The sequence below is a fragment of the Coregonus clupeaformis genome, chromosome 31 (assembly GCF_020615455.1).
Source record: "Coregonus clupeaformis isolate EN_2021a chromosome 31, ASM2061545v1, whole genome shotgun sequence".
In the NCBI taxonomy this organism is placed as follows: domain Eukaryota; kingdom Metazoa; phylum Chordata; class Actinopteri; order Salmoniformes; family Salmonidae; genus Coregonus; species Coregonus clupeaformis.
Genome location: NC_059222.1, coordinates 15,626,540 through 15,750,020, shown reverse-complemented (window position 1 = coordinate 15,750,020; position 123,481 = coordinate 15,626,540). Strand labels below are relative to the sequence as shown.

General features: G+C 43.9%; 9 protein-coding genes across 14 annotated transcripts in view; 5 read left to right on the top strand and 4 right to left on the bottom strand.

Moving 5' to 3' along the window:
- Nucleotides 1-3,497: 3,497 nt before the first annotated feature.
- LOC123482369 (ovarian cancer G-protein coupled receptor 1-like) lies at nucleotides 3,498-5,750 on the top strand. Its single transcript, XM_045209696.1, has 2 exons — nucleotides 3,498-3,671; nucleotides 4,522-5,750. The coding sequence occupies exon 2, from the start codon at nucleotides 4,616-4,618 to the stop codon at nucleotides 5,471-5,473; it is 858 nt and encodes a 285-aa protein (XP_045065631.1). The 5' UTR covers nucleotides 3,498-3,671; nucleotides 4,522-4,615; the 3' UTR covers nucleotides 5,474-5,750.
- A 102-nt stretch (nucleotides 5,751-5,852) lies between these two features.
- On the top strand, nucleotides 5,853-19,530 carry LOC121547859 (deubiquitinase DESI2-like). The gene is made up of 5 exons (XM_041859288.2): nucleotides 5,853-5,862; nucleotides 6,172-6,210; nucleotides 8,234-8,327; nucleotides 10,010-10,151; nucleotides 18,489-19,530. Exons 1-5 carry the CDS (start codon nucleotides 5,853-5,855, stop codon nucleotides 18,756-18,758), a joined length of 555 nt encoding a protein of 184 aa, XP_041715222.1. The 3' UTR covers nucleotides 18,759-19,530.
- A 3,608-nt stretch (nucleotides 19,531-23,138) lies between these two features.
- Nucleotides 23,139-25,329, top strand: LOC121547638 (ovarian cancer G-protein coupled receptor 1). The gene is made up of 2 exons (XM_041858997.2): nucleotides 23,139-23,244; nucleotides 24,101-25,329. Exon 2 carries the CDS (start codon nucleotides 24,195-24,197, stop codon nucleotides 25,050-25,052), a length of 858 nt encoding a protein of 285 aa, XP_041714931.2. The 5' UTR covers nucleotides 23,139-23,244; nucleotides 24,101-24,194; the 3' UTR covers nucleotides 25,053-25,329.
- Nucleotides 25,330-25,397: 68 nt separating this feature from the next.
- On the bottom strand, nucleotides 25,398-26,439 carry LOC121547641 (gonadotropin subunit beta-2). Its single transcript, XM_041859000.2, has 3 exons — nucleotides 26,382-26,439; nucleotides 26,051-26,249; nucleotides 25,398-25,845 (listed from the first exon to the last, which is right to left on the bottom strand). The coding sequence occupies exons 2-3, from the start codon at nucleotides 26,234-26,236 to the stop codon at nucleotides 25,600-25,602; spliced, it is 432 nt and encodes a 143-aa protein (XP_041714934.1). The 5' UTR covers nucleotides 26,237-26,249; nucleotides 26,382-26,439; the 3' UTR covers nucleotides 25,398-25,599.
- A 654-nt stretch (nucleotides 26,440-27,093) lies between these two features.
- On the top strand, nucleotides 27,094-30,643 carry LOC121547642 (cytochrome c oxidase assembly protein COX20, mitochondrial). The gene is made up of 4 exons (XM_041859001.2): nucleotides 27,094-27,245; nucleotides 27,631-27,745; nucleotides 29,010-29,073; nucleotides 30,234-30,643. Exons 1-4 carry the CDS (start codon nucleotides 27,213-27,215, stop codon nucleotides 30,379-30,381), a joined length of 360 nt encoding a protein of 119 aa, XP_041714935.2. The 5' UTR covers nucleotides 27,094-27,212; the 3' UTR covers nucleotides 30,382-30,643.
- Nucleotides 30,644-32,038: 1,395 nt separating this feature from the next.
- On the bottom strand, nucleotides 32,039-34,245 carry LOC121547637. Its single transcript, XM_041858996.2, has 2 exons — nucleotides 33,719-34,245; nucleotides 32,039-33,608 (listed from the first exon to the last, which is right to left on the bottom strand). The coding sequence occupies exons 1-2, from the start codon at nucleotides 33,944-33,946 to the stop codon at nucleotides 32,952-32,954; spliced, it is 885 nt and encodes a 294-aa protein (XP_041714930.1). The 5' UTR covers nucleotides 33,947-34,245; the 3' UTR covers nucleotides 32,039-32,951.
- Nucleotides 34,246-34,289: 44 nt separating this feature from the next.
- LOC121547635 (brefeldin A-inhibited guanine nucleotide-exchange protein 3) lies at nucleotides 34,290-86,069 on the bottom strand. 5 transcript variants are annotated; one of them, XM_041858991.2, is made up of 34 exons: nucleotides 85,711-86,069; nucleotides 84,382-84,433; nucleotides 79,772-79,853; nucleotides 79,320-79,451; nucleotides 78,053-78,121; nucleotides 75,377-75,490; nucleotides 74,954-74,999; nucleotides 74,102-74,186; nucleotides 73,690-73,794; nucleotides 69,607-69,937; nucleotides 69,311-69,423; nucleotides 68,184-69,139; nucleotides 67,788-67,954; nucleotides 67,417-67,582; nucleotides 67,134-67,241; nucleotides 63,912-64,127; nucleotides 62,780-62,890; nucleotides 62,360-62,510; nucleotides 61,861-62,148; nucleotides 47,018-47,151; nucleotides 46,747-46,892; nucleotides 46,144-46,323; nucleotides 45,917-46,058; nucleotides 45,518-45,649; nucleotides 45,251-45,354; nucleotides 44,781-45,054; nucleotides 44,440-44,616; nucleotides 43,999-44,113; nucleotides 43,807-43,909; nucleotides 42,026-42,157; nucleotides 41,425-41,555; nucleotides 41,085-41,093; nucleotides 39,125-40,370; nucleotides 34,290-38,645 (listed from the first exon to the last, which is right to left on the bottom strand). In XM_041858991.2, the coding sequence occupies exons 1-34, from the start codon at nucleotides 85,793-85,795 to the stop codon at nucleotides 38,454-38,456; spliced, it is 6,594 nt and encodes a 2,197-aa protein (XP_041714925.1). In that variant the 5' UTR covers nucleotides 85,796-86,069; the 3' UTR covers nucleotides 34,290-38,453. The 5 variants fall into 5 exon arrangements, with proteins under 5 accessions (XP_041714925.1, XP_041714927.1, XP_041714928.1 ...); XM_041858993.2 differs by having other exon boundaries at nucleotides 45,527-45,649; XM_041858994.2 differs by having other exon boundaries at nucleotides 45,251-45,351; nucleotides 45,527-45,649.
- A 3,688-nt stretch (nucleotides 86,070-89,757) lies between these two features.
- On the top strand, nucleotides 89,758-95,675 carry LOC121547634 (p53 apoptosis effector related to pmp22). Its single transcript, XM_041858990.2, has 3 exons — nucleotides 89,758-90,163; nucleotides 93,589-93,729; nucleotides 95,105-95,675. The coding sequence occupies exons 1-3, from the start codon at nucleotides 89,959-89,961 to the stop codon at nucleotides 95,314-95,316; spliced, it is 558 nt and encodes a 185-aa protein (XP_041714924.1). The 5' UTR covers nucleotides 89,758-89,958; the 3' UTR covers nucleotides 95,317-95,675.
- Nucleotides 95,676-116,391: 20,716 nt separating this feature from the next.
- The window catches only part of tnfaip3 (tumor necrosis factor, alpha-induced protein 3), a 14,301-nt gene continuing 7,211 nt past the window's right edge, over nucleotides 116,392-123,481 (bottom strand). For both annotated transcript variants that reach the window (XM_041858988.2, XM_041858989.2), the window contains 7 exons: nucleotides 121,803-121,993; nucleotides 121,255-121,396; nucleotides 120,818-120,988; nucleotides 120,431-120,611; nucleotides 119,255-120,195; nucleotides 118,740-118,957; nucleotides 116,392-118,572 (listed from right to left, as the gene is read on the bottom strand). In XM_041858988.2, the coding sequence (XP_041714922.1) occupies nucleotides 118,282-118,572; nucleotides 118,740-118,957; nucleotides 119,255-120,195; nucleotides 120,431-120,611; nucleotides 120,818-120,988; nucleotides 121,255-121,396; nucleotides 121,803-121,993 (2,135 nt within the window). In that variant the 3' untranslated portion in view covers nucleotides 116,392-118,281. The remainder of the gene's footprint in view (nucleotides 118,573-118,739; nucleotides 118,958-119,254; nucleotides 120,196-120,430; nucleotides 120,612-120,817; nucleotides 120,989-121,254; nucleotides 121,397-121,802; nucleotides 121,994-123,481) is intronic.

Sequence of the window (123,481 nt, the reverse complement as noted above, 5' to 3'; positions counted from 1 at the left end):
TGAACATGGTGCTGATGTCAATATAGCTTAATTACATTTCTAATAGCCAGGAGGGAGTCAGCCTATTTGTATGCAGACTCCCCCCTCCTCCATCTGGGTTGCTGCTGTTGCCCTTGACTGCAATAACATCTCTGTGACAGAAATCTGATTGGCCTCCATTGTTTGGATTGTACTTGGCACATACCTATGGCTATTGAACAACACTCAACTTGTATTAACATGGGTTTTCCTGTTGAAGTAGCAGTTGTTGCCCAAACAGGATATTTCCCCACAGTATATGAAGGCTCCAGACTGATTAATGTTAGCAAAGAGACACTGTAGATTTCCCACCATTCATGACTCCAAAAAAAGCTAGATTCAAGCTTACTGTATTTTCTCTCAAGATAAATGTTCTGTGAAACTGACCAACCTGCTCAGGATGTGCTACCTCAATGGGAATTTTCATGGAACTTTCTGTCAAATGGAGAAGTTCTGGAAAAGTGAGCTGTCCATCTTAACTCAAAAGCAGTAGAGCTAACTACTAAATGTGATCATTAATATTTACTCACTGTGCCTTTTTGACCCTAGATACGCAATCCTTTTAGCCAGAATTTTCCATTTAGAGTGAGGTAGCTCAGATTTTCAGACCACCAAGGTCCTTGCTCGGTTGCCGTCAGTGTCAACTGTCTTCACTCAGATCTCTGTGTTGACATATTTCCACCTCTCATCACCAGCCAAGGCACCAAAGGATCAAGTCCCCTAGATCTACTCTGTCATGGTGACTTGAATGACACACTTCAGATATGTCAGGATGGCTTTTTCCTCTGGAAGTCCTGTTTCTGTTACACCTCTGAGGTGTGATGACCCCTAGTGGCGTAGTGAACACATTGCCCTGTTTAAATGAAAAATATCTCCATGAACAGTGCGCTCTGTAGCATCAGTTTATTGAATGATGAGGATGAATCTATTGAAATTGACCGATCAAAATCAAACAACCATTTTTAAAATGATTATTAAGCCCCATTGAAACAGGAGGGGACAATTATTGACAGAATTGAAGAATTCTGAATTTTAGTGTTTTAGAGGCGGGTCTCAGTGACGGTCTCCGACAGAGTAACCACAGTCTGTGTCTCCTCTGGCTGCCTGCTCAGATTATTTTTACAGCAGAGTAAAGCCTCCACTACCTCTCTGGGGCCCTTAGTCATGAAGATATAGAGGAACGGGTCCATTAGAGGACTCAGATACAGCAACAGATTGGCAATCAGCCCTAAGTATCGTACTTCCTCCTTCAACGACTTGAGCAGAATGTTCAGAATGAAGGGAAGAAACAGCACGGTATAATTGGTCAGGATGACCGCCAGTACGCCCACAGTCCTTTTTATCTCCGCTGTAGAAGTTGACCTGGAACATAGCAACGCTCTCCACGAGTCGAGGAAGAAAAACAACAATAAAGGGAAGGGAGTGAGAAGGGCCACTGCAAACCAAAACAAGTATTTAAACACTGCGAGGGCCAGAACAGCGATGGGCGCTCCCCACATAGCCAGGGAGATGATGGAGGACTGTTTAATCTTACTGCAGCAGCCGTAGCACTGTGGGTACGCCACCAGCAGGTGTCGCTCCTCTGCAATGCAAACCATAAAAGTGATGTTGGAAATGACGCCAAAATAAAAGATGAGGGTAGCAGTGTCAGCCGATAGGATACTCCCAGTGGCAGCCTGTGGTCTTCCAATGAAACTGAAAATGTCTGAAACAAGAAGGCTGATGACATGGACAGGTACAGGGTTGGGACCTTTGACCAGGTTCTTCATGGTGTAAAGGGCCAATCCAATGGCAGGTAGCCCAACGGCAAATGTTATCCAGCCAATGACCTCGGCAACGCGGTCAAAAGTAGTGTCAGCGTTTGTGTTGTTAACATATCCTATATTCATATAATTATCCATGGGGTCTGGTCATTTGAGGTGGTTTATTATGTCTTTTCGTTGTGTTTAGTTGCATTTACTAGTATAGTCATGAGTCATGTGACCGCGTCCTCTCGTCTTTCACACACTAGAATGACAGCAACATGGAAGAATGTATTAAATTCATTTAGGAGTATGTGTACAACATTTTAAATAATCACATTTGTTTAGTCTGTCAGTGACAGGCTACAGTACATTCTAGGCTACAAACAGTACGTAGGCATTCTCCCAATATCACTTCTATGTCACTCTACTTGTCCTTGAGCAGTTTAACTGTTCTTTCTTTAGTAAGACCTGTTGCTTAAAGGCTACTCACATACTTCCATCCCGTGTTCATGGATATTTTATATTTAAAATGTTTCCTGAATTCCATTCATCCCCATAGCATTTAGATCCTTTGGTATTGCCTCCCCCCTGCCAAAAATAGACAGAGATAATCCATGGCCTTACCTGAAGTAGGTTTGGAGAGAACAGCATGGAAAGAGCGTTGTGTGTTCCTCCTCAGTGTATTTTACCTTGCAGTTGATGGGTGAACGTCAAATACTGTACCTGGATGATCCCCTGTACCTGGATGATCCCCACAGTAGGTGATGCGACTGGTACCAGGTCCATGCTATGAATTGGATTGATTTGCTTTTGGCTTTTTTATATAAATGTTTTATTGGTGCTGAATAGCATGGTCACTTATCTTCCTAGAACTGCTAGATAAACGGTTTCAATGAAGCTATACAGACTCACATTTCCCTAAATTCCAGTTGAGCTATGCTGATGGTAATGTAAAGTGTCAATTTGCATTTTGTACTTTGCTTAGTCTATATGTCAGGGCCTAGTTCCTCCTAACAGACACTGATGTCATTTTAACACATTCCTGTAACACATCAATGAATCTTAAAGGAGCTCAGTCATCCTAACCAACAACACTCAAAAGAGTGGTTGAACTCATGAACTTCCCTGTCAAATATCTTTCTTTAGTTAATCAACTATGTGAGCCCACAATTTCAACATTAGTGACAAGGAAGTCATTTTTCTGAAGTATTTGCTCAATAATTTGTTTAAGTTGCATTTGTGTGTGGTGGCGGACTGTTCTGACTTCAGCATTATGTCTCAACATATTTGTCTTAAGTCTGATGGACAGAGACATTGTATCTGACCTATAAAAGTGTGGTGCAGTATTGCTAGTAAGAGTTTGGTTTTTATTCTCAAGTAGCTGCCTGTACTACATACAACACATCAAGTCTGTGAATATAAAACTAACAGCTTCTTCACCCAAAATGGTGTATGCGTATTATAAGATGTATGCATGAAGTGTATTATGTTATACGTAAGATTTAATATTCCTGTTGTCATTATGAAATACAAAGCAGTGAAGTGGAAACTTTGTGTGGAATGGATTAGGATCAGGGTCTTTTAACCACTGTTAGTAATGTCATGGTTATCTCCCTGGCCAATCATCTATCTAAGACTGACAAATATATAGTCACAAAAATTGTGCAATGACTTTTGACATCCTTGAATGGTGAAGGACTTCCTGTCTAACTGTATTTAAGGCCCAGCCACTGGGTGCGCACAGTGAGTATCTGTGGCATAAAGAAAAACAGTTACTGGACAATTTTTTGCATGTTTCTAACTTGCATTTACACTTCCTGATAATTGGTTGATTTATTGTAAAAGGCTTATTGCCTCTTCTGATAAGAGCTACAAGACAAACAGAAATTCATATAAATTAACCTCCAGGTAAGACCGTACTGTAGATTTCACATGATTGCTAAAGGGCTATTTGAACTTTGCTTGTGCTACACATGTTAAACACTGAATTGCGCAGTGATTACTTTAATTGTTTTCTATTAGTATGTGATATTCATAAATGTGATTATGGCTCTATTTGTATTTATTATGGATCCCCATTAGCTGCTGCCAAGGCACCAACTACTCTTCCTGGGGTCCAGCAAAATTAAGGCAGGTATACATTTAAAAAAACATTACAATACATTCATAACAGATTTCACAGCACACTAAGTGTGTGCCCTCAGGCCCCTACTCCACTACCACATATCTACAACACAAAATCCATGTGTACGTGTGTGTATAGAGCATATGTTATCATGTATGCATGTGTCTGTGCCTATGTTTGTGTTGCTTCACAGTCCCCGCTGTTCCGTAAGGTGTATTTTTATCTGGTTTTAAAATCTGATTAGTTAATTGCATGAACATTTCATAAAAAAATATATTTAAGGTATCCTAACAATTACACATTGATGTAAGAATATGACTTTGAAAATGCCTTGTATGTATTGATTACGGAATGAAAAGGAGCGATTTTTTTTTATTTTTTGTATATTGCTAAGGGATATTGTACTTTGACAGGTCATTTTGTATTACATATTCAGTTTTACAAAGAATACGCAGTGAGTAGAGCTATATTGAGCCTACTTCCTTATTTTTTTAAAGGAAATGCTTAAGATATTCTAAGGAAAAATACATGATGCAGCTCAACACTAGATCTATTTCAAATAATCATTACAGGAATCTTAGATGTCATAGAGTAAAAATTGTAACCACATATTTCACACTTTTTTTTTCTTAGTGTAGACACAGCAGGAAAATATAAAGTACCTTGAACTTGGAATCAGAAGAACCCTGCCATTCACTAGTTCCTGCAACAACAAGCACCATCAAGGATGGAAGCAAACCTCTCCAATATTTCTGACAGCATCACATCAAATAAAAGCCTCATTGAAACCATTGTATGTTGGACAACATTCTCCATTGGTCTTCCTCTGATCTGTCTGGCCATTTATGCCATGTACTTCCTGATCAGAGCTGATCACATTGCTCCAGTCTATGTTATCAACCTACTTATTGCAGATCTCATTCAGATTTGCATGAGGCCAATCATACTGTTCAGTAACGGGGAATTTGTAGTGATTTTGATTGAATTCTTTGGTATCAGTGCAAGCATTGGTTTCATGGTATGCATTGCTCTCGAGAGATACCTTGTGATTGCATTTCCTCTCTGGTACCGTTTTCGCCGTAACATCAAGTACTCGCTCATAGTGTCCTCCATTATCTGGGTGTTTCCTTTTATCCAAATCTCCCTGTTTTTCCTCTCACCGACTTTTGAGATTTCACTTATTTTGTTTGCAGCTATCCTCCTCATCCCCATCCCACTGCTTGCGTTCTTCCTAGTGGGCACATTGAAAGCTCTGTCCGTCTCCATCGCTGTGCCAGCCGTTGAACAGAGACGGATTATTGGTACCCTGGCCCTTGTGCTGGGCAATTACACAGTCCTGTTCCTACCCCTCATCATACAAACTCTGATATCAGGGGTAACAGCCCAACAAAATGTGGAAATTGGGACAATCCTAGAGAGTTTCAGCCCCCTTGTGGATCCTCTGCTCTATGTGTTCATGAGAAAGGGAGCTAAGGACACTCTTCTGGCCTTTCACTGCTTCGACAAGCTGATGGGTGACCAGGAGCAGAGTCAGGTCACAAACACTATGACCATGACTGATACTGGAGTAGAAGGCTCCAGGTAGGACAGGTCCAGGATAATGGACTGTAGCTGTATGATTCACTATGTATAGTTCCTATCAAGCAACCAAATATGTATTTTGTTAACATTATACCTTGTTTTTGTTGTTGTAGTTAGAATGTGAAGAGTACATGCCTTTATAGTTAACATACAATGCATAACATACTGTATTGTACACAGGCCTATTGTGCATTGCCCTATCTTTGATGGGCTTGTATTGCAGCTTTTCAGAAATATATGGACTTTCCTTACTTCAATAAATTGATACTGTGGATATTTGAGATTGCTCTTTCTATTATTTTATCCCCATTCTCTCCCTGAGTCCCTCTAAAAAGAGAACACTAAAAGTGGTCATGTTATAGACAGTTTATTCAGATCCCAATATGAGTACAAGTACATTCACATAGACATACAAGCCCATGTCTGTCGTAGCTATGACATTTGAGTTCAGTTTGAGTTCACCATACATTGGGCAGACATAACATAACATGTCATTACATGGGCAGGTGTAATATTACATGTCATTACATAGGCAGAGATGTTGGCCGACATGTCACCACATGTCACCATCCGCTAGTACTCTTTGAGTCATGCAGAAGTCTGGCTGCAGGCTCTCAATGGTACAGTCGGAAGTGTCCATGTTACAGAGGCTGCAGTCACAGCTCAGAGCCACAGGGTAGGTGACATGAGGGTCCACCCAAGGGGGACAGTCAGGTAGGCGGATCGAGATCTACGGCAGAGGTAAGGAAACCTCCGCTGCTGTGATAACAGCCCTTGGTGGGGCTGGCTGACCAATGTTCAACCACACAACAAGGCACTCCAGTGAACTGCTGGGCTGTCAGGTGCTGCTTGGTAGAACTCCTCTGTCTGCAACGCCTCATCATCAAGTAGAGAGGGCAGTGAGTCAGATACTATGGTACTTTTAGTACCTGACATTAGGATTGTAACAGATGGTGGTAGAAATAACATAAAGATGGAAGTATAAACATGTAAGAAGGGTTTCAAATAGCTGTAGCTGCTATCTCGTTGTTACTCATAATGCCTACTCATGTCTCAGATAAAAACAAGCCACATCAACCCAACCTGAGGAATCTTTGTTAGCTAATTACCAGCTTCACTACAAACCGGACACACTTTTGCCATTTTACTGTTTCTGGCTATTTCTGTTATTTAGGATCATATGGGTTCTTCCTCGAATTAAAAAAATAGACTCTAAATGACATTGCCACGAGCTGCACCGCAGATATTGAGATTAGCAAGTTGCAAGACTGCTGTCACACACAGAATCTGCGCATGTGCACAGGTTCACTTCACGCTGTTACAGCGTGGTAGCCAGGGCACCAAACCAGCAGAGAAGTTGAGCCTCGCGCTTCAACACTCTTAGTTGTTGTGGAAATTGACCAACTGCTGTTTACTTTCTGCATCTGTCATATCGCTGAGTCTATCTTTTTAAAATCGCTTTATTCTAGAATCAGCCTCCCAGTCGCTCAGCTTTATTGATCAAGAAGGAGAAGTGGAAGTGGTAGCTTGTCTTTTAGTTGAAAACACTGGTGGTTCATTCTGTTAAACTCAGCGTCTCGCCTGTGGTTTGAACCTCATAGCTCAGCCTATTAAAAGCTGCTTTCATCTATGCATTTTAAAAGAAAGCTCTGAATCCAAATATATCCTCATGGCAACCCCTTCAGTTTTATGGTAGGACGGACCTGGGTATTTCTAATGCCTGGCTTGTTTACCCTTAATTGGGCTGATTCAGGGAGACTGACAATCCCAGCAACAGATGGTGTAGATTAGGCACACAATTATTGCCTTTTACATTACTTTATGAGCAGCGCAAGCTGGCAATTATTTACTGTGTGTGTCTTTATGAGAGAGTGAGTTTGCCAAAACTGACACAGTTTATAAATTCTGTGCAATGGATGTGCCGTGTGTCTCTGTGTCATTCATGGAGAGAGTGCATGAGTTATTGAAATTCTGATCAGCAGGCAGCCCAATTAGTGAACAGGAGTTAGTAGCAGGGTGGATCAGAGGGGCGGGAACAGGGCTCTGGAGATCCCCATCAGCTACACCCATCATGGAGCTGGGAGCTATAAGGACTGATGGAGCTATAAAGACCTTCCACTACCTTCCTTAGACTGCCTCAGCCCGTCACAACAGACTACAATACTACCCCCCACACTCACCTCAAACACAGCAATTCCGTTCTTTTACTTTTAGATCTGTGTGTATTGTTGTGAATTGTTAGATATTACTGCACTGCTGGAGCTAGGAACACAAGCATTTCGCTACACCCGCAATAACATCTGCTAAATATGTGTATGAGACAATACAATTTGATTTCATTTGAACACCCCCCCACACTCACCTCAAACACAGCAACACCACCCGCCCCACACTCAACGCCACTCACCCCAACTAACCTCAAATACGGCAACACCACCCCACACTCACCTCCACCCACCCACACTCACCTCCACCTGCTCCACACTCATCTCAAACATAGCAACACAGCCCCACCCGCCCCCACACTCACCTCCACCCGCCCCCCACACTCATCTCAAACACAGCAACACCACCCCCCACCCGCCCCACACTCATCTCCACCCGCCCCAACTCATCTCAAACACAGCAACACAGCCCCACCCGCCCCACACTCATCTGTGAACTTCCCACCCACCTCTACTAGTACTACTGTTGTGTGCTATGAATCTTTGTATAGTGTTTTTGACTTCCTCTGTGTGATCTGATCATTGTCCTGATCTTTCAGAGTTTGCCTATGGAGGACACCCATATCCATTTTCAGGGATATTTGAGATAACGCCAGGGGATGCCACAGAACTCGGGGAGACATTCAAATTCAAGTGAGTATCACGGCTTAAATCGAGGGTTTCTTGAAAAACAAGGTATGGTTAGTTGCCTAGTTGAGCTAAAACATGAGAACATCCTTAAACCTGTTTGTAGTGGAACCAGTACTGTTGTTGACGTTTTGGTAGATATGTTTACTTATGTGTTCTTTCTTCACTGCTTGTGATGGATTCTGAAAACTGGTCATTTCTATTCATAATGGTCAAGTTTTTTTTTTCTTCTGTTAAGCAGAACATAGGATCACGAGAATACCGAGAAGTCACATAGGATTTCTGCCTCAAGCGACACTGAGGATCACATGAATAGCTAATGGTTACTGACAGTTTTTTTCTTCAATTGTTGTAGAGACAACCTGCATAGCCAATTTATTTTCTTTATCTAGCAATAATTTTGTGACAAGGATGCTCCCTAAAATGGTCGTCATTATTTACTGGCTTGTTGAAGTGTCTAGCCTTTACAGCTATGTTCAATGAAGCACACTGTTACAATTATAGTGATGGAGGAAGAAGAAGAGTGAAATCTCAGCTGGACTTACATAGAATGTTATTTACACACTTGCCTGTATAAGAGTACAGAAGAACGTGTGTGTGGAGTTGGGGTGTTTCTACAGCATGTCCTTGCCGATGTGCGTGCATTCATGCAAGCCCCTAGTTGGCGTCTGGCTACTTTTGATTGTGTGTGTACTGTGTGTGTGAGGCTTGAGCGAGTGGCTCTGTAGCTTGTTTGCATAAATGATGCTCTAGTTGAGCAGCCCCATGGCACTGGAGTGTCTCTGCTACTGATGCCAATGAGTAGAACATGTTCTAAATAAACTTTCTGTGTATGGTTTGTTTATTTCTTTGTGTGTGTGTACACCTGCTATGGGAGGATACTATATGGGAGAGACGATAAAACATCACAGTAATGTTGGTTGGATGACGCAATTGTTTTGCGTTCTACATAAAAACAACTTGCAGGATCTTCTATATAATCATTTCCAGGGGTTGCCTAACTATTGTCATGTCCTCCCTCACATAATGCCTCCAGCATCCATTTTCCTAACTTACCTTTATCTATATAGCTCTATGTGCACTCTACTTATTTGTATATAATGTATGTAAACTCTGTGTAAACTCCTCTGTCTGTATTCTGTCTCTAAATGTTGTCTATCACGAGCAGCACCATATCACTAAGTAACATTCAGAGTGTGTGTAAATGTCCTTGGCGAATGAAGATGATTCTCATCTTCTGATGGTGGTTGTTGAGTGATAAGGCTGCTCCTGTTTATGTACAGCAATGCTCCGAAGATACTGTAGTTGCTAACACCGTGGTCCATTTCTCGCCCACAGCTCAGACATGCTGCATTTTGGTTAGGCTGAGTCACTTCTGTGAAGATGAAGAGCTTCATCTATAATCGAAGTGAACTCTGCCTGTGTAGTCATTACTCAGATGGGCCGGTCTGTTGTGTAGATTCCATGCATAGCATTTTTATCTAAAATGATAAAAGGTAGATTATGAAGTCTTTAGGCAACATTTTACATCCGCAAAACTGCCCTTGAGCTCTGCAAATAATCTTGAATAGTCACAATAAGTAGGAATTATAATTTCTCATTTTAAAATGTAAAACATTGCCTTGTATGGTGAAAAAGGTGCTTAGAATTGACCTTCTCCTCTGTGTTGATCCTGTTCCTGGCATCAGAGAGGCCATTGTTCTGGGCAGCACAGACTTCACAGAGGAGGATGTGGAGCGCATTGTGGAGGAGCTGGGGAAGGAGTACAAGGGGAATGCCTACCACCTCATGCACAAGAACTGTAACCACTTCTCCTCAGCCCTGTCGGAGGTAAGGGACGCTCTGAACATTCACTCACTCACTCACACACACACACACACACACACACACACACACACACACACACACATATATTATTTATGCCCAAGCTCTCCTTAAGGAAAGACAAAGGCCTATATCCCTGCGTTGTCCAGGGTGCGTCACAGTGGTCCACATAAGACAAGAATTCCATCCTCCCCACCAGCTCACCTCTTGTCACCAGGGCTAGAGCATTCTAGGTCAGGGTGCCTGAAAGTAGTGCCACTTTGCCCTGACGTTGAACCTGCCAGATGCCAGGTCCAGCCTAGCACAGTCTCACAAAGAGCAGAGAAGGAGAATCCCCCACACCCCACGGGACAGATGACAAATATCTCAACCTGTGTTAGTTCAGTGTGTTGAGTAGAAGCCAAGCAATTTGAGTTTATAAGTACAGTGTTAGAGCAGATTGGTGGAGCGGGTGAATAATGAGTATGATTACACCCATCATTTGTGTGGCAGACAGGAATTAGAGAGCTCTGCTGCAAGCCCAGACACACTGCCCCAGCTGCCAGGCCCACTGCCCCAGCTGCCAGGCCCACTGCCCCAGCTGCCAGGCCCACTGCCCCAGCTGCCAGGCCCACTGCCCCAGCTGCCAGGCCCACTGCCCCAGCTGCCAGGCCCACTGCCCCAGCTGCCAGGCCCACTGCCCCAGCTGCCAGGCCCACTGCCCCAGCTGCCAGGCCCTGTCATACACCACTGACAGAAACTCCTCCTGACTCATACACCTACATATGCAAATACAACACACACACATATACTAGCAAACACCTACATATGCAAATACAACACACACACACTATACTAGCAAACACCTACAGACAAACTCACTCTCTCACACATGTATGCTCACACAATGTGACTGTTTGAATAGAATTCATTGCATAGTTCAATGATTTCCTCAGAGAACCCAGTGTATTTGAACCAAATTGTTCTAGAGAGAGGAAATTAGGCTAATTGTCAATTCTTACAGAGCATTCTGTCTTCTCCCATCATTTACACCCCTTGGTCTTGTTGATTCCCATCTTTATAATGAAACACTGCACTAGTGCAGTGGATATTCACTTCTGTGGCCGTTCCTGTCTATTAGGGACTGTCTTTAGCTGTGAAGTACGTGTGAATGTGTTTCCTGGGGACGGTGAAGAGGGAGGTGACTAATACTCAGATGTCTCTAACACTGATAATCCTCTCTTCATTTGAAAGGCAAATGAAGTGGGCCTGATGACACTCTGGATAAGAACATATTTACAGTGAAACCAGCACCTCTTCCTCTTGAAGTGTTGAAACACTCATTTAGCTCGTATCTGTCACAAGCCGGGCTAGAAACTCCGGTCTCAGATGTGGAGAGCTGGGGGGTACTACCCCTTAGCCACAGAGGAGGTGTTGTAGGACCCAAATGAAACACCCAAGGCAATACTCCAGGCAAGTAGATTTAATGTTCCAAAACAGGAGGCAAAACAAAACAACTCCACGAGGGGAGAAAAACAAACTAAAGATAACTTTGAACAACTTACTAGGACAGACACGGTGGGACAAAGCAGGAGACACATAGTCAGGACGCAATAACCAAGTGAGAAACAAGGGGAAAACACACAGCTAAAATACACAAGGGGAAACAAGGCACAGGTGACCTGGATCAAGCTAATTAGGACACATGAGGAAGAACTAAGGCAGAGGGGGAACACAGATGACCTCTAGAGGCCCGGAGACAAACAGGAGGCAGGAAGCTGACACACACGAGGAAGAACTAAGGCAGAGGGGAACACAGATGACCTCTAGAGGCCCGGAGACAAACAGGAGGCAGGAAGCTGACAGGACCCCCTCCTCTAGGAACGACTCCTGACGTTCCTTCCAGAACACCCTGGCCCCAGGGTGCGAAAATCTCGGATCAAACCTGGGTCCAGGATGTCCCTGGCTGGAACCCAGGAGCGCTCCTCCGGCCCGTAGCCCTCCCAGTCCACCAGATACTGCAGAGAGTTCTGGACCCTCCGGGAGTCCAGTATCCGGCGGACTGTGTAGGCTGGCTGGCCGTCAATGATCCTGGGAGGTGGCGGGGGTCTGCGTGGGGGGCAAAGGGAGAAGACAAGACAGGTTTAAGGAGTGAAACATGGAAAGTGGGGTTAACTCTAAGGGAGCGAGGGAGAACCAAACGATACGACACAGGGTTAACCTTTCTAGCAATGCGGAAAGGCCCGATGTATCTCTGGGAAAGCTTCCTGGATTCGACCCGGAGGGGCAGGTTCTTAGTGGCCAACCAAACTCTCTGACCAGCTCGGAAACTAGGGGCCGTCCGGCGGTGGCGATTAGCCTGACTTTGGTATCTCTGGGAGGTCCGAAGGAGGGCACGCCTGGCCTTCTTCCAGGTCCGCCTACAGCGTTGGACAAAGCGCTGGGCCGAGGGAACACCAACTTGCGCCTCCTCCTCTGGAAACAATGGAGGGTTGTAACCGAACTGGCATTCGAAGGGGGACAATCCGGTGGCTGAGGACTGGAGGGTGTTGTGGGCATATTCAGCCCAAATGATATAGGTGGCCCAAGACGTGGGATTACTGGCCGCCATACACCGCAGGGTGGTCTCCAGATCCTGATTAATCCGTTCCGTTTGGCCATTAGACTCTGGATGGAACCCCGACGATAGGCTGGCTGTGGCCCCAACAAGCCTGCAGAAGGCCCCCAAAACCGGGACGAGAATTGGGGACCTCGGTCAGAGACCACGTCCAGGGGAATACCAAATATCCGGAAGACATGGTTCATGAGGAGCTCAGCAGTCTCCTTAGCCGAGGGCAGCTTGGGCAGGGGAATAAACCGGGCAGCCTTAGAGAACCGGTCTACCACCACTAGGATGACGGTGTTGCCCTGGGATAGAGGAAGTCCCGTAACAAAGTCCAGAGAAAGGTGTGACCATGGCCTTCGAGGAACAGGTAAGGGATGGAGCAGTCCCTGGGGTCGCTGGCGTGTCGACTTTCCCTGGTTGCACACAGGGCAGGCCTCAACATAGACCTGCACGTCCTTCTTGATGGACGGCCACCAAAACCGCCGTCGGAGGAACTCCAGTGTGCGAGCACTGCCTGGATGGCATGTCAAGGGCGACTCATGACCCCACTGCAAGACGCGGCCCCGAACAGAGAGAGGAACGTACAGGCGACCGGCAGGACCACCGCCTGGATCGGGCTCCTGGACAAGAGCTTCTCGTACCCCCTCTTTCTAGTTCCCACTGAAGAGGTGCGACGATCCTAGACCTCGGAATAATCGATGCTAAGGGCTTCTCTTGTAACTCGGGAGAATAGACTCGAGACAGAGCATCCGGCTTGACGTTCTTGGTGCCAGGTCGGTAAGTCAGGAGGAACTGGAATCGATTAAAGAAAAGGGACCATCGTGCTTGCCGAGGGTTCATCCGCTTAGCCTGTTGGAGATATTCCAGGTTCTTGTGGTCTGTGAGAACCTGGAAAGGGTGCTGAGCCCCCTCAAGCCAATGGCGCCACTCTTCCAATGCCAGTTTTACCGCAAGCAACTCTAGATCCCCCACGTGGTAGTTGCGCTCGGCCTCAGACAGGCGGCGAGACATGAAGGCACAAGGGTGTAATCTCCCATCCGCACCCCTCTGTGACAGGACGGCTCCCACCCCCACCTCTGAGGCGTCCACCTCCACCACGAAAGGTCTCTCTGGGTCAGGGGTCACCAGAATCGGAGCAGACGTGAAGTGGCGCTTGAGATCCTCGAAGGCCCCTGCTGCTTCCGGACCCCAGTGAATCTTGGTCCCTCCTCCCTTGGTAAGCGTCGTCAAGGGGGCTACCACCGAGCTGAAATTCTTAATGAACTTCCGATAGAAGTTAGAAAAGCCAATGAACCGTTGAACCTCCTTGACCGTGGCAGGTGTGGGCCAATCGTGGACCGCCTTGACCTTCTTGGGATCCATCTCTAGGTGCCCGGGAGTGACAATAAACCCGAGAAACTGAGTCTGAGAAACATGAAATTCACACTTCTCAGGCTTAACGTAGAGGTGATTGTCAAGGAGCCTCTGGAGAACCCTGCTAACATGCCCCCTCATGCTCCTTCAGTGACCTCGAGAAGATGAGGATATCGTCCAGGTACACGAAGACCGAACAGATTAAGCATATCCCGGAGAACATCATTAATCAGGGCTTGGAATACTGCGGGGGGCATTGGTGAGCCCGAACGGCATCACCCGATATTCATAGTGCCCCGTGGGCGTGTTGAACGCCGTCTTCCATTCGTCTCCTTGCCGGATCCGCACGAGATGGTAAGCATTGCGGAGATCCAGCTTAGTAAAAATGGAAGCCCCTTGAAGCAGCTCAAAAGCAGTGGCCATGAGAGGAAGGGGGGTATCGATTCCGAACCGTGATCTTGTTGAGTCCCCGTGTAATCAATACAAGGCCTAAGACCCCCGTCTTTCTTTTCAACAAAAAGAAGCCCGCCCCAGCCGGGGAAGTAGAGGCATAGATGAGGCCGGCTGCCAAGGACTCCTTAATGTAGGTGTCCATAGCTGCGTGCTCGGGGAGGACAAGGAAAAGATCCGACCTCTAGGAGGGCAGCACCCAGGGAGTAGATCAATGGCACAGTCATACGTGCGATGAGGCGGTAAGAAGTAGCCCGGGCCTTGCTGAACACTGCCTTGAACCGATGGTAAACACTGGGGACTCGGGAGACGTCAACAGACTCTTGAAACTGGGTACTAGGGGCTGAGGGACTCTGTAGCATGCAGGTGAGTTGGCAGGCGGGACCCCAGCTTAGAATGGTGCCCGTAGGCCAGTCGATCTGGGGATTATGTCTGCATAGCCAAGGGTGACCCAGGATAATAGGATACTCGGGAGAGTCAATGAGATAGAAGGTCTCCTCCTGCTGGTGTTGAGAGATGGTAAGTCGCAGGGACTGAGTCGCCTCGGTAACCTTTCCTGGTTCCAGAGGTCTGCCATCTAAGGCTGTAACTGCCTGGGGTTGAGGAAGTAGTTGGGTAGGGATCTTAAGTTCCTTAGCCAAGGTTACATCCAGGAAATCACCTGCGGCACCGGAATCGATCATAGCCTGGACCCGATGCTGGTGGCCCCCCAGGACAGAGTGGCTGGAATAGCCAGGACAGCGTTAGTAGGAGGCGCTCTAACTCTCTCCCATCACAGCCCTCCTGTAGCTGGGCGGGGACAGGCGTTTCCCGAAGCTCGGGGCAAGCGGAGCGGAAGTGGCCGGCAACCCCGCAGTAGAGGCACCGACGTTCCCTCATGCGACGTTCCCTTTCGTTGGGAGAAAGCCTGGAACGGCCTAACTGCATGCTCTCCGGGAATCCTGGAGCAGTTCAGGAGCCGGGGAAGCTCTGAATGACGGAGTCCAAACAGGAGAAACAGAGCTGCTCAGAGGAACTTGGGAATGAGACACCTGACGGCGAGCCGTTCTCCGCTCTCTTAGACGATTGTCCAGGCGGATGGCCAAGGCTATGAGGGACTCGAGATCACCAGCTGGTTCTCGGGTGGCTAACTCATCTTGAAGGGGCTCAGATAACCCTCCCTGAAAGCAGACCCTCAGCGCTTCATCATTCCATCCGCTCCTAGCTGCTATGGTCCGGAAATCAATGGCAAAATCTGCCGTGCTTGGGGCCCCTGACGGAGAGACAGTAGGCGCTGGAAGCCTCCCGCCCACTGACAGGATGATCGAACACCCGCTTGAACTCTTCTACAAATGCAGCGTGGGAGTCACAACAGGCCTCCTGGGACTGCCACACCGCAGAAGCCCAGGCGAGCGCCTTGTCTGAAAGAAGGGTAATGATGTAGGCAATCTTGGAACGGTCTGTGGGAAAACTTGAGGGTTGGAGCTCGAAGGTGAGGGAGCATTGGGTGAGGAAACCCTGGCAAGAGCTTGGATCCCCCAGAAAAGGGCTTGGGAGGTGGTAGTCGGGGCTCCGCCAACCGAGACGACCTGTCGTCACTGGGGGGTGACCTGGGGGAAGGGAGAGGACCAGGGAGGCGTTCAAAGAGCTGGCGGAGGGAACTCATCATTTCGGCCAGGAGTTGAGAATGACTAGCCATCAGCTCCTCTTGTCGGCTGAGAACGGCTTCATGGCGCTGGAAAGAAGCCTCATGTCGAGTGATCACCGCCAACAGGTCCGGGGAACTGAGTGTTTCTGGGTCCATGATTGACTTGGTTATTCTGTCACAAGCCGGGCTAGAAACTCCGGTCTCAGATGTGGAGAGCTGGGGGTACTACCCCTTAGCCACAGAGGAGGTGTTGTAGGACCCAAATGAAACACCCAAGGCAATACTCCAGGCAAGTAGATTTAATGTTCCAAAACAGGAGGCAAAACAAAACAACTCCACGAGGGGAGAAAAACAAACTAAAGATAACTTTGAACAACTTACTAGGACAGACACGGTGGGACAAAGCAGGAGACACATAGTCAGGACGCAATAACCAAGTGAGAAACAAGGGGAAAACACACAGCTAAAATACACAAGGGGAAACAAGGCACAGGTGACCTGGATCAAGCTAATTAGGACACATGAGGAAGAACTAAGGCAGAGGGGAACACAGATGACCTCTAGAGGCCCGGAGACAAACAGGAGGCAGGAAGCTGACACACACGAGGAAGAACTAAGGCAGAGGGGAACACAGATGACCTCTAGAGGCCCGGAGACAAACAGGAGGCAGGAAACTGACAGTATCATCTTGTTAACACTGCTACAACCAAACACGTCTAGTATGACTCAATGTATGACTATATTGTGTAGACTGAGTCAGAGCGTTGTTTCTAGTCATTTGCGATTCCCACCCAAAAAAAAGTATATTAATGTAAGCAAATAATTTTAAGATGTATCTATGCATAGCCTAGATATGTAATCTTGTTGTAGAGTCCTCTCCCCTATTGGATGATAGAATTGTTCAGGAATAGAATGGAGATGTCTGCCTCAGGCATACAGCGCTTCTCTCTCTTCCTTGTTGTGTGGGAAGGATCTGTTTGACAGTTTCATTTTCTGACAGCCTGATTTGCTCGTGGGATTATGCGTGATTGCTCCACAGTGAAGGAATCTGTGAGAGAGAACTTTGAATGGGATTAGCTCTGCAAAGACCACCACAGATCCCCAGCTCTAGGTGTGATAGTTATTTATTTCAGACCTGTTAGGTTTCTGTACAGAAATCCTACATCCAGGACGGCAGCCTATCATTGTCTTTCATTTCTCTGTGGTCTATTTTAGGTGATAATTTGCAAAAAAATGATGATACTGTATGGGAGAACACAGCATTCCTACTGAAACTGATTTCTCAACCGCAGAGAATCAATCAACCGATTGGTAGCCTATTTCTCATGGGTAGCCTATATAGACATATTGTCATTGGTAGCCTACATCAAGCCTCATGAGCAATGTCTTGCCTTTTCATGTGAAATGTAGGCGAAGACTAACAACCTCACAATTACATTGTGCAGTTGTGAACATTAATGTCACTGCTCACAAGGATGTTAACCCACACACAATTGAAGCCCATCACTGCAGGCTTGTTTGAGGCGTTAAGGCTATTTTATAGCTCCATCCCATCAGGCCACAGCCTCCAGAATGATTATCCTCCTCTCTGCCTCAGTGCTGCTGCTGTTATCATCACACTTAGCTTGTTTTTCACAGCCAGAGGCTTTTCCCATCCAATACCTGGTTTTTCCAAAGTGGAATACTTCCATTACACGTCAAGAGGACTAAAGATACAAATCTACAGCTAATACCACTTTGAAAGAAAGGGCAATTTGTGTTTCTCTGCATTTACTGGGTCAGTTTGTTGGTTTGGTGTTCGCTTTGGACCACAAGGTTTGAAAATATTGGTTTTATGGTTGCACTATTTTCACAGGAAATATATTTTTATCGTGATGTGAGAAATTCTAAGAATGTCATATGTTAGAGAAGCGAGAGGGGACAGATAACAATTCAACACCGGTGTCTTTGTCAGAGTCTTGACCTCTTCCATTCACTGGGGTGATAACATGTTACTGTGCTGAGCAAAAGGAATGGTCCTGGCTAGTGGCCATTAATGAAGTCATTACATTGTAATGATGTCCGTACTTAGCAAGACGATACATCCACACTATTTTCACATTGTAATAGCACCCAGTCCATCAGATGAATAAGGGTCCAATTGAATACAGTCTAGTGGAGTACATTCCAATACCTCAATGACCATTAGCTATATCCTGCTTAGTAGGGCCAAATGCCTTACTGCTACAGTATCAGCAGATCCATTTCCAGTAAGGCCTAGCACTCTAGTATCAGGTATCAGTGCTGCATGTCTCTGTTCTACTCTGCGCTCTTCCTGTCTGTCCATCAGATCCTGTGTGGCAGGGAGATCCCGCGCTGGGTGAACCGGCTGGCCTACTTCAGCTCCTGTGTGCCCTTCCTGCAGAGCTGCCTGCCCAAAGAGTGGCTGACCCCGGCCGCCCTGCAGTCCAGCGTCAGCCAGGAGCTCCAGGGGGAACTGGAGGAGGCAGAGGACGCCTCCGCCTCTCTGGCCTCCATGAGCTCCATGCCTTCCCCCTCCCTCTCCTCTCCTTCCCCCTCCAGGCTGCCCAGGGTTCCCCGACATCAGCCCCGCCGATAGGACTAGTCCCAGGGTTCACCATTGCCTTCAGTGACAGGCTCTGGCAGGGCCCCTCCACATGGACAGGCTTACTGTACTGTACACCACTCTGCCAATAGACACTAACCCCAAACCCAACCCACCCCCTACCTACCACCCCTGCCTACTGCGCTCCTGATGAGACTTGCCATCCACCAGCGGCATTGAAGCCCCGCCTACACTGACTTGACTGGCAGACTTGGGGTAATGGCTACAGGCTCGGAGTACTGTTGTTTTACACGTAAAAAACAACATTCAGTTCATGTTTTGTGTAATTTCTTCATTTTCTTGGCCTTTATTTTATATACTCAGGACTCTAAAAAAAATATTTTCTATGTTTAGCTTCTTTTGCTTTTCTAACGCTTTAGTCATCACTCTATATAGCATTTTCTAAAATGCATTTTTAATCCTCTTTTGTTTACAACCTGTTTGTGTGTGTATGTTTATGAGTGTGTGTTTTACAATTACCGAGAAGCTACCACCTGGGCCAAACACCTCCACACTTTTCTTACGACACACACAGCTGATGTCTACCCCCGTGGCAGCTGTGCCTGGAGATTTTTACTGTACCTGCTCGTTGAGCTCTGCACTGTTTCTCTATAGTTTACCTGTTTCTCTCTTTGTAAAGCAGCGGACTCCTTAACCTAGAATAACTAACTTACTTCAGATGTTTTACACCGTTTTTAGAGTCTTCTGTGTAACTGAAAATATTTGTATCTCGTTTTAAAGTTATTAAAGAAAAATATATGACATAGATTGTTGTTTTAATGAGTTATTAACTAAACGTATTCTCCCTACTGAACATGGTGCTGATGTCAATATAGCTTAATTACATTTCTAATAGCCAGGAGGGAGTCAGCCTATTTGTATGCAGACTCCCCCCTCCTTCATCTGGGTTGCTGCTGTTGCCCTTGACTGCAATAACATCTCTGTGACAGAAATCTGATTGGCCTCCATTGTTTGGATTGTACTTGGCACATACCTATGGCTATTGAACAACACTCAACGTGTATTAACATGGGTTTTCCTGTTGAAGTAGCAGTTGTTGCCCAAACAGGATATTTTCCCACAGTATATGAAGGCTCCAGACTGATTCATGTTAGCAAAGAGACACTGTAGATTTCCCACCATTCATGACTCCAAAAAAGCTAGATTCAAGCTTACTGTATTTTCTCTCAAGATAAATGTTCTGTGAAACTGACCAACCTGCTCAGGATGTGCTACCTCAATGGAAATTTTCATGGAACTTTCTGTCAAATGGAGAAGTTCTGGAAAAGTGAGCTGTCCATCTTAACTCAAAAGCAGTAGAGCTAACTACTAAATGTGATCATTAATATTTACTCACTGTGCCTTTTTGACCCTCGATACGCAATCCTGTTAGCCAGAATTTTCCATTTAGAGTGAGGTAGCTCAGATTTTCAGACCACCAAGGTCCTTGCTCGGTTGCCGTCAGTGTCAACTGTCTTCACTCAGATCTCTGTGTTGACATATTTCCACCTCTCATCACCAGCCAAGGCACCAAAGGATCAAGTCCCCTAGATCTACTCTGTCATGGTGACTTGAATGACACACTTCAGATATGTCAGGATGGCTTTTTCCTCTGGAAGTCCTGTTTCTGTTACACCTCTGAGGTGTGATGACCCCTAGTGGCGTAGTGAACACATTGCCCTGTTTAAATGAAAAATATCTCCATGAACAGTGCGCTCTGTAGCATCAGTTTATTGAATGATGAGGATGAATCTATTGAAATTGACCGATCAAAATCAAACAACCATTTTTAAAATGATTATTAAGCCCCATTGAAACAGGAGGGGACAATTATTGACAGAATTGAAGAATTCTGAATTTGAGTGTTTTAGAGGCGGGTCTCAGTGACGGTCTCCGACAGAGTAACCACAGTCTGCGTCTCCTCTGGCTGCCTGCTCAGATTATTTTTACAGCAGAGTAAAGCCTCCACTACCTCTCTGGGGCCCTTAGTCATGAAGATATAGAGGAACGGGTCCATTAGAGGACTCAGATACAGCAACAGATTGGCAATCAGCCCTAAGTATCGTACTTCCTCCTTCAACGACTTGAGCAGAATGTTCAGAATGAAGGGAAGAAACAGCACGGTATAATTGGTCAGGATGACCGCCAGTACGCCCACAGTCCTTTTTATCTCCGCTGTAGAAGTTGACCTGGAACATAGCAACGCTCTCCACGAGTCGAGGAAGAAAAACAACAATAAAGGGAAGGGAGTGAGAAGGGCCACTGCAAACCAAAACAAGTATTTAAACACTGCGAGGGCCAGAACAGCGATGGGCGCTCCCCACATAGCCAGGGGAGATGATGGAGGACTGTTTAATCTTACTGCAGCAGCCGTAGCACTGTGGGTACGCCACCAGCAGGTGTCGCTCCTCTGCAATGCAAACCATAAAAGTGATGTTGGAAATGACGCCAAAATAAAAGATGAGGGTAGCAGTGTCAGCCGATAGGATACTCCCAGTGGCAGCCTGTGGTCTTCCAATGAAACTGAAAATGTCTGAAACAAGAAGGCTGATGACATGGACAGGTACAGGGTTGGGACCTTTGACCAGGTTCTTCATGGTGTAAAGGGCCAATCCAATGGCAGGTAGCCCAACGGCAAATGTTATCCAGCCAATGACCTCGGCAACGCGGTCAAAAGTAGTGTCAGCGTTTGTGTTGTTAACATATCCTATATTCATATAATTATCCATGGGGTCTGGTCATTTGAGGTGGTTTATTATGTCTTTTCGTTGTGTTTAGTTGCATTTACTAGTATAGTCATGAGTCATGTGACCGCGTCCTCTCGTCTTTCACACACTAGAATGACAGCAACATGGAAGAATGTATTAAATTCATTTAGGAGTATGTGTACAACATTTTAAATAATCACATTTGTTTAGTCTGTCAGTGACAGGCTACAGTACATTCTAGGCTACAAACAGTACGTAGGCATTCTCCCAATATCACTTCTATGTCACTCTACTTGTCCTTGAGCAGTTTAACTGTTCTTTCTTTAGTAAGACCTGTTGCTTAAAGGCTACTCACATACTTCCATCCCGTGTTCATGGATATTTTATATTTAAAATGTTTCCTGAATTCCATTCATCCCCATAGCATTTAGATCCTTTGGTATTGCCTCCCCCTGCCAAAAATAGACAGAGATAATCCATGGCCTTACCTGAAGTAGGTTTGGAGAGAACAGCATGGAAAGAGCGTTGTGTGTTCCTCCTCAGTGTATTTTACCTTGCAGTTGATGGGTGAACGTCAAATACTGTACCTGGATGATCCCCTGTACCTGGATGATCCCCACAGTAGGTGATGCGACTGGTACCAGGTCCATGCTATGAATTGGATTGATTTGCTTTTGGCTTTTTTATATAAATGTTTTATTGGTGCTGAATAGCATGGTCACTTATCTTCCTAGAACTGCTAGATAAACGGTTTCAATGAAGCTATACAGACTCACATTTCCCTAAGTTCCAGTTGAGCTATGCTGATGGTAATGTAAAGTGTCAATTTGCATTTTGTACTTTGCTTAGTCTATATGTCAGGGCCTAGTTCCTCCTAACAGACACTGATGTCATTTTAACACATTCCTGTAACACATCAATGAATCTTAAAGGAGCTCAGTCATCCTAACCAACAACACTCAAAAGAGTGGTTGAACTCATGAACTTCCCTGTCAAATATCTTTCTTTAGTTAATCATCTATGTGAGCCCACAATTTCAACATTAGTGACAAGGAAGTCATTTTTCTGAAGTATTTGCTCAATAATTTGTTTAAGTTGCATTTGTGTGTGGTGGCGGACTGTTCTGACTTCAGCATTATGTCTCAACATATTTGTCTTAAGTCTGATGGACAGAGACATTGTATCTGACCTATAAAAGTGTGGTGCAGTATTGCTAGTAAGAGTTTGGTTTTTATTCTCAAGTAGCTGCCTGTACTACATACAACACATCAAGTCTGTGAATATAAAACTAACAGCTTCTTCACCCAAAATGGTGTATGCGTATTATAAGATGTATGCATGAAGTGTATTATGTTATACGTAAGATTTAATATTCCTGTTGTCATTATGAAATACAAAGCAGTGAAGTGGAAACTTTGTGTGGAATGGATTAGGATCAGGGTCTTTTAACCACTGTTAGTAATGTCATGGTTATCTCCCTGGCCAATCATCTATCTAAGACTGACAAATATATAGTCACAAAAATTGTGCAATGACTTTTGACATCCTTGAATGGTGAAGGACTTCCTGTCTAACTGTATTTAAGGCCCAGCCACTGGGTGCGCACAGTGAGTATCTGTGGCATAAAGAAAAACAGTTACTGGACAATTTTTTGCACGTTTCTAACTTGCATTTACACTTCCTGATAATTGGTTGATTTATTGTAAAAGGCTTATTGCCTCTTCTGATAAGAGCTACAAGACAAACAGAAATTCATATAAATTAACCTCCAGGTAAGACCGTACTGTAGATTTCACATGATTGCTAAAGGGCTATTTGAACTTTGCTTGTGCTACACATGTTAAACACTGAATTGCGCAGTGATTACTTAAAAAAATTTCTATTAGTATGTGATATTCATAAATGTGGTTATGGCTCTATTTGTATTTATTATGGATCCCCATTAGCTGCTGCCAAGGCAGCAACTACTCTTACTGGGGTCCAGCAAAATTAAGGCAGGTATACATTTAAAAAAAACATTACAATACATTCATAACAGATTTCACAGCACACTAAGTGTGTGCCCTCAGGCCCCTACTCCACTACCACATATCTACAACACAAAATCCATGTGTACGTGTGTGTATAGAGCATATGTTATCATGTATGCATGTGTCTGTGCCTATGTTTGTGTTGCTTCACAGTCCCCGCTGTTCCGTAAGGTGTATTTTTATCTGGTTTTAAAATCTGATTAGTTAATTGCATGAACATTGCATAAAAAAATATATTTAAGGTATCCTAACAATTACACATTGATGTAAGAATATGACTTTGAAAATGCCTTTAGAAAATGTATTGATTACGGAATGAAAAGGAGCGAAAAAATTTTATTTTTTGTATATTGCTAAGGGATATTGTACTTTGACAGGTCATTTTGTATTACATATTCAGTTTTACAAAGAATACGCAGTGAGTAGAGCTATATTGAGCCTACTTCCTTATTTTTTTTAAAGGAAATGCTTAAGAGATTCTAAGGAAAAATACATGATGCAGCTCAACACTAGATCTATTTCAAATAATCATTACAGGAATCTTAGATGTCATAGAGTAAAAATTGTAACCACATATTTCACACTTTTTTTTTCTTAGTGTAGACACAGCAGGAAAATATAAAGTACCTTGAACTTGGAATCAGAAGAACCCTGCCATTCACTAGTTCCTGCAACAACAAGCACCATCAAGGATGGAAGCAAACCTCTCCAATATTTCTGACAGCATCACATCAAATAAGAGCCTCATTGAAACCATTGTATTTTGGACAACATTCTCCATTGGTCTTCCTCTGATCTGTCTGGCCATTTATGCCATGTACTTCCTGATCAGAGCTGATCACATTGCTCCAGTCTATGTTATCAACCTACTTATTGCAGATCTCATTCAGATTTGCATGAGGCCAATCATACTGTCCAGTAACGGGGGAATTGTAGTGATTTTGATTGAATTCTTTGGTATCAGTGCAAGCATTGGTTTCATGGTATGCATTGCTCTCGAGAGATACCTTGTGATTGCATTTCCTCTCTGGTACCGTTTTCGCCGTAACATCAAGTACTCGCTCATAGTGTCCTCCATTATCTGGGTGTTTCCTTTTATCCAAATCTCCCTGTTTTGCCTCTCACCGACTGTTGAGATTTCACTTATTTTGTTTGCAGCTATCCTCCTCATCCCCATCCCACTGCTTGCGTTCTTCCTAGTGGGCACATTGAAAGCTCTGTCCGTCTCCATCGCTGTGCCAGCCGTTGAACAGAGACGGATTATTGGTACCCTGGCCCTTGTGCTGGGCAATTACACAGTCCTGTTCCTACCCCTCATCATACAAACTCTGATATCAGGGGTAACAGCCCAACACAATGTGGAAATTGGGACAATCTTAGAGAGTTTCAGCCCCCTTGTGGATCCTCTGCTCTATGTGTTCATGAGAAAGGGAGCTAAGGACACTCTTCTGGCCTTTCACTGCTTCGACAAGCTGATGGGTGACCAGGAGCAGAGTCAGGTCACAAACACTATGACCATGACTGATACTGGAGTAGAAGGCTCCAGGTAGGACAGGTCCAGGATAATGGACTGTAGCTGTATGATTCACTATGTATAGTTCCTATCAAGCAACCAAATATGTATTTTGTTAACATTATACCTTGTTTTTGTTGTTGTAGTTAGAATGTGAAGAGTACATGCCTTTATAGTTAACATACAATGCATAACATACTGTATTGTACACAGGCCTATTGTGCATTGCCCTATCTTTGATGGGCTTGTATTGCAGCTTTTCAGAAATATATGGACTTTCCTTACTTCAATAAATTGATACTGTGGATATTTGAGATTGCTCTTTCTATTATTTTATCCCCATTCTCTCCTGAGTCCCTCTAAAAGAGAACACTAAAAGTGGTCATGTTATAGACAGTTTATTCAGATCCCAATATGAGTACAAGTACATTCACATAGACATACAAGCCCATGTCTGTCGTAGCTATGACATTTGAGTTCAGTTTGAGTTCACCATACATTGGGCAGACATAACATAACATGTCATTACATGGGCAGGTGTAATATTACATGTCATTACATAGGCAGAGATGTTGGCCGACATGTCACCACATGTCACCATCCGCTAGTACTCTTTGAGTCATGCAGAAGTCTGGCTGCAGGCTCTCAATGGTACAGTCGGAAGTGTCCATGTTACAGAGGCTGCAGTCACAGCTCAGAGCCACAGGGTAGGTGACATGAGGGTCCACCCAAGGGGGACAGTCAGGTAGGCAGATCGTTTCATAGCGGACGTCCCTGTAGGTGCACACGTGCTGGTACACAGTGGAAAATGGGCTCTTGAAAACCAGCTCCTGGTAAATTAATACACAGGAGGAAAGGTAAATGTAGATCAATGTTTTCTTTTGTTTTTAAGCATTAGGGGTTCTGTTTCTAGTCTTTGATACACTTGGTGTACACAGTGTCAATATAAGAAAGTTATAAGGCCTAGCTAAATAAGATTATACTAACACCTGCATAGTACATACAGATGATACTAAACCACTGTATAGATTGTACCTTGGTGAAGCAGTGGCCACTGCAGATGGGGGTTTGAATGACTAAGCACGTTGGGCAGCCTTCCTTCTCCAGAGACACAGTCTGGTTGATGGGCTGACAGGGCTGCATGAGAGACCCCTCAACAGGTTCCAGGAGGATGCACAGGAACAGGGAGATCATCAAGGTGCCTACATGAAGACCTAACATCCTGAAAGAGAGCCTAAGTGAAAACAAATTATCTTCTCTGGCATTAGAAATGGTGCAGAGTGTAAATAGCTTATTATGCACAAATTAATGTTGTAATAACTATATATAACAGTAAGAGAAGTCTGATTAATATAGATAGGTTTACCTGAAGGACTCAAAGGGCTCAGCAGGCAGCAGAAAGTTGTGTTCTAATGGGCAGTGTGTTTGGGCATTTATACAGTGGAGGAGGCTAGTATCCAGGGTTGGATGCTCAGCTCATGATTTCTCCCCCTTCACAACAACCTTGAAATGAATCCCATGTTTGTAACAGAATGGATTACTTTGACACAATGACTTCCTCCTGACCTCTACGTTGCACAGTTTAGACTTCTATGTGGACAATGACATTGCATCAAAATATTCATTCATTAGACACCCTAATCCCTCAAGAGTTGATGGCTTTATAGGGTCAGAGTGACATAATTGTCGTAGTTTTAGATCCCTGCTGTACACAGGAAGGATGTGTTTGGATGTTAATGCTGCTCATGTTATCAAGGTCCAAGCAAGTACATTTTGTTGAGATAGAATTTCATTGACAGGATTAACCCTATTAATCACACACTTGTTCATTGGGACAATTGGGGTAGCCATTTTAGTTAGTGTGTGTATAGCCCACTGTTGGCTACTGCTCAAGGTTTTGGTAAAACATGCTATATCAGTTTGAAAGATTTACCACATATAAAAAAACATTAAATATATCACATTTTAATTTTGAAAGTAGAGCTTATTTTTCAATAAATAATTATGTGTCAGCAAAACTTGGAGAAAATCTTCCCGGAACACAAAAGCTTTTGGCCACTGTTTCCTTTTGTCAACCCGTGGGTTAATATCTAACGAACCTGATAGTGCGCATGCTCAGTGTCCAGTGTTGTTACGAAAGTAAATGCAGGCGATGCTGAAAGTAATTTCTTCATAACAGGGTAAATCTAATGCCATAATGGCCGGTGAAGAGGAGAGTGACAAAAAGAAGGTAAGTGTCCAGGACAATGTCAATCAGAAAACATTGTCTGTGACAATGCTAACTTAGCTAGCTAACTAGCAGCAACTCAGTTGTTGAAGGTCAACATATTGGTGATGTTGTCGCTCCAGTAGTTGTCTAGTTTGCTTAACTTGGTAAGTTAGCTAGCTAACGGTAGTGTGCTATAGCTGAATAGATGTGTTTCTTCATAATTCTTTAACTAGCTGGCTAGCTACCCCTCTTTCGCGTCTGCCAGCTAACAGTATGAATGTAATATCATGTGATGATGTGTACAACATGTGTACAACATAAACAACCGTGATCTCGGTAAGTCTCTGCTTATTCTCTGTGTAGTTTCATCAACCATAATGTGTTTCATATATCGTATGCCACTTAGGGTTTCAAGGTGCTGGGTATTCTGGACGTTCAGAACACACCTTGTGCCAGAGAGGCTCTTCTACATGGATCTGGAGGATCCCTGGCTGCTGGCCTTTTGCACTTTTTGGCCACAAGTAAGTTTGCTTTCCCTGCAGATTCACAGTCTATCTCAGAACCCATAACCTAATCTCGTGCCAGGTACATGTAACTCTGTCTTGAGCGATTCGTTTCGGTAAGTCTCTGCTTATTCTCTGTGTAACCCACTGTCCATTAATCTGAGCATAGTAGTAAGAATATTATATTACTTCTGTCATAGGTTTCTCCATTGATGATCTATTATATTGACAAGATAGCTGAGTGACTGCTCTAACAATGGATGTTGCCACGTGCATCCACATATCAGTACATTTATAACAGCATAAACATTACGAAACTTATATTAGATCAAATACCCCAATACTCACTCATAGACCTCCATACAAAAAAGGGCTTATCAAATCAAATCACATTTTATTTGTCACATACACGTGTTTAGCAGATGTTATAGCGGGTGTAGCGAAATGCTTGTGCTTCTAGCTCCGACGGTGCAGTAATATCTAACAATTTCACAACATATACCAATTCACACAAAAAAGTAAGGAATGGGATTTAAGAATATATACATATATGGACAAGCAATGACAGAGCGGCATGCACTAAGATACAGAATAATATTATAGAATAGAATGAATAGAATGCAGTATATACATAAGAGATGAGTAGTGCAAGATATGTAAACATTATTAAAGTGACTAGTGTTCAATTTCTTAAAGTGGCCAGTGATTTCAATAGGCAGCAGCAGCCTCTAATGTGCTAGTGATGGCTATTTAACAGTCTGATGGCCTTGAGATAGAAGCTGTTTTTCATTCTCTCGGTCCCAGCTTTGATGCATCTGTACTGACCTCGCCTTCTGGATGATAGCGGAGTGAACAGGCAGTGGCTCGGGTGGTTGATGTCCTTGATGATCTTTTTGGCCTTCCTGTGACATCGGTTGCTGTATGTGTCTAGGAGGGCGGGTAGTTTGCCCCCGGTAATGCGTTCGGCAGACCGCACCACCCTCTGGAGTGCCCTGCGGTTGTGGGCGGTGCAGTTGCCGTACCAGGCGATGATACAGCCCGACAGGATGCTCTCAATTGTGCATCTGTAAAAGTTTGTGAGGGTTTTAGGTGATAAGCCACATTTATTCAGCCTCCTGAGGTTGAAGAGGCTCTGTTGCGCCTTCTTCACTACACTGTCTGCGTGGGTTATCTCAGGCGGACAGATTTTGGGCGGAGTAAATCCTCTCCTTCACCTCTTCCTCTCTGGTTTCTCATAGTAATTCTCCATTTCTTACCCAAACCTTTAATTTGTAATTCACAGGTCGAGTGAAGCGGTCCTTTGACGTAGGTTTTGCAGGATTCATGCTTACCACACTGGGATCATGGTAGGTTTTCAAGTCAGTGTTGATGATTTATAAGCTAACTTGTTGGCTAGTTGATGCCCATTAAAAGCTAGAATCCTTAGTTGCTACATCAATTTTTGGACTTATAAATTAATGATATATATACCCACTGATTTTACATTTTACATTATAATATTTATTCAGCATGAGATGTTCTCATCTATTTTTGTGATACTACAACCCCTATGCAGCCTACACCCCAATACAGCCTGTACCCCTATGTAGCCTGTACCCCTATGTAGCCTGTACCCCTATACAGCCAATACAGACTATACCCCTATGCAGCCTATATCCCTATACCCCAATACAGCCTATACCCCAATACAGCCTATACCCCTATGTAGCCTACACCCCTATAAAGCATATACCCCTATGTAGCCTATACCCCTATGCAGCCTATACCCCAATGTAGCCTATACCCCAATGCAGCCTATACCCCAATGCAGCCTATACCCCAATGCAGCCTATACCCCTATGCAGCCTATACCCCTATGCAGCCTATACCCCTATGTAGCCTACACCCCTATAAAGCATATACCCCTATGTAGCCTATACCCCTATGTAGCCTATACCCCTATGTAGCCTATACCCCTATGCAGCCTATACCCCAATGTAGCCTATACCCCAATGCAGCCTATACCCCAATACAGCCTATACCCCTATGCAGCCTATACCCCTATGCAGCCTATACCCCTATGTAGCCTACACCCCTATAAAGCATATACCCCTATGTAGCCTATACCCCTATGTAGCATATACCCCTATGCAGCCTATACCCCAATGTAGCCTATACCCCAATGTAGCCTATACCCCAATGCAGCCTATACCCCAATGCAGCCTATACCCCTATGCAGCCTATACGCCTATGCAGCCTATACCCCAATGTAGCCTATACCCCTATGCAGCCTATACAGCCTACACCCCTATAAAGTATATACCCCAATGCAGCCTATACCCCTATGTAGCCTATACCCCTATACCTCAATATAGCCTACACCCCTATAAAGTATATACCCCTATGCAGCCTATACCCCTATATAGCATATACCCCTATACACTTATGCAGCCTTTACCCCTATGCAGGTAAATGTGTATTGACCAGCCCCTTTACAGTGACGGTCTATTTCTGCTGCCCCTCTCAGGTTCTACTGTAGAATTACCAATGCCCAGCTCCGTATGCAGCAAAGGTTGATCCAGGATGGCATCAAGAACAAAGTCATGTACGAAGGCACGAGTTTGGACACCGTCAGTAAACCAAAAGAACAGGAGCCTTGCCCTTCATGCCCTTGAAGTGATCACATGATCCTGTCATCAAATCATTGTTTCTTTCACACACCCTTGACTGCAGTTCACAATGTCCATAGCCTTTAACTGTTCTAATATTTATTGTCCTATTGGATCATGTTGTCAGGCATGGTTTGTCTGACTGATTTGTTTTATTTCTATGTAAAATAGTCTGTAACAAGTATTGTTTTTGTCCTCAATGGTGGATCCATTCATAATTATTTAAAAGATGATTGATTGTGCGCTGAATAAATATTGATTGACTTTCTGTATGGTGATGTTGTGTGTGGGATAAATAATAAGAGCACTGAAATACAGTCTACTACCGTATCACCAGATGGCCACTAGATGGCAATCTGCATCATATCATACCACTGCACTGTGCTGTCCTAAATCCTCCACACCTCACTGCCTCTCATCCAGCCCTCCTCACTCATTCACTCCTGTTGGAGTGCAAAATGTGTCTGACTGTGTGTATGTGTGCGTTCTGGGTCTCTAGGTCCAACAGAAAGCCACAGCGGAGAACTAGTCCTCTCTCCTGTCCTTATCTCTCTCCCTCTTGCACTCCTGTTGCCACTAATGAGGCATGCATTTCATCTGACTGCAAACTGTGTGTGCGTCTTAGCCCCTAGTCTAGGTGTGACAGAAGGCCACAGTGGAGAAGCGGACCTCCCTCTCTCTCCACAAACTCCCGACACAGGTGCTGCATCAGTGATGACGGGATGGTTGTCCTGGGTGTCTCGATAGCTCACTGGCCCCTCCATCCTAGGGTTTAGCTGGGTGTCTCCATAGCTCACTGGCCCCTCCATCCTAGGGTTTAGCTGGGTGTCTCCATAGCTCACTGGCCCCTCCATCCTAGGGTTTAGCTGGGTGTCTCCATAGTTCACTGGCCCCTCCATCCTAGGGTTTAGCTGGATGTCTCCATAGTTCACTGGCCCCTCCATCCTAGGGTTTAGCTGGGTGTCTCCATAGTTCACTGGCCCCTCCATCCTAGGGTTTAGCTGGGTGTCTCCATAGCTCACTGGCCCCTCCATCCTAGGGTTTAGCTGGGTGTCTCCATAGTTCACTGGCCCCTCCATCCTAGGGTTTAGCTGGGTGTCTCCATAGCTCACTGGCCCCTCCATCCTAGGGTTTAGCTGGGTGTCTCCATAGCTCACTGGCCCCTCCATCCTAGGGTTTAGCTGGGTGTCTCCATAGCTCACTGGCCCCTCCATCCTAGGGTTTAGCTGGGTGTCTCCATAGTTCACTGGCCCCTCCATCCTAGGGTTTAGCTGGGTGTCTCCATAGTTCACTGGCCGCTCCATCTAGGGTCCAACTCATAACAAAGGTGGCAAAGGTAAAACAATGTAAGTTCACATTATCTGCCTCTACCCTGCATTGGCCCTATGCTGCCACATCACAATGGGCCTCTGATGGCCTTGTTCTTCTCAAAGTGTGCAGCTTTGTCGAGTGTCGTCATCCAATATTACATCCAGCTTACTAAGCAACTTGTGGATAGTTTGTCCCGACGGTCGGTAAATGTCAGTCTGCAGCAGCCAGTGAACTGTTCACAGAAGTATTTATTTGTAGAATAATAAATCAGTATGAAAAATGTATGCACTCACTAACTGTAAGTCGCTCTGGATAAGAGCTAAAATGTAAATGTAAATATGCAAAAACAATATTAGATGACAAAATAGACTTTAATGTGTTTACAATTAATTGTACATGGTACTTGATACATTTTTATAGTTGGACTATCAAATTTCACTTACTTTCCTCAGTTCAGTTAATGAAAAACATTTAAAGAAATATCTGAAATAGACCACTCATATTTACATTTGGTATTTCATTTTCCTTGATCATTATTATATATATACTATACAGCTTACTATGTGCAGTCCAGGAAGGGAGTAATTACATTATGAATAATATAGTCTTATAATAATGATATGAATAATCAAACCATAATTAAGAATAGCAAGCTATTCTCTATCCTTTTTTAAACATTACCAAATGACAGAATAAATAGCTTTATAGACAGTTCTGCAACTATCAAAGATCCTCTGACAGGTGTTAAATAGTATCAAACACATACAGTAACAGAATCATCTTGATCGGCTTATTCTGAGTAATTCTGACCAGTGACCTCCATGCATTGCTTAACACTATAGCATGAAAAACTGCACAATATACTGTACGACACATAGCCTAGGAGGAATCCTGGTCTCATACTGTATGTGCTGTTGCCAACTCTTCTGTTATGCCATACTTGTTTAGTATGACAATGAAGGAATACAGAGAGGAGTTAGCAAGAGCACAAACAGACTGTTTCACCAGGCTACAAAGGTACATTTTACAATCACAAAGAGAAGCTGCTCTATGGTTTCAGTTTCTGGCAGCAAGAAATGAAGGAATGAAGATCCAGAGATGCATGCTCCTTCGTCCTCTCACAAACAAATATTGTTATTTTGATACTGGCCAGGATTGAATCCGGACCGCGGAAGATCTGCGTTGAATGCGATATCCGCGACCGCGGTAACGTTTGCTTAAAATGGTGCATAGCCAGAAAGGAGCTATCTGATTGAATCCTGCCCTTAGTCCTTGGACTGTTCCTTCACTGGGTCTTCATCTGTCCGGGTTTCATCTGTCCTCCCTTGACAAGCAGATGGATCCACGCCTTTGGCGCTATTGATGCTGGCAGCTCCATCCACACCTCTGGAGCTTCTGACAGAGGCAGATCGGTCTATCTTAGGGGGATCCACATCTCTGGAGTTTCTGACAGTGGCAGCTCGATTCAAACCTCTGGTTCTAGTGCCTTCAGCTCTATCAACACCTCTGGAGCTTCGGACACTAACAGATCGATCCACACCTTTGGAGCTTCGGATGCTAGCAGCCCGGGCTAACTTAGTGAGGGTCTCCTCATAGGGCGTTGGCAGGTAGACCATGAGGAAGACTCCATCAGACATATCCGTCTCAGAGCTGCAGCTGGGCATCTGGTCTCTGCGCAAGGCCAGTGAGGACAGGAAGTCAGTGCTGCTCTCTGCGTCCTGGAGGTCCTGCAGATCTTGGAGCTCCTCCAGGTCCAGGGCGATGATGTTGGTCAGAGCCAACTTGCTGGTAGAGCACCTCCTGTAGACCAGGAAGCCAACGAGGCTGATGAAAAGGAGGGAAGTTGTTGCTACGACTATGTAAAGGATGAACTCTTTGCTCATGATGTCCTCACTGGGGGTCAACTCATTCCAGTGGTCACCCTGGCGATATCAGAGTAAAAGGTGTGAACAACACTAGTTACTTCTATTTCACATACTCTTAAACATCTCATCCATTTTGTTTAACAAGTGCATCCTGTTGATCAACTCACCTGAGCATGTTTGTCGAGAGAGGGGAGCGGCGACGGCCCAGATCCAGGGACCCAGTCAAGGCTACCTCTGCCCGCTGGCCCGAACTTCATCCAACCGCTATCCAGTAACATCCGCATGATGCTGGGCTGAAAGGCTGGGCTTGGAGCGCAGAGTGGAGCGACAATCAGAGCGATTATCACTCTCGTGTCAGGGTGTACAATACTTGCAAATGAGGGCATGACAAGCATGTGTCCAGCTAGGAGATCAACAAGGACATAACAGTGTCCAATCACAGCCAGGCTTCTCCAATCTCTTTGGATTTACTCACAGCAGCTCCGCATTTGGCCTATATAGTAAATAATGGTTACGTGGGTGGTTGGTCAACTGATGTAGTGAGTGAGGCGGATTTAATTTGGAGTGGGAAAATGCACTCTTAGAAAAAAACGATTATTCTGGCTTTCACCCACAAACACTTTTAGAAGCCTTTTTTTTTTTAAAGGTTCTGAAGAACCCCTCTTAGGGCATATGGAACCCTTTTCATCTATCTGTCAAGACCAATATCAATTGTATAAAATAAATATTCAGATAAGGTAATCGATTTGCTTGTTTATTCTACAACACATAACATAAAAGCGCTTTGAAATATACTGAGTATGAATACAAACATGAATACATACAATCTGAAGACAAATTACATCAGCAAGGGAGTCCAGCCAGAATAAAACACAAACATTATAATAGTTACTTTTTATCAAAGGCAGAAAAAAGCATTTAAAAATCACTGTGACAATATTGGCCCTCTTAGTGCTCTATTCAATCTGTGTCGTTGAAGAATTACAGATTGTGTGATAGATATGTAAAGGTAATTTCCGATTGAGCTGACATATGCAGCGTTTACAGTGAATGCAGTCTCCACTAACGCGGAAACCATGCCTTTAAATTTCATGCTGTAATGCAGAACTTCCACGATAAGGATCGAAGAGCCTTTAGTAAGACATTCTTCCTGGCAGGCTTGTGCCATTCAGTTTGTCCATAATACCAACCAGTCATTCAGAGGAAAATGTAAAGAACTTACAAACAGGCAAAAGTTTGACGGTATATGTACACTTAGTTGCAGAACAGTACAATTTTCATAAAACATATTAATATTAATAACAATATATTCATTTAATGTTTAATAATTTAATAATTAATTGAATTTTGTTTGGCCAAACACTTAAGATCACAGAATAATAAGTCAGTCAGTTAACAAACGGTTGTCTTAGTACATGAAAACATTACAGAAACCCTCAGTCATGCTCCACACATTCCTTTCTACATTTTAGAACACTTTCTCACTCAAATTGCCTTAAATAAAGCATTACACAATACACCTCTATACCATTGATGTCAAGTGAATTTGTTGAATCATGTGCTTTTGGTTATTAAAAAGCCCCCACATTGAACTGTGTTGAAAACAATTGCCATCTCATGGGATCATACTTATGTGTTCCAAAAGATCTTCACATTTTTCTCAAATATTGTTGATAATTGTTCCAAATGAATTGCCTTGAATCTTGAGGCAATCTTGAATCCTGATCATACAGCATGCGTGTGCCATAAAGTCATGTGCTCCCACACTGCAGAACATACGGAATTTGACTATTGATGGTTTCGAATAAATGCATCAACACAGTTTGGGGCAGAGGAGTAAAAATGTGGTATAGGAAGCAATGATATTGCCACAGTCCAGGACATAGTTTGATACACAAACACTCCATTGTTTTTAATATCAACATCCATCATCGCATAAACTGATCACTTTGAACAAACTGTGTCAAATAATTGGGTCACAATCTACCCACAAATGATCAACTCAGACAATAAGGAATAGTAGACAGTTTCTCTCTCTCAAAGCCGCTTTTACGCCTATGCACTCTCTCTGGGTCCTGCTTCCTTTTCATCCTCAAATCAGCAGATCGGAAGCTATGGTAGATCAGACTTTTCTTGGAAATGATCAACAGTAAGAAGATAGTGCCTCTATATAACACATTCACAAGCTGCATGCTCAGCCTAGTTTCCAGAGAGATGATGCTGTAAAAGTATATGAAGGAATTTAACTTATTAATCATCAGCAGTTTACATCAAGGGCTCTATTCAATCTGTATTGCTGAAGTTTAGCTTTACAGCATGATCAGCCTGGTCTCAGAGTAGACGTAACATAATAAACATACATTTGAGGACACTCAAATTAGTATTATATGTTATGTATGGTATGGTTACAAAAGACAGGTTAAGGCAAAAACGAAAGGAGGATGTTTGGTTGGGTGGGCGTATAACACAAACGTATACCAACCCAAAGGTTGCGTGTTCGATTCTCATCACGGACAACTTTTGCATTTTAGCAACTACTTACTATTTTTTAGATACTTTGCAAATACTTAAGCACGCTAGCTAAATCTTCCTACAGATTTACATTTACTATGTTACCCGAGTCCAGGTTGGCGTGATTTGACATTTTAACGGCAATATTTCCGCATCAGTGGAGACTGCATTCAAGTTAAACGCTGTATGTCGGCTCAATCGGAAATTACCTTTACACTTCTATCGCGCAACCTGTAATGCGATACATATTGAATAGAGCCCCCATACAGTGTTCATGTCTTTGGTCATTGTACAGTCATTTTCACCTCCCAAAGCTGATCATTACATTAAGACAGTAAACAAAAGGTACATTCTATAATAGACAGTATGTATGCAAAAGACTGTCCCAGGTAGTCAGAAGAAAATACACTATAAAGCACTGTAATCAGTAAACTTGACACTGAAAATCCTACCCACAGTACTGCAATGGAGACCAGATGAGAATGTTCTCAACAAATTATGCAAGGAAAGCAATTATGAGGTTGCAAACTTTTCAATAGTAAAATATTACATTAACTCTCATGATGGAATTCTAACATCATAACATGTTACTTTCTAGATATCTACATTTAAATGTACTTATTTTTCAGTTTGTCTTCTATATGAACATCTTGATTAATTGTAAAAGTGTGTTACTATAATGAGCTTGAGAGTATTTCCATATAAAAATGTACTGTATTCACAAATGCATTTCGCCAACTTTAAATTTATTCTCATCTGTTTTTCAAATTCTTGCCTATTTTAGAGTACAGTAGAGCTGAAAACCTAATAAGTTATATTTATTTGTAATACCTTTTAAGCACAGACATTTACTACCAGAGATTAAACTAATCTTTGGAGGCCAGCATGAAACAATGTCAACTGGATCAAAATATTATTGAACTTCAAATGTACATGAGATGTTTTGAGAGCAGGTGCATATTATATCTACTAATAAATAGTCCACTAAAGTAACAAAAATCCAACACAAAATTGTGTGGGTGGGTGCACAAAATCTGTCCTTTGACTGCTCACATTTACACAAGCAGCAATAGCGAACATATTTTATAGTGATACATGTACTGTGTGTTCCTTTTCTGCTACTTTTCATTAATGCCCAAGCAGATGTCAGCTATTAGAGCAGGCTCAGAGAGGTCAGAGAGGGACAGCACGATAGAGGGGCTGGTGATGAGTCCGGGTGTGGTCAGGGGAAGGCGTAGTGATTGGAGAATCATCATGTTTGGATCTGACATTATCTAAGGACGACAGTTTCCAGACAGGCCAGGTCTGAGCATGGCTCCAGCCCAAACTGTTGTTGAGGTTTGAGGGTATATGAACGAAACCTAATCCTGCCTTACAGTATGTGTTGGGTTGTTTATCAACAGCTCTCTCAATGAGGATCCCCATGTGTGGATTTGCTCTCTGATTTCACTGGACAGTGATGAGTAAGACTCATTGACCTCTATGGTGAGATCATCTCAGGCGTGCTTAGATAATAGTAAGGCTGTATTTCTATAATGTGTCTAAGTTAAAGGATGGATGGATTTGGGCAGTGGTGTAGTGGAGGGCAAACGCAAGTAAAACATTTTCTTATGCCCAACAGTTTACCTACCTTTTGCAGATTTTTTTTCTCTGAAAGTATAGTTACTTTTTTCACTGCGACAGCCTATTATTTTACCACTGCATCACTGGATTAGGGTCACGGTGGTCTGTTTACCTAGAGGGGACTGGGTCACTTTCACCAAGGCCTCGTGACTGGCTGGTGTCATCAAGGCATCTCCTCATCTCCTCTCTTAAACAACATTTGATCAGCTCAGTACTCATGTTAATTAATACTACACAGAATATTATCCCTTTAGATTGCAAAGTCACTGAGAGGGGCCTGGGCTTCGTAAATCATTTTGCCTGATTTATCGATTGGAATCTTGTCAGATGAAGAGTGCAGTATACCAATGTACCACTGAAATGTGTAAAGCTAACTGGAACTAATAACTTCATATGGCACAATATCTGATTTATATACAGTTATTCCAATGTCAAATATAAATCAAAAAATATATATTCTTAATGTAATAGCATATCTGCAGTTGTAAAGAATTGATATAAATAATATGTAGTAAACATAAATTGGGGTCTACAATAAATAGCTATGTCAGCTAATTTAAATACATGACAATTCTATTTTTGGTAAAAAGCGAACTTCCATTTCATTCAGGAGTGACAGCGTTAAAGCAAAACCTAGCAAAGATAAACTGAATGACTTCCTGTAAATTACAATCAAACTGAATGCAGCTGAAAGTGGCAATGGAGATTCTCATTGGCTGAGCCTTTCAGTCTCCCCTTTACAAACACTGTAAGGCACGCAGCTGCTCCTCACATAGTGATGTCATACATTCTTCCTACGCGACTCAGCCACTCTCGCACTGCCTGGCGCACACGGAGGTCAGTCACGTGACAGGTCAGCTCACTAATGCAGGGGAACACAGCGGGCTGCAGGGCCAGGAAGGTAGGGTCTGGGAGGAGCTGGATCTGAGACAGGATGGTCAGAACCATGTTGGTCCATGCCTAGAGAGATAGAGAGACAGAGGCAGAGAGAGAGAGAGAACGAGGGAACGAGAGAGAGAGGATCGAGTTTTGAACTTACATTTGAGTGCAAGTGTTTATTCAATCATGAAAAGAGAACTGAATAAATGTCTTATCACCCCCCCATGATCATAGACTGAGTGATGTTTCCCCTGCATGCAGTCCTACTTGTTTCTGATCATGTTTCTCCTGTATAAGGTCCTATCTGTATCTGATCATGTTTCCCCTGCATGCAGTCCTACCTGTTTCTGATCATGTTTCCCCTGTATAAGGTCCTATCTGTATCTGATCATGTTTCCCCTGCATGCTGTCCTATCTGTATCTGATCATGTTTCCCCTGCATGCATTCCTACCTGTATCTGATCATGTTTCCCCTGCATGCAGTCCTATCCGTTTCTGATCATGTTTCCCCTGCATGCGGTCCTATCTGTATCTGATGTTTCCCCTGCATGCATACCTACCTGTATCTGAGCCTCTGAGTCTCTGAGGGAGACGCTATGGGAGCTTGCTGTAGAACCGGAGCGGGGTCTGATCTTCTCCTGCCTCAGCACCTCTGGCCCCGCACTGAACGAGTGTCTCATGGGCCCCGGGTCCACCAGCTGCTGGGGCCTCTGTGGGATGGAGGACTCTGGGCCCCTCATCGTCCCTGCCTCGCCCCTGTTCTCTCCCCCCTTGGTCTCCTTCACGAAGGTGGTATGGTTGTGCTGCTGCTTTCTCTTCTTGTACTCGATCATCAGCTTGGTGATGGTCTTGTCGGTGGCGATGGTGTATAGCTTGTTCCCAGCACTCTCCCACCACTCCTTCTTGCGGCCCGCTGGGTCTCTCCTCTCCCCTCTCAGGTGTGGCAGGCTGTCCATGCAGTAGCCAGCAGTAGGGCTGTGGGTGTCCTCCGATGGAGTCTCTGCCAGGTGGGAGCGCACGCCATCGTCTGAGGGTGTTCCCCGGCTGGACAGGCCTCCCGTGGAGGGAGTGGGAGTCTCGGGGGTGGAGGGGAAGAGGGGCAGGAAGAAGAGGGGGTCCCCCCGGAAGACGGGCACTGCCTCGTCCACCAGGTTCTCCTGGTCCAGGTGCATCTGGATGTAGCTGTTGCAGAGGTCCATGCAGAGCTTATGCAGCCGCTTGACCAGCCAGGCCCAGTCTGCGCTGCTGACCGGCTGGATGCTGAGCGAGGGGATGGTGGCCCTCCACTGGCGCTTCTCCTTCCCCCGCGGGGGACTCACCTGGGCAGTCTCCTCGAAGATGTCCTCATCCTCGGAGGAGCACTGCTGGGAGGAGTCAGAGCTGCCCTCGTCCTCCTCGTAAAGGATCTTCTTCACCAGCTCAGCAGTGATGCTCTCCTGGTTGGTGAGCGTGGCACACAGCAGGGCCTGGAAGTAGATGTTGAAGCTCATGGCAGACTGGCGGAACAGGTTGGCAGCGCCACACACCCCAGACACCTTCATCAACAGGTACTTGAGGCCCGGGCGCGTGTCGAAGTCTCGGGCTGTGCGGTAGGAGTCCAGCAGCAGGTCGAAGATGATGGCCAGGTTCTGCATGGAGATGTAGCGCAGGAAACCAGCTGGTCTAGGATCAGATACTGGGGTGGTCTTCTCCTGGGTCTCAGCATCACCAGGATGCTTCACAAACTCCTCCAGCAGAATGTCATACAGGTTCTGGAGCAGCACTTGGTGGGAGAGTAAGCTAACCACTATAGTTCTGAAAGGAATCCTATAGGTCAGATGGAGAAAAAGGTTATTGAAGCCAGTTATGTAAATAGATTCCTATTTTACTGATATTTCTGTTTGTCCGATTGTCAGAAACATGCAACAACGTAATGGGATTTATGCTTCAACAGTACATTTTCTTTATTGGGAGAATATGAGAAATGGTTGTACAGATTGCTGTACTTCTTGATTTTACACATGCAAGTACACACAACTTTCATAACGTTTAACTAAAGTTTTATGACACACTTTGCCATTGTTTCATTTAAGGACTCTAGCTTTAATCTCAGACATCAATTTCTCCATCTTTCTGGGCATCATATGAGGTTTCTGAAAAACAGTATTAAAGAAAAGGTCCTTAACTCAAAGTCGAATGCAGATTTAATAAAACCACATTGTAATCCCAAAGAGCTTGATCAAAATAATAATACTGTATCAGAGGTCAGAGGACTCTGGGAATGTTTTTATTTTATAAAAGGGAAAGAATTTCATATATACGCATGTTGGATAAGACAAAGTAAGCAGAAGTCTTCATCATCTGCACAGTAGCTTATGTCACCTGATAACAGATGTTGACATAATATGATGATGTTTACGGTCCATGACATTGAATGGATGCTTTAAAAATATAATAAGATAATGAACACAGACAGGTGGGCGTAAATGCTGCTCACAGTAAACCAGAATCATGGTATGGATGTCATCGAAGTGCTCTTACCCAATTTTTCTGTTGTAAGTCCAGCACAAGAGAGAGAAATCATCACATAAGGAGAAGGAATGAGTCTCAGAATATAATGCACATCGAAAACTACATTCTGAGAACGGGCTGTGAACCAAGACATAAACTGTAACACACTATATATAGATACGTGCGAATAGATTAGAATAGAGCAACGATTCAAAGTTGACGATGTACTGTACATGACAGGTTGAACACACAGTATACAAACGTCACACACTGGGCCAGATTCACAAAGTGTTTGCACTGCTCGTACCGTTGTAAATCTGGCCCACTGACTAAAGCCACCACACCAGCTATGTGATTGAATGTTGCCAACCTTTTCTGAGTGTGACCATTGGATTGCTGGTCTGAGGGGAGCTCGATGATGAGCACACAGGACTGGGCATGCTCAAAGCCTTCTTTGTTATTGGGGGTTTTAGGGGAGCACTGGGTGTCCAGCATAAACACCTAAAGACAGAAGGAAGATAGGAGACATGTTGAACAACTATATAGTCATACTGAACAACATACATGAATCATGAAATGTACTGTCTACATAGAAGATTTGAGACTTAATACAAGAGGTTCGAAATGTTGTCTAATAACAGCTACACTGATGAATAGTAAGTATTTGACCCAGGTCTGACTGTGGACAGCCACACATGTATATGTAATTTCAAATCAACATGCATGTAGCCTAGGCCTGGATTCAATTCGGACCGCGGAAGATCCGTGTAATAGGGCGATTGAAATTTAAAGGTGATTTCTGATTGAGCCGTCAAATGCAGCGTTTACTGTGAATGCAGTCTAAGCAAACGAGGAAACATTGCCTTTAAATAGTGCATAGCTGAAAACGGGCGATGGGATTGAATCTAGCCCCTTGTGTGTAACATCACATCAACATGTATGTACAGTAGTGTGTGGTGGCGGAGGGTCACCTGCTGGGCCATGGCTCTGATTCTCCAGTACTCTGCCTCAGCAGAGGGGGAGTGGGACGGGGCGGCCACCTTAACCTCACAGGCGTCCCCAGAGAAGCTGTCTGAACCACAACGGAAACACGCCAGCAGGTTCTACACAAGACAGAGATGCAGAAACACACACAGGTCTGTGTGGCACTCTGGCATGTATGCTGAAGCTGTACAGGCTGGAGCACGAGGTTCCATACAATGTGATCCAATCAACAGGATCTAGAACACACAGCACACTGATCAACTGGAACTCTCCCCATCAGACACACATGGAACGTCATTCAAACAGCTGAGACAGTGGAAGTACACATACACCTAGGATGATTTTTTATCTCTAAAGAAATTAATGAATGACAGTAATCCCAACATACATTACTGTAACTAAACATCTAAAATTATAGTAGACATTTACTTTTACTAGGGAATGAATGACCTGTCCTGAATGTAGACGCCCCTTTCACAACAACTATTACTATTTTATAAAGCCCTTTTTACAGTTGTCACAAAGTGCTTTACAGATACCCAGCCTAAACCCCCAAAGAGCAAGCAATGCAGAGGAGGAAGCACAAAAACAAGCACAAGCCTGAGAAGGTTTGCCTTGTCCATACAGTATGCCTGAGTGCATATAGGGTCTACCACAATACACAATGCATTCTTAGGTAGAGTAATCTCTTGCAAGGTCACTATATTTAAGGTCTGTTATTGGTAGTAATGCATCATGCATTTAAGTCCTGACAAGCTTTTTATTTTATCTCTAAAAGGCTGCAGCTTTAAGCTTTAAAGAAGATTATATTTGGTCCTCTCAGATTTTGCAGGGCTGTGAATGAGAAAAACACTTGTGGTGAGAAGTACTCCTTCTAAATGTAGCCTACCTACTGTAGGAATGTAGTGGAGCTAGATGTAAACATGCATTCACCTGCTGCCACACGCCATATGTTAACAGCCATAATCAGAATGGGTTAAAGGCCCAATGCAGCCATTTTTATCTCAATATCAAATAATTTCTGGGTAACAAGTAAGTACCTTACTGTAATAGCTTTCAATTAAAATGGTAAAAAAGAATCAAAAATATCATTCTAGCAAAAAACTATTTCTCAAGCAAGAATTTTGCTAGGACTGTCTCGGAGTGGTCTGAGTAGGGAGGGGAAAATGGGAAACTAGCTGTGATTGGCAGAGGTTTGGAACTCTCTTTCTTATTGTTCTATTAAATAATGTACCATCTGGTGTTGGAATTTTGACTGCACTGGGCCTTTAAACAAGGTGATTTTGTGTCCCATTATTGTAATTTGTTCATGGTATTAATATCGCCTCATCAGATCATTACCAGGGAAAGCTTTTTTACATCCTTTTCTAAACGGGTGTGGATTATTCCACTGGCCTCAACCCTGAAGAAAGGCACTGCGTTGCCGAAACGTTGGTTAGGTTTACCCATTAAATTGTTGGGAGCATATATAGAGTGTGTGGCTATATTTTTATACAGTTTATTCCACTGGCCTAAAATAACAACAATGGAAAAAATTGAGAGGAAGTTTGCACCTTTTATTATATATATTTTTTAGATAAAACACCATTGACACAGGAAGTGACTTTTCGTAGCAGGTTAGTAGAGCATTTTCGCTAACCATAACCCTTTTCCTAACCTTAAATCTCCTAACCTGCCACGTGAATTATCCTAACCTGCATTTATAAGTCACTTCCGGTCGTAGCTGCACTCCCGCTAGTCAGAACCATGGTGGAGCACAGGTCTTTACCTTGACAGGCTCCAGGGTGGCAGAGAAGGCATCCTGCAGGGCACAGCATGCCAGACGCCACATCTCCTCAGTGAAGACAGGACCTACCGTCACCAACACGTACCTGCCACAGGAAGAGACAAACACCTGTCACCTACAGCTCAGTCATACACAGTGTGTGTGTGTGTGTGTGCGCGCGCAGCGCGTGGTCACCTGATGCAAGAGCAGCCCACTCTAGAGATAGTCTCTGCAGGTTCAGCCACACAGGCCACCAGCAGCTTGAAGAGGTCCTTCAGCATCAGGTTGATCAGATTCTCATAGCCAATATCTACAGGAGCACAGAGATATGAAGGATCTGGACAGAGGCACAACCACGATCTGGGGACGTGTGTACCAGGCATCTCAGAATAGTCAGGATTAGGTTTTCCTTGCCCATGTAAAAATGTTCAATGTGATCTAAAAGGCAAAACTGATCCTAAATCAGCACTCCTACTCTGAGACCCTGGATACATACAGCCCCTGGGCTACATCTGTTTCACAAATACCTATTTTGACTGTTTAACTGCCTAAGTGCACTTCCATCTCTGCTTTGTGTACACTATGTTTGACCGCCACTTAGGGATAATTTCCATTGTCATTCCATGGCCACTGTACCTGAGTGGATGAAGCTTTGAATGTGCTCCACCACCAGCTCACAGCACAGCCCAATGGCGTGCTTGAAGTTGGCCGCAGCTATATCCCAGTACGCATGGTCGCCATGGCTACGCTGGAGCCAGAGTGACATCACAGGAAGAAGAAGCTGGATCACTGAGAATATGGCAAAGCCCGGTCCTATGGAGGTAGAAAAAAAGAATTGACGATTGGTTTTCAGGTAGGCTACATTCATAATGACTATGTTACTTATATAAGATAATCACCCAGACTATGTAAAACCAAACTCCAGTGGAGAGTGTTGAATCTGATCTGTCCTGTGGTGTTATGGCATCTCTTCTAACCTGGTAAGTTGGTGAGCTCTCTGAGAAGTTCAAACAGCAGTTCCAGGGTGGGGGGCTGGTGCTGCCGGGGGCAGTTAGATACCGCTGCAGTCAGCTGCTCCAGCAGCAGGATCCACACCTGGATCAGGCCTGTGTCATCGTCGAACTCTGCCAGGACACAGTCCATGCCATCCTCACTGCTGACAGACTTCTCCTGGGCCCTCATGGGCAGGCTGGCCAGCCGGGCTCCCAGGAACACTGGCTTGGAAGGCATCTTGTAGATTTTGGCAAGCAGCTGCAGAAGAAAACCTCATCATACAGTGTTGATACACTACACATAGATGGGAAAGGTCTTCCTGTAGCGTGGTTGTGTGACCCTTTATTTATCTATTTTAATAGACTTTCTGGAAGTCTGTCTGATAAGAGGACTCATTTTCGTGTGACACCCATTGAAAATAGCTAACGTGGCCCATTGGCCAGTGTTTTCCTACCTGGGAGCACTTCCTCAGGTAGTCCAGAGCAGGGAGGCACAGGTCTGTAGAACTGTAGCCAGTGGCATTGACACAGTCCCCAATCTCCTTATAGTCCACTTCTCCTGGGAACAAGGCCAACACATTCACTGACGGCAATCAGAGTAATCACTTCCATTATCTCTTACCAAATAAAATGAACATTCAATGTCTCCATCTAAAAATGTGATGATCATGACAATAGTATTACACATCCACAGAAAAAAATTGGTTAATCATCTCATTTACCTGACTTACCTAAACCTTTGACAAACTTCATAAGGCACATGATGTAGTCAGTTGCTGCGTTGGCGAAAACCTGAATGTTGTCTGTGTTGATAAACGCTTCAAAGACATCAAACACAGGCGCCTGAGACTTCCCTGCATTACAGACGGAGCAGAAAACAACCTCAATAAAAAAGAGTGACATACAGGAATCTCGTAAGAGAGAGGAGATGAGGCTCTGTGCCAACATACAGTATCTCCTGCTGAGACTGTCTCTCATAAGCCATCATCACAGACATCCCAAAGAAACAGAAAGTATGTGAATACAATAGAAATATTGTAGCCGTACAGTACCTTAGGGAATAAAATAACACATAGAAACATTGAGATGTTATAAATTCAAAGGCTGCCTGTCATACATACCCATGGAATATTCTCCTATCAGGTAGTCTTTCATGTCTGGCTTGTCCCCATGCACAGTCCTCAGGGCACTGAATAGAGGTCTCCAGCCAGACTGGATCTGAGGGGAACACATCTCTACCAGCTCCCCTATGGACGTGACCACCTGAGGGACAAACAATAGGACGTTTTAACTACCGGGGCAACTAATTATAAGAGGTGTGTGTGTGTGTGTGTGAGGGACAACTCACCTGGTCCTGCACGTCCTCGTCACACAGCTCCAGCTGCATGATGTGCTCGAAGGGTCTGAAGAGCGCCTCATTAAAGTGGAAGTGGGGAAGCTCTGCCCAGCTGGTCAGCACCTCCATCAGAACATCATGGATGAAGGACACAGCCTTTTGGGATACATGGCGCTCTTTGTGACAGGCAGCCTAGGAGGAGCCAGAGAGAAACAGAAATGAGAACATGCCCAATGGGCAAAAACCGGTCGAATCAATGTTGTTCCCACGTAATTTCAACAAAAAATTGATATGTAATGACATTGAATCAACTTGGAAAACTGATTGGATTTGTAAAAAGTCATCAACCTAAGGGAATTGTGTATTTTTTTCACTCAACTTTTAACCTAAATCCAATGACCGCGTGAAATGTTTGTTGATTTCACGTAAGTTGACAACTCAACCAAATGTAAATCAAAACTAGACGTTGAACTGACATTTGTGCCCAGTGGGTATAGGCCTAATATAACCTGCAGAAAGGGTGAACCTGTTAGGCTATACCATAATAGTGATCGTGGAGGAGAGGACATCAGCAAAGGAGGCCACACAGTTGAGATGCATTCCCTGAGCTCCTACCTCCACCAGGTGTGGTGCCACTACGCTCCAGGCCCTCATCATGTGCAGCAGGGGTCTGGTCTTATTCCTCACGATCCGCAGCATGGCCTCCCCCAGGCGGAACAGGTGCAGGGCGCTACGCCTGTCCATGGTGGACTTGGCCTCTCCTAAAAACACACAGGCAACATTGATGACTTTTGGGACTGTTCCGTTGGTTCCATTGTGCTGGGCAAATTTTACCCAGGGTTTTGACCCAGGTCTGTTGGGGATAACCATGTGCTGTGTTTGGTACCTGGCATGGCTAAGGAGTAGTCTCCTGTCTCAGTGACTGAGTCAAAAAGCTGGGACTGAGATGCTTTCCTCAGCTGGTGCAGGAAACCCACCAGGCTAACCAGGTTCAGTTTACTGACGGAGTCCTCAAACAATCTGCAAAAAAGGACATACAGAGGAATCCAAATTATTGTCAATATATTCTTCAAACAGCAGAAAGGGATCAACACAAGCCAATTAGAAAGCTGTGAGACTAGTAGGACAGGGAAACATCTGCCAGATAAGTGTTTTTATTATTTTCTCTAAAAGCGGCCCAGGGCTTATGTAGTTATGTAAACACTGCAGGCAGGGCTGGATTAATGCAGGGGCTCAAGCCCAAGAGGCCAAAATGCAGGGGGCCCAAGAGGCCAAAAAAGAGAGAAACAATTTAGTTTCTATTTTTTTTTAATCCAACCACAGAAGCCCACTCTGAATGTTCAAAATACACCAGAGAGCATAATTTAGCCACAGAGGACCAATCGTTTCTAAAAAAATAACTGGGGATTAACTTTATCACAGGCACATACAGGTAACTTCCAAAATAAAGGAAACACATAAAATGTCTTAAAAGGGTGTTGGGCCACCACGACCTGCCAGAACAGCTTCAATGCGCCTTAGCATAGACTCTTCAAGAGGACCTAAACCATGGCAGGAAAATGCACCCAACACATAACATACTTTATACTTTGTATCCCTCATTTACTTGTGTTTCCTTTACTTTGGAAGTTACCGGTATGCCTAAAGTTGGGAAGGTCGCAATTTGTGCTGCATGCGGTGCCAAATATAGAACAGCTTGTTGCGTTGTGGCCATAGACATAATCCATAAAAGGGTTTTGGAACCTCTTACCTTGGCAATTTCACTGTTCAACTCATGGGTACACTAGCAATGGCTGCCAGTCCTGACTTGAATGGGAACTGCCATCTATGGATTATATTTATATGGTTGGTTGCGGCTGTCAGTTTGCCTTTTGCAAATTTCAAAATACAATAGCGGGAAAAACATATCGTTTGGAAAGCAAATGCCTACTGCAGAAAAGAGAAGACTAATCTGTCTGTAGAACCAATAGAAAAAAAATGTTTCTCAACAACTCCCAATGTTTCATGAACAGCAGCTCTGTTTTTCAAAGTAGGTTGTCGGGAGATAGGCTATTGCCCAGACGAGTGCATCAGCCATCACCGGTGAGTAGCCTACGGCTTCATCTTCATCATTAGGTGAGTCAGTGTGCCACTGGAAAGTTTATTTAGTCGCCTACTGTAGCCTATAATATACAGTATATATTTCCTCAGAATATTGTACAATCTGTGTGTTGCTTCATGATGATTTCTTAATCTGGCTATAGTTTATCCATGTGGAATAGGCCTAGGTCCAGAAGAGAAAGTGCTGCATGAACATGTGACTCTTAATTTGTACAATCAAGAGTACCAAATCACATACTGGCCTGGTTCAAATACACAGTGAAATGCTGAACACTGGGATGACGGCTCAACTTGGGATGGGGAGGGGCTTTAGCGGGGGAATTAATGGAGAACAATTGGAGGGTTACTTAGTAGCAATGCAAATATCATGGTACAGCTATATGGACAGTCAATCGCTATGGTATTTTTTATTGGTAAATTTACAAACATATACACTGCTCAAAAAAATAAAGGGAACACTTAAACAACACATCCTAGATCTGAATGAATGAAATAATCTTATTAAATACTTTTTTCTTTACATAGTTGAATGTGCTGACAACAAAATCACACAAAAATTATCAATGGAAATCAAATTTATCAACCCATGGAGGTCTGGATTTGGAGTCAGCCTCAAAATTAAAGTGGAAAACCACACTACAGGCTGATCCAACTTTGATGTAATGTTCTTAAAACAAGTCAAAATGAGGCTCAGTAGTGTGTGTGGCCTCCACGTGCCTGTAAGACCTCCCTACAACGCCTAGGCATGCTCCTGATGAGGTGGCGGATGGTCTCCTGAGGGATCTCCTCCCAGACCTGGACTAAAGCATCCGCCAACTCCTGGACAGTCTGTGGTGCAACGTGGCGTTGGTGGATGGAGCAAGACATGATGTCCCATATGTGCTCAATTGGATTCAGGTCTGGGGAACGGGCGGGCCAGTCCATAGCATCAATGCCTTCCTCTTGCAGGAACTGCTGACACACTCCAGCCACATGAGGTCTAGCATTGTCTTGCATTAGGAGGAACCCAGGGCCAACCGCACCAGCATATGGTCTCACAAGGGGTCTGAGGATCTCATCTCGGTACCTAATGGCAGTCAGGCTACCTCTGGCAAGCACATGGAGGGCTGTGCGGCCCCCCAAAGAAATGCCACCCCACACCATGACTGACCCACCGCCAAACCGGTCATGCTGGAAGATGTTGCAGGCAGCAGAACGTTCTCCACTGCGTCTCCAGACTCTGTCACGTCTGTCACATGTGCTCAGTGTGAACCTGCTTTCATCTGTGAAGAGCACAGGGCGCCAGTGGCGAATTTGCCAATCTTGGTGTTCTCTGGAAAATGCCAAACGTCCTGCACGGTGTTGGGCTGTAATGCACATTTGTGGCCTGCTGGAGGTCATTTTGCAGGGCTCTGGCAGTGCTCCTCCTGCTCCTCCTTGCACAAAGGCGGAGGTAGCGGTCCTGCTGCTGGGTTGTTGCCCTCCTACGGCCTCCTCCACGTCTCCTGATGTACTGGCCTGTCTCCTGGTAGCGCCTCCATGCTCTGGAACTATGCTGACAGACACAGCAAAACTTCTTGCCACAGCTCGCATTGATGTGCCATCCTGGATGAGCTGCACTACCTGAGCCACTTGTGTGGGTTGTAGACTCCGTCTCATGCTACCACTAGAGTGAAAGCACCGCCAGCATTCAAAAGTGCCCAAAACATCAGCCAGGAAGCATAGGAACTGAGAAGTGATCTGTGGTCACCACCTGCAGAACCACTTCTTTATTGGGGGTGTCTTGCTAATTGCCTATAATTTCCACCTGTTGTCTATTCCATTTGCACAACAGCATGTGAAATTTATTGTCAATCAGTGTTGCTTCCTAAGTGGACAGTTTGATTTCACAGAAGTGTGATTGACTTGGAGTTACATTGTGTTGTTTAAGTGTTCCCTTTATTTTTTTGAGCAGTGTATGATGATAAATAGATTTGAAACTTGTATCCCATTATGGTATGTGGTGAAATAAGTATAGCCAGTTATAATTGTAATGGCTTAGCAGATAATAACAAAAGAAGAACAATATTTACATGGCTCCAAGAGAAGGAATATAATATCTATTGTTTACAGGAAACTCATTCAACAATTCTAGATGAAGTTGCGTGGAAAAAGGACTGGGGGGGGCGAAATATACTTCTCCCATGGGCAAAGAAACTCAAAAGGGGTGATGATATTAATTAACAGTAATTTCGATCTGAATGTGCAAATTGTCCAAACAGATACGCAAGGTAGACAGATTATTTTAAATATGTTATTGGACCATAAACAGATATGGCTCATTAACCTTTACAGACCAAATAATGATGATCCACACTTATTTGACAATTTATATAATAAATGATCAACTCTGCAAGCAATTCAAGACTCTATTATTATGGTGGGAGATTATAATACCGTTTTAAATAGCTCAATGGACCGTAAAGGAAATCACACTACAAACAATCACCCTCATGCTCTTAAGGAAATCGTGAATGTCATGGATACATTAGAACTAGTAGATATATGGAGGCTTAAATATCCTGATCTAGTGAGATATACATGGCGGAGACTCAATCAAGCTAGTCGTCTTGACTTCTTTCTTATGTCATTTTCGTTGGCACCAAAAGTTTAAAAAGTGTTGATAGGGGAAAGAATGCGGTCGGACCATCATTTAATTGGCATACACATTACTCTTACTGAATTTCCACGTGGGCAAGGATATTGGACATTTAATCAAAGCCTATTGGATGATAACTTGTTTTTAACTAGGACAGAGGAATTTATAACTGATTTTTTCCGACATAACATAGATACAGCAAATCCCCCTATTGTATGGGACACCTTTAAATGTGCCTATAGAGGCCATGCAATTCAGTACTCATCTCGAAAACAAAAGCAATTTAGGTCAAAAGAGTCCACACTAACAAAGGAAATAGAAGGTCTAACAGAACAGATATATAGCAATAAAAACTGTAACATAGAGGCTCAGAATAAATTAGAGGAAAAACAAAAAGAAATGAAGAAACTTATTCAAGAAAGATCAAGTGTAATATATTTTAAAAATAAAGCAAACTGGATGGAATATGGGGAAAAATGCACCAAATTATTTTTTAATCTTCAACATAGGAATGCTACCACAAATAATGTATTGAAACTGGTTACAAATGACGGAGTCACCCATGATTCACCAAATGATATTTTGAAGGAGGAAATAAATACTTTAAGCGTATGTTTTCGTTTCAATCGCCTCCATCTCCTCTAACTGAAGCAAATTGTAGAGATGTTTTTCTATTGATAATGTAAAATTAACAGCCATACAGAAAGACTCATGTGAAGGTGAAATTACAGAGGAGGAACTTCTGGATGCAATTAAAGACTTTAAGTCCGGGAAAACTCCAGGGTTGGATGGCATACCAGTCGAGGTATACCAAACCTTTTTTGATATACTCAGAGGACCGTTATTAGCATGTTTTAACCACTCCTATGTAAATGTTAGATTATCAGACACTCAAGAAGAAGGTCTGATTTCATTATTACTGAAACAGGATACAAGTGGAAAATATAAAGATCCAGTCCATTAAAAAAATTGGAGGCCCCTTACACTTCAGTGTTGTGATGCAAAAATTCTAGCAAAATGTCAAGCGCAAAGAATTAAAAAAGGTATTGTCGGACATTATTCATTCTAATCAGACAGGTTTTTTACATGGCCAATATATTGGAGATAATATAAGGCAAGTACTGGAAACAATAGAACACTATGAAAAACCTGGGAAACCAGGCCTACTATTCATAGCAGACTTCGAAAAGGCATTTGATAAAGTACGACTGGGGTTTATATATAAATGCCTGGAGCATTTCAATTTTGGACAATCTCTTATAAATTGGGTTAAAATCATGTATAGTAACTAGGGCTGTCAAATGATTAAAATTTTTAATCAAATTAATCAGAATTTTCAGTGGATTAATCATGATTAATCACTATTTGCAATTACACCTGAATCCTAACCATTTTTTTTCTGAAATGCATACGATGTCCCACTCACGTGCAACAGACAGGAACTGTTCTTTACAAGCCTCCGCAAAATGACGCTCCTCAGTTTTTAATATAGTCAGCGCAAAAGACTTCAGTTCCCACGTGTCACTGATTAAATGTGCAGTTACTCCGAGGTAATTGTTGTTACTCACTGATGTCCAATGGTCTCCTGTCAGGGCGATATGATTTACTTGAGCCAAGACCTCTTTCCTTTTTTCTTTTCGTTTTCATAGAGCTCGTGGATTTTCTTCATAACTGTGGCTCTTGACGGTGGCTTATAGAATGAGTCTTGAGACGCCACTTGCAAAACATCAAGGAAACCTGAGTCTTCTACAATGCTAATGGGTCTACAATCCTTTGCAATCCATTTTGCTATTGTGTTGGTCAAATTATCTGAGGTTGATTTTGTTAATTGCCTGCAAACATTCAGCGTGGTCTGGCGCAAACCACTTGCTGAATCTGACGGCCCAGCAAACGCATGTTTGGCGTTGACATGGTACTTCAAGCTTGAACAGCTCCGGTGAAATTGAAACTCCTTCTTACAAATCTTGCAAATAACCTTGTACTTGTTAACTGTACCTGTTATATCTAGCCTAGTTGTAAAAGAACGGACATCTGCACAGTTTCACATTGAACATCACTCTGTCGTTTAATGACATGTGCCACGCATTCTGACAACCCATTCATCCGTAACGCAGCACACTGTCGTAAACCATAACAACGTACAGTACGACGTACAGCACGTCGTACCATACATAACATTTCCCCCCCCTTTCCAAAACCAGGGACTGGTACCATATATAAAATGTCCATAGGGCAAGAACCTAGAGTGATACCTGTAAGAAATAAACATTAACCCCTTAAACGGATGGACTCTCCAAACCAGCCAGTTCAGTCCATTAACCTGGAGGTTGACTAAGACACCTAACGGAGCCTAAGAATGAAAAGAGGTTAAGTAGTCCCCCAGATAAGCAGGGCGAGTTCGTGCCCGCATAGGCCTTTCTTCCACCGTCACCGCTTGTGGCTCTGGCCCTTGGGGAACCCACAGAGGCTGGGGCTCAGGTGGTAGTGGTGGAGGAGGTCCATCCGGTGGCGTCTCTGGCCTGCATGTCTGTTTTGTGTGCCTTCGTGTTCCTTGAGGGGCAGGGACTTTTCTGAGGCGGCTGGCGTGCCAGCGTGATCCATTGCTCATCATGAATGTGGCGGGCCCCAGTTGTCGACTGACCTGCAAGGGGTCCGACCAGAATGAGGCCATTTTGTTGCACCGCTGAGGCCGTCGGGCTCGGACCCAGTCTGACACTTGAATGATCGACTTCTTCACCCTGTGTGCCTTGTCAAAACGCTGTTTCATTGCTCTTTGGTGCCTGGTCACTGCCTGCTGTTCTTGGGTGCGCCTAGTCGCCGGTTCTGCTACTCTCTGTGTTCTGAGTCTGTCCAGTGGCAGTTCCATCTCACGACCTAGCATGAGGGATGCCGGGGAGACCTGTGTTGTTGTGTGTTTGCTTGCTCTGTAGTGCATTAGCGTTTGATTCAAAGCAGTTTGGAACGTGCACCCCTGGACCAGGTGCGCTCTGATGCCGTTCTTCAGCGTTTGGTTGAAGCTGCCCACCCCTCCGTTAGCTTGTGGGTTGTAGTAGGCCGTGCGGATGTGTTTGATTCCCTTGTTGCTGAGATATGAGGAGAACTCGGCAGAGGTTAGCTGGGGCCCATTGTCCGTGGTAAGGGTGAGGGGTAGGCCCCACCTTGTGAACAGGCTGTCTAGGATGTCCACGATGGCCTGTGCTGTGACAGTTCCGACAGGAACCACTTCTGGCCACTTAGAGTGGAGGTCATACACCACCACCAGGAAGCGCTGATGGTGAGGGACTGCGTGTCCATGGATCTCGCCACAGATGTCCAGTTGGATGTGCTCCCAGGGGTGGGACGGCCATGCGAGAGGCTGCAGGGGGGGGGGGGGCGGACTGTCCTGTTTTCCCACTGAGGAGGCATGCAGCACAATCCCTGACCAGGGCTTCAATGTCGTGGTCGATGCCTGGCCACCACACAAGGTCTCGACATCGCTGTTTGACCTTGACTATGCCCAAGTGACCCTCGTGCGCCATGGATAGAACACGCGCACGCAGGCCACTCGGGACCACAGTGCAAAACCCTCGAGAGACACAGACTTCTTCCCAGCAAGAAAGTTCGTGCTTCACTCTGGCGAAAGTCGCCAGCTCTTCCGGCACATGTGCTGGCCATCCAGTGCGTATGTAGGTGCGCAGGGTAGACAGTGTGGGATCCTGTTCCGATGCTTGCTTCAGCTCCTCCAGTGAGACGACTGACTGAAGAGGAGCGTAGAGCATTTGTACAAGCTCTGTTTCGTTGTCGTCTGGCAAGACGGTTGGAGTAGGAGCGTCAAAGGAGCGTGAGAGGAGGTCTGCCACCACGTTATCCCTCCCCGGAGTGAACTTCAGCTGATAGTCATACTGTCTGAGGCGGTCGGCCCATCTGTGCAGCCGAAGTGGCTTGTGGCCAGTTCCTGATGCTGACAGTAGCGTTGTGAGGGACTGGTGGTCGGTTCGGAGTGTGAACAGACGGCCATATAGGTAGAGGTGCCACCTTTCGCACGCCCAGACACAGGCCAGTGCTTCTCGTTCGCCCACAGAGTACCGTTGTTCTGTGGGGCTCAGGGCCCTTGAGGCGAAGGCGACGGGCCTCTCAATGCCATTCTGCAGCTGTGAGAGGACAGCTCCTAGTGCTCCAGCTGAGGCGTCACATGTGACAATGGTGTGGCAGACGGGGTCAAAGTGAGCCAAGACTGGGGCTGTGGTGAGCTGGCTCTTCAGTGAGCGGACCGCGTCTGAGCAGGCTGCCGTCCAGGCCCATGGCTCATCCTTCTTGAGGAGCTGGCGAAGGGGCGCTGTGGTCTGAGAGTAGTGGGGGCAGAAACCGGAGGTAGTAAGCTGTCATGCCCAAGAATGAGGCCACCTGAGAGGCTGAGGTCGGTTCCGGGATCCGGTGGACGGCTTCAATGTTCGACATGAGTGGGGCAATGCCTTTGGCCGACAGGCGGAAGCCCACAAACTCGACGGCTGGAGCTGCAAAGGTGCACTTTCCACCGTTCAGGGTCAGGTTGTTCCGCAGTAGAGCACTGAATACTCTGTGGAGTCGATAATCATGGATGTGGAGGTCAGGGCCGTGGACCACGATGTCATCCAGATAGACCGCCACCCCAGGTATTCCAGCGAGGATGGTGCTCATCACCTTCTGGAAGCAGCTGGGGGCGGAGCTAAGTCCAAAAGGCATGCGTGTATATCTGAACACGCCAGCGTGTGTGACAAAGGCCGTGAGGTCTCTGCTAGCTGCATGGAGGGGTACCTGAAGATAACCCTGACGAAGGTCAAGCTTCGTGAAGATCGTGGAGCCATGGAATTGTGCGGTCAGCTCCTCAGCTGTAGGCAAGGGGTACTTATCCGGGACAACGGCCTTGTTCACAGCACGGAGATCCACACAGGTCCGGATTCCACCGGACTTTTTGGTTGCAATGACCAAGTTTGAAATCCAGGGGGCAGCGTTGACTGGCTCAATGATGCCTGCATCCAACTGTGACTGGAGATCTTTTGTGACATCATCACGCAGTGCAAAGGGAATGCGCCGCAGGGGCTGCATGACTGGGGTCACTTCCGGATTCACTAGGGGCCTGTGAGTAAAGGCTGTGAGGCAGCCCAGTCCATCAAACAGAGTCGGCCAGTTCTGTTGCCATGTGCAGGTAACCTGGTAGATAGCTGACCCACTGTCATCTCTCAGTGTGAATCCCAAGCCTGTGAAGAGGTCGAGGCCCAGGAGGTTGGCACCCCGCTTTGCAACATGAAATGTGAATGATGGCAGATGTTTGGTGCCGTAGTGTACTGGGACCTGGAGGGTGCCTACAATGTCTATCTTAGATCTACCGTACCCACACAGGGCAGTGGAGGGCTGTTGGAGTGGTAGGTGACTGAAAAACTTGTAGTAAGTGGCAAGGTTGAGCAACGACACCGCAGCGCCAGTATCCAGCAGCAAAGGCAAACCCACCTCACCCAGCTGCACAGTGCATGTCCTGAATGACACATGGTTGGTGGAGACGGTTCGGATTTCCGTGTGTTCATGTTGAGAGTGAGATGAAACGAAGGGCCTGTTCTGGGTGGAGCTAGTAGCAGGGGCAGAACGACACACTTTCGCAAAGTGATTGTATTTTGAACAGTTCTTGCATATTTTCCCACGGGCTGGGCAGTTTGAAGCCCTTGAATTGTGAGAGCTAGCCCCACAGTTGCCACAGCTAGTTCTGTTTGTTTGTCTGTGTGCCTGCTGCACGGGCATGTCGGTGTCTGTGTCCATGCAGCTATCGACGCGGGAGGGCGTGCGCAGCGCGTGATCGTTGTAGTGCGCCTGCTCGGGCTGAAGCTGCTGTGTGAGAATGGCTGGGGGCCGAGTGTATGCTGCAGAGCTGTCTGTTAGCATAGAAGAGCATTCCAACGCCGCTTCAACCTGGAGTGCTATTTTAATAGCTCCATCTAGTTGTAAATTATCCGATTCCAAAAGCAGTTTCTCCCTTGTCTTTTCACATAACGTCCCCTCTATCAACATAACAGTACCATCATCATTCTTTTTATATTTGTATCCGTCAATAGGCTCACCTTGCTCCATCTCGCCTCTAGCTCCCAACCACTTTCCTGACCTGAATAATTTGTCACACTGCGCATGCGTGAAATGCGTTAAAAAAATTGACGTAATTAACAGCAAACAACTAATTAACGTCGTTAACGCGCTATTTTTGACAGCCCTAATAGTAACCCTAGATGTAAAATAGTAAATCATTTCTCAGAAAGTTTTAAACTGTCAAGAGGAGTGAAACAAGGTTGTCCACTATCGGCATATCTATTTATTATTGCCATCGAGATGTTAGCTATTAAAATCAGATCCAACAATAATATCAAGGGATTAGAAATCCAGGGCTTAAAAACAAAAGGTGTCATTGTACGCTGATGATTCATGTTCTTTTAAATCCACAACTTGAATCCCTCCACAGCCTCATAGAGGATCTAGATACATTTTCTAACCTCTCTGGATTACAACAAAATTATGATAAATGTACTATATTACGTATTGGATCACTAAACAATAAACATTTTACATTACCATGTAGTTTACCAATAAAATGGTCTGATGGTGATGTGGATATACTCGGAATACATATCTCAAATGAAATAAATGATCTCACTCCAATACATTTTAATAGAAAGTTAGCAAAAATAGATAAGATCTTGCTACCATGGAAAGGTAAATACCTGTCAATTTGTGGAAAAATCACCCTGATTAACTCTTTAGTATTATCCCAGTTGACCTATTTGCTTATGGTCTTGCCTACGCCTAGTGAACAGTTTTTTAAAATTAAAAAACGGCAAGCCAGACAAAATCAAATGGGCCTATTTATATAATGAATATGAATTCGGAGGACAGAAATTATTAAATATTAAAGCATTAGACCTATCATTAAAAGCTTCAGTCATGCAAAAGTTAAACTTAAATCCGAACTGGTTCTCTAGCAAATTAGTAAGATTGTCTCACCCAATGTTCAAGAATGGCCTTTTTCCCTTTATTATTTGAAAAGGAAATAATCTCCCAAATATCACTATTTCTAAAACAATTTAATCCTGCAGAAACGACAGAACAAATAATGCAACAAATATTGTGGTTAAACTCAAATATACTAATTAATAAAAAACCTTTTTTTTGGAGAAAATGTTTTAAAAAGGTATAATCTTCGTAAATGATATTATCGGTAGGACTGGTGGAGTTATGCAGCTAACAAAAACATATGGAAATGTCTGCTCTACCCAAAATTACAACCAAATACACTGCTCAAAAAAATAAAGGGAACACTTAAACAACACAATGTAACTCCAAGTCAATCACACTTCTGTGAAATCAAACTGTCCACTTAGGAAGCAACACTGATTGACAATAAATTTCACATAATGTTGTGCAAATGGAATAGACAACAGGTGGAAATTATAGGCAATTAGCAAGACACCCCCAATAAAGAAGTGGTTCTGCAGGTGGTGACCACAGACCACTTCTCAGTTCCTATGCTTCCTGGCTGATGTTTTGGTCACTTTTGAATGCTGGCGGTGCTTTCACTCTAGTGGTAGCATGAGACGGAGTCTACAACCCACACAAGTGGCTCAGGTAGTGCAGCTCATCCAGGATGGCACATCAATGCGAGCTGTGGCAAGAAGGTTTGCTGTGTCTGTCAGCGTAGTGTCCACAGCATGGAGGCGCTACCAGGAGACAGACCAGTACATCAGGAGACGTGGAGGAGGCCGTAGGAGGGCAACAACCCAGCAGCAGGACCGCTACCTCCGCCTTTGTGCAAGGAGGAGCAGGAGGAGAACTGCCAGAGCCCTGCAAAATGACCTCCAGCAGGCCACAAATGTGCATGTGCCTGCTCAAACGGTCAGAAACAGACTCCATGAGGGTGGTATGCTTACAGCCCAACACCGTGCAGGACGTTTGGCATTTGCCAGAGAACACCAAGATTGGCAAATTCGCCACTGGCGCCCTGTGCTCTTCACAGATGAAAGCAGGTTCACACTGAGCACATGTGACAGACGTGACAGAGTCTGGAGACGCCGTGGAGAACGTTCTGCTGCCTGCAACATCCTCCAGCATGACCGGTTTGGCGGTGGGTCAGTCATGGTGTGGGGTGGCATTTCTTTGGGGGGCCGCACAGCCCTCCATGTGCTCGCCAGAGGTAGCCTGACTGCCATTAGGTACCGAGATGAGATCCTCAGACCCCTTGTGAGACCATATGCTGGTGTGGTTGGCCCTGGGTTCCTCCTAATGCAAGACAATGCTAGACCTCATGTGGCTGGAGTGTGTCAGCAGTTCCTGCAAGAGGAAGGCATTGATGCTATGGACTGGCCCGCCCGTTCCCCAGACCTGAATCCAATTGAGCACATCTGGGACATGTCTCGCTCCATCCACCAACGCCACGTTGCACCACAGACTGTTCAGGAGTTGGCGGATGCTTTAGTCCAGGTCTGGGAGGAGATCCCTCAGGAGACCATCCGCCACCTCATCATCAGGAGCATGCCCAGGCATTGTAGGGAGGTCATACAGGCACGTGGAGGCCACACACACTACTGAGCCTCATTTTGACTTGTTTTAAGGACATTACATCAAAGTTGGATCAGCCTGTAGTGTGGTTTTCCACTTTAATTTTGAGGGTGACTCCAAATCCAGACCTCCATGGGTTGATAAATTGGATTTCCATTGATAATTTTTGTGTGATTTTGTTGTCAGCACATTCAACTATGTAAAGAAAAAAGTATTTAATAAGATTATTTCATTCATTCAGATCTAGGATGTGTTGTTTAAGTGTTCCCTTTATTTTTTTTGAGCAGTGTAATTGCAGCATTACCGCAAAAATGGAAAAGGAAAGTGGAAGGGGGAAAAAGTAAGGTACTTGTCTGTCGGCCTTGCATTAAAGAATATAATTGGTTAAAGAAAATTGTGATAAATAAAAAAGTATACCAGTTTCATTTAAGGACCAAAGGATTGACAGCCGTCCCATATAGATAGCAAAATAGTTGGGAAGAGATTTGTGACGTATCGATTCCATGGCATAGTGTTTATGAATTGATACACAAAACGACGCCGGATTCAAAACTTAAGAGTTTTTCAATTTAAATAATTATATAAAATTCTTGCTACCAATATAATGTTATTTATATGGGGGATACAATCTTCCCAGCTCTGCAGATTTTGCTGCGAAGAGACAGAATCATTAGATCATTTGTTTTGGTACTGTCCATTTGTAGCTTGTTTTTGGACACAGGTCCAGGAATGGCTAAAGGATTGCAATATTTACCTGGAGCTAACCCTGCAGATAGCACCACTGGGTGATCTGAAAAGTCATAGTCAATCGATCAATAATATAATAATACTTTTAGCAAAACATTTTATTTTCAATTTACGATCTGTAGAAACAATGAGAATATGTATGTATATATGTACAGTGAGGGAAAAAAGTATTTGATCCCCTGCTGATTTTGTACGTTTGCCCACTGACAAAGACATGATCAGTCTATAATTTTAATGGTAGATTTATTTGAACAGTGAGAGACACAATAACAACAAAAAATCCAGAAAAACGCATGTCAAAAATGTTAGAAATTGATTTGCATTTTAATGAGGGAAATAAGTATTTGACCCCTCTGCAAAACATGACTTAGTACTTGGTGGCAAAACCCTTGTTGGCAATCACAGAGGTCAGACGTTTCTTGTAGTTGGCCACCAGGTTTACACACATCTCAGGAGGGATTTCGTCCCACTCCTCTTTGCAGATCTTCTCCAAGTCATTAAGGTTTCGAGTATGACGTTTGGCAACTCGAACCTTCAGCTCCCTCCACAGATTTTCTATGGGATTAAGGTCTGGAGACTGGCTAGGCCACTCCAGGACCTTAATGTGCTTTCTTGAGCAGGGGGACCTGGCGGGCGCTGCAGGATTTCAGTCCTTCACGGCGTAGTGTGTTACCAATTGTTTTCTTGGTGACTATGGTCCCAGCTGCCTTGATATCATTGACAAGATCCTCCTGTGTAGTTCTGGGCTGATTCCTCACCGTTCTCATGATCATTGCAACTCCACGAGGTGAGATCTTGCATGGAGCCCCAGGCCGAGGGAGATTGACAGTTATTTTGTGTTTCTTCCATTTGCGAATAATCAAACCAACTGTTGTCACCTTCTCACCAAGCTGCTTGGCGATGGTCTTGTAGCCCATTCCAGCCTTGTGTAGTTCTACAATCTTGTCCCTGACATCCTTGGAGAGCTCTTTGGTCTTGGCCATGGTGGAGAGTTTGGAATCTGATTGATTAATTGCTTCTGTGGACAGGTGTCTTTTATACAGGTAACAAGCTGAGATTAGGAGCACTCCCTTTAAGAGTGTGCTCCTAATCTCAGCTCGTTACCTGTATAAAATACACCTGGGAGCCAGAAATCTTTCTGATTGAGAGGGGGTCAAATACTTATTTCCCTCATTAAAATGCAAATCAATTTATAACATTTTTGACATGCGTTTTTCTGGATTTTTTTGTTTTTATTCCGTCTCTCACTGTTCAAATAAACCTACCATTAAAATTATAGACTGATCATGTCTTTGTCAGTGGGCAAACGTACAAAATCAGCAGGGGATCAAATACTTTTTTCCCTCACTGTAAGTGTATGTAAACGTCCGACTTCAACTGTATATATTTGCGAGAAAAAAAACATATGGGCGATTGGAAGTGAAATATTAAAGCTGATCTACCCTCTAAAAATTAAATAAAAATACACTGTGAAATACTTTCATGTACTTGAGCTGTGCTTGATCCACACTGCCACCAGGTGGCCACTTAAATGCTGTTTTTTTTTACTAACTTAAATTACAACTTTTATATTTCAGCCTAGTCAGTCAAAAACAACTATATTGTTTGTTTCATATTTCTATTCTGGCATGAAAGTCAATGAAAAAGAGAGAGAAAGGATAATATGAAATGTAGTATGTGATTCAGACACAGTCCTGTAGCCTATAATGCGGTACCTGTCTGCCTGTGTAGATAGGGTGCAGACAGCCTTGGACGCGCTGGTCCCCGTCATCAGGCTACGGTCCAGGCCTTTCCCCCGCCTGCCCTCCCTCAGCAGCTCCTGGATGGACTGGGGCTGGATGACCGGCTGGCTGCTCAGGGCCAGCTCTCTGTCCGGACTGGGCTCGCCACACAAATCCAGCCCCAGGTCTACGGCCTGCTGGGCCTGGGTGATGGTCATGGTGGCCTGGGAGCTGCCGTCGCTGAAGTGGCTGTGCTCCAGAGAGCTGACATATTCGCTCACCCTGGGTAGACAGAGACAGGTACGCCACTGTATTGTTCAGTGTGTCGTTACAGATGACAGTTCACATTATACTGTAGATGAGTGTTAGTAACCTGTGGCTGAAACTGTACCAATAATCCAATGTCATATGCTGTCATGAATGCATGTCTTGTGGAGAGGGTTTCGACTTCAATCTCTGCATCGCCTGCCCTGCCACAGCTTGGCTGTATTACCTGAAGACGTGGGGCCAGCAGTCCTGGTTGTGGCTGCCCATCTCCAGGCCCACGTTGAGGATGGCCTCCATGCAGAGCACGTGGGCCGTGTGCAGCCGAACCCCCTGAGGACGCCCCATCTGCTCCAGCTTCTGCTCCACACGCTGCTTGACTGGGAACACACACACCCAACAGACACAGGATCAGAACAGATCCCAGCACTCCAGCTAGCACCGCATCAAAAACTAAATGTGGCCATATAACAATGGGATCTTTTCTGAAATGGAGGGATTCTTTATCCTGTATGCATCTTGCACAGTAATGACAAATCAAAGGTCATCTTTGGTGTATACAGTAGTTTTATATTACAGTAGGTGTCTTTGTTTGAAAAAGTCAATTGAATCCCTGTGTACAGTATGTTATGTGGGGGGCTGCAAGTACCTTGTGTGATGGCATCTCCAGACTCGCCCACCTCCCTCTCCTCCTTCTCCTCCTGCACACACGAGGCTGCTGCCATCTGGGCCAGAGCCGAGGCACAATTGGCAGCCACACCTAGAGAAACCATGAATATTCATATTCATTAGAGCTGATGGTAATCAAAGACAAGCTGGGCTGTGAGGGCCTACGGCACCTGTCACAGAATGCCAGGCCAATACTTTATCATCATATGGTCCTAATTCATATCTATTTTCAGGGACATTTCAATAGCTACACAAATATACCTATAAAGTATTCAGGTATTGATCAAAATCTAGGCAAAACCTTTGCTTGTGTTTAATTCTCTCAAAACGTGATGTTTTTGTACTTTATGGACACACATCTAAACAGGACCTGGGATCAAATCGCTTTTGTTTTCTTTCAAATATTTTGAGCCTTTGACCCAGCCTGCCTCTTGTCTAAACACACTAGCTAATGGGTTTACAAAACCCAGTGGTGGAAAAAGTGCACAATTGTCATACTTGAGTATAAGTAAAAGATAACTTAATAGAAAATGACTCAAGTAAAAGTGAAAGTCACCCAGTAAAATACTACTTCAGTAAAAGTCTAAAAGTATTTGGTTTTAAATATACTTACGTATCAAAAGTAAAAGTATGAATCATTTCAAATTCCATATATTAAGCAAACCAGACAGCACAATTTTCTTGTTTTTTTAAATTTACAGATAGCCCAGGGCACACTCCAACACCCAATACAGCATTTGTATTTAGTGAGTCCACCAGATCAGAGGCAGTAGGGATGACCAGGGATGTTCTCTTGATAAGTGTGTGAATTTGACAATTTTCCTGTCCTGCTAAGCATTCAAAATGTAACGAGTACTTTTGGGTGTCAGGGAAAATGTATGGTGTAAAAAGTACATTATTCTCTTTAGGAATGTAGTGAAGTAAAAGTAAAAGTTGTCAAAAATATAAATAGTAAAGTAAAGTAAAGTACAGATACCCCAAAAAAACTACTTAAGTAGTACTTTAAAGTATTTTTATTTAAGTACTTTACACCACTGACTAAACCCTTCCTGTTTAAGGATTATAGTCAGGCAGGCCTTATCCACGGTCACCATGATGTTGGGTCCTGTTACCTAGAGCACAACTGAGTCCGGCTGCCTTGCGTAGTCCATCCAGGCTAAGGCAGATGGTGTCTCTCTCCCTCTGGCTCTGCTCCTTTAACCCCTCAGACCCCAGCATGAAGGCCAGGCCCTTGGAGCTGCCTGCCATGCGCCCCGTCAGGGGGGTGGACAGGGTGTCCATCAGGTTCTTCCAGCAGCCAATCAGGATGTAGCGGGCAAACACTATGCCTGAAATAATATCAATGAAGGTTGAGTGAGTGAGTGAGCCAGACACTTATCTGTGCATTGACCAAGACCCATATGTATGAAACAGGATCAATGGGGGTTGAGTCAGACCCTTAAAGCTGCCTCTGTTTTGGTAAAAAGCTGAGGAATGTAACAACTCTCAAATTCATAGACAGTGCTAGGATGCAAGGACTGACCATCCATGATATAAACATTATAGTTTTAATCATGTGTTGAGGCTATACAGTGTTTGTTTACATCTACGTTGTTTACAAACATTGGAGTAAAAAATACATCTTTTGGGTTTTGATGGGGTGACAGTTGAACTAAGCTCATTAGGCATTTATGAGTTATATTCTTCAAGAATGGATGGGAATACAGTGCATTCGGAAAGTATTCAGACCCCTTTACTTTTTCCACATTTTGTTTTAGTATTCAGACCCTTTGCCATGAGACTCAAAATTGCGCTTAGGTGCATCCTGTTTCCATTGATCCTCCTTGAGATATTTCTACAACTTGATTGGAGTCCACCTGTGTTAAATTCAATTGATTGGACATGATTTGGAAAGGCACACACCTGTCTATATAAGGTCCCACAGTTGACAGTGCATGTCAGGACAAAAACCAAGTCATGAGGTCGAAGGAATTGTCCGTAGAGCTCCGAGACAGGCACAGACCTGGAGAAGGGTACCAAAACATTTCTGCAGCATTGAAGGTCCCCAAGAACACAGAGGCCTCCATCATTCTTAAATGGAAGAAGTTTGGAACCACCAAGACTCTTCCTAGAGCTGGCCGCCCAGCCAAACTGAGCAATCGGGGAAGAAGGGCCTTGGTCAGGGAGGTGACCAAGAACCTGATGGTCACTCTGACAGAGCTCCTCTGTGGAGATGGGAGAACCTTCCAGAAGGACAACCATCTCTGCAGCACTCCACCAATCAGGCCTTTATGGTAGAGTGGCCAGACGGAAGCCACTCCTCAGTAAAAGGCACATGACAGCCCGCTTGGAGTTTGCCAAAAGGCACCTAAAGGACTCTCAGACCATGAGAAACCAGATTCTCTGGTCTGATGAAACCAAGATTGAACTCTTTGGCCTGAATGCCAAGCGTCACTTCTGGAAGAAACCAGGCACCATCCCTACGGTGAAGCATGGTGGTGGCGTCATCATGCTGTGGGGATGTTTTTCAGCGGCAGGGACTGGGAGACTAGTCAGGATTGAGGCAAAGATGAACGGAGCAAAGTACAGAGAGATCCTTGATGAAAACCTGCTCCAGAGCGCTTAGGACCTCAGACTGGGGCGAAGGTTCACCTTCCAACAGGACAACGACCCTAAGCACACAGCCAAGACAACGCAGGAGTGGCTTTGGGACAAGTCTCTGAATGTCCTTGAGTGGCCCAGCCAGAGCCTGGACTTGAACCCGATCGAACATCTCTGGAGAGACCTGAAAATAGCTGTGCAGCGACGCTCCCCATCCAACCTGACAGAGCTTGAGAGGATCTGCAGAGAAGAATGGGAGAAACTCCCCAAATACAGGTGTGCCAAGCTGGTAGCATCATACCCAAGAAGACTCAAGGCTGTAATCGCTGCCAAAGGTGCTGCAACAAAGTACTGAGTAAAGGTTCTGAATACTTATGTAAATATAATATTTCCGTTTAAAAAACCTGTTTTTGCATTGTCATTATGGGTTATTGTGTGTAGATCGATGAGGGGAAAAAAGGATTTAATACATTTTAGAATAAGGCTGTAACGTAACAAAATGTGGAAAAAGTCAAGGGGTCTGCATACTTTCCAAATGCACTGTTCATCATTAATATAAAGTTCAAAACTGTGTGTAGCAACTAAGGATTCTAGCTTTAAAGACAGCATAAGTAGTACATCCAGCTGTGTAGACTATTGATCAAGAACCATGCATAATACAGTATGAATGAAGGTTTAGTGAGCCAGACCGTCATCTTTGTATTGACCAAGACCTATGCTACAGCACAATGGGGTTGAGTCAGACCCTTAAAACAGGATATGGGTATTGACAAAGACCCCATGCCTGAAAAAGCAGTAATGGGAGTTAAGTCAGAACCGACACTACATCCATCTGTGTATTGACTCAGCAGCTCTGTAATGTGCTGTTGCCTTATTTGCTCAGAGGCAGTGAACAGACAGGCAGTAAACAACAGTCCCGTTAGACACCTTGAGAGATTTAAGCACTCTAAAAGGCACTCTGTGTGACAATAACATTTCATACAGGAAATAAGTAGAACTGACAACGGTCCCTTTTTTCTCTGTTCCATGTTAATATAGTCGGCCCTGTTGATTATGTGTACATAGCTAGCTTATTACATGAAAGCTTTGAAAGTCTAATGGGAAACTCAGCAGTTGTTGCCATGGTAACGAGGTGGCTCGAGTGCTCGGTGGTGCATCTTTTGTTCTCAGTGGTAATAAAAGAGGTAGGCAGATGCTGGCAGCTCTCCATTCTCTCCCCTGTGAAAGACACAATGAGAACAATATATATCTCTCTCCATGTAGAGAGTACAGCATCTAGGCCAGCGTTCCCCAAACTTGGTCCTCAAGACCCCAAGGGGTGCACATTTTGGTTTTTGCCCTAACATTACACAGCTGATTAAAATGATCAAAGCTTGATGATTAGTTGATTATTTCAATCAGCTGTGTAGTGCTAGGGCAAAACCAAAATGTGCACCCCTTGGGGTCCCGAGGACCGAGTTTGGAAAACCCTGATCTAGGCACATGTATGCAACCCTGGAAACCAGGGTTCAGTCCCTGTCTCCACCCTTCCCACTTTGGCTCCTCCTAATCTATATCCCCCGATGTTTGAATAAAGCAAAAATGCCGCACCAAAAATACACAATACATTATGACTAAATATCGACGCAAAATATAGTCAAAAACTATCTTGGATAAGCGACTCAGAAAGGACAGCTTGGGGTGTCAGTACCTGGTGGTGTCAGTACCTGGTGGTGTCAGTACCTGGTGGTGTCAGTACCTGGGGGTGTCAGTACCTGCCATGAGGGTGTCACTGCCACTCTTGTCACAGCTGAAGGGGGACTGTGTGTTGGCCTTACGGATCAGCTGACCTCCGATGGCACTACTGCCCAGCCCATCGATGTCTGACCAGAGACAGACAGAGAGAGAGAGATAGAGGACACAACGTGATGAGAGCCGTCAGAAAAACATAGCAGAACATTTCAAAGACCCAAAGGAGCATTATGTTAATATTTTTATGTCGACATATAAAGAATCCTCATGAATAAAGCAGTGTGGGAGAGCTGTGTCCCCTCCTACCAGTGAGCATGGTGATGAGGGGTAAGGAGTGTTCCTCTGGTGAGCCCCAGTAGCCAGCCTCCCCCAGCAGGTTCCTGTCCAGCACCTGGAGGTAGAGCTCCTCGATCCAGGCCTGAGACAGCACCACCAGCACCCCACTGCTCTGGATGAGACGAACAAACTCTTTCTGCAGCAGGAGAGAGAATTCAATTGGGATACCAGGAAGCCTGGTGGGATCGCTTCAAAATATATAAACCCCATAAACAAAATAATTGGCTACAGTACTATATGGTGTTCAGCTGATCACAACACTTGTCTTCAGGAATCCTCTCTACCATACACAGGGGATTTCAGCTTTAGTGCACCAACAGATTGACTCCACCACCACTCACCAGGCTGACCAGCACGGGCATGGGCCTCCTGCGGTAGCAGTCCTGGCAGCAGAGTTTGAGGCTGAGGAGCAAGGCGTAGTAGGAGACCAGGTAAAGGCCGTCTGCGTTCATCAGGGCCTGACAATTCAGGTTCTCACTGCCCTCGTAGCCTGGTGAATGGATGCCACCTGGAAGAGAGGGTCAGATACAGGGTCAAATAGAAACCATTGATGAAACTAGGACAATTAAGACAATTATCTTACCTCGTATCCCCATCAGAAGATTTAAAATACTAAATCAGATACTATAATTACAATGGGACTTTCAATGACTTCTCCACGGATATCTGAAGTTCTCACTTCCTCTCTTCATTATCTCATGCTATCTCCCCTCATCTCCTCTCTCTGTATCTCTTACCCGCCTGTAGGCCGGAGCAGAATGTGGAGGAGAAGTTCTGCAGGGACGTGTCCACGTCTGTCGTGCTGTGCATCCCCAGCAGGCGAGGCAGCAGGGTGGCCAGAGACTGGACAAAGAGCCGGGCACTCTGCTGGTCAGCCTCCTGGTTCTTCAGTAGCTTCAGGGACAGGGCTGCCGTTCTCAGGGAGCGATGACCGGGACAGTCCCTGGGTGTCTGCTCCTCATCGGCCAGGGAGCCGTTATCAGAGCCCATGTCTGACACATCAGAGCGGCCCGAGTCCTTCTCCGCCGCCATGGAGTACTGGTCACATGAATCAAACTCAGTGCGCGACATCTCCCCCTCGTCCACGCTGAAATTGCTCTCGCTGTAGCGCGAGCCGTGGGAGCGCGCCCGGGCATCTACGGACAGGAAGTTAGTGATGTCGGGGTAGACTAGCGCATGGCTGCGCTGCACCACATCTGGGGGTCCTCCGGGCTCCTCACCCGGTTCCCTCACACAGGGGTGTAGCTCAGGGTCAGGGTCAGCGTCCGGCCCGCAGGAGGAAGGCGAAGGCAGCCGGGGTTCCTGCCCACATTCCTCCCCCTCTGGAGTGGTCTGTCCCAGCTCCCCATCCAGAGTGGTCTGGCCCGTATCCGTGGTGACGCTGATGCTGATGTCGGGGCTGCGCTCCGTGGCGGAGGTGGCAGAGGGCTCAGAGGGAGCGTGCTCAGACGAGAGGACGTGGCGCTGCCAGCGGAAGTCCGCCTCGTTGATCTCCATGGACTCCCGTGTGGATTCTGCCGCCTCTTTCAGCTCGTCCAATCGGCGCAGCAGCATGCGGGCCTGTTCTGACTGTAGGCCACGCCCATGACTCAGCTCGTCAAGAGCTCCCAGGAGGGCACAGGCACACGACACTGAGGAGTAGCATGCTTCGATGCCCCCCTTCATACAGGCCTCTGTCATGCCATCCATCACCCTGTAGGTACACACAGACACATCATAAACACTACGTACCCGTTTACAACAGTACTACTTCCTTCTCACTATAGTACATGATGTATGGGTTACAGGCTTATACAGCAGGCAGAAGCATTTTTTAAACACAAGGTTATACTGGTAAATAAAATAAGAGAATGTGGGTCCTCACAGTTTGAGCAGGTCCAGGTGAGACTTCCTCTTGGAGAAGGACCTTTTCCTAGACTCAGGCTCTATCACACAGGGACCAGCCAGGTCAAACAAGCGCTGAGGACTTCCCAGAATCTACAAAACGCATACAAACAAAGACACTTCAGTTCATTTTTGTTCATCGCATCCCCTCTGCAACACTCAAACTGGTGCAGCAACATTCCACTGTCTAATTCAATTGATTGGTGGATCTATAAACATTATGTTAGGGGATTTGAGGTGACTGGTGAACAGTGAGCAGTCTGGGACTCTGACCACCTCCTTCATGATCTTGATGGCCTCCACGCGGTGCTGTGGCGGGGGATAGAGCAGGATGCGGTGGTACAGCGACTGCAGAACAGGCTTCATGGACTCCACACAGCCCACCAGACGCACCAGCTCAGCAGCCACGTAGCAGATGGTCCGCACCACCGGGCCGATCATGGCGGGGGTGGTGGAGGAGCAGCCGGATCCCCGGCCCTGGTCAGACACACCACCTAGAGAGGGGTCCAGCTCCTGATACCCCCCTCCGTGGCCATGGGCCGAGGTGATGGTCTTGTCGTTCACAGGGTTTCCCATGATCACCACCAACGACGGGCAAAGTTGCTTCCTGAGAGAAGGGGACAAGACATGTAACGTGTTTTATGTAGACAGATCATATGGTAACACTATACTTGAAGGAGCCTACTTTATGAAGTGCTCATATTCTGCTTATGAATGTGGTATTTACAGTGCCTTCAGAAAGTATTCAGACGCCTTGACTTTTTCAACATTTTGTTACGTTACAGCCTTATTCTAAAATGTATAAAATTATTTTTTTACCCTCAATCTGCACACAATACCCCATAATGACAATGCGAAAAACAAGTTTATAATAAAAAACAGAAATAACCTTATTTACATAAGTATTCAGACCCTTAGCTATGAGACTTGAAATTGAGCTCAGGTGCATCCTGTTTCCATTGATCATCCTAGAGATGTTTCTACAACATGATTGGAGTCCACCTGTGGTAAATTCAATAGGTCTGCTAAATGACTAAAATGTAAATGTAATGGAAAGGCACACACCTGTCTATATAAAAGGTCCCACCATTGACAGTGCATGTCAGAGCAAAAACCAAACCATGAGGTCGAAGGAATTGTCCGTAGAGCTCCGAGACAGGATTGTGTCGAGGCACAGATCTGGGGAAGGCTACCAAAAAATGTCTGCAGCATTGAAGGTCCCAAGAACACAGAGGCCTCCATCATTCTTAAATGGAAGAAGATTGGAACCACCAAGATTCTTCCTAGAGCTGGCCACCCGGCCAAACTGAGCAATCGGGGGAGAAGGGTCTTGGTCAGGGAGGTGACCAAGAACCCGATGGTCACTCTGACAGAGCTTCAGAGTTCCTCTATGGAGATGGAAGAACCTTCCAGAAGGACAACAGTCTCTGCAGCATTCCACCAATCAGACCTTTATGGTAGAGTGGCCAGACGGAAGCCACTCCTCAGTAAAAGGCACATGACAGCCCGCTTGGAGTTCGACAAAAGGCTTCTAAAGACTTTCAGAACATGAGAAACAAGATTCTCTGGTCTGATGAAACCAAGATTGAACTCTTTGGCCTGAATGCCAAGCATCACATCTGGAGGAAACCTGGAACCATCCCTACGGTGAAGCATGGTGGTGGCAGCATCATGCAGTGGGGATGTTTTTCAGTGGCAGGGACTGGGAGACTAGTCAGGATCGAGGCAAAGATGAATGGAGCAAAGTACAGAGAGATCCTTGATGAAAACCTCCTCCAGAGTGCTCAGGACCTCAGACTGGGGTGAAGATTCTCCTTTTCCCCAGTCAACAACCCTAAGCACACAGCCAAGACAACGCAGGAGTGGCTTCGGGACAAGTCTCTGAATGCCCTTGAGTTGCCCAGCCAGAGCCCGGACTTGAACCCGATCAAACATCTCTGGAGAGACCTGAAAATAGCTGTGCAGCAAAGCTCCCCATCCAACCTGACAGAGCTAGAGAGGATCTGCAGAGAAGAACGGGATAATCTCTCCAAATACAGGTATGCCAAGCTTGTAGCGTCGTACCCAAGAAGACTCAAGGCTGTAATCGCTGCCAAAGTTGCTTCAACAAAGTACTGAGTAAAGGGTGAAATGTGATATTTCTTTTTTTTTCATTTGTAATACATTTTCAAAAAATGTCAAAAAACCTGTTTTCGCTTCGTCATTATGGGGTTTTGTGTGTAGATTTGAGGGGGGAAAACAATTTAATCAATTTTAGAATAAGAACAAAATTTAGAAAAAGTCAAGGGGTCTGAATCCTTACAGTTCAAGTCGGAAGTTTAGATACACTTAGGTTGGAATCATTAAAACTTGTTTTTTAACCACTCCACAAATTTCTTGTTAACAGACTATAGTTTTGGAAAGTCGGTTAGGACATCTACTTTGTGCATGACAAGTAATTTGTTCAACAATTGTTTACAGACAGATTATTTCACTTATAATTCTCTGTATCACAATTCCAGTGGGTCAGAAGTTTACATACACTAAGTTGACTGTGCCTTTAAACAGCTTGGAAAATTCCAGAAAATGATGTCATGGCTTTAGAAGCATCTGATAGGCTAATTGACATAATTTGAGTCAGTTGGAGGTGTACCTGTGGATGTATTTCAAGGCCTACTTTCAAACTCAGTGCCTCTTTGCTTGACATCATGGGAAAATCAAAAGAAAATCAGCCAAGACCTCAGAAAAAATATTGTAGACCTCCACAAGTCTGGTTCATCCTTGGGAGCAATTTCCAAACGCCTGAAGGTATCTGTACAAACAATAGTACGCAAGTATAAACACCATGGGACCACGCAGCCGTCATACCGTTCAGGAAGGAGACGTGTTCTGTCCCCTAGAGATGAACGTACTTTGGTGCACAAAGTACAAATCAATCCCAGAACAACAGCAAAGGACCTTGTGAAGATGCTGGAGGAAACAGGTACAAAGTATCTATATCCACAGTAAAACGAGTCCTATATCGACATAACCTGAAAGGCCGCTCAGGAAGGAAGAAGCCACTGCTCCAAAACCGCCATAAAAAAGCCAGACTACGGTTTGCAACTGCACATGGGGACAAAGATCGTACTTTTTGGAGAAATGTCCTCTGGTCTGTTGAAACAAAAATAGAACTGTTTGGCCATAATGACCATCGTTATGTTTGGAGGAAAAAGGGGGGGCTTGCAAGCCAAAGAACACCATCCCAACCGTGAAGAACGGGGGTGGCAGCATCATGCCGTGGGGGTGCTTTGCTGCAGGAGGGACTGGTGCACTTCACAAAATAGATGGCATCATGAGGAAGGAAAATTATGTGGATATATTGAAGCAACATCTCAAGACATCAGTCAGGAAGTTAAAGCTTGGTCGCAAATGGGTCTTCCAAATGGACAATGACCCCAAGCATACTTCCAAAGTTGTGGCAAAATGGCTTAAGGACAACAAAGTCAAGGTATTGGAATGGCCATCACAAAGCCCTGACCTCAATCCTATAGAAGATTTGTGGGCAGAACTGAAAAAGCGTGTGTGAGCAAGGAGGCCTACAAACCTGACTCAGTTACACATTTTTTACATTTTAGTCATTTAGCAGACGCTCTTATCCAGAGCGACTTACAGTTAGTGAGTGCATACATTTTTCATACTGGCCCCCCGTGGAAATCGAACCCACAACCCTGGCATTGCAAGCACCATGCTGAGCTACAGGAGGGACAGCTCTGTCAGGAGGAATGGGCCAAAATTCACCCAACTTATTATGGGAAGCTTGTGGAAGGGTACCCTGTAGCTCAGTTGGTAGAGCATGGCGCTTGCAACACCAGGGTTGTGGGTTCTTTTCCCACGGGGGGGCAGTATGAAAATGTATCCACTCACTAACTGTAAGATAAGAGCGTCTGCTAAATGACTAAAATTTTAAAATGTACCCGAAACATTTCACCCAAGTTAAACTATTTTATGGCAATGCTACCAAATAGTAATTGAGTGTATGTAAACTTCTGACCCACTGGGAATGTGATGAAAGAAATTAAAGCTGAAATAAATCATTCTCTCTACTATTATTCTGACATTTCACATTCTTAAAATAAAGTGGTGATCCTAACTGACCTAAGACAGGGAATTTTTACTAGGATGAAAAACTGAGTTTAAATCTATTTGGCTAAGGTGTATGTAAACCTCCGACTTCAACTGTACATACTCCGAATGCACTGTCTGTATTATGAATGCATTATTAAGGCCGTATCTAGGTTCCCCTCAAGATAAGAAATCTGACTGATAAGGAGGCAGGTATTCAGACAGGGAAGCGTGACTGTCAGTATACTGTATGTGTTAGCCACAGCCAGGCCTTACCAGATCAGGTCTGTGAAGCCTCTGTTCAGGTGCATGGTAGGAGGACAGCTGCTGAGCATGGACAGGATGCACTCTAGGTAGAGCAGCTGGAGCAACTGGTTCTCACTGTGAAAACAAAGTCTCAGGCTTGTATCCCAAATGGCACCCTATTCCCTATGGGTTCTGGTCAAAAGTAGTGCACTATGAATGGAATGGGGTGGTATTTGGGATGCAGCCTCAGTGTCTCATCTTATTAAAAGCCAAGCAAGAAACATCTCTATATAACATTGCTGTAAAACGGAATCATGCTTTGTAGAGGTGACCTTTAAAACAGCTAGCAGGGTAGACAAGGTGGGAGCAATTATGTGTTTTTCGGATGAGAGAGAAACAAACCGTACAGGGCTATTAACTCTGCATAAAGAATCATTCTTACTGGTCAACCCCCTCCAGCTTCTCGCAGAAGACGGTTATCACAGTCACGACGTCCTCACACAGGGAATGTGCAGTGGGAGACACATCTAAAAACATACAGGCCAACAACCATTACCGAGACATCACACTCAGGAGAACAAATGCAACTGATAACATACCTTATTAGCCTAACTATGTTAAATACTTAAAAGTATTTGAGGTGCGATTCCAAGCTTGGCGTTTGAACTTTTGGGACAATTCCATTGGGTGCATTGTCCAGGGCAGGGCTCTCCTACCCTGTTGCTGGAGAGCTACCATACTCTAGGTTCACTCCAACCCTAATCTAGCCCACCTGATTCTAATCATTAGCTGGATGATAAACTGAATCAGGTTAGTTTCAATTGGGGTTGGAGCAAAAACCTACAGGAGGTAGCTCCCCAGGAACAGGGTTGGAGAGCCCTGCTGTACAGTATGGTGCAAGGAAGAGACATGTGTTTTTGCTTTTATTCAATTAGTTTAAGAATTCCCTTTATAGTGATTCCAAGTTTGGAGTTTGAACTTTTGGGACTATTCCATTGGGTGTATTGTCCAGGGAAAACTAAATGAAACGTAGCTCTGTTTGACAAATGTATTTGACCCAGGTCTGACAGAACAGTTGAACCACCAGACACACTGCATCACCCCCTCGTAATAGTCTCATCTCTCCCACTCTGGAGGTATGAATCACCCAGCCTTGCAGTAAAAGATGTGTGATGTCTAAACAACCTGTAATCACTGCTTCATAAAAGGGACATTATACTCCCTTGGAGGTATATTCCACCTGGCATGTGAAGGGCAGTGAAGGGTTTTGCTGTATAACAGGGCTATAAAGTACCTCTGTGCTGGTGTGTGGGCACTGGCGGGTCCTCGCCATCCACTCCCTGCACAGACACACAAGACAATATTATAGACTTTCAGACACTGTATGGTGCCTTCACTTCACCTATGATTATGCATTCAATGCATTCCCCTGCATATTCAAAGACTTTGTGATCTTATTAGTGATTCTTATAATCACAGCAGCAAAACAGTCTGCCAAAATGTATAGAACACAGTACAGGACATCTGTATTTTATGTAGCTATTTAATGAGGTGATTACAAGATCTCATATAAGCGCTCAAGTGTGAAATTAAGATGTGCCTCACTCTAGAACGCCTCCCTGCCCAACCCAACCCAACCCATCCTATATTCATTCATTTTGCTTCTAATCTGAGTGGGTGATAATGTGAGAGGTCAAAGGTGCCTGGGGTGGCTGACCTGTCTGTGTCGGAGCTGCAGGGCAAGGTCCCCCAGGATCTGGCTGAGGGTGGCCCTCACGGCCGTGTTGATGCTGCGCTGGTGACAGCTGGACATGTACGTCTCGATACACACCTGGAAGACAGCAGGACAGGAAACAAACACATTACAACAGAGCAGGGGGCTTACCGTTACACCCAATGACTATAAATGAAGGTAAAACCTCTTTCAAGGCAAAGCTTGCTGGATTGAAGAAAGTCTGACATCAGGAGTGAATGAAAATATAATCTTTAAACACAACATCACTGTGAGATAGCAACATCAACCAAATTGAATTAAAGCAAGTGATATGCCAAGCCTTGAGGAGACAGTATAGGACACATAATTGCTTTACCGTCACTTCACTGAAAACGAATTGGCTCCCTATTTAAAAAGAAGATGGAGAACAAGCTATGAAGGAAAAATACAGGAGTTTTGGTGCAGGTACAGCTAACTAGCGCAAAAATAATATTGCGATATTGTCAATACGATACAATATCGTAAAAAATAATATCCCAATATGTATCTGTATAAATGTTTCCCCCATCACTAGATGACACACAGCTAAAGGCCCAGCAAACGAAGCATGACTGGAACATTCTCTTAAGCCTCTCTGCTTAGTACTGGTATAATGAAAGCAGGTGTCACCATTCAGAGGTTATCAGGCAGGTGAGATAGAACAGAGAGGGAAATGTGTTTTGTCTCATCGTTCACACCTTATCTGCTGGATCCAATCTGAAATGAGACTCCCAGTCCCTCTGGCAATTAACATGCAGATTAAAATGTGAAAGTCAACTGCTATTATTCACGTCACTGTTCTGTTAACCAAGAGTCATCCTCGTGCATTTATAATCCACCCTGAGCAGTGATTCATGGTATTAATCAACTATACGACTAAAAGCAGATTTTAATAGCTTGGTCAGTCCAATTATGAGATGACCGCCCAGACCAATGACTGTATAAATTAAGTGACCAGACCAGACCAGTTCAGCTGGGTTCCAGGGACAAAGGTCAAAGGTCAAAAGGCAACTTCAGTTCCTCAAATCTGATTCCAAATATCAACTCTGTAGTTCTCAAAATAGAAATGAAATGTCTCTTTCTTTGGGGTACTGCATCATGAAGTATAGTCATAGTCAAGGTCACATCTCAAGGAGTGTGTTGACACTAGGGAAAGTGATGATCCCACAGACATGCATCTGTTAGCACTGTGAATGACAAATACTGTAAACATGCGTCACTCTTTGTATCCTGGTCAACCTGATCCCAGACGAGTAGATCTGATAATAAAGACAACTCTTCCTATCTCTTCCCCCTTCCTGGTGCTGACGTAGTGGAAAGACCACTTCAGACGTCGGTGGCCTTTAATGAGAGGTTTCCATGGCAACCAGACCAACGAGATTAAAGGAGGAAAGAGCACCTTGTTTGACCTGGTTTTTAAAGGTTACAGAGAGGAATTAGTTAGGGACTGTCAAGGTCCTCTGTCTGTCCTGTCTGTCCTCACATTGTGGCTGCAGGGCTCGCTCTGTTCCAGGGATGAGGAAGAGAGGGGCATGGAATATCTCTGTGACACGTCAGCAAAGAGCAGGATAAGAAATACATGAAATTCATCATTAAAATGTATCCCAAAATAATCACGATAATTGAGTTACCTGTAAAGATGTAGACATTCTAATGTGTTAGGAAAGAGTGGGATTTATAAGTTCTATGCATCTTAACATGCAGGGATAAAGAGGGTAATCTCCATTCAAATTAAAACCCTCAAGGTAAACAACATGATTTTACACCTTCTGTTCCCGGTGCCAGATCGATGGAGCATTACATCCAGGGCTGCATTTGGTCCAGTTATTTATGAGCTGCTGTTAACAGTACAAGAGCAGAGTTAATGCGTCTGCATACACAGACTCAGTTTGCTGCTAGCAGAACTCAGCTAGGCGAAGCGACCGTCTGGAAAACAACCTGCTGAAGACCAAAACGTCACACAAAATGTTGTCATAATATACACTGAGCATACAAAACATTAGGAACACCTTCCTAATATTGAGTTGCAGCCATTATTATGAGCTGTCCTCCCCTTAGCAGCCTCCATTGATGGAGAGCTATACTTTCATATTGATGAACTCTCTGCACTCTATACAAAATATATGCTTCTTTAGAAGTCAGTGACCGATTGATCTACATACATAAAGAATACATTAGATTACCATGACTGTTATTACCATAAACATCGAATGCATAGCAGCAACACAGAGATTCACATTTGTGATGGATGGTCCTCATTAGGCTGTTGCTAGCAGTAGCAGGGAGTTGATGCTACTGAGGTGGTGTTTTGTGGCACATTATGTCAAGAGTCAGCCTTAATCAGCAGCCTGGCACCAGGCTGAACAGATACAGACCAGACCTGGGTCCAAACAATATCCGTTTTCTTTCAAATTACTGTGAGTATTTGACTGAGCCTGCCTGGAGTGTCAGAGGGGGCAGGGGGGACTATTCCATTGGTTCCATTGCCGTAGGTAAGCTCAATTAAGCGCAGCTAAAGTATTTGAAAGAAAACCAATACTATCCAGATCTGAAATAGACAGACACATCCAGCAGGTTGACACTGGCTCTCTGGCTCCCTGTCCTCCCTTTGCATATCAGTGATACCTCCGTCAGGCTTACCTCAGCAATCCTCAGGATGGAGTCTCCGTTGATCTCAAAGGTGGAGGAGTATGTGATGCAGAGAAGGACCTGTAGGGCAAGGAGACAAAGGCTTGTAAAACTCCCATTGAACTGAACAGGGAAAGAAGATTGGGGGCAGCTGCATAAAGCCAAGGCTCTCTAGCCATTACAGATATCATAGAAATAATCCTCTCCACCAGGAAACAGAAACTCTGTATAGAACAAACACAATGCCTTGTGTGACTGTGGAAAAAAAATGTACTGTGGCACTGCTGTCAAAACAGACAGCAGCACTTCAAATACTCAGCATAGCACTGAGTTTAAAATACATTTAGCTAGAAGTATATATTTACTGTGTCTTTTGACAACAGTGCTTTTTCGCATTGTCATATCTGGGGCCCTGTGCCTCTCTGAGGATGAAGGAACAATAGGATCTCAGGTAAGTGTGGAGCAGAAGACAAATGACATAGTTACCCAGAGTAGTCTTACAGGGACATGGTTACCCAGAGTAGTCTTACAGGGACATGGTTACCCAGAGTAGTCTTACAGGCAGAATGAACACCACACTGATCTTATAGTAATAACTGTGTGGACACTAGAGACATATGAGGTGCAGCCCACAAACAGCTATTAGTAAAGTAGGCAGTAAAATAATCTACAGTTTTAAAAAAGTACAAAAAGTGGCATGATCATGAGAGCCACAAAAGCAATCCGCAAGAAATCAATACAGTACTGTGAATTGGTGTGCACATGGCAAAGACGACCTTTCAGTTCTCACATTTTGAACAACTTTGCCCAGATTTACTACACCTGCAAGTGTTTGCCTCAGTTCAAAATGGCCCCCAATTGAACATGTTGAAGTCCAGTTAAGTCTTGCTGTGTGACATGATTTACTGGATGCCCCATTCTGAGGTGGCTCTGTGCCCAGTACTGTACGATGCAGAGAGAGAAGTGTATGGTGGAGCATAATAACTGCAGAGTGATTTGTGGCAAACTGAGACCGCACGTACTGTATCCATGAGTACAACTGACTGGCAACAAGCCAGGGGCTGGTCCTGGCTTCATTTTACTACCTGGGGACCCTTAGTGCAATACAATACAACACAATACACCGGCAGTCTTCGCACATCGGCATCAACAGAGGTGAAAAAGTCAAATTCTTCATTGGATTATAAAGTATACTCCTTTAATCGATGTTTGGACCAGCTATAACAGAGACTAAGTCATCTGATCGCTTTAATAATCCCAGTGTGCAGAGAGGACTGACCTTCATGACCTCGACCTGCAGGTCCTCGTGGAGCATGGGGGTCACCCTCACTGCGTCCAGCATCTGACTCAACAGCTGGCTCTCCAGAGCCTCAGTCCCCACGGCCACAAACCTGTCCTCACACAGGATCTTCTGCAGTCAAACCAGGAGGAGTAGGATGGAGAACGGTACAAAATGGAGGAGAGAAAAACACAGGCAGAAAATGTATACTGTGTTTAGAACATCAGAATTCACGCCAACAAAGAATAATGCAAATTAAGCTTCACTGAAGGGTAATAGGTTGGGTCTGCACCAGTAATGCTTGTAATGAACCTACATTTCCTCTCAGAATGTACTGTAGTTTCACAAATGCATGGATAGTCAAAGCAATGACCTTTTCCTGTACCTGGTTCAACCACATCTGCTGTTTTGTACAGTACATTGTTGCTGCATGTATAGCTGCTGGACTGTACCTGCATTCCTGTGAGGGCAGTCTGGGCCAGCTTTGTGTTCTTGGACTCCAGTGCTAGCTGAAGAGGGAGAAGGCATCTTTCTCTGCAAAGGCAAACATATGATTAAGCTACCGAGAGAAAATATAAACAGAGTGGCAAAGCTTTCATATTTAGGATGGAGAAGGTTGGATTGAGGGCTCTCTGACAATATTACCTGTGGGGCTTTCCAACAAGAGATTACAGCTAACATGTACACATTAAACAAAGCAAGAGCAAACAAAGCACGCAAAAAAATCTGATGCAAAACCAAGCAAAAACAAGAACGATACTTTCACATCAACCATGTTTCAGGGGACAGGCTGGGAATTTATTATTATAAATCCCAACAGACTACAAAAAGAGACATTTAATCTCATATTGATCTGTCTGAAATCAAGGCCACAACACAATCCCTATTTATTAATGGCATTTTAAATCATATATTTTGGGAGAATTCTTGTTGCTGCTTGCACTCAAAATGATATGGCTGATGCAGAAAATCAGAGAAACTGAAAAGCTTTCCTTTTCAAGAACATTGCAGGAAGGAAGATACATTTCCTTTGAAGGAAAGCAAAACAGAGGGATTGAAGATGCCAGCTTTGCCCTTTTTACAAAACTTACATTTCGTAGTGGCTACAGGGAGCAAGTGTTCTTAACTAGACGTGTTCATTCTGTTTAATAAGGAGAAGTCTTCTCTCTAAGAATCAAACTCATGCGTCATGCTGAGCAAAACTGATCTCCACAAATCAAATCAAAGTTTATTGGTCACATGCACAGGATACAGGGTGTAAACAGTACAGTGAAATGCTTACTTGCAAGCTCTCCTCAACAGTGCAATACACATTAATAAAAAAAATCACAATAGGTATCCTGCCACGTACAGTGAGGGAAAAAGGAATTTGATCCCCTCATGATCAGTCTATAATTTTAATGGTAGGTTTATTTGAACAGTAAGAGACAGAATAACAACAAACAAATCCAGAAAAATGCATGTCAAAAATGTTATAAATTGATTTGCATTTTAATGAGGGAAATAAGTATTTGACCCCTGTGAAAAACATGACTTAGTACTTGGTGGCAAAACCCTTGTCGGCAATCACAGAGGTCAGACGTTTCTTGTAGTTGGCCACCAGGTTTGCACAAATCTCAGGAGGGATTTTATCCCACTCCTCTTTGCATATCTTCTCCAAGTCATTAAGGTTTCGAGGCTGACGTTTGGCAACTCGAACCTTCAGCTCCCTCCAGAGATTTTCTATGGGATTAAGGTCTGGAGACTGGCTAGGCCACTCCAGGACCTTAATGTGCTTCTTCTTGAGCCACTCCTTTGTTGCCTTGGCCGTGTGTTTTGGGTCATTGTCATGCTGGAATACCCATCCACGACCCATTTTCAATGCCCTGGCTGAGGGAAGGAGGTTCTCACCCAAGATTTGACGGTACATGGCCCCGTCCATCGTCCCTTTGATGCGGTGAAGTTGTCCTGTCCCCTTAGCAGAAAAACACCCCCAAAGCATAATGTTTCCACCTCCATGTTTGATGGTGGGGATGGTGTTCTTGGGGTCATAGGCAGCATTCCTCCTCTTCCAAACACAGCGAGTTGAGTTGATGGCAAAGAGCTCGATTTTGGTCTCATCTGACCACAACACTTTCACCCAGTTCTCCTCTGAATCATTCAGATGTTCATTGGCAAACTTTAGACGGGCCTGTATATGTGCTTTCTTGAGCAGGGGGACCTTGCGGGCACTGCAGGATTTCAGTCCTTCACAGCATAGTGTGTTACCAATTGTTTTCTTGGTGACTATGGTCCCAGCTGCCTTGAGATCATTGACAAGATCCTCCCGTGTAGTTCTGGGCTGATTCCTCACCGTTCTCATGATCATTGCAACTCCACGAGGTGAGATCTTGCATGGAGCCCCAGGCCGAGGGAGATTGACAGTTATTTTGTGTTTCTTCCATTTGCGAAAAATCGCACCAACTGTTGTCACCTTCTCACCAAGCTGCTTGGCGATGGTCTTGTAGCCCATTCCAGCCTTGTGTAGGTCTACAATCTTGTCCCTGACATCCTTGGAGAGCTCTTTGGTCTTGGCCATGGTGGAGAGTTTGGAATCTGATTGATTGATTGCTTCTGTGGACAGGTGTCTTTTATACAGGTAACAAGCTGAGATTAGGAGCACTCCCTTTAAGAGTGTGCTCCTAATCTCAGCTCGTTACCTGTATAAAAGACACCTGGGAGCCAGAAATCTTTCTGATTGAGAGGGGGTCAAATACTTATTTCCCTCATTAAAATGCAAATCAATTTATAACATTTTTGACATGCGTTTTTCAGGATTTTTTTGTTGTTATTCTGTCTCTCACTGTTCAAATAAACCTACCATTAAAATTATAGACTGATCATGTCTTTGTCAGTGGGCAAACGTACAAAATCAGCAGGGGATCAAATACTTTTTTCCCTCACTGTATAAAGGAAATCATTAGCATGCCATATCTAACTTCACCCCAACCTTTTCACAAACCAACATATTGAACATCAAATGACAAATTCAGCATAAACTATAATTAGATAAAGAGTACGATAACTTCAGTATTACTAGATGCACTTAAATTAATCATAACCATATAAGAACACGATTATTAGGCTCCCAGTCAATTACAGTGCCAACTTATTTCAGAGTATGGACTAAGCCTCTCTGGGAAGGTTCAACTCCATGGATTACTGGTATCAAAGGGGATGGAAAGATATTTCCCTCTGAGGCTGCTTCTGGTCTGTCATGGCTATACTGTGTAAATATCTAATGTTGGTGCAGTGTAGGAGTTATGCAACCACTGGTCAGTGTGCAGGTCACTGAGCCTGAAAACCCACTGTATATGACTATATTATTAATACCCGAGGCTCAGACTCATCATACCTACTGTTAACTAGTCATGTTATTGATGTTAGGGAAGGAAGTTTCACCTATTGATTCAATTGCACGGCAGTAGAAGACGAGTGCCATGTGTTTCAAAGGGGGCAGTCAGATCATTGATGGAAGCTAACTGAGCTGACAAATTAAATCAGGCTACTGAACTTCGAATTAAAAGATCTGAGGTGAAACCTCAAAGAAGAACACAATGGGGTCAGGCAATGGGATTCTTGACAAGCTCCTGTAATAGGCTACCACTAGCACTACCAGACTAACATCACAGGGCACACAAGGCAATGAAAAAATAATAATTAATAATATTGTGAAAAGGTCTCTACATGACCAGACAGCATTCCAAATAACAGGGCAGCAGGCGTAATATGATTAGATGGAGACAGACAGACACTGAGGTGATGGTATCACTGCCAGATCCAGATCTAACACCAGCCCAAATGAGACATATCTCATCTCCAATTTAGCCGGAAGGCATAACTGTGACACTGCAGAGACAAAGAGCGCTCACTCAGTGTAGCGAGCCGAGTCAGATCACCTCGTGGTTTTAGATTAAAACCTCATCATGACCCAATGAATATGAAGAGGGTTGTGGTGGCTCAGAACTGTCTCTATGCCTTTAACTGAGTGACTGTAATGAAGAGTTGCTCTTTGCGGAGAGAGTTGACTGTTGTCTCTATAATATCCTCCCTGAACACAAACACTAGTACAGCATCAAACAAAAGAGTCAGGGTTGGGCCAAGTTTGCTAATATCATTGTGTCAGGTCTGGATGATACTTCACTTGTATTTACACATTGGATTCATTTTCAGTTCCAGCATGTTCTGCTGACAGAAATATCACTGAGGAAAGCGGAGGGAGGCGATGCAGAGGTGTGGGTCTCTGCAGTTGCTGAGCTGGCAGAAAGGGAGTGAGCCAGATAATGTTTTTGGAGGATTAAACTGTGGAAGAAGTCATTTTGAATAAACGAATAATTGTAGAAATAAGAGCAAGAGTGAAAAAAGAAAACCTTGCTAACATGAGTAGTTACTGTTATTGGCAAAACTCTTATGCAAACTCAACCACAACAGGCTAAATCATTCATTCTGGAATTTTAGCAGCTTTGAAGAAAGGTGAATACTGCAAATGTTTAACTAATTTAGAGTGCTAGCACTCTCACAGTTCTTCCTATGATACATCATGTTCTTCACACTGCCTTCTTGCCAGTACAGCAGGTGTTGTTGTTGTGTGTGTGTATGTTTGTGATGCTTACGTGCCTGTGTGCATGACTGTGTTTGTGTAACAGTGTTCCTTCCGTCCCTCTCCTCGCTCCAACCTGGGCTTGAACCAGGCACCCTCTGCACACATCAACAACAGTCACTCTCGAAGCATCGTTACCTATCAATCCACAAAAGCCGCAGACCTTGCAGAGCAAGGGAAACAACTACTTCAAGGTCTCAGAGCGAGTGACGTCACTGATTGAAACGCTACTAGTGCGCACCGCTAACTAGCTAGCCATTTCACACTGGTTACATCTGCATGTGTAGGAGAGGGAGTGGTAGGACTGTGGAGGGCTTGACTTTTTGGATGTGTAACATCACACCAATCACGCTGCTGCATAATTAAGTAGTTCCTCAACACACACAAACATGACTGAAGTCAAATAAACTTTTGATGATGACTGAAGTCAGTTTACTAACTTACCTGAGCCGAGATGGTGGAATCTTGGCTGATCCATTTTGTTTCTGAAGGGTTTCTGTAGTCATATACAACACACACAAAAAAGATTAAAGTTATAACATCAAATCACATAGGACTGGACCGGACCCATGGTTCTCAGTCTGTCTGTAGAATACTCAGTATTTGTTGTAGTTCAGTATCAGAATAAGAAACACAGGTCAGTTTGGTCCAGGTGCTCTAGAAAAAACAGGAAGTTCATAAAAATTAATTACCATATGATGATATTCACATTGAAATGGAAGCATGAATAATGTAGTATGTGTGTGGGAGTGGATAAGTTCTCCTTGCCCTTGCCTTTATTCATGTGCCCTATGTGCAATATTGCATTAATCTGCAATACCTGCTGTCCATTGATATGCAGTGGCAGCAATGAGGCCAGCGGTCTTCCAGGCAGCCCTGTGCTATCATGTCACTCTGTATTCCCTCAGAGAGAGAGGTGACAGGCGCCTTGCTAAAAGCAGGTTCCACCAAGGAGTGGACAATTACAGTACTCAGTAATGTCTGTCACAACAACCTTGCATTTTGGTATTGAATGAACGCAAAATGTTATTGTTGACAGTAAGTGAGCTTGGCCTGAAATGTTAATGTGAATATGCAAATGTACTCTGTATTGATTGGGAAACTGCTGTGCTATTATTGAATCGGCCTACATGTCATATTCTGTGAATGAAAGTTCCTAAGGGAGTCAATAATATGGCACACTGTGTGTTGGGCCTAAATAATGTGCCCAGGGGCTTGTGAAAAGTACATTATATTACAATACGTCATACAACAACATTCATAAACATTAGTTGCTGCATAAATCATATTGTCCACCTGTCAATTGCATTCGGGACAATAGAAATACCCACCAGTAATGTGGCCAAATAGGTGAATTAGTGCTGTATTAGTTACACTGACTTAAAATTTAACAACAACAGCAACCCTTAGTTGCACTGACTTAAAATGTAACAACAACAGCAACCCTTAGTTGCACAGACTTTAAATTTAACAACAGCAACCCATAAGGATGCTGCCAAGCTGGCTATGGCACATAATGCTACGTTCGTTTTACACTTTCCAGTAGCATGATAATAATATTTCCGGAAGTCAACCGCAGGCATAGCAAGCCTATAATCAAAATAGTTGACCATCTGAATGGCGAAACTATTAGCCGGTTTGTGTTGAGGGCTTTTCAGGAAGCCTGTAACATACAATAGTTTATCTTTAGCCTATCTTTGGTACATTTTCGATTACATGACAGGTCCAACATTGGCTACTGTCTGTAGCAGCCTGTTATTACAGGCTACTCACCACAGGCGAAGACGCACGAATCCCGAATTGCTTTGTGCTTATTTCCAGATGCGTCCTTCTGTAGCTTCCGTAGTATTTCTTCCATGATAAGACTAAGAGGACAAAATGAGCTATTTTCAAATAAGTGCGATGGTCCAGTTCACGGGCGCAGCATCCCTATTCTCTTATGATGATTCACTCCCAGGCCAGTGATGTAAGACGGAACGTGAGAGGAAGCGTTTATTTACAGCGTCGCATAGCCATTCCAGGGTTTTCGGACTGTTATATATTTATGCGACCTGATCATTCTCATAATGAAACACCTGCATTTTTTGAAAATTACATGCCATTCTTTCTACTGGGCTGTCTTGATTTGAGTATGTATGGCCCATATAATTTCCCCTTAATTCGTTCTGGGAAATCTGAAACTGTGGCCATGGATCTGCTTTGACGGCGGACGCAGGTGGCCTGCGAGAGTGGCTTGCGATTGTGTTTTACAGTTTTAGACCTATGCATGGTAATATTGTTGGGATGAAGATAGTAATATTTCAGAATAAACCATCTATCCCCGAGCCTGAGTTAAATTTAGACATGCAAAACACAGTCGTTCGCCACCCGATCGATTCCATGGAATCTGACTCCATGCATTATATTCCTTCTCACCCTCCATTCAACCGCACCGGCTTCACGGTCGTCACTAGTTACCACAGCCACAAAGTCATAATTATGGCTAAACCCAATGATTTCTATTTACACTAAATTACTAATAGGGGGCGCTGTGTTGAAGCTATCATGCCTCCATCTTGGCACTCCCAGACCATCGTAAAAGCTATATTTTGGAAGCTATAGAAATGAATTAATTCATGTCTACATTAGTTTTTGCCACATTTATTCTATTACAGACACCTTAATGCACACCTTTAACTTTTATATTATGTGAGCTAAACATTAAATAAAAAATGAAAAAAATATATACAAATGTTTTCCTTAAAGAATAATTTTTGGAGTTTACTAATCCCCATACAACAACAAAAATACTTAAATACATATAATTTTGTCCTTAAAACATTTAATTGAAATACTGTAGAATTCCATTCATTCCTATGGAGGACTCCACAAGAGTGCAAGTATGGCCGACCAGTGGCTTCAAAGCCTCTCAATGGCCAATACATAGCATCAGCAATCCAGGAGTGTATTCATCACGGAAACCGTTTACCGTTTAAGAACAAAACGGAAGCAAACAGAGCAAACGGAATTAAACGGGAAGGACCTACCTGAATTTGTCCAATAGAAACTCTCGTTTGTGTTTTCCATTTGGAGAATATTGTTTCTGTGCAACAGAGTCAGCGAAATGTTTACACCCCAGGGTTTATATACATCATTGGCTAAACCCAGCCTATTTCTAAATGTATCTTCTTAAAGATTTTAAACCTAACACTTACCTTAACCCTAACCGTAACCCAATTGCTAACCTTATGCCTAACCCTAACCATTGTTTTCATGAATTCTTACCATAGCACATTTTGACTTTGTGGCTGTGGTAACTAGTGACAACCGGCCTTCACAGTTGCTACCCCCAACACAACGCAAAACAGGACATTTGTAATCCTCAAACATTTTATGGAGTAGCTGCGTGACCTGGCCCGCTCGGCGACATTCTATAACCCCGCAGAATGCAACATTGTACCGAAAAACACTATCAAGAAGTAGCTTATTTTGATTTTGGACTCAATGTTGCGTTCTGCATTCACAAACTTGTCATTAAAAAGCAGCCTTATCCACATAGCAAAGGTAAACTCAAAATCTGTATAAGGTTTAGAATAGGCCTATAATATACATTATAATATAGCCTAATATACAGTGAACAAAAATATAAATGCAACATGTAAAGTGTTGGTCCCATGTTTCATGAGCTAAAATAAAAGATCCCAGACATTTTCTATACGCACAAATGTGTTTACATCCCTGTTAGTGAGGATTTCTCCTTTGCCAAGATAATCCATCCACCTGACAAGTGTGGAATTTCAAGAAGCTGATTAACCAGTATGATCATTACACAGGTGCACCTTGTGCTGGGGACAATAAAATGCCACTCTAAAATGTCCACAACACAATGCTACAGATGTCTCAAGTTTTGAGGGAGCGTGCAGTTGGCATGCTGACTGCAGGAATGTCCACCAGAGCTGTTGCCAGAGAATTGAATGTTCATTTTATACCATAATCCGCCTCCAAAGTTGTTTTAGAGAATTTGGCAGTACGTCCAACTGGCCTCACAACCGCAGACCACATGTAAACACGCCAGCCAGGACCTCTACATCTGGCTTCTTCACCTGCGGGATCGTCTGAGACCAGCCACCCGGCCAGCTAATGAAACTGTGGGTTTGCACAACCAAAGAATTTCTGTACAAACTGTCAGAAACCGTCTCAGAGAAGCTCATCTGCATGCTCATCGTCCTCACCAGGGACTTAACCTGACTGCAGTTCGGCGTCATAACCGACTTTAGTGGGCAAATGCTCACCTTCGATGGCCACTGGCATGCTGGAGATGTGTGCTCTTCACGGATTAATCCCAATTTCAACTGTACCAGGCAGAGGGCAGACAGCGTGTATGGTGTTGTGTGGGCGAGCGGTTTGCTGATGTAAATGCTGTGAACAGAGTGCCCCATGGTGGCGTGGGGTTATGGTATGGGCAGGCATAAACTACGGACAACGAACACAATTGCATTTTATCATTGACAATTTGAATGCACAGATACCCTGATGAGATCCTGAGGCCCATTGTCGTGCCATTCATCCACTGCCATCACCTCATGTTTCAGCATGATAATGCAATGCCCCATGTCGCAAGGATCTGTTCACAATTCCTGGAAGCTGAAAATGTCCCAGTTCTTCCATGGCCTGCATATTCACCAGACATGTTACCCATTGAGCATGTTTGGGATGTTCTGGATCAACGTGTTCGATAGCTTGTTCCAGTCAAAAACGTGACTTTCCTGTGTTTTATATATATTTCCACACTACGAGGTTGGAATAATACTATGAAATTGTGAAAATGATGATAATGCCCTTTTAATGAAATAACTTTTTGAAAAGATGGCCTGAAATTTCAGCCTGTTTTGGTGGGATGGAGCTTTGGTCTGCCTGGTGACCTATTAATTAGTTAATATACCAATAAGAAAGAAAGTTCCAAACCTCTCTGCCAATAACAGCTAGTTTTCCTCTTGCTTGAGGAAATGTCTCTTTACCAAGAAGCTATTTTTGTTTATTTTTTACCATTTTATTTTAAAACAATCACAGTAAAAAAATAAAAATATTTAACCTTTATTTAACCAGGTAAGCCAGTTGAGAACAAGTTCTCATTTACAACTGCGACCTGGCCAAGATAAAGCAAAGCAGTGCGATAAAAACAACACAGAGTTACATATGGGGTAAACAAAACATAAAGTCAAAAATAGAATAGAAAATATATATACAGTATGTGCGAATGTAGTAAATTATGGAGGTAAGGCAATAAATAGGCCATAGTGCAAAATAGTTACACTTTCGTATTAACACTGGAATGATAGATGTGCAAAAGATGATGTGCAATTAGAGATACTGGGGTGCAAATTAGCAAAATAAATAACAATATGGGGATGAGGTAGTTGGGAGGGCTAATTTCAGATGTAATTAGGGCTGTGTACAGGTGCAGTGATCGGTAAGCTGCTCTGACAACTGACGCCTAAAGTTAGTGAGGGAGATAAAAGTCTCCAGCTTCAGAGATTTTTGCAGTTCGTTCCAGTCATTGGCAGCAAAGAACTGGTACTTCATTGCTAACCAAAAATGATTTGATATTGAGATAAAAACGGCTGCACTGAGCATTTAATAACCTTCATCATTTATCATTGCCATACTGATTGTACTACTACTTCAACCAATGTGTTTCCTGAAAGAAAGTAGCCTACAGTAGACCTTCAGGTGTCACAAAGAGTCCATACAGTGACTAGACCACACTTTATAGCCTGTGTGGCACTGAAGGTGTTACAGTGCGCTGGGTAATATGAAACCGACTCTCAATGGGTTGGGCTTGGAGTTGCTGGTTGGGTTGACTCTCGCCCTTCATACATGACCAGTTTTACAGGTTTATTAAACAGGTTTACTGTGACCTGATTACGTTGCAAACTCGGGTGTGGCTTTTAGATTTGATCAGTAAAAAAGGTGTACACAGACCCAGACGTTATCTGGACGCTCGACCGCTTCTATCTGAACTGTCTTTTCTGTTTGTCGAATATGTTTCGCTGTGGAATTGCGTATCCAAGATGCAGGTGGATCGTACCACTTCTTTTGCTTTTTGCGATTATATTTGATATTATTGCCATTGCTGCTACCTCGGGATGGGTTGAGGACAAGGGCGCAAAATCCCACTACGCAAGTATGTGGAGCCAATGTCGAGGGCGGAATGACAACTGGGACTGCACATCTCTCATGGAATTGTGTAAGTATCATATTGTGGGGGGATTCACTCAACAGCCCTAATCATCGCGACAAGGGAAATACATGTATAGCCTACTGTACAATGGTGTACATGTATTCAGACATGGATTTAGAGACTATTGTGCTGACAGTTACAGGGCTGAATATCATAACTAAAAGCCTACCTATACAGAAAAAAAGGGTATTCCACGGATGTATTTAATTAGTTGTTCATTGTTTATAGGGCAATTGCATAGGCCTAGCCTACTTAATAAAAAAGTCCACCATTTGAACAACCTAGTTATTTATTTCTGTCCACATTTTATTTACAAAAAGTCCACCATTTCTTTACAACAAGCAAAGGAATGCTCTGCTGGGAGTTTTTCAATGGCAAAGTGGCAGCCAGCCAGAGTGAACTTTGAACAACACTTTATTTATCCTGGCTGTTTCCCATTCTCTTTAGCCTGTCATTTTCCTAGATAAACCCAACCCGGTAGCTGTTTATTTGTGTTGGTGTTTTCCTCAATTGTACAGGTACTATAATAGATCAACCCTTACATCTCAACTCATGATGGTAATCAGAAAATATTTCTGATCAAGCAAATATCCACGCAGATCCTTTTCTCATACTAAATTACAATGTTGGCTGTAATAAATATATTGTAAGAATAGAAATCATAGCCAATGGCAGGATGTGTCAAACTTTCAACATGAAAGCAATTTTCCCATTCCTAACAATAGAATAGACTAGAACCAAATAGAATAGAATAGAGAATTGCCTTTGAATATTGATGTTAACAGGCAGGATTAATTAATATCAAGATGACTTTCTCAGTCATGTTCTCAGGGCTATTTTTAGAAGCGTGATGAGTGCCTTTACCAAGCTGGAGAGGTCCTGCCAGACAAGCTGTGGTGAGAAAAGAGAAGTGAGAAAAATGTATCTTTGTCTTCACTGGACAGTGAAAAATATCCATGTCTGGTACATACTGAACACATGCTCTTTCTTACTCAGAACTCAGGAAGTACTGCTGCAGTCAGTCAGTTAGAACAGCTGTATTGTCAATCAGGTAGTAGTCCAAATGGACTAGTAGTTTCAGCCCTCAGTAAACAATGGCAACATTGTTTACTTATCAGGAGAGGATAAGGTGGTCACACTTATCCCAGTGTCCTTGCTCAATAAATGGGTTCCTTCCATAAAGACAACCATTCACTTACCCTATACTGTGGGAATGCATAGCCCAGTAGTGAACAAAGCAGACAGGTGGAATTGGACTCATAGAAATGCAATTGGTATAATTGTACCATTCATTTTCATACCATACAAATCAAGGGGAATGATATATTCCTTTTTATTGTGCAGTGTATGTAGAGTCAGTGCTGCTGGTCCAACGTAAACAATGTTTGGGTGAGTGCAGTTGGCTATAATGTCGCATTCTGACTGTTGCCATCAAGGTGAACTAGTATTGGCATATTACCACTGGAACACAACTTTGTTGTGATTAAACAACCTCAGCAGTATGTTGTCAAATCCAAGGGCCACTCCCTGTCCCTTCTTGGGTGTGAACATAGCATGGATGGAGTCTCTGGAATTAGTGGTGTCATGCTGGACTGATGGTGTTATGGGATTTGTTTGTCTTCAAAACCAAACCAGTGTGAACACTTTTCGTTGTATATTGTGTAATAACAAAGTAATTACTACCGTATCAACATTGTATTAACATTGCATCAACATTGTATTAACATTGTCACACAATTTATTAATTGCTTTGAAATTGTATACCATAGTAATGGAGTTGAGCGTTTTTGTGTGATTATTAGTGTTACCCAAATCAGTAGCTGTCATTTAAAACGCATGCTGCATGAATGAAATAAACAACACTCAAAAGTGCACGTATGAACAAAACAGTGCCAAAATGAATTCTAATCGCTGTAGATGACGACTCAACTGATTTAAGCACTTTAAGTTCAGACCCATACTTATTCTAACTAACAGCATTTGATAGCCATTGGTTGTTTATTTTGAACTTGATTCGGAAAGACACAAGACAGATGTTCCCCATCTGGAGAGTATTAACACTGTCCGGTCTATTTGTCAGCTACCATCGGCCCTGTAAGCTGTCCACACCACACGGTTTGGATTGGATTTGCTCACTGACACTAACATTTAAAGAGATCCTTTGCAACAGTCACACAACGGTAACAGTTGGCTACTAATACACCAAAATTGTTATCAAACATGGACTTGAGATCCAGAAATGCACATCACTGTGAGTGTCTCTGTGTGAGAATACTTACATTTTCTGACCACAAAAAACATGGCTACTATCCATTCTCACACCACCGCTCTGTAGTTCTATTAAATGTTTGAATGATACTCTCTACAATATGTTTTAGTACACATGGAATAAAACTTGATAGACTAGGACCCCATTGTTTGTTAGAGGCAAGTTAGTGCATGACTGCAGTGCCTGAGGCTTAGGTGTAGGCTGCCTGCCATTTGACCCTGAAGTCAGAGAGAGAGAGTGAATAATTTAAGGTGTGAGCTCTGCATGTGCATGCAACAGATGTGAACATGTCAGTTAATAACCTACCACCTATAATTAATTACATTAGACATTTTAGTAATTTATCCAGAGCAACTTAATGTGTGTTGAAATACCATACAGTTGTGATACTGTAGAACAAATGTTTGTTGCACATTGCAATGAAACCTATCAGTGCAATGAAACCACTTTATCTTCCTGTGGACACTCCTTCATTGTGCTGAAGGGCTGCAGTTGTTCTTGGGAGAATGTGATGTTACGTAATAGAAAAAACAGTTGTTACAATTTCTGTTTATTGAATGTACCTTTATCAGTTTTCAAGATATTTCAAAATGTAGGGCTATGTGTAAAGAGTTATTTGTGTCAAGTATAGTCAAACCACGTGTGTACAACTGGAAATGCATTATGCAATTGCATGTCAAGTGCTTTGCTAAAAAAAATCCACTTTCCCAAAAATCACTCCAATATCTCCGAACCTCTTATCCTTCAAATTCCAAAACACATTTAATTCTAGCTCCATAATATACAGATGTAGGATCTTAATTTGAGCCATTTTGCTACAGCAGGAAAATAATTATTCAACAACAGGAAATGTGAATTATTATGTGGATTATAATTAATGGACATTTTTGTAGGGGTTGATACATGTTTAGTAAGGGAAAATCAAGTCTGAAATTTCAAAGTGGAAATTACAAATTTCAGAAGCCTTTTAAAATCTCAAATACACTACAAGTTTTACATTTCCTGCATTGCAGGAAAGTTCTCCTGCAACAGGGTGATCAAATTAAAACCCTACATCTGTACTTACCAGCTCAAAAGTATATAGGGATTTAACAATCTTTCTAGAAATATGTTTAGAGTATTGTCTATAGATACTAAACACTGTTTGTTGATGTGTTTTCAGCTTGGGCCCAGGCTGTGGCAGCTCTTATGATCATCGGCCTCATCATCCTCATCATCGCTTTCATCATCTCCTGTATCGCCCTCTGCTGCACCCTCAACATCAGCCTGCTGCCTGTCATTGGGGCCCTGCTCTTCATCACTGGTAAGATACACAAAACGTTTCTGTTGTTCTTGGGGCAGTTTTCCGGATTAATCTTACTCCTGGACTGAAAAGCAATCTCCATTGAAAATGCTTTTTAGTCCAGTATTAGGCTTAATCTGTGTCAGGGAAACCGCCCCCTTATGTTTTCTACTTCAAGTGTCTGGGCTAATGGAGGACAGGTTAGTTATTGAAGACAAGAGTAGTGAAATATTAACAACTGCCTTGTCTTTGTGAATTCGGCCTGCCTCAAAATGTCTGGCTTCAAGCCTCAAACTACAAACACTCTCATACTTTATTGTGTTCTATGCTCCTCCATGTTCAGATGGTGCTCAAGTAGGATGCCAACCATAGCTACTGTAGAGTTGGAGAGTCCTAAAGCTAGTCTTCCTCTGATTTCAAATCAAATCAAATCGTATTGGTCACATACACATATTTAGCAGATGTTATTGCAGGTGTAGTGAAATGCTTGTGTTTCTAGCTCCAACAGTGCAGTAATATCTAACAATTCACAACAATACACACACATCTAAAATTTGAACCATTGCCAAGGACAAGAGGGAGTGGGAGTTGTTTGTGTCCCTACTCTGCTCTGAGGTTCAGGGAAGAAGGGCTGTGGTATGGCGTTGCCATGGAACCTGGGAGAATGTTCAACGTCTGGCTGAGTCACAGCACTGATAGTGAGATCATAGGGCATTGAGAATGACCACTCCCCACCCTCACCACTCCCCCTGCCCCCCTTCTGCAGCTGTCACCCTAGTGTGAAACCTGATAGCCCAGCCCTGCCTATGCCTAGAGGGAAAGAGAGAGGCTACACAGTCAGTCAGAATTACACTGAAACTTTCTGTCAGACATAGCTGAATCATAGAGCTGTCTGAGTATAAAGCTGATGCATAGTCCTATTATGGGAATTATTGTGTTTTGCTAGTGTTTAGAGTATAGTAAATAATTATTACTATTTAGAACTAGTTCTGACTGGATCATTACTACCTGTGGACATAAAATAGTAACAGTAGTATCATCGCTATGTGTGATACTTTGTTTGATCCCACTTTGTTTGTGATTCGCCATCCATACAGTGAAAGTGTAAAAGATGAGTCTCAGTTTCTCAACTTTACCTCACAGTACACTTTTTACCGATTTCCTTGACTTAGTTACCCAGCTTCTAATTTAAATGACACAGATCTGGTGGTTTTGTCTAAGCCCATTAAGCTACAGTACCCACGTACAAAACTATTTCACACACACACACCTAAACGCTAGTTTTGGCAGGCTCTCACAAATGTATGTGTCACAGTTCCACAAAGTCAGCCTCCTCCCCTGTTCGGAATGATCCACCACTGACAAACCTCTCTGTTCTGTCTGTTCTTCACCACAGTGGTCATTCAGTTCATCGCCCTCATCATCTACCCAGTCAAGTTCAATGACCTGATCTTCGAGGGCCACTACGACTACACCTGGGCCTATGGCTTCGGTTGGGGGGCCACCATCCTCACCATCGGCTGTGGGATTCTCTTCTGCTGCCTGCCTCGCTACGAGGACGAGCTCACAGGCCTCGCCAAGACCAAATACATCTATACCTCAGCTTAGAGGAACCACGGACACCCGCAGGCTACATCTCAATAGTCTGAAGTGGCTTCCCTTCTCCGCATCTCCTTCCCTTCATCTACACTGATGAAAACACAGGATAGGTGAAAGCAAAATAGTGGACACCTGCCAGGTTCTTTCACATCAGTGCAGATGAAGGACAGGAGACAAGGAGACAAGGAGACAAGGAGAGGAAGCCCACTTTAGACTATTGAGATGCAGCCCCAGGACAGAAGCACCTCTGCCACCACAGAGGACAGAGGACACTGACACTTAGACATATCATTGGACGTTAATTTAGTCATTTCCAACAACGCTGAATGCCCTCTCCGTTGGAAGGATCCCATAGATGTGTATCTCTGTCTAACGCCCTATTTCCGACCCTATACTGACCCCCATATTGATTTGAGTGGCCCACATGTTACCAAGGGAGGCTGCCAAGTATGGCTATTCCAGAGGCTTTGTTTCTATCACATTGGATGTTTTCCACGTTTTACGTTTGTGTAGAGTAGTTGAAGTGACCTAGATGCAATATTGCAGATTATACATAAAACATTTACATAATCCTCCACAACCTTATCCAGACCCTTGCTATAATTCTCCATTGTAAATTAGTTCAATGCAAAATCACAGAAGTGCACTTAATATCAATGTTAAGGAGTCCATCGTTTAGAGTTTATGGATTATGTCAAGTGTTCTAACCAGCTGAGTGAGAGGGTGTATGTCCTACGCACAATGCTAATGTATTTGACTGCAGGATTGTTATTTGGTCTCATATGGATGTTTTAAGATGTTGCTTTTGATAGCTTTATTCACTTTAATTCTAATTTGAATTGTTGAGGCCATTGAATGGCTAAACTGAATTATTGTAAGTATAGTAGAGAAAATGGACTGCAGGGCTCTCCAACCCTGTTCCTGGAGAGATACCATCCTGTAGGTTTTCACTCCAACCCTAATATAGCACACCTGATTCTAATAATTAGCTAGTTGATAAGCTGAATCAGGTTAGTTACAACTGGGGCTGGAGCAAAAACCTACAGGAGGTAGCTCCCCAGGAACAGGGTTGGAGAGCCCTGCTGTACAGTATGGTGCAAGGAAGAGACATGTGTGTTTTTGCTTTTATTCAAGTAGTTTAAGAATTCCGTTTATAGTCATTGTATTATGCAACACAAAGCTGTATCTTAATGCAAGATATTTTGTCCTTTTTTCTATTTTAGTTTTCTTACTCCAACAAGGACAATTTTCTTGATTGAATATGAATGGGTATGACAATGGGTATTGCTGTATTGTATTGTTAGTGACACCTTTTGAAACCTAAAACACAAATAAAGGGAAAAATACAACGTTATTAAAACATCATTTTATGTGCTGTTAATGGTAACCAACTTGAAGCACCCAACCACAGATTGACGTACAGTTCATTTAGCATTTGACTTATTAAGTCTTGTAGGAGACAATGTAATCTCTTTCAACAGCATCAAGAGAGCCCTATGAGTCTGCTACACAAGGCTAGTAGTGTAATGTCATACTAAGACGTGCCTTCATTTTTCATAAAATGTGTTGTTGACCTATTGAATAGGACTTTCTATGGACTCATAACTCATCAAGTCATATATCAATTGAAATAGAAAAGGTCATATCGATATTCAATAACATTCTGGTAACCATCTTTGTTTATTTAGTAGTTTAAATATACAATTTTCAGCAGTGTGTCCTTTTAATGCAATAAATAGTTTTTTTTCACAAGTTATATCTTCAGACTTCTTGTATGTGTGTATGTGCGTGTCCATGTGTGTGTATGTACAGAACCAGTCAAAAGTTTGGACACACCTACTCATTCAAGGGTTTTTCTTTATTTTTACTATTTTCTACATTGTAGAATAATAGTGAAGACATCGAAACTATGAAATAATACATATGGAATCATGTAATAACCAAAAAAGTGTTAAACAAATCAAAATAGATTTTAGATTCTTCAAAGTAGCCACCCTTTGCCTTGATGACAGCTTTGCACACTCTTGGCATTTGCTCAACCAGCTTTACCTGGAATGCTTTTCCAACAGTCTTGAAGGACTTCCTGTTCAAATATTTTTTATTGAACACACACAAGAATGGTGTATAGGTATGAAAGACATGTGTACAGTTCTTATCTAAACATAAGAGAACAGACATGAACAACAAGACCCAGAGTTCTGGACACAAAACAAATATTACAAAACACGACATACAGAACAGGGACAGGTAGAAAGAAAAAGGGGTAGATGTAACCCCCCACTTATACCCCCCTTTATCCCCCATTCCACCCTATTCCCCTCCCGACTGCTCGAGTGTCGGGGCCAGCACACGCTGCCCAAAGGTAGATTACAATATGACAATTGAGAGTGCGTTAAAAAGTACAAATTCACAGCACCGACTGGTCCAGGTAAGAGAGGAAAGGCTGCCAGATTTGATCAAATGTTGATAATTTATTGTTCAGAATATTCCTAATTCTTTCTAAGTGTACAGTTTTTGCCACTTTGCTGAGCCATAATTTGGTAGAGGGCGCTTCCCTCCTTTTCCAAAACAACAAGATTAATTTTTTTGCCGAGATGAGACTGTAAGAGATTAGTTGTTTTTGGGAGTTGGTTAATCCGTTTAGGGAATCGGACACTCCCAGGATTATCAAAAGCGGGTCTGGGTCTATTGAAGTCTCCAGAACTTCAGAGAGGACCCCAAATATTCCACACCAATAACCATACAGACTAGAGCATAGGGCAAAGCAGTGGAGTAGTGTACCCTGCTCAGCCTGACATTTATCACACATAGGGGATGTATCAGGAAATATCCTATGCAGTTTAGTTTTGGAATAGTGTAATCTGTGTAATACCTTAAATTGTATGAGACGATGTCTGGAGTTAATGGAGCAGGTGTGGATATACTCCAAGCTATCCTCCCAGTCTGCCACCGAAATATCAGTCCCTAGTTCTTCCTCCCATTTTGCCTTAATGGCATCTGTAGAGGGTGCGCTAACAGATTGAAAAGCGTCATATAGACGAGATATCAGTTTGTTTGAGGTGGGGCATATTTTTATGCATCCGTCAAACATGGAAGGTTTAGCATTCTCAAATGTTGGGAGGTGTTTTCTAACATAGTCTCTAATTTGTAGGTATCTGAAAAAGTTACTTCTGGGAAGGTTATAAGTTTCCCTCAGCACTTCAAAGGAAGCAAAGGTCCCTCCTATATATAAATCCCCTATGGTACTTATCCCCAACTCTCCCCATCGCTCAAAGGTGTTATCAAGGTTAGAGGGGGAAAAGGAGGGATTCCTGGCAACAGGGAGCATGAATGATATTGGTCTAAGCTCAAAGTGGACTTTAATTTGCTTCCAGATTCGGACTGTGCTATGTATAATAGGATTGTTATGGTAAAGTGACATCTTCAGATTAACAGGTGACAAAATCACGGCACCAATAGAGAAGGGGTGACACTCCTCCCGCTCCATGCTAAGCCAGCTGGATGGCGGGGTTGCGTCATCCAGCAAAAACGTAACAGCGCGGAGGTTAGCGGCCCAATAGTAAAATATAAAATTTGGGAGAGACAATCCTCCTTCCATCTTGGATTTACATAGGTGTTTTTTACCTATCCTGTGTGTTTTATAATCCCAGATGAAAGGATTGATAATAGAGTCCAGTTGTTTATGAAATGATTTAGGTATGAATACTGGGATGTTCTGGTATAGGTAGAGCAGTTGTGGGAGGAAGACCATTTTAATGGCATTAATTCTTCCGAGCAGAGAAATTGGGAGAGTCCTCCAAAACTGTATGTTTGCCTTGAGATTTTGCATCAGAGAAGGGAAATTCTCTTTAAATAGTAAGGAGTATTGTTTGGTAACTACAATTCCAAGGTAGATACATTTTTCTGAAGATAACTTAACTGGAAGATGTTCTAGCCAGGAGGTGTTTTGCAACCGTATGGGCATTAACTCACTCTTGTTCCAATTTATTCTGTATCCCGAGAAGGTACCAAACAAATTAATCACCTCAAGAATAGCTGGAATACTAGCTTGGGGTTATGTTACATAGAGGAGAATATCATCTGCGTATAGGGAAATCTTATTTAGAGTATCTTTAGTATTATAGCCGTGTATTGCTGAATGAGATCTGATCGCTTGAGCGAGAGGTTCAATAATTCGGGCGAAGAGCATAGGCGACAGCGCACAACCCTGCCTTGTCCCTCTGTGAAGGTTAAATCGGGGCGACATTGATTGGTTAGTGAGTATTCTCGCACAGGGGTTCCTATATAGAAGCTGGATCCAATTTATGAACCCATCTCCAATATTAAATTTCTGTAGGACCTTGAATAGATAGGGCCACTCAACTTGGTCAAAGGCCTTTTCGGCGTCAAGAGATATAACGGCAAGGTCCACGTTAGGTAACCTCTGAGAATACATAATGTTGAAGAGGCGCCTGAGATTGAAGAATGAGTTTCTATTAGGGATAAAGCCGGTCTGGTCTGAATGGACCAATTTGCCAATTAAAGTGCTAAGCCTGTTAGCCAGAGTTTTTGCTAAAATCTTTTGGTCTGTATTAAGGAGGGATATTGGTCTTTATGACCCTACCTCTTCCGGATCTTTACCCTTCTTATGTATAACTGTAATAAACGCCTCATCCAAAGTAGATGGGAGAGCTGTCACGATCGTCGAACAGAGATGAGGACCAAGGCGCAGCGTTGCAGGCAAACATATTTATTGTTAGAGAGTAAACACTCGAACAAAACAACAAACGATACGTGACAGTTCACGGTCTAACATAAACAGACTTGAAACAAGATCCCACAAACACAAATGGGAAACAGACAGTTTAAATATGGCTCCCAATCAGAGACAACCAACGACAGCTGACACTCGTTGCCTCTGATTGGGAGCCACTCAGGCCAACATAGAAATACACATACTAGATAAACAAATGAAATGCACACCCTGGCTCAACATACAAGTGTCCCCAGAGCCAGGGCGTGACAGTACCCCCCCCTAAAGGCGCGGACTCCGACCGCGCCCACCAAACACCACAGGGGAGGGACCGGGTGGGCACTCCGCTTAGGCGGCGGATCCGGCTCGGGCCTGATCCCCGCTCCCTCTCCAACCCCCAAAGTACCCCTGGTCCGGTCTGGCCCCGCTGGCCGGAGCTGGACTGCACACTGGTGGAGCGGATTGCTCTAGCTCCGGCGTGAAGCATCTGACCGGTGCAGGACCAGCCACCGGTGGAACAGGCACGGGCCGTGCCGGACTGACGACGCACACCACTGGGTTGGTGTGGGGAGCAGGAGCGGCCGCGCCGGCTGACGAAACGCACCACTGACTTGGTGCGGGGAGCAGGAGCGGGCCGGACCGGGCTGACGGCGCACCACTGACTTGAGTGCGGGAGCAGGAACGGACCGTGCCGGGCTGACGGCGCACCACCGACTTGGTGCGGGGAGCAGGAACGGGCCGAGCTGGGCTGAAGAAACGCACCACTGACTTGGTGCGGGGAGCAGGAATGGGCCGGACCGGCTGACGACGCGCACCACCGACTTGGTGCGGGGAGCAGGAACGGGCCGCGCCGGGTTGACGAAACGCACCACTGACTTGGTGCGGGGAGCAGGAATGGGCCGGACCGGGCTGACGACGCGCACCACTGACTTGGTGCGGGGAGCAGGAACGGGCCGCGCCGGGACTGCAAACGCACCACTGACTTGGTGCGGGGAGCAGGTGCGGGCCGGACCGGGCTGACGCACGCGCACCACTGACTTGGTGCGGGAGCAGGAACGGACGCGTGCCGGGCTGACGGGCGCACCACTGACTTGGTGCGAGTGGCAGGAACAGGCCGGACCGTACTGGGAACACACACCACTGGCCCCTACGTGGGGATCAGGAACAGGCCGGACCGGACTGGCAACACACGCCAGTACCTCTCGCCGTGCCTCTACATCCTCCTTCCCCCTGGTGACCAGTGACTCCCCGTAACCTGGCGGCCTCCTGCTGCCCCGTCCGTCACGGCGTTAGCCCCCCCCTAAAAAATTTATGGGCTTCACTCCTACCCGTGGACCAGGTCTCCATGTCTCTAGCCAGACATTCACCCCACTGCTCCAAAGTCCAACCTTTCTGTTCTTCACTTGGCTTGGCCCAGTCGAGACTCCTACTCCACTGATCCCAAGTCCTTCCTCTCTCCTCTTCACGCTGCTTGGTCCTGTCTTGGTGGGATCTTCTGTCACGATCGTCGAACAGAGATGAGGACCAAGGCGCAGCGTTGCAGGCAAACATATTTATTGTTAGAGAGTAAACACTCGAACAAAACAACAAACGATACGTGACAGTTCACGGTCTAACATAAACAGACTTGAAACAAGACCCCACAAACACAAATGGGAAACAGACAGTTTAAATATGGCTCCCAATCAGAGACAACCAACGACAGCTGACACTCGTTGCCTCTGATTGGGAGCCACTCAGGCCAACATAGAAATACACATACTAGATAAACAAATGAAATGCACACCCTGGCTCAACATACAAGTGTCCCCAGAGCCAGGGCGTGACAAGAGCTCCATCCTCATTGGCCCGAACCAACATTTTGTGCAGGTAGGGAGATAGCATGTTGCTGAATGTTTTATAGAATTCACCAGGGTATCCATCTGGGCCCGGGGTCTTGCCACTCTTTAGAGATTTAATTGTTTCTCTAATTTCTTCAAGAGATATTTCCTTATTCAGGAAGTTAGAGTCTTCCTGGTTCAGGGCAGGAAGATTACAGTCCTCCAAAAAGTTTTGCATAATTAAGGGGTTAGGATCCGCTTTAGATGTATATAGAGTCTCATAAAACTGACGGAATCTGTCATTGATGTCTTTGGGGGAGGAGAGTAATTCCCCAGATGCAGATTTAACTTTGTGAATCATTCGGTCACTCACGTTTTTCGAAGTTGTCTGGCGAGTAATTTGTGTGGTTTGTCACCAAACTCAAAATATTTTTGCTTGGCATAGAGAAAAGATTTAGCAATTTTAGCCGAGAGGATCTGATTGTATTTAAATTTTAAAGACATAATTTGTTTATGTTTCTCCATAGATGGATGTCTAGCATTCTCCCTATCCAGTAAGTGAATTTGTCCCTCCAGTTCTACCAATTTTTTTCTGTTTTGCCTACTCCTGGCAGTCTGAAAGGAGATGATACAGCCTCTCAAATAAGCCTTCAGCGTTTCCCACAATAATGCTGGGGAAGTCTCTGTGTTGTCGTTGGTATCAAAGAAAAATGTAATTTGGTCTTTAAGATGTTCACAGAATGTTGGTTCTGTGAGGAGCTGAGGATTCAACCTCCAGACCCTCTCGTTTGGTACGATGTCACCCAATCTCAGGGAGAAGGTGAGTGGACTGTGGTCAGAGATTATAATATCATGATATCTCACATTACAGGTAGAGGGGAGTAGTTTAGCATCAACCAAAAAGTAGTCAATTCGAGTATATACATTGTGAACATGAGAGTAAAAGGAGTATTCCCTACCCGTAGGATTAGAGATCCTCCATATATCAAATAAGTTAGAATTTTTTATGTAGGTATTCAAGAATTCGCTTGAATGGGAGGTAGGGGGTTCGCCGGGTAGAGGATCTATCCAAATATTGGTCTAGTACACAGTTAAGGTCCCCTCCAATGACCAGATTAGTATGGGAGATATCTGGAATCAGGGCAAGGACTCTTTTGAAAAAGAGGGGTTATCAATGTTTGGCCCATAGATATTTAGTAGAGTTACAGAAGTAGAATGGATCTCTCCTATTACGATCACATAACGACCCTCTTTATCCACAATAGTGGTTTTATGTAGAAAGGGAATTCCTTTCCGTACCAGAATCGCTGTGCCTCTCGTTTTGGCAGAGAAGTTAGAGTGATACACTTGTCCCACCCACTTACATTTAAGTCTGTTATGAGAATAGTTTTTCAGATGGGTTTCTTGCAAAAATATAATATCAGATGAAAGTGCTTTCAAGTGGGCTAGGACCCTGCCTCTCTTAATTGGTTCGTTTAAACCCTTGACATTCCAGGAAGTGAATGTAAGTCCCGCCCTCCTCTCATTTGTAGTTCCTATGGTGGCCTGCATAACATGTAACTCACTAAAAAGGTAAGAAAGCGCACCAAACCATCACGATCAGCATATGTAGCACCTACACCCGAGCAGTATCCAACCCAACCCTCCCCCCCCGCAAGCACCTTTACTCTCCACCCTGTTCCCCTACTTTCCCCAACCTTTACCCCCCCCATCAACCCACATTTAACAGGCATACATACACACATAGGACAGAAAAAAATATGAAAATAAAAATAACAAACACATTGTCTGGCCGATGCCAAAAAAGCACGGCGCGACCTCGAACAAGAGGTAAAACACAAATAAAATCCCAACTATGCGCTCACCTCTCACTATCCTAGAACTTCTACTAACATATGAACTGAGGAGGCTCCCGCACTTAAAGTGTTCAATTAGCATCTAATAAACCTAAACAGAATAAGTTGCAACTTAAACATATTGCGCACTTAAGGTTCATCTTGGGTCAATCCCTGAGATAAGCAAGATGTATCATCACAAGATTCTATTGCTAAGCAATACCGGTCTAAACATAAACCATCAGTAACCGACATAGACAGCAGTACAGTTACATATTGTGGGTTAGGAGAAGGGAACAAGGATTTTGATCAATTGAACGTACCCCCCAATCAAAAAAAATAACAAAGTAAATAAAAATGTTAAAAAATTAAAAATGTAAAAATAATAATAATAATAATAATAAAAAATTATTTTCAAATAATTTAAAAAATAGTGATTTATATATACATATGTGCACACATACACATCCACACACACACACACACACATACATACATGTGCATACCTACATACATACACACACACACACACATACGTATATATATACGCACACACACACACATATACACACGTATACACGCACACATACATACACACACCCCCAAAAAATATACATATAAAATAAATATTCTTAAATATATACAGATACATACACACGCATACACACATACATCCATACACACACATCTACATACACAAACATGCATACCCCAGAATAATAATCTATACACATTTAAAATATACACATACATAATACTAAAATGCTAAGAGAAAATAATAATAAAGTACAAATAATTATTATTATATGTACGCACAGGAATAATGTAAGAATTGAAAAATAAATAACGAAACAAAACAAAAATGGGGGAATATAAGTATATCCATCCGAAAGTGTCAATGATCCGACCTGGAAGGCCTCCCAAACAGGCATCGCTCTAAACCCAGTCGGAATGAAAGTGAAATTAACGTTAAGTGAGAGCTCTGACCGCCCTCCATTGGTCAGCTCATCGTATTACATGTTCGGTAGCCCTTGCTGAGACCGTTTAATACGGTTTCACCCGTTATGGTATGGTATGGTATGGATTCGAGTCCGTGAGCAGACCTTAACACACAATGACAAGGCACTCTAACCTGTACAGGGGATTGGTGTATATTCCCGGACAAACTTCTCTGCGTCCAGAACCGAGGAGAGCCAGATCTTCTCCCCGGAAGGCGGGGTAATTCTTAGTCTTGCAGGGAAGAGCAAGGCTGGGCGAAGATGGAGTTTGTAGAGTTTGGTCATGACATCTCTGTAGCCAGCGCGGTGCTTTGCCACATCGGGCGCATAGTCCTCATAGACACGAAAGGGGTGCCCTTTATGTAACAGGTTGCCCCTCATTCGAGCCTCGCGCAGGATAAGATCCTTGGTCTTGTAACTGTGACAACAGATGATTACTGGGCGAGGACGCTGGCCCGGTCCAGGCACTGGGACAAGGGCGCGATGTGCACGGTCCAGTAGGGGATCCGACGCCAAAACATCCGGTCCCATTGCATCCTTCAGTAGCTTGGCGAAGAAGTCGGTGGGGCGAGAGCCCGCCTCCACCCCTTCTGCCAGACCCACAACGCGAAGGTTATGACGCCTGGATCTGCCCTCCAGGTCGACCACTTTCACAGAAAGCCTCTGCACATTATCCTGCAATGACGTGCATAGCTTCTCTAACTCGTCGATCCTACCAGCGTTGAATTCAGAAGCTTTCTCAAGGTCCACAATACTCTGGCCCTGCGAAGCGACCGTTCGAATGGTGCTCTCGATTTTAGTGTCCAGTTCAGCAATAGTAGCCTTAAGATCCTCCGCTATAGCAACACGTAGTTCTCCCAAAGCCCGGGTAAGTTCTGTAAGTGTCACGTTGTTACCTGTGCCTTCCGCCATGTTTGTCTCGTTATTTGGTGGGGAGTAGGCCTCTGATGTGGATTTATTGTCCTTTGGTCGCTTATTACTAGGCATTTTCACATAGAAAGTTACAATATTGTATTAGAAAGAAAAGATTGTTGTAACAAGTGCAATAAAGTAAGTTAGGTTAGATTATTTCGCAAAAAAGTTGCGGGAGCCTCTCACACACAGCCGTTCACTCCAACATGCTAGCTCCGCCCCCGTCTTGAAGGACTTCCCACATATGCTGAGCACTTGTTGACTGCTTTTCCTTCACTCTGCGGTCCAACTCATCCCAAACCATCTCAATTGGGTTGAGGTCGGGGGATTGTGGAGGCCAGGTCATCTGATGCAGCCCTCCATCACTCTCCTTCTTGGTCCAATAGCACTTACACAGCCTGGAGGTGTGTTGGGTCATTGTCCTGTTGAAAAACAAATGATAGTCCCACTAAGCGCAAACCAGATGGGATGGTGTATCGCTGCAGAATGCTGTGGTAGCCATGCTGGTTAAGTGTGCCTTGAATTCTAAATAAATCACTGACAGTGTCACCAGCAAAGCACCCCCACACCATCACACCTCCACCTCCATGCTTCACGGTGGGAACCACACATGCGGAGATCATCCGTTCCCCTACTCTGCGTCTCACAAAGACACGGCGGTTGGAACCAAAAATCTCAAGGACAGATTTCCACCGGTCTAATGTCCATTGCTCGTGTTTCTTGGCCCAAGCAAGTCTCTTCTTATCAGTGTCCTTTAGTAGTGGTTTCTTTGCAGCAATCGACCATGAAGGCCTGATTCACACAGTCTCCTCTGAACAGTTGATGTTGAGATGTGTCTGTTACTTGAACTCTGTGAAGCATTTATTTGGGCTGCAATTTCTGAGGCTGGTAACTCTATTGAAATTGTAACTCTGGGTCTTCCTGTGGCGGTCCTCATGAGAGGCAGAAGAGCGTCTGCTAAATGAAAAAAATAAAAATAATAATAATAATAGCTCTTGATGGTTTTTGAGACTGCACTTGAAGAAACTTTCAACGTTTTTGAAATTTTCCGGATTGATTGACCTTCATGTCTTAAAGTAATGATGGACTGTCGTTTGTCTTTGCTTATTTGAGCTGTTCTTGCCATAATATGGACTTGGTCTTTTACCAAATAGGGCTATCTTCTGTATACCACCCTTACCTTGTCACAACACAACTGGTTGGCTCAAACGCATTAAGGAAAGAAATTCCACAAATTAACTTTTAACAAGGCACACCTGTTAATTGAAATGTATTCCAGGTGACTACCTCATGAAGCTGGTTGAGAGAATGCCAAGAGTGTGCAAAGCTGTCAGCAAGGCAAATGGTGGCTACTTTGAAGAATCTCAAATATAAAATATATTTTGATTTGTTTAACACTTTTTTGATTACTACATGATTCCATATGTGTTATTTGATGTCTTCACTATTATTCTACAATGTAGAAAATAGTAAAAATAAAGAAAAACCCTTGAATGAGTAGGTGTGTCCAAACTTTTGACTGGTACTGTATTTGTGTGTGTGTGTTTGTCTGTGTTATTACAAAATTATCCCAATTGCATGTTTTGCATGTACAGTATATACAATTCACTAGGAAAGAGTCCATCATGGTGCTATCAGATATAACTAGAAGATTTTGAATATTTTGAGGTACTTTACAGTAACAGAGCATTCCAACTTCAATGATAACGCAATTGCATCCTGCTTTATCCTCTTGCTGAACTGATACAGGCCAGAGGACAGAGACATTACTAGATAAGTAACTGAGCCATCTTATTTAATCGCGTGTTTTTAATCAGTACATTTCTAGTAAATCAACCATGTGTTTTGGATTAGTGGAAATGGCGATGCCTCTGCAGTTTGGTTTTGCAAAAACTCGGGGGAAATCAGTCAACCAGTTTTTAAAAAGCGGGACGTATTGGTCCTATCATAGATTGACCATGTGGTCAAAGTAATTCCACTTAGACAGTGAAGACTTTTTTAAAGAAGAATGTAGCCCTTGCTTCTGCTGTGAGATTCCCATTGAGGACAAAGGAGAAAGCTTTTGATACACAATAGCAAGCTAGCTATAGCACATTCCATAAGGAAAATAAATGTGGATAATACAAAGACAGTTAAAGTAACATTTCACTGTGGAGGGAGGAATTTACTCTCTAGAAAAACACAGTTGTACTGTGTACAGTGGACTGTAGATAGCCAACTATATGAATCAAATGAGTCCATTGTCTGTTTTCAGCTTTTATGATTCAGTCTGATCTTTGTGTAAACACACCCATGAGTCATGGATGATAACTGAATACACACCCAGTACCAGTACGCCACACCTTGGGAGTTCTTGAGAAAGTGAGAACTGTTTTCTGTTCAGCATGCTCTGACAGGAGCTTCATCAGGCAGAGAAAAACATCTGGTGCGGGATCAGATGAGCCCTGTCCTCATCTAAACTCTGATGACTGTTTAGTGTTTAGAGTTAATGATCTCACATTGCACATACAAATCAAGGGAATTGGCACACCCTCTTTGTGTACATGCTCTGGATTTCAATACTCTAAAATCCAGGAAGAGTACTGTTTCAGCATTTTGCCTTTGAAATAAATAACAATTTAAGCTATAAGGTCCAACATAGTATTAAAAAAGCATGCAGGACAAGACCTGGACCTGGGTGAACCTATGTGAACAGGATTGCATAACTGAAGTATAATTTTCCCCCTTTTAAATGTGACTCTGAACAGTATCCACTAGATGTCAGTCTTTACTGGGAAATAATATTGTTTTGCCTTTTTCTCATGATGCTGAGGACATATGATACTTATGATCAGGTATGTTTGAATGAAGATGATAAAATGGGTTCTCACAATTGCTCCTCACAATATTTTTTTTTTGTGAAACCAGTAGTGTGTAAATATTACTATTAGGCTACTAGATGGGATTGACAGAACAAGCCAAATGATGGCAGCATCACCTACTTGGTAAAAGTATGGTAGGTCTACATAAGGAAATTCTCTCAGACGCATTTACAGTGCCTTCAGAAAGTATTCATACCCCTTGATTTATTCCTCATTTTGTTGTGCTACACCCATCTACACACAATTACCCATAATGACAAAGTGAAAACATATTTTTAGAAATGTTACGAAATGTATTGAAAATGAGATTCAGAAATATCTCATTTACATATGTATTCACAACCCTGAGTCAATACATGTTAGAATAATCTTTGGCAGATATTACAGCTTTGAGTCTTTCTGGATAAGTCTCTAAGAGCTTTGCTTTTTAAAATTCTTCAAGCTCTGTCAAGTTGGTTGTTGATCATTGCTAGGCAGCTATTTTCAAGTCTTGCCGATTTTGAAGCCGATTTAAGTCAAAACTATAACTAGGCCACTCAGGAACATTCAAAGTCGTCTTGGTAAGCAACTCCAGTGTATATTTAGCCTTGTGTTTTAGTTTATTGTCCTGCTCAAAGGTGAATGTCTCCCAGTGTCTGTTGGAAAGCAGACTGAACCAGGTTTTCCACTAGGATTTTGCCTGTGCTTAGCTCTATTCTGTTTATTTTTATCCCAAAAAAACTCCCTAGTCCATGCCGATGACAAGCATACCCATAACATGATGCAGCCACCCCCATGCTTGAAAATATGAAGAGTGGTACTCGGTGATGTGTTGTGTTGGATTTGCCCCAAACATAACGCTTTGTATTCAGGACATAAAGTTCATTTCTTTGCCACATTTTTTGCTGTTTTACTTTAGAGCCTTATTTCAAACAGGATGCATGTTTTGGAATATTTGTATTCTGTACAGGCTTCCTTCTTTTGACTCTGTCATTTAGGTTAGTATTGTGGAGTAACTATAATGTTGTTTATCCGTCCTCAGTTTTCTCTTATCACAGCCATTCAACTCTGTAACTGTTTTAAAGTCACCATTGGCCTCATGGTGAAATCCCTGAGCAGTTTCCTTTCTCTCCGGGAACTGAGTTAGAAAGGACGCCTGTATCTTTGTAGTGACTGGGTGTATTGACACATAATCAAAAGTGTAATTAATAACTTCACCATGCTCAAAGGGATATTCAATGTCTGCTTTTTTGCGAGGCATTGGAAAACCTCCCTGGTCTTTGTGGTTGAATCTGTGTTTGAAATTCCCTGCTTGACTGAGAGACCTTACAGATACTTTTATGTGTAGGGTACAGAGATGAGGTAGTCGTTCAAAAATTACATTAAACACTATTATTGCAGAGTGAGACAATGCAACTTATTATGTGACTTGTTCAGCACATTTTTACTCCTGAATTTATTTAGGCTTGCCATAACAAAGGGGTTGAATACTTATTGACTCAAGACATTTCAGCTTTTCATTTTTTATTAATTTGTAAAAATGTCAAAAAACATAATTCCACTTTTACATTATGGGGCACAAGTGACACAAAATCTCAATTTAATCCATTTTAAATTCAGTCTGTAGCACAACAAAATTAGGACAAAGTCAAGGGGTGTTAATACTTTCTGAAGGCACTGTATTTTGTTCCTTCAAAAGGTTTATCAGTTGGGTTGGGATGGTCTTTTACTGTCTAGACATAATGTCTAGACTTGAATTCCATATTAAAGTATATATTTTAAACATTAATTCACTCTGGGACCACACAGAAAATGTTTGGGAATAATGGATTATTTGATGTAACATACTCCTTTACAATTTTAATTATGCGATGGAAATCACCTAATGCTTTCATGTCATGTGTCTGTAAACTCCCCAGATGAGACACTTAAACTGGGAAATAAATTAATTTGGTAGAAAAAACTAAATAATCCCAGGTGGGTAAATCCCAAATTTTACTCTGTATGACTTGATTCATTTATATGAAGAGGCAAAGTGGAATTTCATCGAGAGAGGAAATAGAAGAGGTCTCATAAAGGTTAGCCTAGGAAGCCGACAGTGGGCGCTAGATCTGCACTATCGTCTGGGATTGATTTGCCCAGCCGGTAATACCACAGAGTTTCTAAACCCAGAGGCGCAACATCACAAGACTTCCGGGATCACTTGCGAATCAGACCAAACAACAGACCAGTCTTGGGTTTGGGGTTTGAGAAGTGAAAAAGTATTCCTTAATTGTTAATTTTCTCGAAATCTAAAGGCACAACCTAGATTCGAGCCAATTTCTTAAGTAGTTGAACATGTTATTACTCCAACCTCGTGAAAGTGACAAACTGACACGTTTTTATTTTCGTCCAAAACAACTTTATATCGATGGAGTGCCTTTGATTTGACGGCCTGCATATGCGTAGTTCGGCACGAGACCACCATTAGACCCGATAACGTGTTTCTACGCATGCGCTTAGCTAGCCAACGTCGCCATGACATCGTCTACAAGTGTGATCGGGGATTTCTATTGGAGAAGCAGTTTTAGCCTATCTTCCTACTGTACTGTCTTCGGTAATACACCATTTTCGGATTTCCGGACAATTTAGGATATTGCCAACCGTTGGCTGAACGCGGTGTGCAACATCCAAAATTGTCATAAAATCCGACCGCACACAATTAAAGCTAATTTAGAAGGAAAATGGTACCTTTGTAGTCTGAATCAAGAAGGATGCTTTATGTACGAGTCGGTCCACGGGGACACGAGTGTATACCGCACAGACTATCCATTATATTGACCAGATCATATAAATAAGAATAGAACGGCCTTGGAAGCTCTAACATTGGCAATTGACTGGTAAACTCATGAGTACACTCACAATGGCTCCCTGGTATTGTGATGCAATAATTTCCATGGTATTTTGGAATGTGCTATCAACTGATGCTGGATTGCCATGGTAATGTAGAATGTTCATTCAAATGATGCTAACTGATGTGGCTCATGCAATGGAATGTATTTTTTGTAATGTCAGTTGAGTTGTTTCAACAAATCACAGCACATATTGAAGGGAACACGTATTGCTTTTGCTTAAGAAGTGTTTCGTGAACCTGGGCCCAAAAACTTAAGAAAAAATAAGAATTTCAGAAGATAGTTCGTAAGTGGGATTCGTCAACAATATTTTAAGATGGAATTATTTTATTAAGAACTTCTCAAATATATTCTTACAAATCTTCTTAAGATGTTTGTTGCTAAGCAACCGTTTTAGCTAGCTATCTAGCTAGCAATGGCAATCATGTTAGCACATTTCTTACTGAGAGTACTGTTCTAAAATTTGGTCCAAATTCAAAGTAGACAGCCCTTGGCCCTAAACCCTCAGCCCTTGAATGACATTTTACATTGTCACATCCGAGTGTACCTTAAATGTCCCTTGACCAAGCGAAGGAGAGTGATGATCGGAGAGGCAACGTCCTTGGTGGAAATCTTGAAACAACCAACCTAAAGCTATTAATGTACCTAGCAAGCTAACGTAGCTAGTTAGCTACAGTTACCCATTACTGGCTAGCTTGTTTTATAATTTGGTCATTTATTCCAAAACATTTCAGAATTCCCCAAAATATGTTTATGACGCTAGCTAAATTTTATAGGGTCCTCACTACGAGACTAAGCCAATTTGCCAACGCTAAAATCAATGAGCATGCAGGTCAATGCACACCAAGCCTAGACGACAGTGCAGATCTAGCGTCCACTATCGGCTGCCTAGTCTAATAAAGATGGCTAGTGATGATTCTACGTGACCTCCATAATAGAACATTGATTTGGCACAATGCCTAGTTTTGCTTTCACTGGTGTAGTTGAAATTCCTACTGTGTTGAACATCCAGTTCTGACAATTTGGTATGTCTAAGTACACAACTCACAGCCGCTTTGTGTATGAAATGAGCTCAATCAACACCTTAATATGAGGATGCTGTCGTATATGATGAATGGTGGCAATTATCGCTGTCAACAAAAGAGTCCGATCTATGCTGCATCGTGTTAGAGGCTTTTATTCATACCACGAGGTTACAGCATAAATTACAGACACGCGTTGTCCGGAGAACGCCTCCTCAAGATTGCTATGGCCGTTCTGCCGTCTCATCGTTTAACCCCTATTTATAAACACTGATGCCCCCTCTTCTGGCCAATCACCAGTCTCCCCTGTCTACAACCCACCTCCTGTCTGTGGTATGTGGTATTACACCTAAAACATTCCCTCTTGATACTACCATAAACAACATTCTATTTCTTCATGAAAAACATTTAACAAAGGCATAATCTTCAGATACTATAATGCCAAGTGGCAAAGTGGCCTGAGGATAATTTAGCATGGAGTCAGCGCGCAAATGGTGATAGGCGATAGCAAGATAGTGTTTTCTAATCTGCACTGTTGCCATTTCTTTGTAGGAACATATTTGATTTTAGGACAAACAACTAAGTAAACACCCTCCATCCTCAAAATCTGATATACACCTATACCCTAATCTCATTTTTACATTTTAGTTGGTTAGCAGACGCTCTTATACAGATCGATTTACAAGGGCACATCGACAGATTTTTCACGTAGTGGTATGGGGGATTTGAACCAGCGACCCAATGCTCTTAACGGATAGGCTACCTGCTCCTCCTCTCACCCATTTCTACTCAAGGAGTTTGGCAGACTCAGAGGCATGGTGCACTTTGAGTGTCTTCTGGTTCTACAGAGGTCTATTCAGAAACGTTTTTTTCACTGGGGACAACCCCCCGAGGTGAAGATGCACAGGGTTAGCTGAGGGAGTGAGATCGGATTTACGGGATCCATCCAGCGGTTCATGTGCAGAGAATTAGTCAACTCACTGTTTTAATCTGTAGATGGACTCACATTTAAACCAACATGCAAATCACACCTGTTCCCCACTTATTTTCTCGTGCCGCATTTACATATGAGCAGCTTTTGGTTTGGCTCTTTGAAAATGTCAGTGCCGATAAGAATCAATGGGCTGACCCACGTCTGTTAATTTCGATATTTTTTTACTGAAGTGTTTTAATACTTTTAGTGTTACAGTGTACATTGTATTGTCTTTAGAATGCAACTGTTTTGAAACTATTTCCTTCTCAGTTTCAATGGGCATGATGCTCCTGTGACCCAATGACGTGCCCTAATTTCTTAGTCGTCATTTGAGGGATAGCACATTCATATTAATGTTTTTCTCTTATCAAAGCTGTTTTCTTATCATGGAAGACTTGTTACTGTTTTTCTCAATCGCGCACAAGCATTTTTTGGAACAATGTTGTCGATTTTCAAGACAGTGTACACAGGACACAGAACCCTGTGGCCTTTTGCAATAAAGTAAATGCATTTTCAAAATGTAGTTGCCATCTCAAAACATAAATATACTGAACAAAAATATAAACGCAACATGTAAAGTATTGGTCCCATGTTTCATGAGCTGAAATAAAATATCCCAAAATTTTTCCATATGCACAAAATGCTTTTTTCGCTCAAATTTTGTGCTCAAATTTGTTTACATCCCTGTTAGTGAGCATTTCTCCTTTGCCAAGATAATGCATCCACCTGACAGGTGTTGCATACCAAGAAGCTAATTAAACTGTAATGATCATTACACAGGTGCACCTTGTGCTGGGGACAATAAAAGGCCACTCTAAAATGTGCAGTTTTATCACACAGCACAATGCCACAGATGTCTCAAGTTGAGAGAGCGTGGAATTGGCATGCTGACTGCAGGAATGTCCACCAGAGCTGTTGCCAGATAATTGAATGTTCATTTCTCTACCATAAGCCACCTCCAACGTCGTTTTAGAGAATTTGGCAGTGCGGCCAACTGGCCTCACAACCGCAGACCATGTGTAACCACGCCAGCCCAGGAACTCCACATCCGGCTTCTTCACCTGTGGGATCGTCTGAGACCAGCCACCCGGACAGCTGATGAAACTGTGGGTTTGCACAACCGAAGAATTTCTGCACAAACTGTCAGAAAACCGTCTCAGGGAAGCTCATCTGCGTGCTCATCGACCTCACCAGGGTCTTGACCTTAGTGCAGTTTGGCGTCGTAACCGACTTAATTGGGAAAATGATCACCTTCGATGGCCACTGGCATGCTGGAGCAGTGTGCTCTTCACGGATGAATCCCGGTTTCAACTGTACTGGGCAGATGGCAGACAGCTTGTATGGCGTCTTGTGGGCGAGCGGTTTGCTGATGTCAACGTTGTGAACAGAGTGCCCCATGGTGGCGGTGGGGTTATGGTATGGGCAGGCATAAGATACAGACAACGAACACAAATGCATTTTATTGATGGCAATTTGAATGCACAGAAATACAGTGACAAGATCCTGAGGCCCATTGTTGTGCCATTCATCTGCGCCATCACCTCATGTTTTAGCATGAGAATGCACAGCCCCATGTCGCAAGGATCTGTACACAATTAATGGAAGCTGAAAATGTCCCAGTTCTTCCATGGCCTGCATACTCACCAGACATGTCATTGAGCATGTTTGGGAGTCCGTTGGAGAGGATCACCTCTGATCTACAAATAGTATTCCCTGCCAAATAATAGGTTTTATGCAATTTAAGATTCACAGAGCTATGCTTCCCATGGCTTAGGCAATCCCTCAACCACACGCCAGACATTGATTGATTGATTGGAGACAGCTTGTGCCAATTACAGAACATTTCCTAGGATTTCCTACCTTCAGCAACACTGGTGAATAATGCTGGAAATACCAGTGAAAGCAGTGCTTCAAAAAGTGCCCCAAAACTCCTGGCCCTAGTCATACTGTACTTCATACTCATACATGATCATGATGCAAAATGAAACTGTAAGTCTCATTTACAGCAGGTACTTAAGGTTATTCACCCCATAGGCATAGTGTACATAGTTACCATGATCACCTTGTTTGTCTTGCTTTTAGATAACACGGTCAGCGTTGGTTACACCCACTGCCGATTTGAAAAAACAGAACTCGCAGCTCCACTTCCTGAATTGAAACAGAGAGTCCTGAGCTAGAATAATTTCACATAGGCCTACCATAAACCTATGTTTTAACCCTTGACCATGTGCAACAACGGGGTAACTGCCAGGTGATAACACAGCCACCCACTTTGCATGCAAAGTTATTTTCAGATCACCACAACTGCCCACCTGCCATGTTGGCTGACCTAGGGAGAATTTCAAATGCTTTCTCCTTGCATCCTCTCCTTGCCTCCTTCTCAAAACCCATTGGAGAAGGTCAGAGGGGAGGGAGGCGAGCAGAGAGGACGCGAGGAGTATGCAATTGAGATTCTCCCCTAGTACCCACGTTAACACTATTCTTCCCTCCCACGCACTCCTGAAATGTCACCTCTGCCCAACAACAAATATCCCCTCCCTCACCCTAACCCTCCCTCAGCAGCAGTAGCTTCTGATGAAGACTTTCCTTTCAGCTGTGACTCAACTGTGAGGATTCTGAAGGGGGTTGCCTGCTTTCTAAGCACTATGGGCCAAGGCCTTGAGAGGTCAGACGTGTAGGTTTACTTTCAGAATTACTTTGCTAGAAAGAGTGAAAAAAATTACCTGAGAATTTTGTTAAAGTGAAACATGTATGTGTGTGTGAGAACTAAGATACTTTAGAAAAATAATGTGGATGGTTTAGCTAAAAATACGAGACAGTCAATGTGGTAGTGTTTAACTGCACTTTGGCAAAGGCCCATATGTCTCCACTGGAAAACACCCCACACATCTAGTAATAAAATCACTGTAAAAACAGAGAACACAGAATAACTTAATTTTTGAAAACCAATCATTGGGTAACATCCAGTCACCCAGATACGAAATGTAGAAATATGTTTTGTAGAGTTTGTTGATACGCAAGCACTCGCACACACACAGTGTTGAAATAAGCAACAAGACTGTCAGGTTTTCTTAATAAAAATAATTCATTTCAGGACAACATATAAATAAGTATTGAAACGCACAATACAGATAATATTTGATATGAATAAATACTTAACAAACAAAACAAAGCTTTTCATACAATACCCTATTATTGAAAGGTTACACAAAAATGTATCTCACAACTTTTGCATGTTTTGTTACAACTTTGCGTGTTTATGTCTAACATTGGAATGTCCCTATGCATGTCAAGGAAAGTACCATCCTAAATTCCGGAGCAGCTTATTAAGTATTGTGCAAGTAGTATGTGATGATCTGAGTTCAGACCCATAACCAAAGAGCATGCACCCCTTTGAGGTCTCGTAATGAACTGACAACTAATTGCCCTTATATTATATTATGTTTATAATCTGATTAAAGCGCAGATCTCTATCTAGGCTACCATAAATCTAATCGACAAAATACATTTTTAACAGATGTCAAATATGCATATTGAACAGACATTTTTTTTTTCAACATTGCGTTGGTTAAGAGGTCACGAGAATGCTTTGTAGATAATGGCACGTTTTTTGGCAGGAATGAAAATGTCAGTTCAAATATATAGATATAAAAGAAGAAAACACAGGAATGTCAGTTTGCTTGCGCATATCACACAGGTGTGAGTATTGGAGTGAGGCATCGTGTGAGCAGAGCAGATTTCAGCAGAGCCCCTATGATGAAGAGATACTGTACTGCAGGCCAGGTTCTACGGGTGGAGAGGTATTTTACTGCAGGCTGGAGCCTACCAGCTCATGGTAGCTAAGAGCACTGGCTGCCATGCCACAGCTACATGGTGTGAACCAAGCCAAATGGGTGTGTCGCTCTTTCCCACAGGTGTATTTGTTTACCTTCTCTTCGCCTCCCTCCCTCCTCTGACTGAGGTATTGAGCTCTACGGGGATTTCTCCTGCACTTATGTTCTCTTTCCTTTCAAACACACACTCCTTTCTTCACTGGCAATCCCCTTGGACGAGATCAACTGAACTCTGCTCTTATCTTTCTCTGTAAGTAAGTCATTAACTATGAGTCTGTGTGAAGGTAATTGCCCAGCATTAACAGAGGCCACATATAGAACATACTGTAACGCGGTACAACTCTCAGGGCAAGCGGTAACTTGTATTTCTACAGTACAGATACAAAAAGTGGTCAACAGCAAACAAGAACACAACCACAAAAGGCAACAGCATCTGTACTGCCAGCAGACATCTATGCGGCGGTGGGAGAGGTTGAATATTATTGAGTTCTAACTATTGTTTTCTCTGTCATGTCACAGAACCTCCATGTTTGATTTCTGTACAAGTAGCACCATACTTTTAAGGGTCCTGCCCACTCGCAAACGCTCAGATACTGTACATTAGCTGTCTAGGTAGGTGCAGTTTTTTGAAACTAACTACTCCTGTTTAAACCAAATTTCGACTAAACAAACTCATTTTGGCAGTGCGTGATGGCTTTGGCACAACTTTGCACTTCTCAGAACTTTGGTCGATGACGTTCTTAAACAAAAGCTGTGGTTTATCACATTATTGTGTAGGTAGCTAGCTGCTTGATAGATAATTCCTTGGCCGTATTATTAAGCAGTTTACACATTGCGCTTTTTTCAAGATACAATCAGTAGTACAGCATGATACAGTATGTACTTAGATACATACTGTACATATGTTGTCAATTTTCTAACACATATACCTCACCTCTCGTCCTGTACACGTGAGATAATATAATTGCACTAAGAGGTATTCTGCCGGCCATTTCTACTGCCCCCGCTCTTCATGAACGCATTTTAAAATGGGCTTTTGGCCGTAAGGTCACTAGTTTCAGAGATGCATTGACTAGCATCGTGGCACGGCCATTTTAATCTTCCCCAAACCTTTGGGCTCACCCCCAGTATATCTGCTTAAAGAGGTCACATTCGTTACAGTAGCCTTGCTTCTCTTGGTTAGCATAGTGGTCACAGCCTTGGGTTTTACAGCGCTGCTTTGTCTTCTCTTTAGGTGCCCCTGCCCTCTCCCTGCGACTCTCTCTCTGCCCCCGTGTGTTCCGTGTGTGGCACTCTGGACACAGGTCTGTGCAGCCGGGGGAGATGTTACTGCAGCCACTTCGCCTGCATGTCGCCTGGGTCTGGGTCTGGTTCTGTCTGGTTCTGTCTCTTTCTGGTTTAGCAGTTCGCTGCAGAGAGAGATAAAAACAGAGGAACATTGTCACTTGTGGAAGCAAATCATTATATCTGACCTAAGACTTGTATTTACACTCTGAAACACTGTAAAAAATGATCTGCAATTCAAAATGTGCTGTACAGCCACTGGGCCTTGTGTGAGAGGGAGGGAGACACTCACCATGACAAGTGGAGGGGAGTGGGCGCCTGGAGCCCTGGTAGCAGCCTGGCTAAGCCTGGAGCTCTGCTCCTTTACGTAGCACTTGTTGCAGTAGCCCTCCAGCATGGCCTTGCCCATGGCCCCACAGCCCGGGCCCCGACAGCGTGAAGCGTTCTGGAAGCCTGCCTCCGACACGTGATGACTCTGGATTGGAGCAGGGGGAGGATGAAGGGTCGCCACTGGGGGAGATAAACACAGCAAAACCACACGTCAAACTCACATATGCCCACACACAATATCAACTCATCTTGAGATTCCAGTAAATTTGCAGCTTTCTCAGTACTGTCTGGTGTAAACATGTTGTTTGTTTCATGTTGTTTGTAAGTATACTGATATAAGTAGATTCATAGTAGACATGACAGCTGTGGGTTTGATGTGGCCTGATTCCCTTTGATGAAATCTATGTTTTGCTGGGAAATTATAAGAAAAGCATTTCTTGTTAAAATGACTATGAACAAGCGGCTGATTAGACTTACGGTGGTTGGTCTGATAGTCCATGTAACAGATGGTGCAGAATCCAAGATTCTGTTGAGTCCCGAAGAACTGGCATCCCAACCTCTTACAGGGCCGGCCTGACGTGTGGCCGTTGAGAGCCGAGGTGCCTGAGCGCTCAGAGTCCCTTGGCTGGGGCTGGGTCCATAACGACCCAGAGGAGGCCTCTATCCTGGCTGCTGCTGGCGGCTGGGGATCCTCGCCCCTCTCCGTAGCAGTCCTCAGGAGGCATGGGCGGCACAGTCCGTTAAATATCCTGAAGACCTTCTGGTGGCACACATCACACCTCTCCGTCTCCTGCTCCTGTCCCGCGCCCCACTGGGGCCAGCCGAGGTGAGCAGGCAGGGGGAGGACCTGGGGGTTCCCTGCTGGGTGTCCCAAGGGGCCAGCAGCAGCAGCAGCGGGTGCATTCTGCCGGGTGTTGAAGCAGCGTTCACACAGACCATCGAGCTCCATGCTGAGGGTGAAAATGCAGTCGGGCGTCTTGCACTTCATGGCGTGGGTCCTGCTGTACTGGCTGAGGCTGGGCGCCGTGGGTGGGGGAGGGACGGAGCGCGGGCTGGAGTACACCGCCCGGCAGCCAGGGGGACTGGTCCGTACTCTACTTCTACACTCCGGCTCACAAGCCTGACCACCACCTTTCGTAGGGACTGCCTCTATCCTCCCGTTGGGCTGGCCCTGGCGTTTCTCAAAGCACTCATGGCAGTGTGGCTGGGTGTCCACGGAGACGTAGAAGGTGCATCGTGGTGTGGCACAGCGGATCTCGATAAGGGACAGCTGGGACACGGAGAAGGGGTGTGGTCTATGGGGCTGGGCGGCCCACAGTTGGTCCTTGTCCTCCTGCCAGCGCTTATACTCGTGGTTGACCAACTGGAGGTAGTCCTCCATCAGGTTCATGTCCTCAGGCAGGTTCCCTTCATCCAGCCTGGGAGAGGCAACATGGAACACACTCAAAACTTCTGATAGGCTAATCATACACCTCTTGGCCAGGTCGTCAATATTGACAATTGGTTCTCAACTGACCCACCCGATTAAATAAAGGGTAAATAAAGAAAATACAAATGAAGTACTATTATGCCACAAACATACTTTTTAAAAACTAGATTTGTAGTGGTTTTCCTGATCTCTATAGTTCCCCATGCCTCTAGTGTGCCACCCACCTGGCAGCGTTGATGATGCGTATGGTGTCGTAGCCCAGTCCGATGACAGGGATCTCAATCAGCATCAGGTAGTCCTTCAGCAGCCTCTCCTTCTGCATCTGCTCCTTCTCCATCAGGAAGTGCATCTTGAGCTCCTCGAAGCCCCCGCGGCCCGGGTTGATCAGCGGCACCGCTCGGATCTCTGGGGCACACAGCCATAATAATAATACATTAATAATACATAGGTGTTAGGTATATACCACATTTATGGGACCCAATGACGCTGTACACAAAAACAGCACAAGAAATGACTAAATTTAGTAGGATGCGGTAGATAGGTTACATTCACACTCATTCTACAAGCACTCCTCAACAGGGTAATCTATCAATGACAGTTACTGTACACACCCGGGCCACTGTCTTTGATGGTGATGAGGGGGGCAAAGTGCTGGGAGTCGTAGCCGAGCACTATGGGGTACTTGTAGCACTCCCCTGGAAGCCAGTGCAGAGGCAGGTAGATGCCCCCCACGTTGAGGGGAGAGAAGGAGGAGCAGGATTTCATGCTGCGTAGCACCTGGTCTGTAAGGATACAGCCATGAGTTAGTCACTGGACACCATACAGCACACTGACTGCTTCTACTGCTATAGTAGACAGACCTACTGAAATAGGTACAGAAACTGCATACACCAGACCAGGGTCAAAAGCATTTGTCAAACACATTCAAAAATGTGTGCTTGTGTTTGACATGTAAAATGGAACAAATAGAGATGGAGCATACTCATCTGATGTAAACAGAACTTCTGATGAAATGAGTGATGAAAGGCTCCATTGAGAAAGGCTGTACCTGCGATGACGATGATGGGCCTGCGGAGGATGTTTGAGAGGACAAAGATGTGTATGTCTTCCAGGGAGTCAAACTGCAACCCATTGCTGCTGGACACAGGCGATGCCATTTTGATGATTTTCTCCCATTCCTCCTCCCAATTCTGAAATAAAAACACTTTGAGTTAGGCTGCTTTGAACATCATGATACTACTAACAGACCTGGGTGACACTACTAATAGGTGATACTACTAACAGACCTGGGTGACACTACTAATAGGTGATACTACTAACAGACCTGGGTGACACTACTAATAGGTGATACTACTAACAGACCTGGGTCAAATACATACAATATGTCAAACACTTTCAAATAATTCAGCTGCACTTGACTTAGCTTGCCTGGTACAATGGCACCAATGGAATAGGCCCAAAAGTGCAAACTCCAAACTAAATCAAGCACGCATCTTACTATACTTTCTAAGTATCTGACATTATGCAGTTATCATTATGCACCCATGTCTGCTATAGTAACACCATCCTAGCTGTAGCGGGGCCTCCGTTCCTCACCATGGTGCTGTACCGCAGGTCAGTCTGGGTGAACCCCTGAGACTGCAGCAGCTCAGTCTGGAAACGAGCTCTGAAGTTGCCCGTGTCTGTCTCCTTTAGTACGCAGTGCAGGGCCTTCCTCAGGACCAGGTCTGTGTCCTGCACCCCCAGCATGTACTGAGAGGCAGCATGGAGAAGACAGTTCCCATCTCCTGCAACACACATATACAGCCATGAGATATGGGGGTAGATATTACATACGGCACAGGATCCCCACTAGAACACGTGTAAACAAGAATAACATGACCTAGACTAGGGTAAGGAGGATATCAGATCCTTTATTAACAACAAGCCTGTGTCAACAAATGTGTCGACTGACTTTATTATGTTGACGCATTCAAACTTTGTAGAGCTCCGTCTGGTTTGAGCCAGGCACATACAGTGGATGTTAAGTTTATCTACAGTCCTTTAATATGAATCTGTGTTTATGTGAAATACAAACTGCCCATCCTCACATCACCACAGGTAAGACTGCGAGTCATTAACGGCAAAACTATCCATCACAGAAAAATACCTGTATCGCTTGGAGAAAATAGTGTAAAAGGAGAGAGGGGATTTCCAGAGAAGCTCTTGCAGCGCTCTGTAGGCATCCATTATATCTGACCATCATTCATCACCCTACAGAAGATATATAAAAAGGCCTGAGAAAGTTTGATATCACAGACTCTATCAGCATTGTTGCTTTGTGGTGTACTTTTACTGCGTTCCATTTTTTATCCTCTTTGAGAGACCAGAGAAAAACGTTGTGCAATTACTGCAGGTACTGTGGGCTTTGACACATTAGCCTGGTCCCATACTGTATGTATCAGTCTTCTATTGTTGCCATCATGCTATACAACATGGCTAAAACAGACTGGACCACTAGGCCAAAGACACATACAGTATTGGTTTAAACTCTAACTGTAGTTTAATTAGACAGTCATATGGTCCCTTGGCACGTTAACACTGAAACAACCTAAACTAAATAAGAGAATGAAAGAACAGCCTTCAGTGATGACTGGAGAGGGTGACAGACAGGGGCTAAATGAGTAAATCAGGTAAATTACGAGTTCTGTATGCAAGTTTAAGAAATCAAAGGTAAACTGTATGGAGAAAAACAATCAGAATTTTATGTTGACTCTTATTGCAGGGCGGCGGGTCTTTTTGTCATTGTGAAACATCAGTGAGTACGGTGAGCCTAGCTCGTCTGAAATACCCTGCTGCCTGCCACACTAAAGAGAGGAATTTCCCTGAGTGTGGTTCTCTGTGACTAAGTGCCGTGAGGCTGCCATTCAACTCTTTCTTCCCTTGTCTGCTGCTCCAGAGACATCAGACCCTGGACTTTCCAGAGGGGTGGAGCTTGGCTCGGTTGGAATGCTTTCTCTTTACGAGCTTCGCCGACGATCAGTAGAGGTCTCATTTTTGCGTGGGATGATAGATTTGGATATTTACACACGCCTATTTCTTTACTTAAAAGAGGAAGTTCTGAGTACTGACATGGAACGCCTTCCTCTTTTTTGTCTTCCGCCAGGCTGAAAACACCAGTCTGGCCCTGTAGAGGTGGACCCCATGTTGAAAACACCAGTCTGACCCCGTGTTGAAAACACCAGTCTGGCCCTGTAGAGGTGGACCCCATGTTGAAAACACCAGTCTGACCCCGT

Bases quoted from the DNA above. Each gene is read 5' to 3' on its own strand.
- LOC123482369 (XM_045209696.1), top strand. From the start codon at position 4,616: ATGGAAGCAAACCTCTCCAATATTTCTGACAGCATCACATCAAATAAA.
- LOC121547859 (XM_041859288.2), top strand. The intron at 6,211-8,233 runs GTAAGGAAACCT...CTGATCTTTCAG, and splicing joins GATCGAGATCTACGGCAGAG to AGTTTGCCTATGGAGGACAC. The intron at 10,152-18,488 runs GTAAGGGACGCT...TCTGTCCATCAG, and splicing joins TCTCCTCAGCCCTGTCGGAG to ATCCTGTGTGGCAGGGAGAT.
- LOC121547638 (XM_041858997.2), top strand. From the start codon at position 24,195: ATGGAAGCAAACCTCTCCAATATTTCTGACAGCATCACATCAAATAAG.
- LOC121547641 (XM_041859000.2), bottom strand. From the start codon at position 26,236: ATGTTAGGTCTTCATGTAGGCACCTTGATGATCTCCCTGTTCCTGTGC. The intron at 25,846-26,050 runs GTACAATCTATA...TTAATTTACCAG, and splicing joins GTGGCCACTGCTTCACCAAG to GAGCTGGTTTTCAAGAGCCC.
- LOC121547642 (XM_041859001.2), top strand. From the start codon at position 27,213: ATGGCCGGTGAAGAGGAGAGTGACAAAAAGAAG. The intron at 27,246-27,630 runs GTAAGTGTCCAG...TATGCCACTTAG, and splicing joins AGGAGAGTGACAAAAAGAAG to GGTTTCAAGGTGCTGGGTAT. The intron at 29,074-30,233 runs GTAGGTTTTCAA...TGCCCCTCTCAG, and splicing joins CTTACCACACTGGGATCATG to GTTCTACTGTAGAATTACCA.
- LOC121547637 (XM_041858996.2), bottom strand. From the start codon at position 33,946: ATGCTTGTCATGCCCTCATTTGCAAGTATTGTACACCCTGACACGAGA. The intron at 33,609-33,718 runs GTGAGTTGATCA...TGATATCGCCAG, and splicing joins CTCTCGACAAACATGCTCAG to GGTGACCACTGGAATGAGTT.
- LOC121547635 (XM_041858991.2), bottom strand. From the start codon at position 85,795: ATGGAAGAAATACTACGGAAGCTACAGAAGGACGCATCTGGAAATAAG. The intron at 62,149-62,359 runs GTAATACAGCCA...CTGTCTACCCAG, and splicing joins TGCTGGCCCCACGTCTTCAG to GGTGAGCGAATATGTCAGCT. The intron at 43,910-43,998 runs GTGACCACGCGC...TTCCTGTGGCAG, and splicing joins GTGGGCTGCTCTTGCATCAG to GTACGTGTTGGTGACGGTAG.
- LOC121547634 (XM_041858990.2), top strand. From the start codon at position 89,959: ATGTTTCGCTGTGGAATTGCGTATCCAAGATGCAGGTGGATCGTACCA. The intron at 90,164-93,588 runs GTAAGTATCATA...ATGTGTTTTCAG, and splicing joins CACATCTCTCATGGAATTGT to CTTGGGCCCAGGCTGTGGCA. The intron at 93,730-95,104 runs GTAAGATACACA...TCTTCACCACAG, and splicing joins GGCCCTGCTCTTCATCACTG to TGGTCATTCAGTTCATCGCC.